The 144,179-nt window shown below is 40.6% G+C and overlaps 1 protein-coding gene across 2 annotated transcripts; it reads left to right on the top strand.

Moving 5' to 3' along the window:
• Positions 1-15,256: 15,256 nt before the first annotated feature.
• Positions 15,257-68,644, top strand: LOC132768984 (LON peptidase N-terminal domain and RING finger protein 1-like). 2 transcript variants are annotated; one of them, XM_060765507.2, is made up of 13 exons: positions 15,257-15,727; positions 35,741-35,859; positions 41,350-41,472; positions 42,030-42,164; positions 42,320-42,446; positions 43,844-43,958; positions 52,197-52,311; positions 53,240-53,361; positions 57,125-57,283; positions 58,508-58,670; positions 59,834-59,980; positions 64,026-64,216; positions 67,795-68,644. In XM_060765507.2, exons 1-12 carry the CDS (start codon positions 15,433-15,435, stop codon positions 64,188-64,190), a joined length of 1,785 nt encoding a protein of 594 aa, XP_060621490.2. In that variant the 5' UTR covers positions 15,257-15,432; the 3' UTR covers positions 64,191-64,216; positions 67,795-68,644. The 2 variants fall into 2 exon arrangements, with proteins under 2 accessions (XP_060621490.2, XP_067319766.1); XM_067463665.1 differs by having other exon boundaries at positions 64,026-68,644.
• Positions 68,645-144,179: the final 75,535 nt, after the last annotated feature.

Below are 144,179 nucleotides of genomic sequence, written 5' to 3' on the forward strand. Positions count from 1 at the left end.
AAGAAAATAAAGAAGTTATGTGATATATTTCGTTCATTCAGATTGTGGATTTCAATTAGGAGTGCCTGCTTTCACTTTTCTGTTGATGCATGGAGTTTATTCTTTCCTTTAGTAATTCCAGAGGAGTATAATAAGAGCAATAAATACTCAACCCACACAAGATTGTTGGGTGAATGGCTAAGGGCATACCAGGCTATTTAGAAATGTAATGTGAGCATTGTTTTTTTCCCTAGCTGTCAGCAGTCTACTTCATCTCACTCAAGCCACATAGTTTGTCTTGGTTTAGCCGCTGTCTGCATCAGCCTTGTGGTTGGATGAAGGGCCAGTGTTGGATGGGGTACACTGTATTGTGGGTAAATTGATAGAATCAGTACAGCTTTTTTGGAACAGCCAATATGTGGATATGTATGTTTGCATGTGGTCAGGTACAGATTCCTACCAAACTTGTAGCTAGCTATGATGGAAGGAGGAGTTGCAGTGGCACAGCAGGTTAAACCACTAAGCTGCAGAATGTGCTGATCAGAAGGTCAGCGGTTTGAAGCCGTGGGACGGGGTGAGGTCCCACTGTTAGCCCCAGCTTCTGCCAACCTAGCTTTTGAAAACATGCAAATGTGAGTAAATCAATAGCTCCCGCTCTAGCGGGAAGGTAACAACCCTCTATGCAGTCATACTGGCCACGTGACCTTGGAGGCATCTATGGACAATGCTGGCTCTTCGGCTTACAAATGGAGATGAGTACCATCTCCCAGAGTTGGACTCAACTAGACTTAATGTCAAGGGAAAATCTTTACTTTTACCTATGATGGAACGATGAGGTAATGGCTCCCTAAATAAGGTATCTGCCCCAGCTAAAAAAATATTTCCCTTCATTTTCCAAATTGCCAATACTGACAATTATTCACACCCCAGACTATCTCTTATTTGCCATGCTTCAGTTCCCTTTGTAACTCCACCTGCCCTTTAATCTGTATGCCTGATTTGCATTTTAGATGCTCACATGAAAGTTACTACAATACTATAGATTTGGGAACTGAAGGGAAATTTCATTGGGGAGCAAAATTCTGATTTGCATGGCAAAAGTTCTCAATTTGCTCTATCCAGTACCTGTATCCCTGGCATATAGTACAAAAGACATTGTGACACCATTTTGTTTTAACCTCCCTCAATTTTTTTTCTGGTAAGACGTAGAAGAAAACTATTTAGAAAGACAAACTCACTGAGCCCATTACCTTCAAATTCTGTGATGAGGAAGATGCTTACAAGACAGAAGCTTTGTCATTATTTTAAAAGTAAGTGTATGAAGAGTGCATGCTGTCATCTGCATATTTCATTCACTGCATGGCTTCTCTGGCAAAAGCAGCAACAGGGAACAGACATCCTATTAGTCAAGCAACATTCTAATAAATGTCTACTGACATTTGCTCTATTAAATGTATAATACGGCGTGCTCACGTGAGGACTAGAAATGGGTAACCATTTGGGCATTCAAACATGTCAGTGTCCCTTCTGCCCCCCTTTATAATAATGTTTAACTTGTTTTTAAATCAATGATTTATTTATGGTTTTAAATTGTTGTTATAGTTGTTATATTTGTTTGTATGTTACAGTTTTGAATTGTTGCTGGTTTCTAAGTCCCCCTGAGCCCCGCTCAGGGGTTGAGAAGGATGGGGTAGAAATGCTGGAAATAATAAATAAATAAATAAATAAATACTCCTCAACACTTCAGATTGAGCAGAGAGATCTGAAAGAGAAATGCTACTCCTCTGAATATCAACAGAACTCCATAAGTCGGAAACATCTTGAAGTCACAAACAATGACAACAACAACAGCAACAACAATCTCCTGAATATCTGAAAACCCTAATAAAGTCAGGTCTCTGTGCCAGAGGGGGATATACATCTCTTCCAACCACTGGGAAAAGGTAGCATACAAAGAAGTTTGAGTTTACAGTTAGACTATTCACAATAAAAGAACTCCAAAATATGTCTTGGCTTTTTGTTCCCAGTGGTTTCCCAGCCTGCGGTTTCACAGTACAGTATCAGTGGATAGATCCACAAGTGCTAACACATGATCATACATATTAATTTAACCGCACCCTCACCCCACTTTCCCAGCAAAGTAAATAGGGTATAGCCTTTGTAGAAACAGATCAGGGTTATAAACCACATGATAAGGATGTTATATAAGACACTAAATGGTGGAGGAAGGGAGGGGGAAGCATCACACCAGAACCTGCTTTATTATCTTGTTTACATGCAATCACACACAGGTTTATATAACAGTGTTACCAGACACAGGTTTCTTTTCGGAGTTATAGTATTGGCTTTGAATAAAAGATCCCACAGAAATATTAGCTCAGCCTGGATTCATTTGAAGAGATACATAAGTGTTGGTTCTGTCAACAGTATGTAAAGAGGATAAAAGACAGGAATGCTCTATTATCAGATTTTGTCTCCGAGATTAAAGAGATATAATCGAACCATGTGGTCAACCCTGTGTAATAACTTACCTGGGAGTAAATCCTATTGGATTCAATGGAACATACTTCAGAGTAGATCACAAATGGGATCAGTGCTGTTATAATAAGCCTAATAAGCTGCTGTTCAGATTCATAGAAAGCATTTTAACAGGGTACGGTTGTGTAAGTTTCTTGTTGTTTCATAAGGTGACCTCAGCCTGATTAATGCAAGGAAGAGTTCCAGCAGATCAAGTGTCTCATCCCTAGCAACCAAGCATCAAAGTAACAATAAATGAGAGAGAAAGGGAAGAAAGCATGCGTTTGCTTATGGTAACAGAGTGGGCAGGCCATGTAATCAAGCCCTTTCCTCCTTTGGATTGTCTTCCCTTATTTTGGTAAAGGCAAATAATAGCACCACTTTTGGACAGCTTCTATTAATAAAATTCCCAATAAGGTTAGTCAGCCTATACTCTCTTTATTGCACAGGACTAGTAAAGGTTGTACAGTTTGCTCTTCATATTTGCAGGTTGGACTTTTGTGAATTTGATTATTTTATTAAAATGTTCCAGTGAAAGTCCTAAAGATTCATAGAGAATATGGGCACAAGTTGGCCATAGGGCCATGCTGGAGGACCTAGAGATTCTTAAGTTGTTCTTTCAGGTTAAAAAATAGCAGTGATTTTATTTGTGTGGTCATCTTTCACAGGGATCTTGCACCCCTACCCCCAGGAAATGTGTGATGCTGATTGTGAAGTCTTTAAGGAAACTATTTCTGCCTTCCCACGGATGAGGGTTTTCAAACTTAAGGCCTCCCTGTATGCCTCCTGGAACATACCAATTACAGACACATGAGGAGGCTGGGGGAGAGGAGGAGTGATCCCCCCCCCCTGCTTTCTCGTGCATCATTGGTATGTTTCAGGAGGTGTGCAGGGAGGCTGGATGGTGGCCCAGTGTTTTAAACAGTTTTTAGGGCTTGTGTGGGTGTGGGTGTGTGTTGGGAAGGGGGTGGGTGCCATCTCAGATCTTTGGTCTCCGGGAACCCAAAATATGTGAGATGGGTGTGGGACTGCAAGTTGGGTGTGGGTGTAGCCCCAGGACTACCTAGTAGTCTGTCCCCACAGGACCCATAGCCCATTAGAACCGAGCCTTTTAGGAAGGCCCAGGTGTAATGGGATGTTTAATTAATTCAGGATAAAGAAGGGTTTTCCTGCTTTGTCTCAAATTAATTTGTTTTTACCAGAGCCGTCATTTGGATGCCTCCAGTAAAAGCATGAGAGCTCACACATTTTGTGCTCTGTCTGGATGAGCTCTAAGTTCCAAGTGTAAAACTAGTAGTTTGAACTTCATTAACTCTACAAAATGGGAGAGTAGATATGTGAAAGGATGTCTTAAGGAAGATGAAGCAGGCTTGTCTTCTCCCGCCTTGGAAACTAGGACTTGGAGCAATGGATTCAAATTACAGGTAAAGAGATTCCATCTGAACATTACAAAAAAAAAAAATCTGTCTGTAAGAGCTGTTCAGCAGTGGAACTCTCTGCCTCTGAGCATGGTGGAAGCTTCTTCCTTTGAAGTTTTTAAACAGAGGCTGGATGGCCATCTGTCAGTGGTACTCTGATGGTGCTTTTGCTGCATGGCAAAAGGTTGGACTAGATGGCCCATGAGGTCTCTTTCAACTTTATGATTCTTGCCTATCCCAGACGGCTCTGACAAAAAAAAAACTGTTGCAGTTTCTCCTACCCTTGTTTCCTGACTAACTGTTTTTGCCATGTTGACCACACTGTTGTTGTTTGGTCACACATGACCAGGCTTTCATCTGTGAAATGTTGGAGGATAAAAGAGAAAGCTAAATGTCTCTTAACCATTTTAATCATTTTACCAGCTTCTCTTGGTGGTCCCCCCGCCCCAAAAATGTAAACAATTGAACAGGATTCAACATGTTAGAAGTGGTCACACTATGGATTTATACAAAGGTAGTATGCAAGTGCCAGCTTTATTTTTCTGTCCTTTGCCAATTATGCTCCAAGTGGAATTTGTCAACCGAACACTGGTGTGACATTTTCATGGAGCCATCAAACACATGGACATATTGTGTTTCAAGGGACTGAAAAGGCATTGGGTAGAGATATACATTCTGAAAGCAAACAAAGCTGTGAAGAGAGGTGACAGTACTGAGGGATTGTGAGAATGATGAATAAGTTTCCAAAAGAAATGCAGGCAAGAGAAAGATGTCAAGGCAAGAGAAGATGTTTTGATCCACAGCTTCACTGCCAGCCTGATCAGGCTGACCTGGGTTGTCACTTCCAACCCGGATTCTATGATTTATCACCTGCTGCTTATTCATCTGTACCTGATGTACATGGTGATTAGAGATTGTTTTAGTGACTCACTGCCAGAAGGCTTTCAGCAACTTCTTTGCCAAAGGTTAAAAAAAAAAAGATGAAAACTTCCAGATGCTAATAAAAATGTCAGAAGTATGTATAGCATTTGTTTCCTACCTTCTTTTTTGCAGGAAGGAATTTTATGCTTATGGTATTAATACACCACTGCCATGCTGAAAATGTCATCATTCCTACTCACAAAACAGTTCAAGGAACTAAAATAGGAGCAGAGAGAGAGAAAAAGCAGCAAACATGTTTTGTAACTGTCTTTTTTTTAAACATCTACTCATGACTCAGCTTTGCCTTTTGCTCACTGCTATATTGTTTATTCCCAGTGGTCAATAAGATTTATATAACTGTTGATTAATGTCAGTCAGGGAAAGGTTTATCTTGTTCTCTGCTCTTGGGCACTTTACATCCTTCATCAAATATCACTGTAAAAATAGCCAAACATTTGAATATGGGCATGTGCATACATTTACTATCCCATTAAGAAATGAACACTTGTTATGTTGTATTGAATGGATTTCCACTGAGCTCCAAAAAGCAAAAAGAAACAAACAAAAATTCTTAGCATGGCCTTGAAAATGTGCATCATTTAAGAACTTAATGACAATAAGAGCTGTCCTGCTCAAAGCAGGACAGAATCAAGCCCTAGATTAGACTGTTCATGAAACTGCATAATGTTACAATTAACTAACTGGCAACCAATATAATCCACATAGAACAGTAAAAATGACTTTAAATGATCAAGAATCAGGATTTGGAGTCATTTTCGAAGTCTGAACCATTCCTGTCCCCTTATATTTGCTTATTATGTTGGAATGTAATGTGTCTGTATTGCATAAGGTCTTATTGTGACTCTTATTGTGCAGCCACATCTACAGTTCTATATTTTGTAACTAGGTGACTGGATGGTTTACCACCCTCTTGCTGTTTTCAACATTTTTAAATTTGGCAAGGTGCAAGGTGCAATATAACTTTTCCCAGTCTGGAATGCAGCCATGGGAAAAATTGCTTGTGTTCTCTAATGGTTACAGGAACAGAAACTGTGTTGCAATATATGTACAGAATTGAGAAGTTCAGTGATACAAACTGTTTTTTACATTCAACATCCAGTTAGCCAACCTGAGCATCCCCACTCCCCCAAGAATTTTGATGCCCCAAGGCAAAATATAAAATGTGAAGGAAAAGGCTTGTCACTCCATGCCAAAATCTGGATTTTTTGGCATGTGGCTGGTCCTATTGTGCGGCATAGCATTGCTGTGGAGCTGGGAGAGCATTAATAGTAGGTAGAACAGGTTGATGGGAGGGGATTAGGGCCACATGTGACTTTAGGGAGGACATGGAGTGTTGGTTAATGTGTTTACAATCCATAGTAAAAAAAACCCTGACATATATGAGACACTTTACGAAATAACTTGGGCTAGGCTTCTATCTTATTTGTAGCATTTGATTTCAAAATGCTTATTTGTGGCATTTGGTTTCAGAGCTTGGGAGCATTTTATCTATTTATTTGGACTAATCACTTCCAGTCTCCCCTAGTTGGTATGACTATCCTGATCATCCCCTACAAGTAATGTTTTAAAACACTGAAGAAATACTAAAGAAGCTGAGTGGGAAAATCATGAATGAAAAAAACAACACTTTTTTTTAAAAAAAATGAGGGAATACTTTTGTAGAAATGTCTAGGCCCTCCAGTGCAACTCTAGGATCAACATCCACCAGAAGTCAACCATGGAGTCATGCTGTAGGATCTAGAGATTCCTAGAGAGAACATATTAATCACATCCACAAATAATCAAATCTGCAAGGTAAAACCCACACATGTGGAGGGCTGACACAGAAATCATGCTGATTACTTTTGGGAAGAACAGAAAAGGAGGTGTATCAGCTACTAAAAAAATGTTCTAGCTCATGTGAACATGTATTTTAGTTGGCAGACATTTGGCCAGTATATTCCTCCTACATCTCCCCAACATCCTTTGGGACATGGGGAAATTTAATCCCCTAAAATATAATTCTCATGGGGTCAGGAAGTACCCCAAAAGTCACTTTAATAAATAAAACAATAATAAAAATAACACATGAAGTCTTCAGGCATAAGAAAGTATAACATGGTTAATAGGTTACGACTACTCCACCTGAGAAACACTTAAGGTGATACACAGATCATATCATAGCAGAATTTAAGATCATAAAACCATAGGAGCAAAATTCTTAGTCTCATCATCATAATTTATAACGATAAATAATTAACAATAATTATTAATCAGAGTATAATTACCATTAGAAAACAACCTTAGAATGCCATTAAAAATTTGTTAGAGGAAAAGCATCTTTACCATTAATCTGAAGCACAGAAAAGATAGTGGTAATGTAATCTTCCTGTGGAGGCAGTCTCACAGCTATGTTACAACAACTAGAAATGCCATATTAGAAAAAATTATACTTTGCACACACACACAAAAGTGAAATCAACCAACAGGACCGTTCCAAGACTTAGGATCCTAAAGTCAATGAGTTTTCTGTTGAGCATTTACTGAACCTTCCTGAATGTGTATAATAGCTCCTTTATGGTATTTCATATTTTCAAATGCCTCAAAAACTCTGGTCTACATAAAAATGTGATGTGTAAATGTCTGTTGCCATGTCAACCAGCTCTTCCAATTGTACTCTTTGAAATTGCATCTGACAATCCCTTTCGGAGTGAAATAAACAAAAGTGTGGAACTTTTAGATGTCAAAAGAAAAGCTTGTCCATGCAGTAAACATCTGTCTGAAAACACATTGCTGAATTGGAAGAGTAAACCTTACATTCCACAGGGATAGGGAAGATTTCAGTTTTAAAATGATGACTTTACAAAACAGAAGCAAAGGCTGAATCAACATTATTATTATTATATGAGGAAGTACTTCCCGGGGTTGACTCTGCATGGCTATTGATAACATGTAACTGGTTGCCAGCACACAGAAGATGGCTGGCTGGCTGTGTGGATGAAATGCAATTTGGGGGGTGGGTGGGTCTCGTCCTTGGATATTGTGGCTAGTTGCCAACTCCCAATATCTTCCTGTTCAATTTCAACATCATCAAGAATATGGTTATGAAAGCCAGCCAGGCCTTGGCACCCAGCCCGATTATATCCTTACATAACCAAACAAAAAAAAATTAATGACTGGTTGATGTTCCTTTATGGTCAGCAAGTGCCTTTTTATGGGAACTGATGACTCAAATATGGTTTCTTCTTTGCTTAGATTCTCTGGAATGCTCTAACCAGTGGAAGCAGGAAAGGCCAAAGCATATGAAATCAGGGAAGTGAACTATCTTTAATGCTCTCCCTTACTCCATGCATGGGACAGTTACTTTCTGGACTGCAACTTTCAGAATCCCTAATCAGAGAATGAGACCCTGAAAAACACACTTCATCTGGACATCCCTAATTTTGTGAAATGTAATGATAAAAGTCACTTTCTCCTGCTTTTCCCTCAGAAAAGGAACTGCTTGTGGAGAGTGACAGGAGCAAAGTGAGAGTAAACAAAAGCTCCTCAGAGGGCAGGTGGGGAGGACTTCCTTATTCTCCCATTGGATTTGCTGCTGGAGAGAGGAGTGGAAGCTATTTCCATCTATGGTCTCCTGGCTAATTTCAAATAATCCCTAAAGTTAAAAGCAACAATAATAAAAACAACACATGAAGTCTTCAGGCATAAGAAAGTATAACATGGTTAAATGCTGTTCTTTTTACTGCTCCAGGAATTTGAGTATGTGTAACACTGCTGTGTGTGTGCGTGCAGTGCGGGGGGGGGGGGGGGGGTCTAATGTGTCCTTGCACTAACAGCTGACATAGAACAGTGTTTCTCAACCTTCCCAATGCTATGACCCCTTAATACAGTTCCTCATGTGTTGGTTTTATTTATTTATCGTGTCATCCGCAACCAGAACATTGTATTACATTTCTAACAGAACAAAACAAACAGATAAAAACAAAAACAAAAAAACTCCACAAATTTTGCAAACTTGGTAGTTGATTAAATGTCCTTTGACAAGTATCTGGCCACTTGGAGTGCCTCTGGTGTTGCCACAAGAAGGTCCTCCATGGTGCATGTGGCAGGGCTCAGGTTGCATTGCAGCAGGCGGTCAGTGGTTTGCTCTTCTCCACACTCGCATGTCGTGGATTCAACTTTGTAGCCCCATTTCTTAAGATTGGCTCTGCATCTCATGGTGCCAGAGCGCATTCTGTTCAGTGCCTTCCAAGTTGCCCAGTCTTTTGTGTGCCCACGGGGGAGTCTCTCATCTGGTATCAGCCATTGATTGAGGTGCTGGGTTTGAGCCTGCCACTTCTGAACTCTCGCTTGCTGAGGTGTTCCAGTGAGTGTCTCTGTAGATCTAAGAAAACTATTTCTTGATTTAAGTCGTTGATGTGCCGGCTGATACCCAAACAAGGGATGAGCTGGAGATGTCTCTGCCTTGGTCCTTTCACTACTGACTGCAACTTCCCGGCGGATGTTAGGTGGTGCAATACCGGCTAAGCAGTGTAATTTCTCCAGTGGTGTAGGGCACAGACACCCTGTGATAATGCGGCATGTCTCATTAAGAGCCACATCCACTGTTTTAGTGTGGTGAGATGTGTTCCACACTGGGCATGTGTACTCAGCAGCAGAGTAGCATAGCGCAAGGGCAGATGTCTTCACTGTATCTGGTTGTGATCCCCAGGTTGTGCCAGTCAGCTTTCGTATGATATTGTTTCTAGCACCCATATGTGTTGGTGACCCCCAGCCATAAAATTATTTTTGTGGCTACTTCTTAACTGTCATTTTGCTACTATTATGAATCATAATGTAAATATCTGATACGCAGGATGTATTTCATCACTGGACCAAATTTGGCACAAATACCCGATACGCCCAAATTTGGGTTGGCGGTTGATTCTGTCATTTGGGAATTGTACTTGCTGGGATTTATAGTTCACCTACAATCAAAGAGCATTCTGAATTCCACCAATGATGAAATTGAACGAAAATTGGCACACAGAACTCCCATGACCAAGAGAAAATACTGGAAGGGTTTGGTGAGCATTGACCTTGAGTTTTGGAGTTGTAGTTCACCTACATCCAGAGACCACTGTGGACTCAAAAAATGATAGTTTTGGACCAAACTTGATACAAATACTCAATATGCCAAAATGTGAACATTGGTGGAGTTTGGGGAAAATAGATCTTGACATTTGAGAATTATAGTTGATGGGATTTATAGTTCATCTACAATCAAATAGCATTCTGAACCCCAAAACGATAGAATTGGGCCAAACTTCCCACACAGGACCCCCATGACCAACAGAAACTACTGTGTTTTCTGATGGTTTTTGGTGAGCCCTCTGGCACCCCCTTGTGACCCCCCCCCCCCCGGGGTCCTGATCCCCAGGTTGAGAAATGCTGAATTCTTCAGCTGAAAAATTAAAGACCTTGTAAAGCTGCAACTCCCAGGATTCCATATTATTGAGCCATTACACAGAGGCCCCTTCTACACTGCCCTATATACCAGGATCTGAGCCCAGATTATCTGCTTTGAACTAGGTTATATGAGTCTCCACTGCCAGATAATCTGGGATAAACAGATAATATGGGATCGGATCCTGGGATATGGGGCCAGTGTAGATCCAGCCTTAGGCCCTTTCTATACAGCTGTATAAAATCCAGATTATCTGCTTTGACCTGGATTAAATGGCAGTGTAGACACAGGTAATCGGTTCAAAGCAGATAATGTGGATTATCTGCCTTGATATTCTGGATTATCTGGCAGTGTAGAAGGGCCCTTAGGCTGTATCTGCACTCTTAAATTGATGCAGTTTGATACCACTTGAACTGCTATTGTTCAATGCTATGGAATTCTGAGAACTGTAGTTTGGTGAGACACCAGCACTCTGGGGCAGAGAGGGCTAGGGGCCTGGTAAAGTTACAACTCCCACAATTCAAACTGCAGTAATTCTGTTGTGTATATGCACCCATAAAGAGGTGTTAAACTGCTGGACCACTCTAACAGCCACCATGTCAGACTACACAGAGAAGCCACTGAAATCCAAACGCGAATCAAGGAATATGAAAGGCACTGCAGACAAATTCAGCCAGAGAAGTCAGCCATAGCAGAGCACCTGATGAACCAGCCTGGACACAGCATATTATTTGAGAACACAGAAATGCTGGACCACTCCAACAACCACCATGTCAGATTACACAGAGAAGCCACTGAAATCCACAAGCATGTGGACAATTTCAACAGAAAGGAAGAAACCATGAAAATGAACAAAATCTGGCTACCAGTATTTAAAAAACCTCTAAAATTATAACAGCAAAACAACATCCAAACACAGGGAAACTCCAGAGAGGAAACAATCAGGGACAGCTAATCACCTCTCAACAAAAGATTCTCACAGGCACTAACAAGCCACACCAAAAAATTGCCATGCCATCAAATGCTAATCAAGGTGGTCAGTTGAAACATTCACATCTACCTCCAACAGACAAAAGAGTCCTTTGTCCCACCCTGGTCATTCCACAGATATATAAGTCCCTTTTCCTAGTTCCAACAGGCCTCACAACCTCTGAGGATGCTTGCCATAGATGCAGGTGAAACGTCAGGAGAGAATGCCTCTTAAACATGACCATAAAGCCCAAAAAATCTATAACAACCCAGTGATTTCAGCCATGAAAGCCTTTGACAACCCTGCACTAATTTTGCAATATAGATGCACCCCTATTAAGGAGGCAGGGCTTTTACGCTCCACTTTTGTGGAAACTGGAGCATAACATGTGGAGCCCTCAGTGGCGCAGTGGGTTAAACCGCTGAGCTGCTGAACCTGTTGACTGAAAGGTCAGCAGTTTGAATCCAGGGAGTGGGGTGAACTATTGTTAGCCCCAGCTTCTGCCAACCTAGCAGTTCAAAATGTGAGTAGATCTGGCGGAAAAGTAACAGCGATCCATGCAGTCATGCTGGCCACATGGCCTTGGAGGCTTCTACGGACAACGCTGGCTCTTCTGCTTAGAAATGGAGATGAGCATCATCGCCCAGAGCCCGGTAGGACTAGACTTAATGTCAAGGGCAACCTTGACAAGTGGGAAAGGGCCCTTCTACACTCCAGGATGCCAAGGCAGATAATAATAATAATGGGTTGTTGTAGGTTTTGGGGGGCTATGTAGCCATGTTCTAGAGCAGTGGTTCTCAACCTGGGGTCCCCAGATGTTTTTGGCCTTCAATTCCCAGAAATCCTAACAGCTGGTATACTGGCTGGGATTTCTGGGAGTTGTAGGTCAAAAACATCTCGGGACCCCAGGTTGAGAACCACTGTTCTAGAGGCATTCTCTCCTGATGTTTTGCCTGCATCTATGGCAAGCGTCCTCAGAGATAGTGAGGTCTGATATAATAATAATAATAATAATAATAATAATAATATGTTATTTATACCCCGCTACTATCTTCCCCTGGTGCCCCCCCCCCCGGTGACGCAGTGGGTTAAAGCACTGAGCTGCTGAGCTTGTTGATCAAAAGGTCGCAGGTTCGATTCCAGGGAGCAGTGTGAGCTTCCGCTGTCAGCCCTAGCTTCTGCCAATCTAGCAGTTTGAAAACATGCAAATGTGAGTAGATCAATAGGTACCGCTCCAGCGGGAAGGTAACGGTGCTCCATGCAGTCATGCCAGCCACATGACCTTGGAGGTGTCTATGGACAATGCTGGCTCTTCGGCTTAGAAATGGAGATAAGCACCACACCCCAGAGTCAGACATGACTGGACTTAATGTCAGGGGACTACCTTTACCTTTACCTTACTATCTTCCCAATGGGGACTTGGGATGGCTAACATGAGGCCAAGCCCAAATATACAATACAATACAATAAAATACAGAATACAGAAACAAAATTACATCAGAAGATAATTGCAATGGCAAAGTAAAATAATAAAGCAAATTCACACAAAATGAAATTGAACAGGATGGGCAGGCCAAATGAAACAGATGAAATAACAAAATAATAAAACCCTGGGAGGTAGGAATAAAAATATGTGAGGAGAGGCCAGGAATGATAAAAAACAGTGGGGCAAGGCTTTCAGTTTAGGAAGGTGTCTCATAGAGGCGACACTAAAGATGGGATATAAATGGGATAACAGAAATGGTCACTCTCCAAAGGCATATCGGAAGAGCCAGGTTTTCAGATTTTTCTTGAAGTCTGCTAAAGAGGGGGCTTGCCTGATAATCCTGATGATCTGCTTTGAACCGGATTATATGAGTCTGCACTGCCACATAATCCAGTTCAATGCAGTGAGATGGCAGTGTAGAAGGGGCCTCAGGAGTGGGCGCCAGGGCTGTCTGGGGGAGAGGCGAGGAAGGCCGGCTCAGAGAGCTCCCAACCAGGCCACTCGCCCTTTGCCTTCCTCGCCTGGGAAGCGGCCTCCCTTTCCTTCCCTTTCCGTCCGGCGCGCGCCTCTCTCTCTCTCTTGTATCGGGTCTTCCTGGAGTTACGAAACGCGGCGCTCCGCAGCGTCGGTTTCGCAACAGGGGCGGGGCTTGAGGCGGCAGCCAATCGCCGCGCTCTCCGACTCCATCCCGCGGGGCGGCTCCCGAGCTTTATGTAACGCGCGGAAGGGGGTTGGCTTTGTTTGTGTGTCTATGTCTCCAGTGGGAGCCCGCACAAGGGTCCCTTCTTCCCAAAGGTGTGTCTGTAGCACCCCCCCTGCCTACAGCCATGATTATGAGGAGGCTTGTCGGAAAACGGTTGGCAGTAACGCTTCCAATCGGCAGAGCTGCGCCTTCCGTCTCCAACGAGACTTTTATGTAAGGCTCGGTGGGGGAAAAACACGGAGGGGAGCAAGTTTCTCGCTCCCAAGTTTCTCTCCAAGCGAGACTTCTCTAGGAGTGAAATCTCTCAGCCTGTGTAGTGCGCAATGTTTTGAAAAGAACTGCGAAAAAGTATTCCTGGATTATATATAAACATGCGCCAACAATGCCATGTGGCAGCAAACAAGGCCAAAGGGATTTTGGCCTGCATAGTGTCTAGATCCAGGGAAGTCATGCTAGCCTCCTATCCTGCCGTGGTGAGGCCACACCTGGAAGACTGTGTCCACTTCTGGGCACCACAATTGAAGGGAGATGTTGACAAGCTGGAATGTGGCAACTAAAACGATCAAGGGTCTGGAGAAGAAGCCCTATGAGGAGTGGCTTAAAGAGCTGAGCATGTTTAGCCTGAAAAAGAGAAGGCTGAGAGGAGACATGATAGGCACATATAAATATGTGAGAGGAAGTCACAGGGAGGAGGAAGCAAGCTTGTTTACTGCTTCCCTGGAGACTAGGACAGGGAACAATGGCTTAAAACTACAAGAAAGGAGATTCCATCTGAACACGAGGAAGAACTTCCTGACTATGAGAGCTATTCAGCTGTGGAACTCTCTGCCCTGGAGTGTGGTGTCTAGTGTCTAGATCCAGGGAATCTAGTGGTGGTGGCTGCTCCTTTTTCGGAGGCTTTTAAACAGAGGCCGGATGGCTATCTGTTGGGGATGCTTTGAATGGAATTTTCCTGCTCTTGGCAGGGGGTTGGACTGGATGGCCCAGGAGGTCTCTTCCAACTCTATGATTCTATATAAGGGCTTATCTGCGTTTATGGGTGTCTGCAAAGGAAACGCCCGAAAGAGAGAGGGCCTCAGGGAGGCTTGTAGGCCAACTTGGGCCCTTCAACTCCCAGAGGGGGAAAAGGAAGGGGCCTGAGGCTGTTAGGATTTCTGGGAGTTGAAGTCCAAAACACCTGGGGGACCCAAGTTGGCCCAGGCCTGTTTTCAAGTCACCTGTTTCAGTGATCTCCACATTGTGCTCCTCCCAAGTGTTTTGGGCTTCAGCTCCCTGATCAAGGTTCTGGGGGCTGGCATTCAAAACTCTTGGAAGACCGGAGTTTGGGGCACCTGTTGACTCCAGTTTCCACGTGGAAGAAAGGAAGGAATCGGGACCAGTGCGACTGCTGGGCTCGAGAAAGGCTGTGTCTACACTCGAGTACGCTTCTCTTGAGTGGCCCAAAGCCTCCCCTTTCCCCCCTCTCTTTGGACAGTCCTTGACCAAAATCTTTGTGCTTTCACATTCAAAGCACCTCAAGATTCTGGGGGGCTGGCATCCAAAATTTTTGGAAGACCAGAGTCTGGGACACCTGTTAAATCCAGTTTCCGCGGGGAGGGAGGGAGGAGGCCCGAGGGAAAAGGAAGAAGGACCGCTTCGCCTTCTGGCTGCAGCAGTCAGCGAGGGAAGCAAGCCGCCTGCCTGACTCCTGCTGCAGCCTCCACCATAGGGATAGGCAGGCAGGCGCGCGCGCACGGCGGAGGGGGGCGTGGCGCCCAAACTTCTGGGGCGCGTGCCTGCGTGCGCGCGCGTGCCTGCCAGCCAGCCAGCCAGCCAGCCTGCCTGCCTGCCTGCCTGCCTTTGAGACGCAAAAGGGACGCCTGCGAGCGTCTCGCGCGCGTCCGGGAGAGCGTCTCCTGGGACCCACCTCCACCCGTGCCCATGCCTCCTCGGGGCCGCTCCGCTCTCCCCGCCGCCTGAGGACGGCACCCTCCTCCCGCTCGCCCGCCCGCCATGGAGCTCTTCCGCTGCCCGTCGTGCCGCCTGCTGCTGTGGGAACCCTCGACGGCGCCGTGCGGGCACTCCTTCTGCCGGCGCTGCCTGCTGGGGCTGCCGGGCAAGTGCCCTCTGTGCGGGGAGAGGCTTTCCGCCCGCTCCCTGGCCCCCGCCGTCCTCCTGGGCCACTTGCTGGAGAAGTGCTGCCAGCCGGGCGCCAAGGCGGAGCGCCTCCGAGCCGAGGCCGGGCAGCTGCTCCGGAGCCGCGACTACCGCGCCGCCCTCACCTGCCTCCAAAAGGGCATCGCCAGGGGTAAGGCGGGCAGAGGAGCGAGGGGGGGGGGGGCTCTTCCGTGGGGAACCTTGCTTTGGAGGCAGGCGGGCAGGCAGGCAGCGAGGGAGAGAGCGAGAGCGAGAGAGAGGGGAGCGCACCCAACCCGGGCCGGTTATGCAACTTGTCCCCATCGCGCCGGCTGCATTGTATAAGCGGCGAGGGACAGCCCGGCTTCCTCCTCCTCCTCTTCCTCTTCTTTCTCCTCTTCCTCTTCTTCCTCCCACACCTTCTCGCATCCCTCCCCACTTTGTAGAGGCTGGATATTTTCCCCACCCGCCAGCCCCCGACCGAACAAAAGTATGAGCTTGCAAAAGTTCGCCTCTTTTGTAACTTCTGCCGCACAGAGAGGATCAGGAAATCATTTATGCAACCCATTTTTTTTAAAAAAAAATCGATTTGGATGTTAGTGCAGCTTATGAGACCTCTGAATAATAGACACAGCTGAATAAAATTCCACATTATCTGTTTTGAACTGGAATATATGGCAGTGTGGACCCAGGGCTCTTCCACACAGCCAAATAACCCAGAATATCAAGACAGAATAACAACAACAACAACAACAACAACAAACTGGAATGTATGGCAGTGTGGACTCAGAGCCCTTTGACACAGCTAAATAACCCAGAATATCAAGGCAGAATAATAATAATAATAATAATTTTCTGTGTCAGGAGCAACATGAGAAACTGCAAGTAACTTCTGGTGTGAGAGAATTAGCTGTCTGCAAGGATGTTACCCAGGGGACACCCGGATGTTTGATGTTTTATCATCCTTGTGGGAAGCGTCTCTCATGTCCCCGCATGGGGAGCTGGAGCTGACAGAAAGAGCTCATCTGCGCTCTCCCCGGATTTGAACCTTCTTCAGTCCTGCTAGCACAAGGGTTTAACCCATTGCACCCCTGGGGGTTCCTGACATAGATTTGGATGTCAGAGCTGTTTGTGAGACACTTCTCTGAATAATATACACATAGAATCATAGAGTTGGAAGAGATCTCATGGGCCATCCAGTCCAACCCCCTGCCAAGAAGCAGGAAAATTGCATTCAAAGCACTCCTGACAAATGGCCATCCAGTCTCTGTTTAAAAGCCTCCAAAGAAGGAGCCTCCACTACACTCCAGGGCAGAGAGTTCCACTGCTGAACAGCTCTCACATTCAGGAAATTCTTCCTAATGTTCAGATCGAATCTCCGTACTTGTACAGCTGAATATCTGTACAAGTATCTGCTTTGAACTGGAATATATGGCAGTGTGGACTCAGGGTTATTCCACACATCCCTATAACCCAGAATATCAAGGCAGAATAATAAGATTAATAATATAATAATTTTATTCTTATATCCCACCACCATCTCCCCGAAGGGACTCGGTGCAACTTACAGACAGCACAAAGTGCCTAAAAACAAACATAAAAGTGAGCACAATATAAAATACAATAAAATAAAACACATGCACACATTGAAACATCAATTCATACTCCATCAAGCTGCAATCCGCTAACCATGGCGGTAAATAACTGGCACCATGGCCAGGCTGTAAACATTGGAATAAAGTAGGTGCCTGCTGCAGCAATGGACAGAGGGCATGGGATATGGAAGTCCACACTTCCATATATTCCAGTTCAAAGCAGATAATGTGGGATTTTATTCAGCTGTGTGGAAGGGGTCCCAGTTCAAAGCAGATCTTATGGGATTTTCTGCCTTGATATTCTGGGTTATATGGCTATGTGGAAGGGCCCTGAGACTTTTGGAAAGCTAGGGCCCGATTTGCACAGCCAGCCTGCCTCTGTATCCACAAGATTAAGCACCCATAGATTCATATTTTTAAAGAAATCAATGATAAAAGGCAAGTCTAAGTCACCAGATTTATAACCAGTTCTCCATACCCACAGATCCTGCATCCATGGATTCAATCATCAGTTGCTTGAAAATATTTTTAAAATCCAAAAAATCATTTTATATAACAGGCACCATTTTACTATGTCAGTGTATGTAATGGGACTTGAGCACACATGAATTTTGGGATCCACAGGGATGTTCTGGAACCAAATCCCAGTGGATAACAAAGTACTGCCTAATCTGCTCCTCTGCTCAGATAGTAGTCCTGATGTATGGTCACTCCCCATCTTTATTCAGACACCCCTCCCCCTTGGTGGTGCAATGGGCCAAACCCTTGTGCCAGCTGAACTACTGACCAAAAGGTCTGCAGTTCAAATCCAGGGAGTGGGGTGAGCTCCCGTCTGTCAACTCCAGCTTTCCATGCAGGGACATGAGAGAAGCCTCCTACAGGATGGTAAAACATCCAGGTGTCTCCTGGGCAACGTCCTTGCAGACAGCCAATTATCTCACACCAGAAGCAACTTGCAGTTTCTCAAGTCGCTCCTGAAATGGAAAAAAAATCTATATTCACAGTCAAGAAAAAAAAGGAACAACCATTTTGAGTAGTTTGGGGTTTATGTATCCCTCCTCCCATTGTATATGCTTAAGTAAGTTAACAACCTGGATTGTGATTTGCTCAAGATTGTGGGCAGACTTGAACCCTGGAGTGTGTTAGCTGCACTAATGTAGAAGCACAGAGTATTTTTAGGCATAGTGCTATATTTCCCCTCAGGAATAGAGACACTTTGCTCCCTGATCCCAAGACTTCTGCAACATTTGTTTAGAGCAATCATTATTATTTTTTCTTTAAAAGATAAGCAAAATTTCAACAGTGGCTGCTTTTCTTGCCCAGGGCTCTAATAATGGGGAAAATTGCACATCGTGAGTTGAGTTGAATGGTATTTTTCCATGCACAATGCTGTTATGGAAGAGAGAGAGAGAAGGAAGTACTGTACTTTATTGTCCACACAATAAGCTTCATCGACCAGGTCATTATCTCCTTAATAGACCTAAGATGTAATTTGAAGATCGGTTTTGAGACAGGAAAAATGGCAGGGTATTTAGACCTTGTAGGAAAGAATGACCTAAGAGTGCATGCTCCACCAATCCCACGATGCTCCTCACTTGTTCAGAGCCTGTTACAAAACACCAGCTCCGAGTTCGCAGTGACTCAGACAAGAAGCACAGGTGCCAGTGAAACTCTTTGAGTGCGTGTTGCACACCTTCAAATCACCTGTCAATTTGCAGCAATCCCATGAACTTCCCAGGATTTTTTAAAGTGAGAAATACTCAAAGATGGTTTTACCAGTTCCTTCATTTGAAATACAACCTACAGTACTTGGCCTTCATTGGGGGTCTCTCATTCAAGTATTAACAAGGGCTGACTTTGCTTAGCTTCCAGAGTCAGTGGGTTCTGGAGCCTTTAGGGCAGTTAGGCTGTTTCAGGTCCCTTCCACACTGGTCCTATATCCCAGGATCTGATCCCAGATTACCTTCTTATCCCAGATTATATGGCTGTGGAGACTCATATAATCCAGTTCAAAGCACAGATCCTGGGCTACAGGGCAGTGTAGAAGAGGGCTCAATGCCCTTTTAGATAGGCCCCTATATTCCAGGATCTGATCACAGGTTTTCTGTTTATCCCAGATTATCTGGCAGTGCAGACTCATATAATCCAGTTTAAAGCATTACACTGGAGATCAGATACTGGGATATAGGGTAGGGCTCTCAGAGTGTCCCCTTTTCCTAAAAACCCTAAGTTGCTTTCAATTTGTGGGTAGTACTGTATATAAAAGGGCCAACCATAGTTTCACTGAGACCCCTTTCTACACTGCCATATAATCCAGATTCTCAAAGCAGATATTCCACATTATCTGCTTTGAACTGGATTATATGAGTCTACACTGCCATATAATCCAGTTTAAAGCAGATAATTGGATTTTATATGGCAGTGTAGAAGGGGCCTGAGATGGAGTGAATATTGAGGTAGGCTGCAGGTGAGACTCAATGCATGTAATTCCACAATCCCCATGGAATAGGGATAAGAACTGTATGACTCTCTAGAGTTTATTCAGCTCCAGGTCTCAATAAGTATAGCCAAAGGTAAGGTTTGTAGGGGTTGTATTCTACCAACACTGAGAGGGTTGTGTATACCCCATTCCTGCCTTAGACCCTTTACCATGGAAACTTGTAAACTGGAAAGCAGTAAATACCTATGTATAGCTGTTGCTTATCATTTACCTACTGTTCAGAAAAAGCACTAGCATATGAATTGCTTACCAATTCTGTCCAAATTTCATTTCACTGCTTGTTGAACTGTGGATCCTAACCTCAAATGAGGTCCCCTTAGCACAATGTTGGGGTCACAAAAATTGGTGACAGTAAATGTTTTCTGGAGGCCACCTAGACATTTACACAAATCTGTTAGCAACAACATTTACAGTGGACACAGCCAAAAACACATCAGCTGGTCTTCATATAAAGGAAAATCAGCTTGCTTAGCAAATCTTGCAAATCCTGATTTTTGATCAGGAAATGTTTGGTTTTTATTTCTATTTTATAATATATCTGGGCCACTTAAAATGTCTTGGGCAGAAAGGGGTCATGGGTGGAAATAGTTTAAGAAGCCCTGCCCTATTTGGAATTGATTTTTATTTGGTTAACATAATAGGATGGTTGGGTTTTTTAAAAACAAGAATAATTGCCATATATGTATTGTTGAAGGCTTTCATGGCCGGAATCACCGGGTTGCTGTAACTTTTTCGGGCTGTATGGTCATGTTCCAGAAGCATTTTCTCCTGACTTTTCCCGTACATCTATGGCAGGCATCCTCAGAGGTTGAGAGGTTTGTTGGAAACTAGGCAATTGGGGTTTATATATCTGTGGAATATCCAGGGTGGGAGAAAGAACTCTTGTCTGTTAGAGGTAGGTGTGAATGTTTCAATTGACCACCTTGATTTGCATTTAATGGCCTAGCAGTTTTCAAGGTGTGACTTCTTACTGCCTGAGGGAATCCTTTGTTGAGATGTGATTAGCTGTCCCTGATTGTTTCTTGTCTGGAGTTTTGAATATTATGATTTTAGAGGTTTTTTAAATACTGGTAGTGAGATTTGGTTCATTTTCATGTTTTTTCCCCTTTCTGTTGAAATTGTCCACATGCTTGTGGATTTCAATGGCTTCTCTGTGTAGTCTGACATGGTAATTTTTAGAGTGGTCCAGCATTTTGGTGTTTTCAAATAATGTGCTGTGTCCAGGTTAGTTCATCAGGTGTTCTGCTATGGCTGACTTCTCTGGTTGAAGTAGTCTGCAGTTCCTTTCATGTTCCTTGATTTGTATTTGGGCGCTGCATTTGGTGGTCCCTATGTAGACTTGTCCACAGCTGCATGGTATATGGTAGACTCCTGCAGAGGTAAGAGGATCTCTCTTGTTCTTAGCTGAATGCAGCATTTGTTGGATTTTCTTAGTGGGTCTGTAGATTATTTGTAGATTGTGTTTCCGCATCAGCTTCCCTGCACAGTCAGTGGTTCCCTTGATGCATGACGTTTCACCCACATATATGACAGGCATCCTCAGAGATTGTGAGGTTTAATGTATTGTCGAAGGCTTTCATGGCTGGAATCACTAGGTTCTTGTGGGTTTTTTCGGGCTACAGAGCCATGTTCTAGAGGTTTGTTGTGAGGTTTGTTGGAAACAAGGCAAGTGAGGTTTGTAGAATGTACAGGGTATTTATAAATGGGGTGTATATATCTGTGGAGTATCCACCTTGGACACTCCACAGATATATAAACCTCACTTGCCTAATTTCCAATATACCTAAATATACTTCCCATATGCCTCATTAAATGCTAATCAAGGTGGCCAGTTGCAACATTCACACTTGCCTCAGGCAGACAAGAGTTTTTTTTTAATTTCATGCTGGACATTCCACAGAGATATAAACCACTTACCTAGTTTCCAACAGACCTCACAACCTCTGAGGATGCCGGCCATAGGTGTGGATGAAACGTCAGGCGAGAATGCTTCTGAAACATGACCAGACAGCCCGGAAAACTCACAGCAATCCAGTTACCATATATACTCATGTATAAGTTGAGGGCAAGTTTTGGGCCAATGTTTTGAATTTTAGTATGTCCTATGGATAAGTCGAGAGTCATTCCATTAAGAAAGGAAATCATCAGTGCCAATTCAGTGGTTCAGGTGCTTCTGCTGTCTGCCACTATTTCCACATTCAGGCATTCAAAAAAGGCCAGAAGCAGTGTCATGGCAGAGAGTGTAGAAGGGGTTGATGCTTCTTTCAGATTTTCCCAGGAAGGACTAAGCTCTGGATTACTCTACTCAGAGGAGGAGATGGCTTCTTTTTTGATAGTCACATTGACCCAAATTGAGCCATTGGGTTGATTGACTAAAGTTTCTAGATACAGTAGTATATAGGATAATCTAGAGAAGCAGGAATTTCCTTCTGAAAAACAATAAGAGACCTAGATAAAGCACTGTTGTTTCTTTTGGGTCCCAATCAATTGACAGGATTGGGATTAAAATGTTCTGATTTATGGTAGCAGGTTTAAATGCTTGCCAAATCCAGTGTAATTGTCTCCTTCTGGTGCAGTGTCACTGAGGCTGGATCTGCACTGTCCTATATCCCAGGAGCTGATCCCAGATTATTTTTTATCTCAGATTACTTGGCGGTGTAGACTCATACAAACTAGATAATCTGGGATCGGATCCTGGGTAATATAGATCTAGCTTGGGTCCTTCCCCAAAGACAGCCTATAGGTGGACTTTAGAGTTGCAGGAGGGAGAGGAAGGAAGTGGATTAAAGTTACATTTTTGTAACATTTTATTGACTTTCAAAAGCTGCTTTTGACAGATTATTAACTGTATGCTTATTGATTAACTACAGTATATGCCTATTTTGGAGTAGGTCCCAGTTAACTCAGTGTACCAGATTCGTAAGTCTACCACCCCTTTAACTCAACAGCACTCAGAGGAGAACTTGTGATGAACCTCCGATTCCACAAATTTGTTTAACTTCAGCTGTCATTCCTGGCCACTGGCTGTGTGTTTGGATCAGACTGGATTTGCAATTTTTGTTACTGTAACTAATTATAAATGTTCAGCATAAAATTAATAACTAATGCTCAGTAAATGTTTATTAAAGGTATTATTATTATTATTATTATTATTATTATTATTATTATTAAAGGTTTTTATTCCCAAGTGTATTCCCCTTTTGCATAGGGGAGATATCAAATCAAATCTTTCTTTATTGCAGCCATAAACCAGAATAAAGGAGAAATCATGTCTTGAAGATATTTAATTTTGCAACCAGCAGTGGAGAACTTCGCACACTCACTGTACTCCAACCCTGTCGTCCCTAACCTTTGGCTCTGCTGATTAGGCTGATGGGAGGTGGAATCCAATAATGTTTAAAAGTCACAGCCCACTAGAGTCTTTAAAACACTGAACAATGTGTTCATCCCAAAAATTCCTTATGCAGAAATCATATGCTGACAAGGAGAAACTTGAGATTTGTGCACAGGCTGACAGACTCTAGTCTAGAGCAGGAGAAAACAGCTCAGAGTTACAAATGTTCTCTCCATCTGCCAACTTGCAGACTGAATTGCTAGTGGCTTAAATTCACCTAGCAACTTCGAATCACACTTTCCCCCCTGACAATGGCTTTGTGCCATCTGCAGCCATGAAGGGCTGGAGTTCCACAAGGGTACCTTCATGATAGATTGAAATCTGTGTGTTGGATTTCTGTGTATGATGCTGCTAGTAGACGTGTGCATTTGGGGGAAAACCTTGTTCCATTTCATGTCCCAGATTTCATTGTGGGTACCAATCCATTTTTTGTAAGCCAAAATTGGGGCCCAAAAATTGGACCAGTGTGTGTGTGTGTGGGGGGGGGGGGGCTTCCCGTCCACTGGCTTCCTTTCCCAGCATGTGTTCTTCTTACCTGGCACCTGCTGTTTCTACTTTTAGAGTAAGAGGCACTTGTAGTAGGCACTGGCAGGCAAGCACAATTTCTGGGCCTGCCTGCTCACACTGCCATGCACAAGCTGTCCTTGGGAAGAGAGTGCATGTGTGGTGGGGTGTGCAGCCAGGCCCAGAAAGTATGCATGCCTGCCAATGCCTGCGACCAAGCCCCTCTTACTCTAGAGTAAGAGGAGCTCAGCTGCAGGCATTCTCTGGGCCTGCCTGCCTGCAACCACTGCCACACATGCCCAGCCACACTCTATGGTGGGGCATGCAGGCAGGTCCACAGTGTGCTTGTAGCCGAGCTCCGGGCTTTCCTGCCTGAATGCCCTGCCACACACATTGTCTTTTTCCAAGTCAAGGAGGTAAGTTCGGATGCACATGAAAGTAGGCTTTCGTGTTGAGCAGATTTTGGTGTGTGGGGGAGGCTTCTTTTTTTCTGCTTTCAAAGAAATGGAAGACACGAAAGAATGGTTGGAATGAATTTCATGCACATGCCTAGCTGCTAGTATGGTACTGTGGAGAGTTCCTCAGGGAAAGCAAATACAATGTACCTTATAATACTGTCTGTTTGATAATGTACTCCTTGGTGTCTTGCCATAATACAAAATTGGACAAAGTGCTATAGCAGCCTCATCCGAAACTTATGAAACTCGTCCTTGTTTTACTAGTTGCCCCTATTCTGTTTATCTTCACTTTATAATTTCCTCCTGTTACTGCTTTTGTTTTCTGTTACCACAAGAAGATTTAGTTCTCCCTAAGGCACTAAAGATTTAGTCCTCCCAAGGAACTAAAAAAAGAAGAGAAGCATCTATGTTAATTTAAATGTGTACGGTTAAAACAGCTATATTATTTGTTTTGTCCAAGATTCTAATAGTCCCGCAACCACCAGTGTTTCCCCAAAGACAAATATGTTTTTAATGTTCTAATTTGGCAACCTTTAAAATGTTACTAATTTGAAGAAAAAGCAAGTCTTTGGCATCATTTTTTACTTTACACTCTATTCTAACATATATACATTTCCATGGGATTAAATCCCATGGAATTCAGTAGAGTCTACCACTGTGTCAACATGCATTGAGTCAAATTGTTCACTTTGAATATTTGTGACATGACTACTGGAGGTGGGTAATATTTTCATTTTGGCTTTTGACACAAACTTAAGAAAATCTGCACATCTCCTTGTCAGTGGAACATAATTCTTCAGAAAGAACCTGAAACATTTGAGGTGAGGGAACTGAAATTAAACAGATGTATCAATCTAAGATTAGAAATCAAAATCTACGCACCAGTTCTATGGTGTAAAACTCAACAAGCCAATTTCTTGTAATCCTTGAGGTAGCTCCAGAGTCATCAACCGGCTTCAAATAAATTTAGATATAATAGAGGTAATTCATCATGCACTACAGTGGTTGCAGTCCTGTTTAAATCAAATTATACCCAGATAGAGGCAGGAAGGATTGTGATGTTAAGTACTCTTTTTTTCATGGTTTGTAAGGCTATTTGGGGGAATGCAGTTTATAAGCATGAGATCAAGTGTGGTATAGTGTATTCAGGCATTTGAATTCCTGCTTGATGATAGAGATATACTGGGTGATCTTGGGCAAGTCTCACCTTCTCAGCCTCAAAGGAGGGCAATGTAAACCTCCTCTAACTCTTGCTAAGAAAACCCTGGGATATTTGCCATGAATTAGGAATTATCTGAAAAGATATGCACATTTATACACACAGGGAAAGAGATACTGGGAACAGTTTGATTGTCAGGGTTTTGTTTGTAATCCCCACAAATGGTTTCCTCTTGCATATTTAATATTTTAAAAGACATTAGCAGCCACTGCATCAATGTAAACAGGTCTGCTGAGTGACAACTATGCAGCACTCCATTTACATCGCCAAGGGACTTTTGCAAATGCTTTTGGCAAACTAATGATTCAAGTGAACAGTATTCATTACTGTCTGTATAAAGTTTATTGAAGTGGCAAACATGAGCTGGGAATCTGAACCCAAGATTCCCCGATCTAAGCTTGCCAACTACATCAAACCAATTTCTGTATAATGATTTGTGTAGTCATTTGGTGACAATATTGTGAGAATCATTTTGCTGTATATAAACTCTAAATCAGTCCTGCTCAAAATGGAGGTCTATGGGCTAGTGCTGCTCTGTGAGTCATTTTGCTGGTTTCTGCATGTATCCAGAACAGACAGGAACATTTGTATCAAATGGGCAGAAATATTGTGTTGGTCCCTGGAATATTAAGAAAAAACAAGTTGATTCATCTCATTAAATAGTCTTAGGTGCAGTGATTTTAGATGGGTTATAAATAAATAAAACAATTATGTGTAAAGAATATAAGGATAAAACAACTTTAAACAGGTTTGCAATTAAAACTGCATAAAAGGCAACAACAGTTTAAAGGCATGTACATATATATATGTTCCTTGAGAGCCATTGTGGTGTAGTGGTTTGACTGTTGGACTAGATCACTAAGCAATCTTGGTTCAAATCCCCACTTGGCCATGGAAAGCCACTGGATTCCTTTGGGAAAGTCACACATACACACCTCTGAACAAACCATTGCAAGAAAGCCCTCTGATAGGTGTCATCTTAGGGTTACCATATGTCAGAAATGGTTTAAAGGGATACAACAAATATACATACACATTTACTTTAGGGCCCAAAGGTCATGTTTTGGCTTGACATTAGAAAGAAACCAATTGGATATCTAAGAGGATGGTAATCCACAATGGAAATGCCACTACAAAGGAGACAACTCCATGTTCTCTCACATTGTGTTGCTTCCACTGGTAGGGCACGAAAGGGGACACCTCATGCAGACCTCAGCCCGTATCAGTTATTTGGTCTATTTACTTAAATGTATTCATTTGTAATTGTGTTCTGTATTGCTACTGAGTCATGATTGTGGTGTTATGACTGCAATTGTAACTCTGCCCTCAACCTACTTCACTGGGCATAATTTGTTTCCATCAGATTTGAGGGAGAAGGTAAGGCCTGGAGAGTCTGCTTACTTAGGAATACTTACCTAAGAAGCTGATGAAGAATACTGGCCCCCAATTCATGGGCTGTCGTATGACAGGGCCTTCTCGGTGGTGGCCCCTTGGCTTTGGAACTCCCTCCCACTAGAGATTAGATCTGCGCCTTCCCTCCTGACCTTTAGGAAGCTAATAAAAACTTGGCTTTGGCATATGGCATCTCAGGATTGAGTCAATAACCCTTGTCCACGTGGAAGGAGGGCGACGAATTATGACTGTACTGACGACTTAGCTTGTGTAATGTGATGATGATGTTTTTATTGTACTGATATTTTAATGTATAATGATGATGCATTGTGCTGTTTTGTATATTACTGTATATGAACACATGTTGTGAACCGGCCTGAGTCCCTCCTTGGAGGTGAGAAGACCGGTATATAAAACTTCTAAATAAATAAATGTAGGAAGGGGCACTCCTTTAAGAATTTAGGTCTTTGAATGTCACAATTTTTGTGATGTTGTTTGCCTTACATCTAAGAGAGGTTCTTTTCCTTTTAAATGCTTGCCTACATGGCATTCTCGGATACAGCCTTGAGCAAACACTTGAGGGTTCCCACATTTATAAAGGGCCTAACATTTCTCATTTTATAGTAGTCACGGAAATGCCATTTTGTCTGGTAACTGAAGGTTTCTGCTATAATTACATGAACATAGGTTATTTTCAGAACTTGGAAAGAAGATATATTTAGACTAGAACTTCAGAATTCCTCCCATTAACATGGTCACTGGATGCACTGACTAGCTGATTGTGTAATCCAAAATGGTAACCTTTCTAAGTTTCTGTTCTTTTTTATATATTTATATAAAAGATGTGAACCTCTTCTATTTCTTGAAGATCAAAGTGTGCATGAGCATTTACATCTGCTGCAATGGTCCAGGCTTGATTTTTTTCTCCTGGTTTGATTACTTGCTTAAATTACGATCTTACCTAGACCTCATCTGCATGGAATCTTACCAAGTCCTTGTTTGAATGGAACCTTATTTGATTGGGACTTCTCAAACAAACCTGGAACTATTTTTTTTATTTCAGGGACAACAGGTAGCTCTCCAGAGGATTTTGGGCAACAGTATCAAACAGGTCTAGGCAACTTCACCAGTGGTGAGGAATACTGGGATTTGTAGTACAACAACATGTGGAGTTGCACATGTTCCATCCAAAAGCTATGCAACTGTAATCCATCATTTCTGGTATTCTTTATAATTGTTGAAAGCAGCTCTTTGGAATTGCAGGTAAAAGATATTTTGGGCAGTATGCTGTTAAAAAGTGACCTGGGTAGAGCTCAGTAGTAAAGGATTTTGCAGTCTTTTCATCTAAGGCTGTGTATACTTATGAGACCCCCAAATACTGTGTACAATGCAGTCTTTATCAAGACAGTGCTAATAAGAGAACACAGTGTGAACTTCAGTTGAATACAGTATGACCTTCCATATCTGTGCTGGATATATGAAGCCACAGATAATGACAAACCTTCCTGAAATCAAGAATAGCCCAAGAATACATAGTTGTGCTCGAGGACCTAGAAAATGCATAGAGGACCTATTTTGTTAAACATGGATGAATGAAACTGAATACCAGTTCTGCGAATATGGGGGTTATATTGTATATCAAACACTGACAGTTCAGACAAGTTAGTTTAACTGTAAGCAGCAGATTACATTAGATGTACTCAACATTAAAAAAATTCTGAAACACATTTTGGAAAATACCTATTTTTGACATGATACATAGACAGCTCCCAGCTAGCAAATTCAGGGCAGAGCATTCCAGTGCATGTTGCAGATACAACCTGCAGTCATCTGTAGGATTGCATTGGACAGTGGAGGCTGAAGCCTTTGATTCACAATGGGGCACTGAATCTGTTTTTGAGTTTCACTCTAAACTTTAAAGGACTCATTGTTCCCTTCCTTCAGCTAGTGTCTCTTTTTTGTTATCTAAGATGTCTAGAAGGCAAGGATGACACTTGATGTATAGAGAAACTTCTGGAGGTTAACCTGGTCATACTGACCCATTTTCTCACAGACATGTTCCCAGGGAGCTTGAATTCCATATCTGAAGAGGAAAATAGAAGATGCAGCAGTACTATGAGTTTGTTTGTTTGGATTTTATTTTATGAATTCTTTATAAGGCAGAATAAATAGTAAATATGATATTAATTGCACTAAAAATCTACAGCATATTCAATTAGAAGACATTTTGCATGATCAGAAGCCATAGATGGCTAAAATATTCAGGAACCATAGACTTCTGATCTTTGAAGATAGCTCAGCACAGTTGAACAAAGTAGTAATACTAAGACAAAGCTTTTGCTCTTTCTGTAATGGTCTTCTCCTTTGTCATCTATTTTCTACCAGTTTTCAATACCATGCTTGTTTCTCACTGTCAGAGCATACTGTATCCATTTTCATGAGCTTAGCAAGCACTTGGGGGAGGGCCGTAGTGGATGAGTGGGGAGGAAAGAGAGAATAAGGATTGTTCTCATTATTTCCATTTCCCCATATCTTTCTGAAGAGAGCTACTGCAAGAACAATGGCATTTTCAATCAGCGATCTTGCCTCTGGCACAATTTTCAACAGGGAGCTTGTATCTTGCATATGTGGGATCAATAGTTTCATTGGATCTATTTAATGGATTCCTCTTCACACTGCAACCTTTCCAGCAACAGTTCCTTCCTCAGCTTTTCACGCCCTGTTTTTATTTCTGGCCGTGATGGTCATAGGTTGACCTACACTGGACTTGCAGTCCAATGAGGTATGGGGAACATTTTATTCTCAGTAAAGTTTAATTGCATTGGTTAAAGAAGGTGTTGCCCAATGAGGCATAATGGTGAATTTTGAACTCGTGTGCCCTTTTGCCACCCATTGTGTGGTTTTGTTGCTCCTAGGTGAGGGGTTCCTCTTGCTACCAGTGAAAGGTATAAGGTATAGCTATTTGGTCTTAACTTTTTTAACACGTTCTCTCTTATTTTTGGTAAGAAAAAAGAACCATTGTGGTGTAGTAGTTTGGACTAGGACTCTGGAGACCAAGATTTGTATTTCTGCTTTGCAACTGAAACCCAGTTGGTAACCTCTGGCAAGTCACTCTCTCAGCCTCAGACAACGGGATTGATAAAACCGCTCTGAAGAAATCATGTCAAGATTGATTGCTGTAAGTGTTAAATTACTTGAAGCACATAACAAGAAACAAGGTGGAAGGAGAACATGCGTGTGTTTTGAGGATGAGGATAAGATAGGATGAAGGAAGGGATAGGATGAGGATGGGATAGTATGAAGACAACATCCGGACAACTGACTGATGAAAGTTTGTGAATGACAGTGTGAAGCAAAAAAAGTCTTATCCAAAAACACTACTGGTCAGAACTTAACATAAATCAATTCATTTCCAGTCAGCATTTCCAAGCTTTGCCTCCATCTTATGTATATGATGAATATCACTTAAGTTTGTTATATGTTGCTTCTACATATGAGGTCTGTGGCAGAGACCAGAGTTTACAGAATATACATTAGAACCTCATTGTTGATGCACTGATGTGTGAAGGAGTTGTTACTTTGTGTTCTTAAAGTACAGACAGCCAAATGACCATCAAGTCTACATTTTTACATCATTCTATGATATGATTTGCCCTGAAGAGTTTATTGTGTGGAATTTTAAATGAAAGACTATTTCAGTGAACTTTATTTAGTGGAACAAGTTGAATGTGTCTGACTGTAAAGATAGACACAGGGGCCAGTATTTAGCTGTTTTATGTCAGTGAAGAATGTCTCCTTTAGCACACTGAATACAGGCTGCTCTGTGTTCCACATTCTCTCAACATCTCTGCAATGGAAACTGTTGTTGTGTAATCACTTTTCTGCAGTGCTGGTAGGTGAATCACCACTGCAGTACTGATAGGTGAATCACTACAGCAAATACAGCTGCGTGCCTTTTATATTGTGGAGATTTACAAGATGGGGTAAGATGGAGGGCTCCATTTACAGCCCTGGGATGCCTCATAGATCAATGATTTTAGCACCCCCACCATGTCTTTCTGGCCCAAAACATAGCAGGGCCTGTCTAGATGTAAGCAGAGCTGATAGACAGTGTCAGATTCTGCTGAACTGCACAACACCATGTTGCATAAGTCAGGGTTTGGGGGGAAAGGAAGAAAATTGGCATGAATCAGTACAAAAGGAAAGGTATGAGGAATATTTTATTCTAAGTGAAGTTTAATTGCTTTGGTTAAAGAAGGTGCTGAATGATGTAGATCATGATCTTTTATTCGAGCTGGTTATCCTCTTATCCTAGTGGGATACCAGTGCTATCGTGTGAGCTACTAGTTGTGATTCATGTTCCTACACTGCTGAATTCCAGAGAAAATTGGTCCACTTCGAATCTATCTGGACCTCTTCCAAATAGTTTGGACCTGGAGCAGATATGTTTAGTCCAAAGCAACTTGGATGAATTCCATGGTACATTAAAAAAGGAAATGCCTTACCTGTGAAAGTTTGAGAGAAGATTGAGGGTGATGGAGATGAAGGGACCTTTAATTTTGCTGGGTCTTTGCTCTAGTTTGTAGCCTAGGTCAGAATCTTCCTGATACTCTTTAGTGATGGAACAGGGGGTGAGAAGGTTGCTAAAGTGCATGTGGTCACTTATTTTTCTGCAGTGGTCTGTTCTTTTCGTAGCTTTAGAGCAGAAGTGTTTGGACCTCCAGCTCCCAGAAGCCCTAGGCAACTTGTCTAATGCCAAGGAATTCTGAGAGCAGAAGTTGAAAACACTTGGAGTGCCACAAGTTTGACACTACTGCTTTAGAGGGTTGCAGCAGTTTTCTGCCTGCCTGACCACACAGTGTCCACCACATTGGTTCTCAGTGCAGGACTACACATTCCCTCTACATTTGTGGTTTTGACTTCTGTGGATTTGATTTCTCACAGATTTTATGAAAATGTTTTCTTTGGGAATCTCTAGATCCTCCAGTGTGGCTCTATCATTAAGCAGCCTGTTGTTATGCTGGAAGATCTAGAGAACACTTCCCTAGGTTTCTCTAGGTTTTCAAGTGCAATTCTGTGGTCATTTTCTAGCAGAAGTTAACCATAGAAGACCAAATTTCTTGGAAGACCAAGAAATTTCTAGAGAGGCATTCTTTCAGGTTAAAAAAAGCTGTGTCTTTGTGGGTTTTTTTAACTTTCAGGGGAGTCCTGTTCCCCTAACCCCTGTGAATGTGCAGAGTTGACTAGACTTTATCTAATTTTATTGTCTCTGTTGTTTAATTCTAATTTTTAGTGTAGCTGTACTTTAAATTTAGGAGATATTCTTAGGGGCTCTTGCACAAAAGTGTAAAAAAGCATGTTTCACAGTTTCACAAATATTTTGGGGATGCAAGCTTTGACCGTGTATTTCATCACCTAATAGTAACACTTTTTTAAAAAGTCAAGTCAAGTCAACTTTTTTTATACCCAGTCTCATCTCCCTTTGGGGAGTCAGGGCAGCTTATAACATAAATGGTGGCCATTTGATGCCATAAAATACAAAGTGAAATACAAATACATATTAAATTAAATGCAGATAATTAAAATGACAAGGGTGTGTGACTATTATGCAAGAGAAAAAAACACATTTTTTTCTTCTGAAACAGTATTTTTAAAAAAATAAAGTGATGTTGAAAACAACTTGATTACAGGAGTGCTCAGGAAACAAATTTACATAGTTAAACATTTTAATCTTTTTTGTCAGATGACTCCACACCACTGTCATTGTTGTTAGAATCTGAAGTGCTGTTTTCAGCACTGCTCATGGCAAATGTTTTTTCCTCGCTATCATTCTCCCTCGGTGCATCATCTTCTGATCCATTCAATGCATTAGAAATGCCAGCTCTTTTAAAGCTTTTCACAACAATGCCATCCATGATAAGGCTCTAACTCTTAATGACCCATGTGCACATCATTTCCAACCTCTCTCCCACTGACTTTAGGAGGGTGGCTGAAGTGTGTGCATGAGTGCAAGGGTTCTCACCACCCTCCCAATCACTCACCCATACACTCGTGCACACACTTTCTCACACAATCACTTGGTTGCCCATCCATTTACTGACCCCCCCCCCCCCCCAATGCGAAGTGGCATTCTTGCAAAGCAATGGTCAGCAAATGAATAGGCAAATAAGAGAGTGCTTGTGTGAGTTGGTTGGTATTTGGACAGGGGAATGGATGGGCAAGCGGATGGGGGTGTGATTGAAGCAGGCAAGTGTGTCTTTGTGCGGGTATGTGAATGGTTGAGCAGATGGAGGTTTACACTGGTAAATCAAGGGTGCAACTATTATGCGAGGAAAACAGAAATACTGAAACTGGGACCTCAGAAATGGGACTGCAACTGTTATGTAATGATTATTATTATGCCCCTTCTCAATAAAAACTGAAGTACTGTTGCTGTTCTGGTTTTTCAGCACAGGTTAATGTGAGATGTCTGAATCTTGATTTGGATTCAAATCTGTCTGAAACAAATGTGACCTCAATCTGAACCACCAATCTGAATCAATCTGAATCATGATGGGGATCCTTCTAGCAATCAAAATTCCCTGAATTATTATCTTTACTTGGCCTAAACAGCATCCCTTATGCACAGGTGAAGTATTGCTGGTGCCTTATGATAGCGTCTTTTCCATTTGGAATAACAGATACTTAGGCCCATATACACTGGCCATGTAATGCAGTTAAAGCTATCTAGCTAGCTTCATACTGCTGTGGTCAAACAATGAACTTCCACTAAAGAGTGCAAAGGAAAGCCCTTAAGGCACATCTGTGGTTTGTGTAATCACACCCAGGTCTCAAATTGGTTCCAGGATTTCCTATACAATCACCTACACCACAAAACCACTTTCTACAATGCTGGTTTAAAACTGCATTAAATGGTCCATGTAGATGAGGCCTTAGAAAAAGCCTGGGATTTGCAGAAGCAAAAGCTCTAATTTAAAATATCACTCTTTCCTGTGAATAGCCCTGTGAGGACTGGCAAGAAACCCCAATGATAGGGATGTATGTGTGGACCTGAAAGCACATAACAACCATGAAGCTCAGAGAACACAGGGTGCTGGTAATGGTTGAGAAGGGGAAAAAAATCAAAGACGAAAGGGTACCCATACTGAATAGAAAGGACTCCACATTGCAACATCAAATTGCAGGGTCACTTAATAGTTACAGAAATAAAAGGTTATGTATTGTGTATTACCATTGTATATAACCCATTCTGTAAAACTCACTGAGTCTTACTTGTTTATACCATAGTCGTCATTTCTGTCTTGATCACCACAAGTACACCATGTAGAATCATGTAAGTTCTACTCCTAAACGTTAACCTGTGAGTAAGCCCCATTGTACTCAGGGGAACTTATTTGAGTACACAGCAAAGGATTGTATTATTAACCTTCCTGTGGAGCTATTTGAAAGCTTAATGATCAGAAAAGTACCATGGGCAGAGCTGGTGTATTTTAAATGGTAAAATATGTAATGCATTCATATTCTACCTTCCAGGGAGAACCCTGGGGAGACGACTTTAAAACAAATGAAAAACAAATGTATGAAAAACAAGCCAGACAAACTGGAAACAATTTTAAAAATGGCAGGAGGTAACATTTAAATAATGTAGGTAGTACATTAAATCACCCAAGCAACAGAGAATATGTATATAACCACAGAAATGAATTAGTTATATACCTTTAATTTGCATTTTGAATTAATTAGGGCTGTTCCATGTATAGTCTTGAGATTCCAAGTGCTGAACTTATCACCTAGCTTCCTTCCTACCACATCTTAAGGATTTTCTTTTTAAAATGATCATATGTCAGCTACTTGTGCAGTAAGATCCTGCAGTGGGATACTGGAAGGAAACTGCAATTATGTTGCATGGATTCTGGAGATGTTAGGATTTAGGATTTGGTTTAGGAGCAAAGTTCTTTGCATCTTTGCATAGTTCTTTGTAGAGCCTACTGGGTTTGCCTTTACAATTCACATTTATTTCCTTTAATGCACTCAAGGTGGCATAATTGCATCTCAGCATTTTCTGGTCTTCCCAGCTTTTGTGAGATAGGTCAGAATTACAGGGTCACCCAGTGAATTTCTGGACTGAACTCAAGACAGTCATGTTCACATTTAAATTTGTAAGCTGACTTGGATCCTTTGGTAGTAGAAAGGCAGGATGTTAATTGTATAAATAAGTAATAAACCAAATAGATAAATAATCAACCAGTAATTAAATTCTGGGTAGAGGTACTGCCATGGAAATGAACAAGAATACACACAGAAGGAAAATCCTATTTTATGCCATTTTATTTCATTGAATCTTCTCTTAAAAATGATAAACAGAAGCTATAGCACAACATGTAGACTCCATCTATACTGACCATTTAATGCAATTTCATATGGTATTGAAAAAGGGGTTTAGTTATGCAGATGATTACATAAGAAATCCTGGAACCAGTTTGAGACCCTGATGGTGATTATATAAACCACAGACCCATGAGGTGCATTAAGGGCTTTCTTTCGCACACTTTTGTGGAAGTTTATTGTCTGACTGCCTCTGTTTGAAGCTAGCTTCTAAATGTATTATATGGTCAGTGAAGGTGGGGCCTACTGTGTTCCAGGGGCATGCCCCAATTAATGGCTTCTGTTATATGTGTATTTTTGCATAGGTAGGGGTTGGAAGAATTTCTGTTTGGATTATAACTCCAAGCATCCTATAGCTTCCCTTGCCACCAACCAGGTAGTTTAAAAATACAACAGCCTTCATTCTGTTAGTAGTCTTCCCTAAAATTGATCCATTGAATTAATTGAATTTACCAATGTAAATCCCATTGACTTACCAATGAATGGGTCTTCTCTAGTTATGACTAACCAACAGGATTCCAGCCAATATTTCCAAAATCATAGGTACTCTGTTGTCAGTGCCACTGCTCTCAATACCAGGCTGGGTCATCATACCACATAATTCTGCTCCTGGTGTCTGTTTTTCTCTTCAGAGCGGGATCCACTCTAGTCGAAACAAATAATATTGCTAGGCTTACATGTTTCATGTGTTACTGATTTTTGAACCATGGTTCTGATGCTTTCTATTTCTTTCTGTAGATGTAGATGACCCCGTGCTAAGGCTGTGGCGATCAGAGGCCTATGTAGCTTTACAGCAATACCCAGAGGCTTTGGAGGATTTAGAGGTGCTATGCAGGCAAGAGCCAGAAATGTGTGAGGTGAGTGTGCAGCACTTACATTGTGATGCAGGGGAAATTCTTATTTTTGCCAGTTAATACCTAAAGTATGAGATGGAACTGGGGTTTGTCAAAGATTGGATATGTGAAATACTGTCCCCAACCGATCAGGTTATTATATCTGGAGAAGTTATTCACTTAATTAATTAATTGATGATAATAATAATAATAATAATTAAACTTTATTTATACCCCTCCTTCATCTCCCCAGAGGGGACTCGAGGTGACTAACATGAGACCAAGCCTGAAGATGCAATAAAGCAAAATAAAAAAATATAAAAACACAATAAAACACAATAAGATAAATAAGATAAAATAAATAGTGCAAAACAACAAAAATAAGTCAAACACAATGGGTGGGCCAAATGCACAGGCCAAAATGATAAAATCCTGGATGAGACAGGAGTAAAAAGTGTATTTGTGAGGGAGGAGTCCAGAAAGGACAAACAGTGAGATTGGGCCTTCATTTAGGATGGGGGAAAGTGCATCATGAGGACAACACTGTGGATAGAACAGACAGAAATGAGATTTGTGGTCACTCTTCAAAGGCACATCAGAAGAGCCAAGTTTTCAGATAGCTTTCTCCACAAATCAATAGTGTTTAAACTATAAAACCTCTTAAACTAACATAAAGAAATTATCCTTCTGTCTCAATTGTGAGGGTTTGAGTTTCATTGGGTGATATCTTTGGTTTCAAGGTTCCAAGGTTTTCTTGTTATTTCCCCTCTTTTTTTAAGGTCCATGAAATGATTCCCTAAAATGTTTTTTTGTACCTATTGATGTGTGTATGAGAGTCTTCTGTAATGAAAGATTGGAGAAAATTTTGGGCTTGCCGTTGCTGCCAACTGCTGCATGCAAGTGCTGTTGAGAAACCTCTCTTCCAATTTCTAATTGCACAAGAGCTCTTTTTCTGCAATTCACAGTTGGATTGAGCAACCAGTGAATGACAACTTGAAGCAAATGACAAGTCTAGAACAAACCTACATGTTCCAGGAAAACACGTTTCAGATGGAGACAGAAAATTTTTGGACTACCTGATTTGTTGAGACACAATACAGATATGAAGAAAGGAAGTAACTGAAAAAGAAAATATCTTAGTTTCTTTCTCCCACCAACAAAAACAGATATTTGAATCATATATATCACCCATGCTATCTTGTTGAATTTAAGAATGGAATTTATAAGCCCAATAGCATTTTGCTATATTAAAAAAGTATAAGCACTGAATTTATTTTCCCCCTTCTCCCTTTCCATCACTTACTACTTCAGTGTCATGCCTTAAATTTCAGATTATGAGTCTGCAGACTCAGATTATGAGTCTGCAGAGTCTGTGTCCTGAAAGTTGCTTTCAGGCTAAAGAACTAGGTATAAAGACTACAAATAAATAAAAATCCATACTGGCTGAGACTCCTAGGATTTGAAGTAAAGAACCAAGAATAGTTGGTGTTGCTGGATATCAGAATGGAAGAAAGGAGGACACAAAAGATTATGAAACATCAATATTTAGAAATTGAGATTGAGCACCACCACCTTCACCCACTTGGCCAATCCCCCTCTGGCCTCCTTTAGACACCAGGATGGACAGGGGTCTAGGATGCACATGGTTGGCCTCATTCCTCTAAGTATCATGTCCACATCCTCGGGTTTCACCAATTGAAATGAATCCATCAAAATGGGACAAGCAGGTGCTCGTGTTACATCCTCAGAGACTGCCGTTAACATGGTGTCCAAGTCGGAACGGATCAAAGCAACTTTGTCTGCAAAGAACTGGACAAATGCTTCACAGCGAGCTGTCGAGTTGTCAGAGTTCCCATCCAGAACGGTGGGATTTAACAGGCTTCTGACAACTCGAAAGAGCTCAGCTGGACGGTTCTTAGCGGACGCAATATTGGACGCAATATTTTAGGTTCTTCTAGGCTAAGCTCTCACATTTTGCTACTCATCTCAGAGAAGTAGACCATTCCTATTTTTGATAACAGTTAAGATACAGTATTTACATTGACCCATGGATAAGTGCAGGCTTCCTAGATCCATTTTTTGTCTCTGATTTGTAGACTTATACATGATCATATAAAGTATGTCATCCAAAGAATCTCTCCTCTCTGTTGTCTTACAAATTGCCAGAGGATATCCAAAAGGAAGTAGAGTTCTGGCACAGAAGATCAGGAGCAACTGTGTTCATTCAGTACAGGGAAGCTCCTTCTTGAACAGCAGTACTTTGCCCTGTAGCAGTGGATCAGCTGTTCTCTGGTAATCCTAAACTTGGACGTTGTCCTGATGATTTTGTTGGGTGGATCTTGTTGAGGAAACACACTAACCAAATCCATCAATGAAGGGTTTGGTTTCAGGTATAGAATATAAACATAGCTTTAAGCTAATTGGTTCATCTGTCAGTTCTCATTAAGCTTGCTGTGCCTTAACAATTTCATTAGGTTAAAAAAAAATAGTCCCAACTTGTCCGCCTTCCTGTCTTACACAGTCTTTTACTCTATCTATCTCATTCTTTTTGTGTCAGCAAATTAGTAAAACAGGAAATACATGAAAAGGCTAGAAAGATAATCCCCAGTTTGTGTTGTGAGCACATAGGAATTAATAGCATAAACTCAGGTGGATGTCCTTGATTTGATTGTTTCTCTTTATAATAGTTTTTAAAAATGGGAATCTCAGGAGAGAATTTCAAATGCCTGCAAGGAAAGGAGCAATAAACAACCCCACACAGTTGCTGTAAAATTTATTTATTTTATTTATTTATTTAATGCACTTATTAACCGCCATTCTCAGCCCATAAGGGCGACTCATGGCGGTGTACAGTACACATAAAAGACAGTTACAAAATCCATTTCAACAACATATAAACAATACACAACTTACAGACTACACTAAAAGCAAGACTCCCAATTTCTTTTTTTGGATGGGGGAAATGCCACTGGTACAAAGAATGAGGAATTTGGTACTTGAAAATGGGTTTCTCTGTTTGCTTTATCTGATAGAATGTCACCAAGAGGTTATTCATGTGTATTAAAATTGGGAGTCTTGCTTGTGTTTACTTGAGTCTAATGCACCATCAAATCTGATGTGCACTTCAATTTTCAAAACCCTGAAACCAAAAAAGTATTTGCTGCTGAATATAATGTGGAGTGGCAAAAAGTGTACTCTTTGTAATTTGGCCAAAAAAGGTATGCAATACAGTTGCAGCCTGCTTAGAATTTCTTCTTTGAAAACAATTATTAGAACACCAAAGCTACCAGTGATGGAAAAGACAACCTTGCTATAGAATAAATCCACTTTAATTGTCTTGGTTCAATGCTATGGCATCCTGGGGGGGGGGGGGGGTGTAGTTTGACAAGGTCTTGCGCCTTTTTTGCCATTGAATACTGATGTCTCACCAGACTACAAATTCCATCTTTACAAAGTTCTGGAGAGACTTTTTGCATAGAATTATGGAAAAAATAGACCCATTTATGATTCCACAGCAAATTAGCTTCAGAAAAGGCAAAAGCTGCACATCACAAGTGTGGAACCTGACTCGGCACATAGAAGATGGTTTTGAAAGGCAGCAGATTACAGGAACTGTCTCCATAGACCTGTCAGCAGCCTATGACACTGTAAATCATTGCCTTCTCCCAATAAAAACTTATAATATCACAAAGGACTACCATCTCAGCTATTTCATAGGAAATCTGCTGCAAAACAGGAGCTTTTCTGTTCAATTCCAGGGCCAGAGAAACAGAGGGTGAAAACAGAAGAATGGCCTGCCTCAGGAACGTGCTTGCTCCATCAGTATTTAACATTTACACAAATAATCAGACACTGCCAGAGTTTCATCTGAGTTCTAGCTGATGATCGTGCCATCACCGCCCCTGCAGGGAGCTTTGAAATGGTTGTATAGAAGCTCTCCAAAGCTTTAGGTTCTTTTACTGTTTATCACAGGGAAAACCAGCTGATTCCTAATCCATCTAAAACACAGATGTGTGCTTTTCACCTTAAGAACAGACAAGCATCTCAAGCTCTGAGGATTACCTGGGAAGGAATCCCACTGGAGCATTGTAGCATACCAAAATACTTGAGAGCTACTGTGGATCGTGCTCTGACTTACAAGAAGCACTGCTTGACTATCAATAAAAAAGAGGATGCTGAGAAAGAACAAATCAAACACTGCATGGTGAAATGGGCCAAAGATATAGGAAGGCCCATACCACTGGAGGATTGGGAGTCAATTTGGAACAGGAAAATAAATTATACATATGCATTTGGACAAAGATGATGTACCAATAGTACATGACACCAAAGAAGATTGCTAAATTTACCAAATATACAAATTACCAATGTTGGAAGGGTAGGAAATGTGAGGAATCTTTTATACACATGTGGTGGACTTGTGAAGCAGCAAAATACTTCTGGAAAGAGATCCACGAGATCTGCCAACATTTTTTTAAAAAGAAACTTTCATTTCAACTAGAATACTTTCTTTTAGGAATGACCAAAACACAATGGAACACCAATGAAGACAAACTATTTACATATATTACAACTGCTGCAAGGATAGTGTATGTGAGAAAATGGATGCAAGACATGAGATCACAAAAAGAAGAATGGATAGAATTTTTTTTGACATTATGAATTTCCTAGAGTATGAACTGGTTTGATCGTCTCCTCCCTCTTTTTACCCTAACCCTATCACCACCCCCCTCAACCCTACCCATTCCCCCCCTTCATTTCTCCTTTCTCCCCCCACCTATTTTTTATCATTGTATCAAAAAATTCTTAATACAAACTATTAAAAAATAAAAAGCGGGTGCTAGAAATAATATCATACAAAAGCTGATTAGCACCTTGACCCATGGCTGATACTGAATGAGAAACTTCCTCCTGGGCACACAGAAGACTGAGCAACTTGGAAACACTGAACAGACTGTGCTCTGGGACCACAAGGTGCAGAGCCAACCTTAAGAAATGGGGCCAGAAAATGGAGTCCACGACATGCGAGTGTGGAGAAGAGCAAACCACAGACCACTTATTACAATGCAGTCTGAGCCCTGCCACATGCACAATGGAAGACCTTCTTATAGCAACACCAGAGGCACTCCAAGTGGCCAGCTACTGGTCAAAAGACATTTAGTATAATATCAAGTTTTTAAATTTTGTTTGTGTTTTTAAATGTATTACAACTGTACCCTTGATTTGCTTCTGACAGGATAAATAAAATACCTGCTACCTAGCGCACTAACTGAACACTTTGGATACCTGGGAACTATAACAATTACTGATAAAGTCTCTGCATCTTTCTCTGCATTGCCCGCAGTCGCTGGAAGTATCTCTCTAGAGTTTCAGGCAGGAATTTTTCTGAGTTCTAGCTGGAAAAGGTGGAGATTGAACCTAGAACTTTTGACACATTAATATTTCTCACATTAGTATGAAAAGTGAAGAAAACTAAAGCCCCTGGTGAAAACAATATGTTTGCTTTTTTTGCAGGGCTTTTTAAGGAAGGGGAAGGTGCTCCTGGAAATGGGGAAACAATCTGAAGCTCTGCTGCAGTTCCAACATTGTCTTACACTGAATTCCAATTTTCATGCTGCTCAGCATGAGATAGAAAGGGTAAATGCTCAATGGCCATTCAGTCCCAAATTAAACAGACCTTTGTTCTAGGTTTACAGCTGATTTACTTGAGTTTTCCTGTGTTGTATATGTAGGTTGTATATGTTTAATTTTCTTAAAACAAATATTGTTTGTATTTTTTTCATCTGTCACAAAACTCACAGACTCAGTTTAAAATAATGTACTGTTATGAATTAGGGGGTGGGCACTTGTCTTTTCATGATATTTTAAAAAGTGCGTATTACTACTGCTGAACAAAATTATATCTGGCTTGTGATAAGTCCATATTAATAAGCTTCTGTGGTTGCCTTTTGTTTTACTTGCATGCATATTTTATTGGTCTTATTGTTAAACAGCTGCCAGGAATGGTTTGCTCAGTGAAAAAAGTTGAAACTTGGTTTTACAACCCAATGAAATCTGCATTTGCTTAAAATATTTGTCTGAGAGACGGGGTTAGAGAGGTATTGCTGTCATCATCTCTCGTGTTATTTAGAAATCAAATCAACCTAACAGCTTTCTTCAATCAAAAATAAAATCATGCATTTTCTTGTTCCCAGATTTCCACAAATGGTGCCTCCCCTCTTCCAGGCACTGTAGTGGAGCTGAAGAGTGATGTGAGTCAGAGCTTGAAAGGGTCTAACTCAGGAAAACAGCTGGCGTTACTTGCACCTTTTGAAGAAGAATCTTTACAGGTAAGCAACACGAAGCAGTACATATACAAAGTTTTTAAAATTAATGTCGTCTTTTTTGCATGCCTTCTTCCCACCCATCCATCCTATTCTGTCTACATCTCGGTATGTTCTAGAAAATCAGTGTTTAACCCATCAATAATTTTCTTTATAAGTAGGATTTGAAGAATAAAAGGGAAACTTGTCTGGAGGAACTTGGAACTGGTGACAACCAGGCAACATATACTGTGCCAGAATGCCTGAGGAAAACCTCAATTTCAGGCTTTTCCGTAAAGAAGGAAGAAGGTGAGCATAACAAAATGTCTATAGATCATATTGTGTGTAAATTAGGCTGTTATTTTTTTTTTTTTGGAAAAAAGTACATCGAAGACTCTTCTTTAGATCTCTTGCACTGAACTGAATTCAGTATGTGATTGTGGTATATTACATATAACTGTGGCATATTAAGTACAGAATATTAGGAAACCCTGCACAGATAAGAATGTGTGACAATTGGAACGTATTCTGCATAAAACTTGCATGGGGCTGTGTTATGCAGAAAAATGTATTTTCTTTAGAGTAAGCAGCATTTTTGAACAGAAAAGACTGTTTCCTGGGGAGAAAATGTTGTTCACATGCACATTTTGCATCACATATGTTTTACTTTTTCATAGCAAGAAGAAAATTGTTAAAACTTGAAAATAAAAATAGTGAAGTGCTTGTTAATTGCTGCTTCCATTATGCTAAATTTCCAGTATTGTATCAGTGATGGCCATAGTAGTGGAACTTCTTTCCCTGGCAGCAAGAGCCAATACTTTGAGAAATCTTTCTGCACCATTTCTGCTTTTATTTGTCTCCTCTGTCTCATAGTGTCACCTGAAGCAGCTTGCTTTACTTTTTCCCTAGTAGGGTCAGCCTTCTGAGCTTCAGTATATATTTGAACTATTGGCATGTTCTACAGGTAAAAGTGGTCCAAGTGGAATATGTTGCTAAAGCCCAGAAAAGCAGTGCTAGGTTAATACAAAAACCTACCTACTTTTAGCTTTGTGTTCCCATAGGAGTCAACTGGATGTATTTGATATATTCAGAAGCAGGGCAGGGGTGCAACAGTACCATCCTACTTGTGTTCCACACCCAAAAGTTTGGAGAAGCAAACTTTTTCAATACCAAAAGTAGTATCTACTTCTGATGACTAGTAACCCTTGTTGCCCTTATTGTTCATTGTTTTCAGAGGGCAATTTACTAAGTATTTTTCATGCATTTCTGCATGCCTCTTCAGGTCATTTCATATATTATGCGGGGGCAAATCAGGGTACGTCGTTGTATCACGCTTACTACAGATCCAGAATGAATGACTACCATGTACAGACCCATGTGTTACAGAAAACTGTAGATACACACAACTAAATAAAACATTTATAGTGTTAAGTGGCCCTTAAAAATGCAATTTCACTTGCCAGTCAAGTATAATATAACATGAATCCACTTTGGCCCTAGGGTGCTAATCTGTGTGAATGCAGACATTATGAATTCCTTCTGCCAGATCTGTGACCTTGTTTCTGTCTGAATCTGTCTGTATCTCAAATGGTAATGTACAAAGCAGTGTAAATACACAGATCATGGATTAAGATGGGATACAGTTAGAATCTGGCCAGTGTGTGATGTTCAAAAGCCTTCTCTTGCTCTTTCCTATTGCTAAATAGATTTGGAGGAGGGAGCATCAACAGATACTACAAGAGTGAAGTCTACCTGGGACGTCCAACCAGATTTCAGGGACCTCTTGAGTACCTCAGATTTGGAATGCTCTCTTTGCATACGGTCAGTTTGTAACAGAATGGCAGGTCAGGCTGCTTTGGGGGGGGGGGGGGAGGTAAAAGGAATTCAATTTCTTAGTCTCATGTGAAAACTTTGAGTCAATGGCTTAATTTTCGACACACCATCCAAAAGAGGGAAGTTGAATGTGTCAGACATAAAGTGTAAAAATTGGCAGTTTGAAGCCATGGAGAGGAACTTTTTTCTCTAAATGTTTTAAAACAAGGGGTGGGGGAGATCAGAAACTTTGAGAAACATGCCATATTTACTTTATTTCCGAACTTCAACTTCCTTTGCTTCTTTTAAAAAAATAAAGTACTACACCACATTACTCGAGAAGGGAGGTCTATGATAAGTGTACATTGGACTGCAATTGTAGTAATGTTCTGCTAATGGTGGCGCAGTGGGTTAAACTCTTGTGCTGGCAGGACTGAAGACTGACAGGTCGGAGGTTCGAATCTGGGGAAAGCATGGATGAGCTCCCTCTGTCAGCTCCAGCTCCTCATGCGAGGACATGAGAGAAGGCTTCCACAAGGATGGCAAAACATCAAAACATCCAGGCGTCCTCTGGGCAACGTCCTTGCAAATGGCCAATTCTCTCACACCAGAAGTGACTTTCAATTTCTCAAGTCACTCCTGACACAAGGAAAAAAAAAACACATGCTGTATTAGAGATGGTGCTTCAAAGTACTGTATCCTATGATGTCTCAGTGTATTTTTACCATTTAGAATATATTATCATAAAAACACTGTATACTTCACTCCATCTCACAGCTTTAATTTTTTTAAGTTATGATTTCATGGTGACAGAAATAACCACAGGATGAGGCAGCATAACTTCCTTTTTTCAAAATTTAATAAAACCCATTGTATGAATCAGAATTTTTTATTTTTTTTATAATGTAGGCGCATACCTAAAGTTTTGTTTTACGTAGTTTTGAAGATCAAATTAAATAGGTGACGTCCCCTATTCTTCATTCTCCATACACTGAGTAAACCGATTTCTGGCGTTTGTTATGACTCTTGCCAGCATAGCAGCCATTTATGTTGGCAATTTCTTCCTGGATGTTGGTCTTCAAATCTTGTAGGGTCCTTGGACGGTTCACATAAACACGGGATTTCAAAAAACCCCATAGAAAAAAATCACAAGGGGCCAAATCTGGAGAGCGGGCCAGCCACTCCAAATCCATTTGAAAAGTAGGCCTCAACGCTCCTCACTGTTCCAACGCATGATAATGACTGAACTGTGTCAGGACAAAACTTTATACTCCTGCCTCTCGAACGAGACCACTAGCGCTCCGCTACATCTTCAACCAACTGAATGGTGTGCATTAAAAAAAAGAAAGTTATGCTGCCTCATCCTGTCGGTATTTTATTTATTTATTTGCCATATTTATATCCTGCCTTTCTCACCCCAATGGGAACTCAAGGTGGCCTTACAACAGGCAGCAAGTCAATGCTATACCACATAAAATAAACAATGACAATTAAAACCAAACTATTAAAACATGAATTATTAAAACTTCAGTAAAAATCAATTAAGGGATATAGTTTCTATTTGTAGAAAGTAACTCCCTGTTTTCCTGAATCTTGTATTTAAGATAGTTTTGTCTGTGTGAACTGACTGTGTAACAATACTTATTTATACATTTCAAAAACAGTAATAATTTATTTAAAAGGTTTTCAGAAGTGATTACTTATATTCTAACTTCAACCTAATACAATTATTCTTAACCTTTAGTCCCCCAGATATTTTAAATTATAGATTCCAGAATCCCTGACCATTGGCTAAATTGGGAATCCCAAAACACTTGGAGGACCAAAGTTTCAGAACCTGACTGTCACAGACTTCCACAGTTAATAGGCATAGGAAAATTCTGCCTTTGATTTATGCGATTTTTCATGCACATTGAGATGAGAAGTAGAAGAGAGATTTTGTGCTTACTACAGCCTCACATTAGTCAACATTTCCTATTCCATTCTGTCTTACATATAAAAAAATTAGCAGAACAGACATGTGGTGTACTTTTCACACGTGACTGACTGCCAGCCTGGTCTGAAGGAGCAGGTAGAGCAGGAATAAGGGAGCCCATTAAAGTGTGCAACTGAAAATGGTTAACGGTGCCCATGTGATGATAAACATCCGCACAATCCTTCATGCCAAGAGGGTTGCAGATAGAAGGGAGATATGCATTTGTTAAGACCTGACAGGATTGGTTGGCAGGACACAACGTAATAAAGTGACGGGATGCATGACTGAGAAATCAGTCAAAGTACAACACCAGAGGGCATGTTTCAAAATTAAGATCATTATTCAGTTCAATATGCCAGTACCTAGAACAGTTATACAACTGTTCTCTCTGATTCTATAATGTTTTGGTGATTTATTTTATTTGAAAGTTTGTTTTTTTCAGAGGAAAAGCTGAGATCTTTTTTGAGTCCAGCTTTCATGGTATTCCTTCTTCTTCTTAAGAGAGAGAGTGAGAGAGAGGGTGTGTGTGTGTTCAGGAGGGAACATGTGTGTATGTGTGTGTTGTAGGTATTCATAGGATAATAATTCATTGTAACATTGGTCCAGATACAACCAACTTGGTGTTAGTTTTTGAAGCTAGAGTACAAAAAAAGGATAATAGTGAACTGATTATGTCTTGTTATGCAATCCTATTTACATCCAAATTTTAACAAAAGGCTCCTTTGTCTGTCTTACCTAATAGCTTGTGTGGGGTCCATCTTCCCTTGCTGTGCCTTAGCCTTTTTGAATTGAGCTAGTTGATTAGATTTCATAGTGATTCACTTCACTGTCCCTGCAGTGGCTGTGTAGTTGTTTTGTAACCTCTTTTCTCCTTTTAAAGAAGATTATGCAATATTTATTGGATGGTGATGAGGGAGGAGGCATCTTGCCTGTTGGCCATTCCCCCACTACAAATAATATGTGTCCAAAATTAGAATAGATTCCCAGAAAATTGTTGACATGCCAGTATATTTCAGTCAGAGCATGACATTCAAATTTTGTTGTCATCTGTTCAGATGTAATGTGTATGTTGCACATGTATTTTCCTTCTGTTCAGTAGAGTAGGATTGGGAAAACTCAAGGAGATTAGGGGGTCTGTGCAGTCCTGCCAGCCCCATAAATAAAACCAGTGCCTGAAATCTGCTCAGGGCTTTGTAAAAATCTTTTCTTGAGTGAAGGGAAGGGTTACGGCAAGACAAGATGAGTGGCAATGCCTTGCTTTAAAAGAATTGCCACCCCTGGTAGCTTCCAAGAATGACAATTCTCCTTTTTCTGGCAGGGACATTGAGATGATAGGAGCTTCAAAAATACATGTTGTCCAGGAGCTATATGGTTTTTATCTCTCCTCTAGAGGATGAGGAGCGATCAATATGCAGTATGTGTAGTGTGTATGAACTTTGTAATAATTGAATTGATATCTGCCCTCGTTACAGCATACCAGTTATTTTACCAGCTAAAATGTCAACTATGCAACACCTTTCTGTGCATTTCCCAGAAGCACAATTATGTCTTCTGAGAAAGGTCTCTGTGTGGGACTAGAACACATGGATCCACCTAGGTGACAATTTAAAAGCTTAAGATCATTTTTTTCTTCATCTTATCCTTTCCTTATCAGTCAAGGAAATAATGTAAAGAAATAGAGGTGAATAATACCGATGGAGTTGATCTCTCTATGTGTCAGGATTTAATGGCTTAACCTTCAAGCCTTGCCAAAATGAGGGTTATAAGGAAGGATTTGTAAGTGTAATTAGGGATGTCATTATTGAATTAACAAACTGGTAATTGGGGATCATCCATACAAACTTTAATTAAGGAAATATATTGTCGAAAGCTTTCATGGCAGGAATCACTGGGTTTTGTAGGTTTTTTGGGCTGTATGGCCATGTTCTAGCATTCTCTCCTGACATTTTGCCTGCATCTATGGCAGGCATCCTCAGAGGTTGGAAAATTGGGTTTTTATATCTTGTTTAGGGTGGGAGAAAGAACTGTTGTCTGTTGGAGTTTGGTGTGAATGTTTCAGTTGGCCACCTTGATTAGCATTTAGTGGCCTGAGAGTTAAGGAATATTACTTGATGGTGTGCCAGGGAACTCTAATTACGGCTATGGAGAATAGATGTCAGCATGGGAAAAGACCTGATGAAGAATTCCACATAGAACAGGTGGAAAAAGCAGCTGCTGCTTATGGTGATTTTTAATAGTGTCTCCGAATATCTGAGATTTCAGTGCTGCACATTATTTTCTAGAAGTAAATTCTGTTATACCACATGGAGAATATATTTTTAGTTGATTCATAAGGATTGAACTGTGATCTCCCCTTTTTCATAATGCAGCCATTTCTTTTTGAACCTTGAAACTCAGAATGAGAAGACAGTTTTATCAAGTATTGGGCCTTGGGCATCATATTCTCATCTGGTCTATCGGAGATCATTCTGTGCCCTTCTGTTGTCTTAACATTAAATGAATAAGTTGATGATTTGTTGGATGCAGAACAATCTGTTTAATGTCACAGACACATTGGCCATCTAAGGACTTTTTTGAATAACTAAGAGTATACTTGGCACCTTGTAGAAAGCTTTAATGTGTCAGCTTCAAATTCCAAAACCCCTCAATGAGGTACTTAACAACCCCTAGACTATTGCTAATCAGTCCTTTGAGTAAAGACATGTGACTTTTCACTTGCTGCTTTCTCAACTATAGCCTAAAACATATCCTCTGGCAGTTCCTTATCCAAGTACTAACCAGGCCTAACCCTACTTAACAGATCAGAGTGCAATTTGTTGTCCTCAGGTATCTAGCCTTGTACACTGTTATTATGAGCAGTCAAAACATTATGGTGAATGAATAAAAATGAATACATTTGGCACATGGTTAATGTATTCTGAGTTCAGAAATCTGTAGCCACTAATATGAACCTAGTTCCAATGTCTGTATTGATTCTTCTTTGATCAAGTATTTTATTTCATGGAATAATTCCTGTCATGCTATTATTAGGACAAGTTACAAGTGAATATATTTGTCCTTCATTGTGGTCATGGGCATAACAGACATAGGTCAACATTTGTTTGGGATCTTCAAGCTAGCTAAGATTTTGATGGTAGCCTATACCATACTCTCCAAACTGGATGCTGTGGTAGTCATTTCTCTACTTCTGCTTCATGTTCTACACATAGCAAGACATCTCCCATCTAGCTGATACTGTTTGTTTTACAAGCATTTTCCTTCCCATTCCTTTTCCCTTATTAGTTCCCACTGTTGTTCTTGATAAAAAAAGTTTTAAAAAGTATTTTTGGTCATCCATGAATAAGGAGAAATATTGTAAATGATGTAGTTTCCTGATTTTGGAGTTTTATGGCCTCACTGCCCTTAATCAAGCTATGCTTCTCCTCATTATAAAGGTCTCACATATGGGCATTCTTTGTACCTCCTTTGCTTGGTCATACACAGGCACAGACCTTGCACTTATGATCACTTGAAGAACAGTGGAAAAGACAGGCTAGCAACTTATCTTTACCACTTTCATTTCCTAATTTTCCTTAGTCCTGACCTTCCAAGGATAGTCCTAAGCTCTTTAATTCTTTCCTGAATATCTGCTGTATTCTTTTAATTGTCTGTGCTAATTGAAAACAGACGATGAATTCATAACCTGTGGACACTTGGTATTGTTATTTTAAGATGGGTTCACTGATGCAAAACATGAAACAATGGGTTAGAGGCCAGCCATACATTTATCATGGTACATTTCTGTAGAATATTTAGTCTTTGCATGTTTAATGGATACACTTGGGCATTGGTCCATAGTGCATTGCTTGGTTTGTGCAACTTCCTTCCATCCACTATGGCAGTCGGAAGACAATATGGTGCTTTCTGTGAAGTGTCTCAGTGTGAAGTGTCCAGCAAATGCTACAGAAATGCTAGAGGGCACATGATTCAATGGTGAGGATAATAGTTAGCCTAGTACTTAGCCTGGAATGCCATTGGGAGTGATGACTCAGTAGACTCTCCATACATTATACTGTCTGAGCATTGCCATCTGGCATTGCAAATCAGGCTCAGAACTTGGAAGAATTACTGTTAGGGATTATAATAAAACTTTATTTGTATTCCGCCCTGAGACCCCTAGGGCAGATAGGGCAGAATACAAATAAAGTTATTATTATTATTATTATAATTATTATTATTATTCTGACACAAAAACACAGTATGTCACAGCAAATGAAATTTTGAGGTCCTGATAATGGCTGAGTTTCTCCTGTTGTTTTTTGTCAGTTTGGCTGTCATCTGGTATGACGATATCAATAATTCAAACTTTTTTCTTTTCCACAATTACGATGTCTGGTGTATTGTGTTCCAAAACTTTGTCAAGTCTAGATTTGAAAGTCCCACAGCATTTTTGTGTGTTCATTTTCCACTACCTTTACAGGTTTATGATCCTATCAATTCTTTACTGCTGGCAGGTGGTAGTTGTGACATAAGTTCCAATGAATTGTTGTTGTTGTTGTTGTTGTTGTTATTATTCCCAGATGCTTTTCAAACCAGAGTGGGCACTGGGAATTCTGGGTGTTATGGTCCAAAGTGAACTTCTTCTAGTTCTGCCACATCAGTGATGCTTCATTTTTTTAAATTAAAAAAAAAAGTGCTGCCCTTGAATGTTGTGAGCATTTTCCCTCAAAGCATGTGATGTTTCAATCCACGGATAAATTTAAATGACTCACTCATGGCAGGAGGCACCAGTTAAATAAAAGGACATTATTTTTATAAGCTAAAATGATTGGACAGATCTTTGATCTCCTGCTGAATTCTTTTCAAGGTCTGGCACATATTCTATATTGTCTCATGCTGTTACAAAATAGAAGGCAAGTTCTATAGAAAAACATATTAAAATTCTTTTTGAGGGCAGCAGGAGATTGTGTACACACACCTCTCTCATGGAATAATCAGGATATAAATATGGTGCATAGCATACATAACACCATGAAAATGGCCTGTTGTACCAGGTAATATCCTTTAGTTTGTATTAGTGGCAGTGGTTCATTGAAGATGTAAACCAGCAAAGGGTCTGACATGGTTCTCTCATCAAGTCTATGGTTTCACTTGCCTTTATGTCCTCTCAATTGTGTTAATTAATTTTTAGCCTATGTGCAGTATAGAACAGCGTGATACTGTGCTCTTCTTAAGTTCCCTGACTTGTTGCAAAGGAAATATTTATTTCATTATTGTTCATGAGTTAGAGCTGGCACACAGTTGTCATGACCTTCCAAGGATTAATAAGACATTAGTTATGTGTTCACTTTTGCCAGTATTTTTTAGCTTGTAGTGACAGATGTGACTTTTTCATGGTAGCTATCTTCTCTTACCTTATATAAATCTTGGAATCCTATCGTCTAATGTAAGGGTTTTTTGGACAGAGGGGAGTAGTGCTTACAATCTGCTTTATGAATAGTTATAGATTTTTGGGATTAATATTATTCTCATTTTAAGGGAGAATAAGAAATACCTGTATGTGTTCACTACAGATGAAAAAGTTGTTTTTTTGTAACTCTCATAATCCCTGAACAGTATTGTCCACGATGAGTCTGAAAAGATGGCATCCAGCCAGCTAGTAAATTTGTTTGCTCAGTTTGCGATGACTAGTGCTGCATCCAATTTACTAGCCCTTAGATTGCCTATAGTAGTCATACAGAGATGTTAATTTAAAATATTGGATATCCAGACAGTTGAAAATTGATCTTTTGTTTAGGATCTCTCTTGTCTTTGAGACGAGAACCCCTTTCCTCTCATTTCTTGCTACATTCATACAGTACACATCAAATCCGATTTAAAAGGCAAGAAAGTCCCAGATTTCTTCTTTCCAATTTTATTTTGGAGCACATTTTGTTTATCCAACAATATTTTCTGTCAGCTCCTCGTATAGCCAGGTAACTTTATAATAAATCTCCAGGTTAGTTTATTTTAACCAAATATAAAATCAGAAACAAAAATCTGGGATTTTTTTTGGTCTTTGTACTTACATTCCCTTTCCACTCCCCCCAAAGGACAGGGAACATACTTCTATATTAAGAGCTTGGAGAAATTCCTCTTTGAATTACTATTTCCATAGTCTACTATTCAGCATAGATGGGGGCATTTTAAATATCTGCTGATATAACATATAGTTACTGATTTTTCCACTGTTGTTTTTAAATTCAGCATTTCCCTAATAGGCAATGGTTTTTTTTTTTTTGCTTGTTCTGCAGCCTGTTCTTTGAGCCAGTAACTACACCTTGTGGACACACATTTTGCAAAGAGTGCGTGGAGCGCTGCCTAGACCATCGGCCAAACTGCCCGCTTTGCAAACAGAGCCTCCGAGAGGTAGGAAAGAGGAATCTGGCTCACAAATGAACTCAGCAGCAAGTGTGAATTAATTGTTTCTAAATGGAAGATGTTGGATTCTGCCTTTGTAGGAGTTGAGTACAGTAGGATGTGCTGTGCCCTCCTGGGGGGCTAACTTACCCTTCCACAGATGCCCATCTATCCAAACCAGTTAAAGCTTTATTTGAAGAGGAAAGACTGCTTGCCAATGAAAAAGCAGAGTCTATTTCATGTTATGTTTAGCTCATGATACTCCCTTCCAAGTCTCCTTTGAAAGGGAGTTTCATGAGCTAAACGACATGAAAAAGATTAAAGAAAACAATCGCAGCATATTTAGTTAGGATACACAGAACACAGAATAACAAACTCCTTTAAGTTGAGTAGGCCAGTAAATTCTTACAATGATCTTTGAAGGGTTTGTTTCTGGGATGTATGCTCACCAACTAGATACCAATTTGTAAGAAATCAATGTTTGCACAACCTTTGATATCTTTCATGTGTTGTGTAGCCAGCCATTAAATAACCCAGAGCGTCTGAATCTAGTCCTTTATAATTGAGTCAATTGAACCCAAAGCTTCTCAATTCAATAGTTGAGCCCACCGAACATTTCCTATGGGTTGCAATTGCTGCAGGTGAAAAGTGTAAATTTTTTGCAGTGTAGATTAGAGGTCTGTTGAGAAAAAACCTAGAATAACAACACCTGGAGTTTTGAAGACCTTGTTCAGGCATGCTGTTTATTTCTTTGAATAATTTGTCTTCTAAGATGGGTTTACCAGATGGCAAGACTTTTTTTTAAAAAAAGGGGGAAACAAGAAATATGCCATGATGCATAATTACTTATTCAGTAAGTAAGTAAAGTTGCGTAATTATATACAGTAATTAACTTCATTTTCTGTTTGAAACAAACTTTATCTCTGATTTCTTCTAGTACCTGAGGGCTGGAAAATATAACATCACCGTTCTGTTGGAAGAGCTCATGAAAGCAGTTTTCCCTTCACAGTTGGCAGAAAGGAAACTGATCCATCAGGCTGAAATGGCTGAACTTTCCAAGTAAACAGAGTATTTGGAATTGAATGTGTGGAATGTTTGTTTATGTGATAGTGTGGAGAATCAGAATAATAGAACCATAGAGTTGGAAACGATCACAAGAGCCATCTAGTCCAACCCCATTCTGCCATGCAAGAATACACAATCAAACACTCTCAACTGATTACCATCCAGTCTTTGTTTAAAAACCTCCAGATGAGACACCACTATGCTTCAAGGCAACATATGCCACTGTTGAACAGCTCTTACTGTCCACAAGTGTTTCCTATGTTCCTGGTGGTAGGAGCTGTTCAATAATGGAATATGCTGCCTCATAGTGTGATAGAGTCTCCTCTTTTGGAAGCTTTTAACCAAACAAGGGGGGAATGTCAACTCACTGTTATTTGGCACATTTGTCTACTTAGAAGTAAGTTCATTGAACTTAGTGAGATTTCTTCCCAGGTCAGAATGTATTAGTTTGCAACCATGCCTTTGTGTGCATCTAGTACAGTTTGACTTCACTTTAATTGCCATGGCTCAATGCTAAAGAATTATGGGGATGTATTGCAAAATAATAATAATAATAATAATAATAATAATAATAATAATACTTTATTTATACCCCGCTACCATCTCCCCAGTGGACTCGTGGTGGCTTACATGAGGCCGAGCCCAAAATACAACAATACAAGCAATAACAACAAGAAAACAGCAATTTAAAAACTACAAAACAATAAAACAATAACATAAGCATTATCAATAGGACAACACACTTTAAAATCTATGGGTAGGCCAAATGTAATTAAAATTAAAAATAATGCTGGACATGGGTGAAAAAGTGATGGGGCAGTTTGTGGAAACATACAAGCAGACCTAAACAATATAAAGTGTTTTGGAGGACAAAGTGCTATGGGATCATTATTCTGGGAAGGCACACTGGAACAACTACATCTTCAAGCTCCTCCTAAAGACTGCCAGAGTTGGGGCATACCTGATATCCTTAGGAAGTGAGTTCCAGAGTTGAGGGGTCACCACCGAAAAGGCCCTCTCTCTCGTCCCCACCAATCGCGCTTGCGATACAGGTGGAAGCGTGAGCAGGGCCTCTCCCGATGATTGAAGAGATCGTGTGGGTTCGTATACAGAGATGCAGTCATGAAGGTAGGCGGTTCCCAAACCATTCAGGGCTTTGTAGGTGAGAACCTGCACCTTGAATTGGGACCGGAAAATGAATGTCAGCCAGTGGAGCTCCTTAAACAGGAGGGTTGACCGCTCCCTGTAAGGAGCCCCGGTTAACAACCTGGCTGCTGCCCGCTGGACCATCTGGAATTTCTGAGCCATTTTCAAGGGCAGCCCCATGTAGAGTGCATTACAGTAATCCAGTCTAGAGGTGACTACGGCATGGACAACCCTGGCCAGATCTGCCTTTAGCCTTCTCTGATAGAGTGCTGGTGCTTCACCAAATTGAGCCAGGGTTGTTAAAGTGGTATAAAACTGCATTAATTCTGCAGTGTAGATGCACCCTTAGAGCAGTGGTTCTCAACCTGTGGGTCCCCAGATGTTTTGGCCTTTCAACTCCCCAAAATCCTAACAGCTGGTAAACTGGCTGGGATTTCTGGAAGTTGTAGGCCAAAATACCTGGGCACTCACAGGTTGAGTACCGCTGCTTAAGAGACTTTATGAGGACCCCCTAAAGGATAGATAGATAGATTAGATATATATATTGTTGAATAAGGACAGCCATGAAATCTGAGGAAATCATTCAGGCTAAAAAATAATCAGCAATACATTAAGCATATCAATTCAGAAATACAAATAGGTCATAGTATCACATTGATTTTTGGAAGGTACCCACCCAGGGCCATTTAGTCCAATCCCTAAAGCATCCCTTAGTTGTACTCATTTAATTTCTGTTTAAAAACCTTTAGATAAGAATAATCCACTTCCTTCAAAATAATTTCCTCTTCCTCTCTTAGAATGAATTTCAGGATGTCCTTGCTAATGTTTCATAGGAATCACTTTGCTTGTAACTTGATTCCATCATTTTCAATTCTACCATTTGCAGATACAGAAAAGAAGCATGCTCTTATCTTTCAGGTGATACATAATATTTAGAGACTATGATGGCATACTGGGAAGATTAGGGAGAAAACTAAATGTGTCTGGCTATTTTCCCAGTGACCATCGGTATGCCCTAATTACTGTAATTACCCCAAAATAAAACTCTACAAACAAGATTAAATTCAACAATTGTTTACTAAATAATCAAAGTATAAAAGTGCAGTTTGAATACTGAAATATAAACTCTGAGGTAACAACTATAATTTCTATGAGGTAAATATAACTACTAACTATGGCATATTCTATAATCTATAAACGTTGGCAAATATGACTATTCTATGAAACGTGTTATCTATGAACTCTCTATCTATAAGGCAAATATATTCTAATCTATAATCTATAAACTTTGGCAAATATAACTATTCTATTACATGTATATGAACTATAAGGCAAATATAACTATGCTATGGCAAATATTATTATCTATGAACTATCTATCTATCTATAAGGCAAATATGTGATAAGGATGGCCTGTTCAAATTGCTAGGCCAGACCAGACACTATCTGGCAGCTATCTATAAGCTATGACCAACAATGAATGCCATAAGTCAGTGGTTCTCAACCTTCCTAACGCCGCGACCCTTTAATACAGTTTTTCGTGTCGTGGTGACCCCCAACCCTAAAATTATTTTCGTTGCTACTTCATAACTGGAATTTTGCTACTGTTATGAATCATCATATCAATATCTGATAGGCAGGATGTATTTTCATTCTCTGGACCTTGGGAGTTGTAGTTGCTGGGATTTATAGTTCACCTACAATCAAATTCTGAACTCCACCAGCGATGGAATTGACCAAAATGCCCATGACCAGCAAAGCATAATGAAAGGGTTAAATGAGCATTGGCTTTGAGTTTAGGAGTTGTAGTTCACCTAGAAAGCACTGTGGACTCCAACATTGATAGATCTGGACTAAACTTGGCACGAATACTCAATATGCCCAAATGTGATCACTGTTGGGAGTTTGGGGGAAATAGACATTGACATTTGGGAGTTGTAATTGCTGGGATTTATAGTTCACCTACAATCAGAGAGCATTCTGAGCCCCACCAACAATAGAATTGGGCCAGACTTCCCACACAGAACTCCCATGACCAGCAGAAAATACTGTGTATCCTGATGGTCTTAGGCGACCCCTCCAACACCCTGTCGCGACCCCCCCAGGGGTCCTGACCCCCAGGTTGAGAAACACTGCCATAAGTTCTATCACCATCCCATTCTGGCTCTGAGTCAGAATGGGCTGCACCAACTGAGCTCGGACTCTAGGGGGAACCTAAGCTTCTCCCCTAAACTTGGCAAAATGGAACAGTTCAACTACAGGGAACAAACAGAGAGGTAAAACCTAGGCCGAGACATCACAGAGACAGCCATCATTACCCTTTTCAGTACTCTCCTCTCCATCATTCATTCATTTACTTATTTATTTACTTCACTTGTATACTGCTCTTCTCAGCCATCAGGTGACTCAGAGCGGTTAACAACCAGTATCAACAACACAGTACAAAATCATTAGTCATTTAAAACAGTAAGGTTACCTTATTTAGGACTTCACTAACTCTGGTTATCCTAATTGCTCTCCTTTTCTTAAATAAATAACTCCTTCTGTCTTGTATTACTCCTTGTCCATGCTGAGGATGTGCAATCATCTTTTTTCTTCTTCTTTTTTGTAGTCTGACCAAGAACATCCCCATCTTTGTCTGCACATTGTCATTTCCTGGCATTCTGTGCCCTCTTCATGTGTTTGAACCCCGTTATCGTCTCATGATGCGTAGATGTCAGGACACTGGCACAAAGATGTTTGGCATGTGTATGTATGAAAATGGGAAAAGGTGAGTGGCAAGGAAGGAGGGAGTGGGGTGTGGCCTGGCTCATCCCAATACTTGGGAGTTCTTTTACCTTCATTGAATCCAGGAGGTTCAGGTCAGCTCAGTACTCAAAACAATTTCTCAAACACTTCATTCTGCTCCCATTTTTGTTTTCCCACTTTTATTACATGTGGATGGAATCAGATTTTCCACCTCATATTTATGGAAATCTTCCCTTCCACATACTCCTTGTATCAAAATAATACATAGCCTGGAAGTGAAAACTGGGATGGAGCACGTTCTCCTCTGTTCCCCAGTAGTGTGGACAATACACTGTGAAATATGGCAACACCTTTAAGACTAACAAGTTTTTATTTTCACATCAGCTTTTTGTGAATATGAACTCGCTTCTTTGGATGCAGTATTGGTGGTGCAGGAGTCACAAAAATGCATTTCCATCATTTGGTGGTAGTGCAGGAGTCACAAAAATGCATTTCCTCTGTGAAATATGATGTAGTGGTGCACACACCTTCTGGAGGTTTTTTTTTTTTTCATATCTAATGACACTCCGCTGCCAAGTGTAGGTAGTGGGAGATCAATGGGTCTGCAACAAGCCCTTAAAGTAAGAATTGACGTTGGACTTGCCAAAGTTTCCTGCTTCTGATCCATAGAATAGAGAATAGCCCAGTAATTGAGTCCATCTTAAAAACCTGCCTGCAGTTATGATCAGTTGCAAATATTTTCATACCCTTTGGCCCTCTATTTTTTTGTAGGGCCCCGGAAGTTAAAGGTTTTCCCCTTTATTTGTTCACCTGCTCATTAAATTCTGAACCAAATTCTTGGGATTTATTCTATTTTATTTTTATCCTAATGTTTCAGAAGAAAATTCTGTCACATGTCTGAAACTGAACCTATGGTAATTTGCAAAGTTTTTCTTTTCGTCTTGTTAGCAATGAAAATTTGGGCAAGATTTATTGCTGGTATTGCATTTGATTGTTCTTTGAATGCTCTTATCTAATCTAACCTAATTATAGTATTGTTGTTTATATTTAACATGTTTAATTGTATTGTACTTTAACTTTTAATATGCCATTTATTTTGTGTAGAATTTTTATGTTGTTTTTATTTATCTTTGTATGCAAATCCCTTTTTGTCTAAGATAGCATTTACTACTTGAGCCATCAAAAATGGTAAAAGGTGACTTATCAGTGTATCCCTTCTCAAGTATGTTTTCATTTTCTGCTTCAGTTTTGCTGACTATGGCTGCATGTTGGAAATTCAGAAGATAGTGTTTCTGCCTGACGGACGATCTTTTGTGGACACTGTTGGCAAGCGAAGGTTTCGGGTTCTGAGACGTGGGCACAGGGATGGCTATAATACAGCTGACATTGAGTACCTAGAAGATGAGAAGGTGAGGGGTTCCTGGTGCGCTCTCCCACAGAGATCGCAGCTGGAGCTCCATCTGGTTTCATTAGGCAAATGTACACTGTTGCTGTTATGCACTTCTACATCAGTTGTAACTTTTTCAATCCCAGGAGGTTTTTTTTTGGTGGGGGGAGATTTATTCAGAAGTTTTTGTCTTTGCATTCCTCTGAGAGCAACACTTGTCTCAGTGGGTTGCTATGACTGAGCACATATTTGAACCTTGGTCTCCTAGAATCCAAGACCAGTACTCAAATCACTATAATATGCTGGTTCTCAATGTGAGTCATATACTATTGAGTTAATGAAACTTGGCATGTCAGGAAAACTATGTGTTCAGATAACCTACCTTAGTGTGCATGTGTGTTATGTTGCCAGGTCTATGGAAATGCTGATGCATCTTTTTAAAGTAGAAGAGATGCAAAGCAACCAAGTTGCTGTCAAACTGCCTAATGAATTTTAGCTAATTTCTAAATTTTTAACTAATTAAATGTTATGCATTTACCCGGCCTTTTTTAGATATTGATGGGAGAAGACTAGCAGTGAAATAAACAAACTCATTTCCTCACTGTTTGTTGTCCCTTTTTCCCCTGGAACTTGCTGTTTGAAGGAAATGCCTCTCTGTAAATACATTTGAAGTATCACATTAACTGTCAGCATCACTGTTGAAAATTGGTCCCTGTTGGTTAACTTGTTTACACTTGGTTGACTTTGCTAACATCTACGAAAATAAGTATGATGATAGCTCTTATCCGTTCTGCTTCCATTGACAGCCACCTAAAACTCATCTTCGAGCAGCTGATGTAACAATGATTATGTAAACTGACTTATAATGAATTTTGAAATGATACAAATTAACTAATGAAAATTAGCTGTGGCCCAGGTTATTTGATCCAGCATCTATCCAGCACCTGCAAATCATCAAATACAATTTCAGTTTAATAAAAAGGAGTACTCTGCTTGTTTTACGTTTTATTTTGCAGGGAGCACATGGATAGCACCATCACTTTATATGAAGCCACATGTGAATATTTAGCTTTGATGTTTCTTTATTCCCATCACTTTGTTTTACTCTCAATTCCTGCACACAGTTCACACTTCAACTCTGTACTCTCTCCTTGACTTCTTGTATCTACTGATCTCTTGGTACAGGTGGAAGGAGAAGAACTGGCTGAACTTCAGAGTTTGCATGATTATACATACCTCCTAACACAGAGGTTCTATGACCATGGGGATGTCACCTTCCGACAACTCTTGATGCACCATGGACCCCTTCCTGAGAAAGAGGAAGATATACAGGTATCAGTGTTGTTCTCTCTGTTTTTGATATGTGCTTTCAAATCATTTCCCACTTATCATAACCCTAAGTTGAACCTATCATGGGATTTTCTGGGATGGAGAATGTGTGACACTCCCAAGGTTACCTAGTGGGTTTTCATGGCTAAGCAAGAAGTCAAACCCCAATCTCCACAGTTGTAGTCTAGTGTTTACATTATTAAACTACAGTGTTCTTTCTAGGATCCTATAAAAGACAGCTGCCCATGTTCTATAGGAATGCTTTTCACACTGCTAAGTGTGGTGCAGTGATTATCATTTCAATAAACTTCAGAGGTTTTTCTTAGGCAAGACATATTCAGAGATGGCTTTGACTGTTCCTTCCTCTAAAACGGAGTTTCTCAAACTGCTCTTTCAGAAGTTTATACTTCAGCTCTCATAGTTCCCAACAGCTGGTAAACTGGCTGGGATTTCTGGGAGTTGGAGCCCAAAACACCTGGAAGGACACAGTTTGAGTAACAGTACTCTAAAACATCATCTGTAGCTCTTTGTATTCATCGTGTTTATCAGGTTTCTGTATGGCCCAGTATCTTAACTCCACAGGCATCTACCAATTTGTGTAGAAAATAATGTAATAATGATGAAATAACACACATAGAAAAGAATGAAGAGCAACTTGATCTAGTTCAAATTCACTTATATACAAAAAACCCCACTTGATATTAACATCTGGAAAGTATCAAATAGTTCCTCTCGTTTCTTTATATAAGATTTTAAAGGAATTCTCCATGATGACTAAATTTCCCTTTCATCAAAATAATGTATCTATGGAAACTGAACAAAATTGTCTACTTATTATTTGTCACATTGGGGCAGTAAAGCACCTTTGAGCCATGTGTAATTTTTGACTACATTGTATCGATTGTGAATAGTTGCATAGAAAGATGAAGCTGTTCTGTACTGGTCTCAACGGGATTGCAAACCTCTGTTTAGTTTGCAATCTTTATCAGACCTTCCCTGCACATATCTATTTCAAGAGTTTGGTTTAAATATGAGCACACTGCTAAATAAATGAATAGATACATTCAAAATCTCTTTTTCTAGAAACACAGTGCTGCATTTTTCCCAGCTTCCCAAGAGACAATTTCTAAATTATTGCCTGGGAACTTAGCTGTCTGAGTCAAGCTGCTAAAAAAAGGACTTATTTTTCTCATTTGTGTGTCTTGTTTTTGGATTTTTCTTTCTTTTATGCACCATATAAGTTCAGTATGTCCCCAGCAGTTTATGATGCTGCACTCAATAAATTTGTAAGAAGTTTAAAAAGTAAAATGCAAGTTTACAATTATTTCTTTTAATTGAAGATAGCCTCTAAATATAAATTACAGTATTGATTAGGTTAATGCCTAGATCAGGCATATTTATTAATTAAGTACATGGATAAACATTTTTGGACTGCTCTACTTAAATGAAAGTGAGATGACCAAGTGTGCTGATTTTCAGAAGGCAGTCGTCTATTTGAAGAGCTGTTCAGCATCATACAAAGGAGAGCCGAAGCTTAGAAATCGCCCATCAGCTGGTATCAGCTTTTCAGCAGAGATGGCCTAATTGATTATAATCTTCCCTACTAGGTTAAAATACAAGTACAGTGTGACCCCCTTATCTATCCACGCATTCATTATCATGGGTTCACTTCCCCTTCCTCCTCCTCAGGAATCCTCAATAAAGGATTCCTTCTGGAAGTAATTGGAAGTAATTGTGAACCTCTTGGTCCTCCACCATTCCTGGTGGTGCAGCAAGTTAAAGCACTGAGCTGCTGAACTTGCTAACTGAAAGGTCACAAATTCAAATCTGGGAAGTGGGGTGAGCTTCTGCTGTTAGGTCTAGTTCCCGCTGGGCCTAACAGGTGTTAGCAGTTCAAAAGCATGCACATGTGAGTAGATCAATAGGCACCACTTCTGTGGGAAGGTAACAGCACTCCATGCAGTCATGCCGGCCACATGACCTTGGAGGTGTCTATGGACAGTACCAGCTCTTCAGCCTAGAAATGGAGATGGTCCTTCAGTGCCATTCTATGATATGCTTTTGCCTCAAGTAGAGTCAAAATATAGGGCTTGCTGTTATCCATGCTTTCAGATATCCACATTGGCTGGGAGTGTAGAACATATCCCTTATTGATATGAGAATTATAATGTAACAATTCTAAAATTGTATAAACTATCATGTGCCGAGTATATGCAATTAAGCCTTCCTTCCTCTTTTTCCTTGGAGATGTGTTCTCTCTCTCTTTGTACTCTGTAAATATTGAATAGACACTTGGGCATTTGCCAGGAAACCATTTATCTTCTTTTTCTATTATGTTATAGCAACAGGAGAGAGCCCTAAAAGGATTTCTAATTGTCTTTATAAAATGTGTGTATGTGCACATGTATTACTAGAGGAGAAATGCTTCTCAGACTCAACAGCTGTTTTCTGGGAACATGGTTGTTAATGTTGCAATTGGCAGACTCCTTGTCTTTCCAGTCCTGCTTTCCTAGTGAGGTTGATTAATTAATTGATTGATTGATTGATTACAGAATTGTCTTGTTTAATAGCATAAAGTCTGCAAATCATACTTTTACAACAGGCCTGCACAACCTGTGGCCCTCCAGGTGTTTGTGCGTCCAACTCCCAGAAGCCCTAGCCAGCTTGCCCAATGGTCAGGAATTCTGGAAGGTGAAGTTCAAAACATGTGGAAGGCCAAGTTTGTTGTGCAAGACTGTCTTACCTTATTTTGAATCTTTTGTTTGAAAGTTTTTCTCCCTCGTCAGTTTTGAGCAGTTAGCCCTATTTTGAATTGTGAAGATGAACTCTGCCTTGAAGATTTTAGCCCTGGCTGGATGGCTATGATTACTGTTAAATTGCACTTTATTACAAAAATTCTCAGTATAACATCTGTGAGAAAGTGACCATAAAATGGCAGTGAGACAAAAAAGGCAGCTGTAAAAGCATTGAAATCTGGTGGAGTTATATTGTTAGACTATGCAAGTTATTCAACTTGAGGACATGCCCAGTGTTCAACAGTGTTCATCTGTTGCCAAAGAGATAAGAGTAGTGCCAAGACGTTTTACTAGAATAGCCTTACTTAGTATACTTTCTCTGTCTAGGCACTAAACCAGGGGTCCACAAACTTTTTTAGCAGAGGGCCAGGTTACAGTCCCTCAAACTGTTGGAGGGCCAGATTATAATTTGAAAAATAAAACATGAATTCCTGTGCACGCTGCACATATCTTATTTGTAGTCTAAAAAAACACTTAAAAACAATAAAATAATTAAAATGAGGAACAATGTTAACAAATATAAATTTGTTAGTATTTCAATGGGAAATGTGGCCCTGCTTTTGGCTGATGAGATAGGATTGATGTTGTTGTCGTGTGCTTTCAAGCCGTTTCAGACTTAGGTTGACCCTGAGCGAGGGCCGAGTAAATGACCTTGGAGGGCCGCATCCGGCCCCCGGGCCTTAGTTTGAGGACCCCTGCACTACACATATAATGTGGTGGTGGTGATGATGATGTGTCAAAGTGGGCTTTAGGCTTGGATGAGCTTGTGTGCAAGAAAGTAAACAAAGACAACCCTACTCTATATACCTACCTAGCTCTCAATGAACAAGCTTCCCAAAAGCAACTACAAAATAAATGCAGTAGTGCAGAGAAGATACAGAATCTGTGTCATGTTTCACTGTAAGCTGTGCTGCTCTTTTCATGTAGACCTAGCAATGTTACCTTGTGTGCTATCCCTATCATTTCATATTAGTTAGTAGATGCGAGCCATTCAGTGGAAAAAGCTCATTTCAGTGTTTCAAAAGACATAGAGTCAAGAGTATATGATGATGGGTTCTAAATACATGGCTAAAACAATTTACACTATCTGGTAGTGTACTGAAGCTTGGTGTTGTTGAATTGGTCGCCATCAGTTTCCTCCAGGCAACTAACCCTAACCAGTTTCCTGGGTAGCTCTAGTGCAGTAATGAAACATTGTTATTTATTTTGTGTGTGAAATGCCAGGCACAATGAGTTTACCTGTTTTCTTGTAGGCATTTCCAGATGGACCAGTTTGGTGTTGGTGGCTTATCTCCATCTTGCCTCTTGACTTAACCCGCAAGTTGTCCTTCTTCTCTGACACCTCCCTGAAGGCTCGTCTCACTCAACTGAAGCATATTCTGAATGTCATTCTGGAAAACCGTGACCTCAGTAGCTAATCCTCAGACTTCATTCCAAGAAAGAGGTTAATAATAATTCAGAAGAAACCGTGGGTTCATTGTGGGGCTGAGCAAAAAGCCCTTAGCAGTTCCTGTTTTTCTCTGTATGCTTTTTGTGTTCTGGTTTTGCATTTTGCTATCAAACTGACCTCAGCAATAGGGCCAGGAACCATTGAACTGAAGCTGGCTTGCAATAGTAGCAAGACTCATGTTGTACCGTCCACAGGAGTTTTTTTTAATGAGAGTCTTTGTATTGAATTTAGATGTGAAATCTGACCAAGAAATCTGATTGTTCAGTACTAAGTGAAGAAACAACTAAAAAAACCTACACTCTTTCACAGCCAAGGGAAAACCAAAATAGAAATGCTAGAATTCCTGTGCTTCACCTTTTTCTCTCACACAATGAAGCTTTTATGAATTTATTCCAATCTGTGCAAAATGTACACTGTTGCAGTTCTCCAAATTAATTCTTTCCCCTGAAGCTGTTAGTATTTTTTGAATAGGAGAGAGAAAAGTGTAAATTGGCAGATGTCCTTTCTCTCCCTTGATTGCTCATAGTAGCTCCCTGAAAAGTCATTTTCAATCAACGCTGTTGCACAAGGAAAAAAAGGGTTAACCCCCTATAACTATCCTACTCTCTCTGCTGAGCCCATAACATTCTTTTTTTAATTAAAGAAAAATGTGAGAAATCAGATTAGATGAATTAAGTGTCTTTAGCCCTAAAATATCATAAAGGGGGAAAGTGAATATATAGACTGTATTCTTCTGAATTAGGGATGGAGGGAGGTTGGGGTGCTGCATTGGCCACAACAGGTAGCACCCCAACCCAATGTTTTTTTCTTTTAGTAATATCCTCCACTTCTGGTTCCCTTCCTATAAGAGGAAATAAAGCCTCCTAGAGCTTCTAGATGAAATTTTTCAACAAAATAAGGGACAACAAAAAATGATCTTAGGGGTGTATGCCAACCAGAGGCTGCACTTTCCTCACCTCTGTTCTATATGATAAAAGGCTAATGAGCACATTACAACCTCCTAAATGATGTAGTTGGGGAGAGGCTGTTCAGGAATTAACCAAAGAACAGAAAGCCAAAAGATAAATTGGCCTCCAATGGTCAAGAATCAATATAGATCTCCGTCACCACATCATACTAAGTGTATAGTTCTGTCAATTGACCCATTTATTGTGTTTCTTGCTGGGTAAATTACATAGAACTCAGAGTAAAAAAGTTGAACTATAAAGCTTTTTATTTTGTCACCAGTTCCTATAAACGAGAGTTGAATATAAACATATGTAGGTTCCAATCAAGGATTTTGCTTTGAAAGACAGAAAAAAAATCTTTAAAGAGGGCCACAGGACTCTAATTTTGCTGGTTTTCACCGTTGTTGAATTTGCTGCTTGGACAACAGTGATAACTCGTGATTTCCAGGCAAGAGGGCCAAATGTTGAAAGAGTTATCCAAAGTGGGAAGTCCACTCCCCCAAATAGATTCAGCACTGGACAGCTCCCATAAGTTCAGTTTAGAATTCAGAGTGGATTCTCTGCTTCTGATGTGGGAGCCATCAGCCACCATTGATAAAGAAAGCATATTTATAATTATTAGACAGAATTCTCTGGACACCAACATAAATATAGTTTGGAAATGTACCAAATTACAATAAATTAAAAAGCATGAGGATGAGTTTTTATTATGATGTCTTGAAGTGTTTTTGCAGCATATAAGGCATTTGGCTGTGCCGACTTTGGTTTGTTTTTCAGTTCCCTAATTCTAACCAATTCCCAGAGTTTGGGAAAGTTTTTTAAACTAGAACTTCCAGAAGCACCTGACAGCATGGCAGTTGGCCATCATGGTGGAGAATTCATCAAACTGTCAAATTAAAAAGCCAAACTCTGCCAATAACAGTGTAGGATATTGGATTCATGTCCTTTTGCATAATGAACATTTAAAACTTGGTGGATGACTAATGAATATTTTTATTTAAAAGAAATCATACTATTGAATCTTGAGAAATTTACAATAATGACCAAATTACACTGAGAACTTTGCAACATGTTCAACATTGTTGGAGCCAATGTAATCCTTACTCTTATATTTCTCTGTTACATCAGCCCCTGATAGAGTATGACTAATGTGAAGATAGAAAGTGGGGAGACAGTTGTTTTGTAAATAGGTGGATGCTTCCTGGAAGATCAGAAATCTGATTCTATGTCTAGAAATGGCTGCCACCTTGATATATTGATGTATCAGTATTGCCAAATGGTTTTCATCAGGCTGATGCAGGGTTTTTTTCACAGATGTTTGGGCTTATATTGTTTTTGGATATTAATCATCTATACCAGAGTTTGAAATAGTTACATTTTTCAACTTCCAGAATTCCCCAGCCAGCATAGGCATGCACTATGCTGGCTGGGAGGGTTTAGAATGAGAGTTCATAAAAGTAACTTCTGAGTATTGTTAAGTGCAATATTAAGAATACATTGGTGCATAGTTCTGTTCATTACATATACATTGACACCTTTGAAACTTGTGGCAATGAAGGCATACTACCATTATAAGCACAGGAGAGCTGCATCATCAGTTCACTGATGATCACATTCTAAGTGTAAGTATTAACAAAATCAAATCCATCAAAAATAGCTCCAATGTATTTATTGTTAAGTTAGATGAATTGTCTAATATAAGCTAAAATGTGTAAAATTTGTGGGACATAAGTTATACATTGAATATGGGTTGTATTTAGGGGCCAGGGACTTTTTTTTTTTTAAAAAAGGATCAGCTCCATTTTCAAACACCATAAGACTCAAGTGCCCCGGACTCCATAAAATCCATCCTTTCTAGATGTGGCAAGTTTATTAGGATGTAGATTTGAGAAAAAACTAATCACGTTACTGTCCCACCATAGTGTATTTTGAATATTTTTTGAAAATGTAGCAAAGGGAAAAACAATAACTGAAGCTGTTGTCACTGTGTGTTTAAAATGTTATTGTAGGAGGCATTTCATTTTATGTATGGAGAGGAAGGGAATTTCAGTATTGCCTTAAAATCCAATATAAGTGGATGTCTAGGCTGGTGTATTTTGTCTATATGATTTCTCTCTCTCACCCCCCCCCCCCCCCCGCCCAACCTCATGACCCCATGTTTGTCTGGAAACCTATCAGGACAGCTATTTATATTGAAATGTGTAGAGGTTTGGCAGGCATTCTGACAGTCATTCACATTGTTTTAAGGCCTAAATCATGGTAAGCAATTATAAAAGTGTAAGTTTAGGACTGTTTTTAAAAGGCTATAGTTGACTTGACATGTTGACACCAGCTGCTTATTTGATTATTTCCAGGATTGATATTCTTAAGCAGGGATGGGAAATAGCTGTCTAGGTGTTGTTGGAATGGAAATCCCAGCAGCCCCCTACCCTGGATAATCAATGGAGAGAAATGCAAAAAGTTGCACTCAAAGAATATCTGGAGGACTGTACAGTTCTCATCCCAGTTCTAAAGTACATACTTCTGTACAATGCATGTCATTTTGTAGCCAATGATATTAAATGAGGGTGAAAAAGGGATCTGAAAAATTGTGTTCTTGAAATTTGCACTTGTTTCACTTTTAAGGTATCAAAACTGGTTTACTGAGATCAAGGACCCAGACAGTTACACGGCGACTCCTTTAATTATGGCTGTCTGAAAGGATCCATCTTTGGACATGTGGAAGTGTTTGTCTAACAGTTTGGTATTTTCAACCATGAGCCTTTCTTGTGCCAGACACAATGAACTGCTGTTGTTCCCCATGCCGAGTGGTCCTCTTGTTCAAAGGTGTCCATTCTAACATGGCTATTTCAGTTCCACCTTATCTTTCAGTTGTGGGGAGGAATTCTTCTTACCAGGTTAGATTAGCAATTTACTGTTATCAGTGCTTGTTCTATTTTGTAGCCTTGAAAATATGGATAAGGAAAAGCTGGGATAACCAAGCATCCCTTTCCCTCTATGGACAGGATTTGCTGTTGGTCCATTCTGTGTTTGCTTTCGGGAATGGAATTATGAAGGGTGTGTTTAAGAGCCACTGACCATACGCACAAATGTTTCTCAATTGGAAAGTGCCTTTTCCCATGAAGATTTGGACTACTCCAGAATGAGGCAGAATTATGGAAGATTTTTTAAAGAAAAAATGTTTACTGAACATTTATCCTGCTCTTTTCTTTTTAAAACCTAAATGAACTCCTTGTTCTCCCTCTTTACCAAAGCTGTAAAGGTGGATGAGGATGGTCTCTGAAAGGAATTCATGCCCCATCGGCTGCATGATGTCACTCATTATTTTATTATTTGTGAGCCATTTCTCTTGCCTAGTTAAAATGTGTTAGATTCACTCTGCTTTGCTTGGAGTTCCTTGGATTTGTATCTTTTTATTTCCCCTGGCCAAATTATGTTTTTCTTGTTAAACTAATAAATTTCATATGTGTGTGTAGTTTTTTGAGTATTGCATTTTCTGAGTCTAAGAGTCAAATGAGAGAGAAGAAGCTGACATGCCTTCATGTGATGTCAAGTGATCAATAGACACATACACCCTATCTAGATATTGATTAAGATCCTTCTATCTCATTAATTGTCCTGAAAGGTCAGTCATCAGTTGTAGAATTTTTGTGACTCATGCTTTGCTCCAGGCATTTCTGTATCAATGCATGTAAAAACAGATTTCTCCTCTGTAATTCAGGACACTTCGGGTGTTTTTGCCTGTAAAACATAGAATCTGGAAATACATGAAGAAATGGAAAATGAAGAGTGTAGTAGTGAGTCTTTACTATTTGCAAAACGTGTATTGGAAAAGTATAGCATTACATGGTATAAGTTGTATATTAATATCTTTAGGTAAACATGACACTTAAAGGAAATGCTTCTCAAATCCACATTTTTAAAATTTTGCAATGAAATAATTTACCACTAGATGTTGCTATAGAATAGAAAACTTCTCAAGGAACAGAAATTAAGTACAGTGATGTAGTTAAAGTTATCAGGGAAAAGGAAAAAAAGACTATGCATTTTACAACTTTTTTTTAACACAACTGAGCTTTTGAGTTCCTGTGTCTCAGCATGCAATGAGTCATTTGTATAATGTTTAGTGCTTCATACAATATTCATCTTGATTGGTTCCAAATGTAGAAAAACATAAGTTTTCCATCGAGACACTTCTGCCTGATGTACCGAAGCAAACAGAATGTCTGATATGGAAGAACTTGTAACAATAAGCAATGATTTCATGTGGTTAACATGGCCTATTGTTATTAACAAATTTCATGTTAGTCATCTGGTGACTGCAACACATTACAGGCCTCCACTGAGGATTTACATTTCAGATGGGTTCATATTAGAGGAAGAGGTCTCTATAACTACATTAGTGGAAGGAACATAGTGGCAAACATTTTCTACCTCCTCTTCAACAATCTGCTGGAATAGTCACCTGTAGGGAAGGAAACGGCATAGACTCCTATTCGTATCCAACTGAAATTTGTTCTTTGAACTCAGGGCAACCACTCGGCAGCCTAGTGAGATGTGGGGAAAGGTTGCACATCAGCTCTGAAATGAAGAAAAAATTCTTCTGTAGTTCAGAAAATGTATGGGGAATACCCAGTTGTCTTGACTTGCCTGATGCTCTTAAGTGCTGTTAAGCTGACTTTAAGTTGATTCCAATTTATGGAGACACTGTGGATCTCTAACCCTTCTCAGGTCTTGCAGGCTCTTGGTTTCCTTGAGTCTACTCACCTGTAATGGGGATTCTCTCTTTTCCTACTGCCTTCAACTTTATCAAGCACTACTGCCTTTTCTTTTGAGTCATAGTATCTCATAATAATGACCAGTGCAACAGCCTCAGTTTAGTCATCTTGGCTTCTAGGGAGGATTCAGGCGTTCTTTGCTCTATGGCCCATTTATTTATTGAGAGTGAATAGCTGACCATCACTACTGGTGCCTGCAGATGCAGATTCACAATACTCTTTAAAACCAGTCAGTTGAACAGTTTGGATGGGCACCATTTGGTTCTAAAGAGAATTGTTTATCTGCATCTGTAGGCCACTTTTCCAGCTTTCTCAAGGAGATGTAGTAAGCTAAACTAATAAGCTACAACCAAAATTACATGAAAGTATGTTAAAATAGTTGAAGAAATAGTAGATAAACTTCCTGAGGACATCAATAAAAAAGTTTAAATGATGGGTTTTAAAAAAATATCCCTTGTGAAAAAATGGCTTAAGGCCTACTTTCTTCTCCTGACCTAGAGTAGTGAAGGCATGCTGGGTGGGTTATTATTTACTGATGGCAACTTCAAGAGTAGATATAGAGAGAGATGTCGGCATAGGCTTTCCAAAACTTTAAAGCATGAATGGAATTCGAATGGTCCTCCAGATGATAGACTCCGTCTCCCAGAATTCCTCACAATTGGCTAAGGTGGTTAAAACTTCTGGGAGTTGCAGACCTCACATAATTCTCACTCCTGCTTTAAAGGGTAAAGCTGAGCACAGAATGCAAGAAGACAACATACTGCCTTCCTGAAGTTATGAACTGTAATCAGAACTTGACAAAATTGCAGGGGGGTTTTTTGGGCTTACATTTCCCATACTAGTTGGAGTATTTTAGGTGGTAGCTCAAAAGCATAACTTTCTTGAGTTGTTCAAAGTTCTTTTCAGAGTTCTTGCCCAGTAGGAGTTATATTCAAACCATCTGGACTTTATCAGGTTACTACCCTTGTTACAGAAACAAACATGCATGATGCAAGTGGCACAACAGAAGGTTGCTGTACTGTCAAATGGGGAGCAGCTATATTTTATCTGAGCTAAAAGCCATTTTGAAAGAGGATAAACATAAATCACATTATGTTGTTCATTCGTACAGTCGTTTCCGACTCTTCGTGACTTCATGGACCAGTCCACGCCAGAGCTCCCTGTCGGCCGTCACCACTCCCAGCTCCTTCAAGGTCAATCCACTCACTTCAGGGATACCATCCATCCATCTTGCCCTTGGTTGACCCCTCTTCCTTTTTCCTTCCATTTTCCCCAGCATAATTGTCTTTTCTAAGCTTTCCTTCTCATGATGTGGCCAAAGTACTTCATCTTGGCCTCTACTATTCTTCCCTCCAGTGAGCAGTCAGGCTTTATTTCTTGAAGCATGGTTGGATCTTCTCGCTGTCCAAGGCCCTCTCAGCACTTTCCTCCAACAGCACAGTTCAAAAGCATCTATCTTCCTTCACTCAGCCTTCCCTATGGTCCAGCTCTCACATCCGTAGGTGACTATGGGGAATACCATTGCTTTAACTATGCAGATCTTTGTTGCCAGTGTGATGTCTCTACTCTTCACTATTTGGTAATTGCTCTCCTCCCAAGAAGTAAGTGTCTCCTGATTTCCTGGCTGCAGTCTGCATCTGCAGTAATCTTTGCACCTAGAAATAAAAGTCTGTCACGGCCTCCATGTTTTCTCCCTCTATTTCCCAGTTGTCAATCATGTTGCCATAATCTTGGTTTTTTTAAAATGTTTAACTGCAACCCAGCTTTTGCACTTTCTTCTTTCACTGTGATTGAATTACATTATAGTCAGGGCCAATCACACTACTGAAGGAGGGTGAGATCTATGCCTGATTAAGGGTAGATATTGTGAGGGCATAAATTATGACTTAATTGATTGAACTTTTATTGTCAGGAAGGGGGTGGGGGGAGCTAGTGTGATTTTGTTCCTTGGATGAAGGACTCTAGGCATCTACACTGGGAATGGGGAGGAAGATGAGATGCTATTTGCTGTTCTTCCTTAAGTAGCAAGATGTAATCGACTGACCTTGATTATGACAGAACCGAGGCTGGAATTTATTCAAGCATGGAATGACATTGACCTCACACGGGAGAAGATTTCATGTCACCTTTTCTGAGAAATACACTGAATAAGCTGAGATAAATTATCTGATCCCCCAGCCCCCCCCCCCAACTAAAGGATCTTTTCTCTAGCTAGTATGGCTCAGTGCCAGAATTCACCTCTTTCAAGTAACTGTCATCCCTGCCCCCAGGAATGTGAAACTCTCCTTTCAGGTTTTGGGTGGCTGTGCTTTTCCACAGACATTGAGGCCATCTCATTTTTCTTTCATATATGAAAGGGCCAATAGCCACTGCTTCAAAGCCATGGGCAAAGGGAACATTAAAGGTAGAATCCACAGGCTGCCAAGAGGCTCTTGCTTTGTTCTCTGTTCTAACTTTACTCTCGGCTCCTTTCTACTGAGGTCAACATAGAGAGAGGAAGAGAAAAGAGGAGAGATTTGTGTTGTAAAGAAAAGATGTCACAGGCTTCGAAAGTGCCTGTTCAAAGAATTAAAAGGAGGGGGACAGTTTCCCATTCTTTCCCTATATTAGAATCAGGCAGACATTAATAGCATGGTATGCTTGGTTGCTTATCTATAATTACAGTGAAGCCTCTTCTCTTTCTCTCATCTCACACTCCAAATAAATTACTTAAAGCCTTTCTTAAAAATTCCAGGTAGGGATGGAGGACTCATAATTTCTGTGATTTGGGCCGAGAAGGGTTATATAAGCAGAGTGCCTTTTCTTCTCCTCACTTTTGGGATCTTGAGATCAAAACATTATTCATTATGCGTTTTAAGGTGAGACTTGTGAGGCTTTCCAGATATGGTGAGACTAAAACCTGTATCTGTGATGACCTTTCAGTGGGGGGAACCCTGGGAGCTATAGTTCCACAATATATTGAGGGTTGCACAACCACCACCTCTGTTGAAGGCTCATGGAAGCAACTTCATGTGGCCTAGAAACTTAGCTGACAAGTTATCATGTTCATAGTCATAATAACAATGACACAGGAATGGTTTTAAGCTATCCAGGTAGACCACATGTGGATCCTCCCAGCCAATCAGAAAGGCCGCCAATTGTCTAGCTGAATCTACTAACTTAGAAGGCCTATAAAAGCCATATAGTCTCCTAAGATGCTCCTGACATGTTGCCAAAGGAGAAAGTAGCCCACCATTGCTGTGTGTCAAACTCATAAGCATTAAAAAGGTATTCCCAGGTAAGTTTGAGGAAGGATGCTTATACAGTCAGCCCTCCACATTTGTTGGGGTTAGGGGCACACGACCCCGTGAAAGTGAAAAACCATTAATAAAGAAATTGTTTTTTTTTACCTGAGAGAACACCCCTCTAGGAGTTCTGCTGGAAGCTAACCATAGAATCACATTAGAGGACCTATAGAGTGGTTCTCTCTAGAAATCTCAACCTGTAGGTCCCCAGGTGTTTTGGCCTTGAACTCCCAGATATACTAACAGCCAGTAAACTGGCTGGGATTTCTGGGACTTGTAGGCCAAAACACCTGGGGACCCACAGGTTGAAAACCACTGCTCTACGGCCTCTACCATGAGTAGAAGTTGACTATAGAGTCATATGGAGGACTTCAAGATTTCAATGAAGGACGCTTGTATAAATAAAAGCACCAAAAAGGAAGCTATGATTGCTTAAAACGGGGAAATTTCATTGTGCTGCTCTGTTTAGTTCAGTTGCTTCTTCCCCATTAATTATAATTTGGGAGGAAACCTTGTGTAAATTAAAATAAATTAATCAAATTTGTTGAAGCCCTTGTGTTGATAGCTTGTGAGAATCTCAATTAACCATGCATACTTGGGCGATGAGATTACGTTTCCTAGTCTGACTTTTTGTATTTGGAAACAGACAGAGCTACATCCACAGTGCAGCAGGAGTGAATGAGAATCAGCTGTTAGGAAAACATTTTAATCACGGAAGGTTTTGTCCCTTTGCTTGTCACTATAAATCTCCATTACAGGCTTCAAGAAATGGTGTCTATTCACCATAAAGCTCAGATGAAGGATATCTGCTGGACAATTTTGGAAAAGGACCACACAGAAAGGGCTTGTGAGGCCCAGTGTAAAATCTTGTTACTGGACTGTGAAGTTCATATACAGTATTTCAGATCTTTTGGCTGCCCCATAGAGGTATCATTGCATTTTTTAAACTTTTTATTCTGCTGCATGGCCAATGTGGCTATTCTTGATACATATTTAGGGCTGTTACAATATGTGGTAGCTGGCATGCCAGTTTCACTTTTCTTCACATTATTTTTTAAATCTCGTGTTCTTTTTATTGAATATATGAAGAACTCACTGATTTCTGGTCAATGCCTGTGAAAACCCAACTAGATGAAACTGTCAATCACTCTTACTGGCTATTCACACGATGGAGAGAATAGCACCGTTCCTGCCTGCCGTCCAGCTGTTGAAGATGCTTGCTATAGAAATGCAGGTGTAACCTCAACTGAGTATCACAAACATAGTTAAATACATAATAATTTGAAAGTCTGCACATTTTTAAACTGCTAAGCACTCTTAACTTTCTGCCACAATGATGAATATATCATTCTGATTTCTTTCCACTTTTAAAAAAGCAGGACACATTACTGTTATTTCTGTCAATCCCACAAGAAAAAGTGTAATTTGGGAGGCTTCTTATCAAAACAGTAAACTAAATAAAAGTCCCATTCCTCCCTACATTTAAAGTAAGCTTTGTTTTTTTTGTTTTTGTTTCAGCTCCAGTTCAGTATCTTTACAATGGGGCTCTATGGAGACACATTTCATAGTAAGAAGAACAAAACTGCCATAGGATAGATGTGCTTTTATTGTACCATTATATTACAACTCCCAGGCCAAATCCATTCAGTCCACCTTTGGCACTCTTTTCAAAGGGATTTAAGTAGGGTTGAAGATAACATGAAAACCACATCAGGATTGCTGTTTAAATCCCTTCTCCATGGTGTTATTTGACTTTGGAGTTAAACCTCCAAATAGCAGTATCATAGGAATTTGAGGAGATGGGCTAATTCTAGGGTGATGAGGGAGCTACAAACCTGATGTTTTCATCACTGCTTTTTATTCTTACAAAGATAAACAAGACACTTTAAATACACACAAATACATTTATTGTTCCTGTTAGTTTAAACTTCTGTTTCAACCAGGGCAGGGGAAGCTACTTTTAAAATGCAACCAGAAGAAGATACAATTCTGAGGCTTTTAAAAACAGTAATTTTTGTTACAGTTGCATGTTTTTAAAAAGCAGCCTTACTTTCTTATTATGCAAAAATAAAACAGTTACTTTTAATTAATTAAAACCCCATCAAAATGCTACAACTGTTTGTCTGTGATATGACAGATATCTAACTAGTACTTCCATCACGTGCAAATAGAAAAGTAATTAAAATACTGTAATTACCCTGCAAGAGAAGAGTGGCTTTTTGGGTTATGTTACAATCTTGATGTAATGGAATCCAAAATCCTATTGGGGCTTTATGCTAGTGTAACTGGAATCATGTTAGTGGATCTACCCCTTTAAATCAGGTATGGGCAAAACCAGGCCTGGAGGCCGGATGCAGCCCCTTGGCCTCTTTTCCCAAGCCCTCCTCTCTCACACCATCCTATCCTTCTTTCCTCTGTTTACCTCCCTCTTTCTCCTTCCTTCCATCCTTCCTTCTATCCTTCCTTTCCATTCTTTCCTCTTTCCTGCCCCCTTCCCTCTCTCCCTCTTTCTCCTCCCTCCTTCCCTCCTTCCTTCCCTTTTGTCTGTCCTTCTTTCTCCCTTTCCACCCTTCCTCCCTTCCCTTCATATTTCTCCCTTCATTCCCTTCCACCCTTTCCTCCTTCCTTCTCTCTTTTCTTCTCTCTTCCCTCCTGTCTTCCCTCTCTCCACTCCCTAGAGAGTGGTGTAGGATGCCTCAGAGTGTGGTGGAGTCTCTTCCTCTGGAGGCTTTTCTGCAGGGGCTGCCTACCAGGAGTGCTTTGATTGTGCCTTCCTGCATAACAGGGGGTTGGACTGGATGGCCCTTGGGGGTCTCTTCTAGCTCTAGGATTCTAGGATTCTATTATCAGGAGTAGGCAATACAAGATCTAATGGATAGACTTTTTTCTCTCACATTCACCTTCTCATCCTGACCAAGGCTAACCCTTTTGGGATCCAAAATTTTCCTGTCTTTCCTTCACTTTCTGCCTCCAAAAGAGAAGAGGAAGGGAAGGGAAGGAAAGGGAAGGGAGGGGACTTAGGGAGAAGCCCCCTGGGCCAACCACAGTACACTAGCCTGCCATTCACCTCCCAAGTTAGAATGTTTGCCCATGGCCTGCCTTATATGGACAATTTTGGAGGATTTCAGATTTTTGAATAAAAGATGCTCAACTTGTTCTATACAGGCAGTCCCAAGTCACAAACATTTGAATTTCCTACCTATAGAAAGGGAAATTCATTCCCGAAAGAGTTATCATGGGGAAAAGGCATCTCCACTGAAGATTTATAACCAATTTTTGTTTCCACAACAAGATACATTTTTCAAAATCCAATTATCACAGGGACAGAAAGTGAGGTGAAATCTTCTAAACAGGGGCACAGATGGCAAAACAAACACCACAGGGGTGTTAACCATTCCCTATACTGTCCAAAGCTTATATACATGTTACACTAAAAATGTACCTGTTCTGGCTTACAAACAAATTCAACTTAAGAACAAACCTACAGAATCTGTCTTGTTCATCACATATAAATACGTGAGAGGAAGTCATAGGGAGGAGGGAGCGAACTTGTTTTCTGCTGCCCTGGAGACTAGGACGCGGAACAATGGCTTCAAACTACATGAAAGGAGATTCCACCTGAACATTAGGGAAGAACTTCCTGACTGTGAGAGCCATTCAGCAGTGGAACTCTCTGCCCCGGAGTGCAGTGGAGGCTCCTTCTTTGGAAGCTTTTTAACAGAGGCTGGATGGCCATCTGTCGGGGGTGCTTTGAATGCAATTTTCCTGCTTCTTGGCAGGGGGTTGGACTGGATGGCCCATGAGGTCTCTTCCAACTATGATTCTATGACTGCCTGTATTCCTGATTGTGACAATGCTGAGTAGGCCACCTTCTTCCTCAGCAGACCATACCATGTAGTATTACTTTGGAGAAACTTTGCACTCCGCCAGCTCTTGGGATCTTGGCCAGAGCTATGTCTTCATTATTGCAAAAAGTAATCAATAATTATTAAGTTGTTATTTTCAAGCTTCCACCTCAATCAATATTAGGATGTAGTGGAATGGTTGTCTTAAACTTCCTGAAGACTCACGGTGGCAGAAGCTGTAATGTTCCAGAGCTCATTTCATCAGATTTACAAGTAGTCATTTAGATGAGTAAGCATAAATACCAGGAATATAAAGTGAAGAGAAAATTGGGCAAATGATTTTTTCTTTGATTTTTTAACAAAGGAATGCAAAACGTTTAAGCAGTGAAATAAATTGCTGTAGGTATGTCATAGTCAAAGCACAGAGGAAGACAGAATTAAGGAAAATGGTTGAAGTTGAGTCAGCATGGCTCTGAGTCACTGAAGGAACGGGTGCTAGCAAGATCAGTGAGATGAACAAACATCAAAAATAAGAACAATGACTTCAGAAAGAAATGCAGAAATTCCCAGAGTTCATTGTTACTGTTTCAGAGGTAGTTTTTCCGTGCTCTGCATCTAACCAAGCCTAAGGGCTCTATCACATTGACCTGTTGTCTCCCAACAATAACATTTTTAAACAAATGGAAAGATACTAGTATTATAACCATCACTTTTGTTCCTTCTCTCCAATGGTGCTGCTTTGGTGATATATATTACTGCAATCAGCTGTCTGCACTGCCTTGCTTGACCTAGCCTTCCCATATGTGTCTACATAATGCATGCATGCTGTCTTTTTTTTTTCTTTTCACCACTTCTTGGAAATGGAAGGTACTGAGGATACTTCCATAGCAGATGGTTGCTCAGATGTGGATACAGCTGCCCAACTGCTTGATTGCCTTGGACCTTTTGTTAGAACAGTGGTTCTCAATCTGTGGATCCCCACAGATTGGCTTACAACTCCCAGAAATCGCAACCCATTTGCCAGCTGTTAGGATTTCTGGGAGTTGAAGGCCAAAACGCCTGGGGACCCACAGGTTGAGAATCATTGTGTTAGTTCAACTGAATCTATATCCACCACCCATGTGCTGGTTTGTAATAAGGTATTTCCAGGTTTCACAGTCCTGCCCCCATCACCACTCACTGATTTGGTCCTGGAAGATGCCTGTGAATGAATTTGGTTGTTTTTTTTTTTTGGGGGGGGGGGGGCTTGCACAGTGACCAACACACAATCTTCATAGATAAAGATTCTAATCCCCCCTTCCCCTATGGCGGCCCAATTGCACAATTATGGCAAAAGAAGTTTAATGCAAAATAAAATTTAGGAAATGGAATAAAAGCATATTCACCCTTTTTGGGGATAGGGGGAATACTCACACCACCTGATCCACTCACGACTTCCAGAATATTGCAACTGCAGAAGAAAAAAACAATTGCACCAGAAATATTATTTGAACAGCAGCTATATGGGAGCTGTGTTTTTCCTATCAATGAGCAGATGCAAACCAGTAACTATGAAAATGCAATGCAACAACTGGAAAGTCATGAAATCATGCATTATGAAAGACCAAACACAGAACTAACACAGTGTAATTGTGTGATAAAACACTACAAAAGGAGACAGCTTACCTCTGGAGATAACAGCATGATTCTTTTACTTAGTGCCAACGGGAATAGATTCATGGAATCAATGGGGTTTACCTGAGTGTTAACTCATCATTCAATAGTTGATTCATTGGATCTACTGTGGCTGGAACCAACTAATAGGACCCAGGGCTCCCTGTCCATGCAGACTTTTAACTTATTCTCTTATTGTCTCACAGGGAGAAGAGAAAAGAAAGAGCAACGGAGGTCTCATTTTTCTTACAGTTTGAATTTGAGGCCTTCATAGATGAGGTTCAAATTACAGGTTCAGCTTATGGATTTTGTGTGTGCAGAAAAATGATCTTCTTCAGACTTGACTTCTGATATATGACAAGGAGGTGTAATGGGTTATATTCTAACTGCGCAAGATGAACTAAGTGCTCTTCTGAAGACCAACGAGGCCTTCCAGACTGCCCTTGTTAATTCTCATAAGACAGAGTTTTGAAGCTTTGAAGTGTTCAGCTCAGTGCTCATTGTTGGCAATTGTTGGAGGAGATGTCCTTGTCTCTGATATTTCAAAAGTACTCCTCAAAGGCCCTGAAACTCATTTAGAAGCTGCCAGGGAGCCAGAACAGCACATGGGAGAAACACATGTTCTGGTAGCCAGGAAATACAGATAGCAAACACAATTATCTTAATAAAGATAGGATTTATGGGAAACATTTGTTGTTGCTGTCATCATTATGCACTTTCATGTAATTTCTGAAATGTCTGTGAGCTTGTGGAGTTGTGTCAGCTCAGGCCCACCCTCTTTAAAGATTTCAGCAGGGATCCTATCAGGTCCACTGGCTTTGTTATTTTTTAATTGGTTGATGGCTTTACCGACTTCCTCCGAAGTAGCAGTGTTGATAGCTCATTCTGCTCATTGTTGTGGGATTTTTAAGAAAACCTCTTTGGCTATATTGAAACTGTGGTTAAGAAGTTTATGATAAAACCTTTTCCAACATAGTGCAATGGATTTTTTGTCCTTTGGAAATTTAGTTCCATCTGATGGATAGAGGGAATATGCCATGATGTGTTGGGCCACAGATGACCTTTGTGGCTTTAAAGAATCCTGTTGTCATGGACACCTGCAAAGTGCTAGATTTCTTGAGCCTTTTTGTTCAGCAGATGTTCTTGAGTTCTTTGGTCCTTTTTTGAAGCTTAGCTTGAGTGTCATTCTGTTTTATGCAAAAATTATTTACTTCGTGTTCTTAAAAATCCAATATTTTTTGAAACATATATTATTATCGGATTAATTTACATCCCTCTTTCCTCCCAATAATGCAGTGGTTCTCAGCCTGTAGGTCTCCAGGTGTTTTGGCCTACAACTCCCAGAAACCCCAGCCAGTTTACCAGCTGTTAGGATTTCTGGGAGATGAAGGCCAAAACATCTGGGGACCCACAGGTTGACAACCACTCAGCGGTTGTCTCAGCGGAGCTGGTGACATATTTAAAACAAAAAATTGAAACCAATATATGAATAAGCATAGAAATATAAGATTTTAAAATCACATACAGTATTAAACAGGACAAATGTGAAAATAAGGTTGCTTAAGCAGGAAATTTTAGCTGATGAGAAGGAAAAAATGAAAAATGTGCAGACCTTGACCTAACAAAAAGCAGACTTAAGGCAAACAAAGCCAACTATCAGCTGACCATAGAGCAACATAATAAGTCATGACCTTTGTTCCCTGCTGTCTTCACTCCCCAAATGAAATAAGTCAGCAGTGTATGTTGCACACACACACACACATACATATAAATATATATGTTGGTGGCAATATGATAAAGTTGACAAAATAAACCAGGACCTGCATTTTCATACCATTTCAGCCCCAACTTCTCACTTGTGGCTGATAACAAGACATTGAGACAGGTATTTTTAAAGCCAATTTTATCACTGAGCTGAGCAAGGTAGCCACCTGAAGCAGCAGGTATGAAGTGTCATGTAAGGACAGAAAATGCTAGTTGTTTTATTCCTTGTTTATTTCACTTTTACTTCCAAGGATAAAAAAGGTGGGAGATGCTTGAAGTATTTTCTATCCCATTTTCTACTTCATGAGGCAATGATGTATGCATCAGTGAATCCACTGTAGGATTCAAATTTTAAAAGGTGATGAGTTATATGGACAAAATATGTCCTGTACATTGGATAGTTACTTTAAAATGCAAATTAAAATCTGGAGTAAACGCATCACTCTGGTAACATAGCCACCACTACAGGTATCTTAACTTAACGTAAGTGGTGTTGTGCATGTGTGTCATGCCATTTGCTATTCTACCTTAGGCAGCAATCTGCCTTGGTCTACCACACCATAGGCATGTCCTATCGAACCCACAAGTCAATACCCTATTTGACAACCTTAACAAGATTCAAGTTGAAGGATGTACATCCCATATATGTGGGATGCTGTACATATTTAGGCTAGATCTACACTGCCATATAATCCAGTTCAAAGCAGATAATCTGAATTTTATATGACATTGTAGATAGGGCCTTGGTCAGATCATGTCCCTCCAGACACAAATTTGCAGAAGTTTAGAAATAAAATAGATATGATGCATCTAGAAATCATTGTGGGATTCTGTGCTCCTGTTCCGAAGATTGCACCTCATGTTCTGTCTCTGTGATAATTGGAATTTGAAAAATTTGCCTTGTTGTGGAAACAAGGATTGGTGACACCATTATTATTATTATTATTATTATTATTATTATTATTATTATTATACCACTTTATCACTCCTGTAGGAGATTCAAAGCAGCTTCACATAAAAACATCAGCATACAATTTAAAATACACAAATATTAAAACAGCAGTAAACATCCTTAGTATTAAAACAAATCAATTAATTCCATAAAAACATATAAAACCATAGCAGCCCCTGACATGACCATTTCCCCATTATAACTCTTCCATGAGTGAACTTTCCTTTCTAGGTAGATTTTTCTCATGACCTGCCACCTTATCACACTGGGGCATTGTGGCCCTTTTCTCCACTTCTGGGACAGGGCTTGCTGAGTGCCATCAGACGATGCTGGCTTGCCCTCCCCCACATTGATTCTCGAAGTGGCGAGGAAGCATCACAAGACGCTTCCTTGCCACCAACTCAAAGTGAGTTGTGGTTTTTTTTTGCCCCTTTCCCCATCTGGTGGGGGAAAGGACAATGCAATGGTGCATGTTGCCACCCTTTCCCCCATCTGATAGGGACATTGTCCCACTCTCTCAATGTGATGGCGGAAGGAGGCTGAGTAAATGGAGTACTGCAAAGCATCCCACATGCTGCCATTTTGCCGGCAACTACCAGTGAAACAGTATGGGGGGAGGGAGATGTGAAGAGATTCCTGATGTTTCACCCCCATTCTTAACTATGAGTCATTTGTAAGTCAGATGTTTGTAACTCAGGGACCACCTGCATAGCACAAGTCGAGCATCTTTTATTTAGAATTCCAAAATCTGAAATACTCCAAAATTTTCCACATGTGTGGCTGACATAGCAACACCTTTGCTTTCTAATACCTTGTTTCATGCACAAATTATTTAGATTATTGTATTAAATTACCTTCAAGCTATTTGAAACATAAATGAATGTTGTGTTTAGACTTGTCTCTTGTTTCCAAGATGTCATTATATACGTATATGACAATATAGATAGGTATTCAAAAATTTAAAACCATCCAAACTTCAAAACACTTTGGTCCTAAGCATTTCAGATAAGGAATACACAACTAGTACTATTATTCACCTTCAACTTCCATCGATTCACTTCATGGAGTCTTGGGGTTTGTAGTTTGGGGAGGCACTGGAGGAACTCTCAGGTTGTGAATGATGAATGCCCCTCCCCAAACTGCAAATCCCAGGATTTCATTGAAGTAGAATAGAAGTGCCATAGTTATGTTGTGTGCATGTGCCCTTGTTGACAAAAGGAAATAGATCTGTACCTTATAAGCCAGCAGCTTTAGGTGTTCAGCATCAGATCTTTCTGTTTTTGGCCATCAGATTACCACAGGGCAAGCAATGTAATTAGAAACCTAATCCTTTTTGTCTGAACTCAGGAGAGACTTTTCTCAGCCCCAAATGCTGTCTGCTTGGAAGTGGGGTGAGACAGACAGTGCAAGCTGCTGCCGAAGGCCCTTCCTTGGAACAAGCGGCATTCAGAATCTGAACTGATTGATTATTCTGCATTGAATTTCCCACTGAAAAGCAGAGAGGAAACTGGCAGCACATTAAAAGCTTCCTGAGTTCCTTTTAGAAAGAGCCTTGGCAAGCCAGAGCCACCCTTGAGGAACCCATTTTTCAAATATCCGACATTTGTGCCTTGTGCCATGAGGAGGCCATTATCTAGAAGTACTGCTGACTTTCACTCAGAACATATTGTAATGAGTGTCAAATTTGACCTGGAAAGGGCTGGAAAAGTTTGCATATTGAAAGAGAGAGTCTGGGATTTGAAAAAAAGATGCTTGTGTGGAGAGGTATTCCTCCTCCAGGGACCAATTTTTAGTTTTCCAAAAATAGAATTACGTGGGGTTGGAGACCAACAGCAAAATAGAAGGCTACATGGTGGGTCATGTATTTAGAGTAGAAGTCAATGCCTATATAATGGAGGCCTTGAAGATAACTAGTTCCAAAAAGGCATTGCTTGCAGTAACAGCTGGCCCTCCACATATACAAGTTATTTTTTTCCAGGTTGTATTATTTGTAGATTTGATTAACATGGTCTGTGTAGTAGTTTTTAGCTTCCCCAGTCCAACTCTATGGTCTGATGGAAGTTGAGCAGAAAGTTGTACTGAAAGAATAGAGCAATGGTTTTCAACCTGTGGGTCCCCAGGTGTTTTGGCCTACAACACTCAGAAATCTCAGCCAGTTTACTAGCTTTAGGATTTCTGGGAGTTCAAGGCCAAAACATCTGGGGATCCACAGGTTGACAACCACTGGATTACAGATTCTTGGAGAGGTGTTTTTTTAGGTCAGTGGTTCTCAACCTGTGTGTCCCCAGATGTTTTGGCCTTCATCTCCCAGAAATCCTAACAGCTGGTAAACTGGTTATGGTTTCTAGGAGTTGTAGACCAAAACACCTGGGGACCCACAGGTTGAGAACCACTGTTTTAAGTATTTTTAATTGTGCTTTTTCTGCTTTCATGACGATCCTGAACACCAGCAAATGTGAGGAGCAAACTATAATAACTTTAACCCAACAACACAGGAATAATCAATTTATTTTATTCAGTATCAAAAGCATTGCATAAATTAGTATACAACTGATAAAAATAGGAGTACAGGCTGCTAAATATCTTTTGACCAAAAATGGGCAACAGCAAAAGTCTGTAGCCTCCAACAATTCTTCCTCTGTACATGAGTCAGGGCATAGGGGACAAGCATACAGATGCAGAGTTGTCTGTTCTGCTCCACAGTCACATAAGGTGTGGGTTTCTTTTAGGTAGTGCCATTTTGCCAGGTTGTCTTTTGATCTGCCTACTCCACTTCTGAGTCTATTCAGGGACTTCCAGGTTGCCCATTCTTGGTTTGCCCCTGGAGGAAGACCCTCATGGGGGGCCATCCAGTTGGGATTTCCTGGTTTAGCTGTCCAGAGGGATACACTTGCTGTTGCTGGAGGGACGCCAAGAGGAGTGGTAGTTCTCATAAAGCTTTGCCTTGATTTAAGTCTGCTGGGAGGAGGCTGGTAGTCATGTAGTGGATGGCTTTCACAGTGTTCAGCCTTATTTCTCTCATATTTAGCAGCAACTTTCTGTTGCACATCGAGGGGTGGGTTGGGTAATGCCAGCTAGCTTGTAGAGTTTATCAACAGGTATAGGTTTAAGACATCCTGTGATTATTCTGCATGTTTCATTCAATGCTATGTTCACCTGCTTTGCATAGGCAGACTTATGCCAAACAGGGCAGGCACACCCAGCAGTTAAGTAAGACAAGATTAAGTAAGATAATCAGTTGATATCCTTAGAAGTCATAACATTGGGCCCTTCCACACAGGCATATAACCCAGGATCTCCAGGCAGAAAATCCCACAATATAATAATAATAATAACAACAACAACAACAACAACAACACTTTATTTGTACCTGCTACCATCTCCCCAAGGGACTCGGTGTGGCTTACATGAGGCCAAGCCCACAACACATCAATAAACAAAAGTGATAACAAATAATCAATACAAAACAATTAAAATAAAAACTCAAAAACAAAAATACACAACAAGCAATAAATAATAACAATAACAATAGCATACAGCATTTGAAAACCTATGTCGGCTTTGAACTGGGTTATCTGAGGCTCCTTCCACACAGCTGAATAAAATCCCACATTTTCTACTTTGAACTGGAATATATGGCAGTGTGGACTCAGATAATCCAGTTCAAAGCAGATATTGTGGGATTTTCTGCCCTGGAATTCTCGGTTATATGGCTGTGTGTAAGGGTCCTAAGTCCAGATCATGTGGGATTTTATTCAGCTGTGTGGAAGGGGCATTTGTTCCTTTCATTGTGTAACTCTAATCCAGTTTTGTAAACTATCAACTGTCACTTTTGTATAAATACAAAATAAGCTATGGTGAAACTGTAACATAAGAGTAACATTTATATTTGGAGTTACTTTGACTTCACTGCAAGCTAAAGGAAGAATATCATGCAGTTCAAATGCAAGCCCATGTGTCTTATATCACTGATTCAATTCTAAGGTGGTGAGTTTTTTTTAAAAAAAATAACCACAAGGAAATGATTTTTTTAAAATAGAAAAAAACAGATGATTTTTTAAAAGTATAACTTGAACAGAGAGTGGCCATGCCATTCATTCTCCACTAAAGTCCTCTTCCTCCAGCGTGCAAGAATCCATGAAAATGTGGACCAGAGTAACCAGGGTTCCCAGTCTTGTGGAGAGTACATAAGGCCCTTCCAGATAGTCATATAACCCAGAATATCAAGGCAGAAAATCCCACAATATCTACTTTTTTATATAATAGTTTTTTATTAAGATTTTAAGAATAACATCGAAAGAGGGAGAATATTAAAAAAAAGATGATAGAAAAGTAGGAAAAAAAGTAAGAGGTACATCCCCCTACCCCCAAGTCCACCAGAAAATACAAAAATATAAAAGACACACAAAAAAAAAGAAAGAAAAAAAATTCCACAATATCTACTTTGAACTGGGTTATCTGAGTCCACACTGCCATATATTCCAGTTCAAAGCAAATAATGTGGAAGGGGCCATAGACAACTCTATGCCTGAATCTTCATTTGAGAAGTTGCTGGATCTACCATAACACTTGTCCTGGGCTAGGAGACAGAAAGGGGCACAACAGTCATGAAACTGACGGTAGAGGAGAAATAGAAAGGTTGAATTAAATTACTACCCACCGACCCTCTTTATGGTCCATCATACTGACTTTAGTCAATGCTTTTCATACCATTTCAGTCTCCCAAGGCACCATTAAAAACTGATTTAATGGCCAAACCTTCACTGCTAGCTTCATATGGCATTGAAGAAATGTGTTTTTCTTAAATGGATAGTGATGAAGATTACTGTGCAAGGTTAGGCTTTTCAATTTATATAGTAAATTTATAGGTTCTCCACAATCTCTCTCCTCCCACATGTGCAGCGGGGAAGGGGCAATGAATGACCAAATGCAGAGGATTTTCCCCCTTCCCCAAACGTGCTTGATGAAATCTGATCATTTACTTCATATGAGCTTTGGATTTGTAAATTTAAATAGGACACAGTGCCAGGTGCAATGGGAAAGATAAGGGAGTTAGGAGCATTTCCATGTTAAAATATACTCAGATTAATCTGAAGCAGTTTTTTTATGCTCAGTATTTAAAGCACTGTTGCTATCCTTGTCCATCACTCCCCTTGAAAATTAGGAGTGAAGCAGTTTCCTTTAAAACAATATGAGATTAAAAAACGTTTCCCATTTCCTGGTACTCTTGTGTGTCATCACTTGTAGGTTTGGAAGGACTCATAACCTTCTAGACTGAAGGTTAGTTTTAATGAATCCTGTATTTTTAAAAAGTGCAGTGGAAAATGTCAGAGGAAAAGGACAGACACAAGAAGGTTAGAAAAATATGTAACAATCTCCAGAAATCTTGGCTTCTTAGAAAGTGGGTAAGGAAGGAACAAAGAGCTGAGATATCTGCATTCTGAAAAGGTTTGTTTCTAATCTATGGCAGGCATTCTCACAACCTCTGAGGATACCCATGTTCCAGAATCATTCTCTCCTGACATTTTGCCTCCATTTATGGCAGGCATTCTCAGAAGTTGTGAGACCTCACAACTTCTGAGGATGCCTGCCATACATGCAGGTGAAATATCAGGAGAGAATGCTTCTGGAACATGGCCATACAGCCTGGAAAATTAACAACAACCCAATAATTATAGATATTATTAAAATTATGAATGATGTAGTGTGAAGGAACAGAAACATCCTCTACTGAGGAAAAGACCTATAAGTTACAAACTTTCAAGTGGATGCCTTGAGTGTAAAGCTGAACCTTGGGTAGATCCATATCACACAATTATAGCATTTTAATATCCCATTAATTGCCATGGTGCTGACCTATGGAATCCTAGAATTCTTGAGTCCATGAGGCATTTAGGATTATCTGCCAGAAAGCCCCAAATTCTTGCAATTCAGGGCGCTTCCACACAGCTGAATAAAATCCCCCATGTTCTGCTTTGAATGGCAGTGTGGACTCAGATAAACCAGTTCAAGGCAGATATTGTGGGATTTTCTGCCTTGATATTCTGGATTATATGGCTGTGTGGAAGGGTTCTCAGCAGAATGCATTAGAGATCTAACAGAGGATTCTAGATACCGCATCAAACTAAGAAATCCGGGATTGTTCAGGATGGAGTCCTGAAAGCTAAAATAGCATTGAACTGCTCTACTAGCACAACACTAGGCCCTATCACACAACTATATAACCCAGAATATCAAGGCAAATAATCCACAATATCCACAATATCTGCTTTGAACTGTGTTATCTGAGGGCCTTTTTACACTGCTCCTATATCCCAGCACCTGATCCTAGATTATCTGTTTATTCCAGGTTATCTGGCAGTGGGGACTCATATAATCCAGTTTAAAAATTATCTGTGATGTGTATTAAAGAAAACCTAGGCCCCTTCTACACTGCCATATAATACAGATTATCAAAGCAGAATCCACATTGTCTGTTTTGAACTGGATTATATGAGTCTATACTTCCAGATAATCCAGTTCAAAGCAGATAATCTGGACTGTGTATGGCAATGTAGACGGGGCCCAACATTTATATTGCAATATCATAACTCAAATTACATGTGCGAAACAGAAAACACAAATTGCAGAAGCAGCCACATTGATCATAAAATAAAACCACAAACTCGGGCTCCATGTGTGTGTAAGCTTCTGCAAGAACAGTTATATTCATCAGGCAAGGTGGGGGAAAGGAAGAAAATGAATGCCAAAATGCATTGTCATGAAGACCAAAGGTGCTTTAGTGGCCCTTCCACACAGCTGTATAAAATCCACATTGAACTGGATTATATGTCAATGGGGACCCAGGCCCCTTCCATACTAACCTATATCCCAGGATCTCATCTCATATTATTTGCTTTAAACACCCCCTACCAATACAATGATGTTCACTAAACATAATGGAATGAAACAAATAATAATAACGGACAGAAATGAAATACAGACCCATCCATCACAATGCTATTGCTTACACCATGCAACTGTCCCAATTTCTGTCATCCCCCCTTTTTTTCAGATACTTGTAAAATCTCCCAGTTTCCTTTTCCTCTTACTTTCCCCCTTTCCCTATCTCTATTGCTGCAAACTGAGTTCAAAGTGCAAAAATAATTTGCATTCAATTAACTTGGTAGGAGCAGAGGAGAGGAAGGCTTGCAATCCTGTCTATCCCACTCAGCTCAGGCAAAGACATATCTCTGCAGCTTGTGCTTTCTTCTGCCTAATTTTGTGGAATCGGGGAGAGAAAATATTTTAAAGCCAAAAGCACAATGCCAGAGAAATAAAGAAGGAGGTGGGAAAGAAGGCTGGAGGCACAGAGAAAAGAGTCAGAGCTGTTGGCAACAAAAGACTGATTAAGAGGACTGGACGAAGGATAGTAAGCCTCTGCTTGGATAACAAGTTTGAATATAATAAGGGCATAGCCAATTTAGATTAGCTGGATGCATTGTTGTCCAGCTGTTTTATTATTTTATTGCTATGCCCATTCAGATTTTAAAACATCTGCCTAGTGATAGATATTCATAAGATGAGAAATGATTTTTGGGAAATGATTTTTTTTATTCAGAAGAGATATACAGATGTAAGGAATAGATATATGGGAGAGATCGAAGGAAATGACACTCCCCCCATTGTAATCCAAGCCTATGGCAGACCCTTGTGGAAAGAAGCCAAGATGTGTAAAGATGGGCAGGCTGCTTTTTAGATGAGTCAAAAATTTGGAATTTGTGGAAAGGTTTCTGTTAGGTAGAAGCTGAAGTAAATAAATAGGAAATGAGAATTTGAAGATTCTCCCATGTTCTTCCACCTTGCTTTCTCATCATCCATTTGACCTGTCTGTTAGCTGGCTTGGTCAACAAAATGACAACAGCTGCTATTGCAATGTGCCCCTGAGTCTGGGGAATTAAGCTGCTAAGCTTTGTTCCCCATGACAAATGGAGGAGGTGCCAATTTTGAAATTAAAGAATTGGCTGTGCCACTTCCTATTCTGGAACCATTTGTAAAGGAAAGTAGGAAAAATACATATAGAATCCATGACTTACCTACAAGAAAAGGAAGGCAGTAGAGTATTTATCAAACTGCCAATAGATATGCTCATTGTTTAGCTCACAGAAGCTAAATCCCATTTATTGAGCTTTCAATATTGAATCTCCAAACTGCTTAAAAACACTCAATTGAATTAGAGACATTACCGATATTTGGCTTTAAAATGAAATGGCCGTGGAGTAAGATTCTCCCAGAGAAAATTCAGATCATTATATAACTTGTTGTATAACATGTATTGCGTTCTTGTATTATGCAATTTTTGTGTGGTCAAAGGCTTTCATAGTTGGAATCACTGGGTTGCTGTGAGTTTTCCAGGCTGTATGGTCATGTTTCAGAAGCATTCTCTCGTGATGTTTCCTTCACATCTATGGCAGGTATCCTCATGGAAACTAGCCAAGTGAAGTTTATATATCTGTGGATTGCCTCAAACAGACAAGAGTTCTTTATCCCACCCTGGATATTCCACAGATATATAAACCTCAATTGCCTAGGAAGATCTTTGATGCTATATGCTTCTTGAATTCCAATGGAATTTTTCCTAAGGCTACCATATTCTACAACTATCCCACTTTGGCAGGGATGGTATGAAATAATCATCTGTCCCACTTTTTCAACTTCTTTAATAATTTCAATTTCTCCCTTTCCCTATTTTCCTGCCTTGCCCTCTGCTTACTCCAAGCACTGCAGTGTGCAAAAGTAGTTTGCACTTCATTCTTCAGCAAAATGTTGAGGAGGAGAGAAGGTGGGGTCCTGCCATCTCTCCAGAAGCTCAGACAGAAGCAAACTGCTGCAGCCTTTCCTAGCTTGTCTGTTATTCTTCATTGTCAAGTTTTATTTTTTGTCTAATTTCTATTTGATCTTAAGTTTATAGTAATGTCTGTTCTATTTTCTTTGATGTTCATTGTTTTGATATAATTTGTTATTATGTCTTTTTCCTGGCATTGAATGATTTCCATATATGTTGGAAGCTGCCCTGAGTTCCTTCAGGGATATAGGTCAATAAATAAAGTTTATTTATTTATTTATTTATAATAACTTTGGCATATTCTGACATTTCTTGGTTTTCATTTTTGATGTTGGGAGGTATGGGTTAAAAAAGGGCCAGGCAGTCTGGTTATTTGAGTAGGGACTTCAATAAGCAGAGACTGCCTTCTGACTTTCAATTGCCTCAAACAGCACTTTGCATGATTTGCTGAAGTTTGCAGTCTTGTCATTCAAAATAGGTTATGAAGCCAAGACCTGACAATCTTTATAAAATGGTATAAATTGGAAAGACTGGCTGATTTACTGATTGTTTTTTTCAACCAACCACTATAATATAGGTCATGTGTAATACAGTAAAATAAAAATTACAATAAACCAATGTATGCAACAGCAGTGAAGGAAGTAAGACATGAGGGAAGCAGGATGTGTGTACTGGCAAATATTACTTCCTTGCCTCTGTGTAGCTTTGGAGGAAGTTTTGCAGCTTGTATAGCATTACAACAGGATTCTGGATATTAAAGCAAGCAGTAACAAGAATACAACAATATAAAAGCATCAAACCAATTCTTAAATTCCCACTCACTGGAGCTGTAAGATGGTAGCTTGTTTCCGGGGACACCATGAGTTAATGCACAAGGGTAATACCAACACTGGTAAGGCTACTGACCAAGGTGTAGCATATTACTAAAGAAGCATGAAAAGCATTTGCAAAACTCTCTGTCTAAGCAAGGTTTTAGATGGTCTATCAACTTAAACTGATAAAGGTGCCCCAAACCACCTTAGCTAATTATGCCTCATGAGCACTTACAAACTATGAACCCGATCCCTTTGAAGGCGTGTATGCCCTTCCAGAATGGGCTCAACACAGGCAGACAGGCAGACCAGCCACAAGAAGTATTGTTCTCTTGTGTGAAGCAAACCTCCATCAATTGTGGTGCCTGACAATATTGTTGGAAATGGTAATTTAGATATTAGAATTTTTCAAAAGCTATATGCAGTAGAAAGCCCTTTGGTTCCATGTGAATCCTGATTCAGAATTTGGTCTCAGTTATTTGCTCAGAGTAACTTCAACAATAAGTTTGCCATAAGTCAAAGTCAACTTTATGGCAGTTAATAACATATTTACTTTCAGGTCAATATGAATGCAGCAGGGCCCTATTCAGATCCTGAAACAAGAATCAGAAATCTGAATTTCTGGAGTCTCCTACTGGGGAGCAAAGCACCTGCAATGCTTGATGATATTTTTAAATACACATCAATTTAATCTTGTGACTTTCGAGTAGATAAACCCTGTTAGATTGCAAACACATAGCTCTGTGGGTGGAAAGGGATTGTGTTAGCCACCTTTAACACATACATAGAGTAAAAACTATTTCAAAGGATTATGTAGTCTGTTAAGTGCTCAGTCCTGTTGAGTGCTCAGCCTTGCTGTTGTCAACATTCTGGTACTTGTGCAGGAATGCACCATCTCCTAAACACAAATACACACAGAGTCCAGAGATAAAGATAAAAAAGGAAGCCAGCATTTCCAAATAGCAACAGCCCCTTAGTATTGGAGGCACTATGATACAACTTCAAAGATTTTCTAAGATTCCAATTCAAAAAAGAGCTGTACTGGCAAGTACAGCTGAAAACAAGCACTGATGGTCAAAAATAAAGTACCGCACAGAAAAATAGCACGATGAGAACTAGCTGGGCAGACAGCTAGCCAGAAATCTGCTGTTACCAGATAATTTTTTTAAAAAAAGAACACAAAGATGCAGGAGGGAACTGAATATATATATTCTACTAACCTCACATCACCTACCCTCCCCTTTCAGTGACCGATTGGAAACTAGAACTGTTGCTGAGTAAAATCCACTTCCCTTTCTTTACCCTTGAGGGCCTTATCGCACGAGGCAAGTAAATTGCAACTGTATCTGGATAATAACTCATTCAATTGAAGCTTATCAAATGATGTCATTGTTCCTATGTTGTTCTCCCATGAGAGACTGTTTGGAGAGCATTTCATTTATAATAGCACAAAAATTCATTAATAATTTCATTTCCTGCTTCTGTTGTGCTATGATTTCCTGTGTGAAAAGTCAATTGCTCATTTATGTCAACTTTGAGAGGTCAGTGAGCACACTTGGATGCAGAAACATCAGAAGAAAAGAAGGGTGAGTATTTCAATGTGCTTTTCTTTGAGTTGGCTCATTGATTGCAAGAAACTTTAATTTTTAAAATCTTTTTCTTCTATAGAAAAGAATCAACAACTGTGCCCACAACAGGGATTTTTCAGAAAAGCCAAACTTTGCTCACTGCCCCTATGCTATCTCTCCTCCTTTTCCATCCTGTTCTGGGGCTTCTCTACAGTGCTATAACACCACAGTGTCCTACTGCCTTCATTTATTCTCATCCCCTTACTCCCCTCTTTCTCTCACTCACCTGGAAATGTAAGAGGAAAAGCAAAAGAGTCTTACAATTTTAAAAACAATTTCTTTAATCAACCCCCCTCTCTTTTGTGCTGTTGCTTCCTTCAGACTAAGTGATGGCATGGGGATAGATCAGACATATAGATCAGTTGCTGCTGCCTTTCCTCTGTCAGTGATTAGTTACATCTGAAGAGACTGATCTGTCTTGATCAGGAAGCCCTCCTTCCCTTAAAAGGTAAGACTGTTTTCATTTATATCCAGCCGCCCCATCTCTCTCTGGAGGAAAGGCATCTCTGTGTGTTTGTGTGCGTGCATACACATGTGTGCCAAACTAGAAAAAGAGGTAGGGATAATGTATTTGAGGAGGTAGTGGGTGAGTAGTCCCAATGCTACGTGATAGGGTATTAATGTAAACAGATGCTGTAATCCCAGAATAATGCCAAAGGAGCAAGAGGAAAGAGAACAATTCTAACTGAATAATATTTTTACAAGCACAATTTTTCTAGCTTGAAAAGAGTCCTGAGTAATAAATCTCAGAGTCAATTCAATCTGGTGTTTACCTTATATAATGTACCTGAAACACTTACCTAACTTCCTACTCCCTCCCTCCAGTATGGTCTAAATTGGTTTCAGTTGTTTTGTCCCAGGCTGATCTGTTCTGGATTTACATTAAGTTGATCTGACCCAGTTCTGACCTGATTCAGATTGGTCTGATTCACTTCAAAATTTAAAGAGGTTACAAAGTCCTAATTAGTAATTACCATGTTTTAGAGACTGGCGCACACATTTGGATTCTCTCCAATACCCATCAATATTTCCTGGCTATAGAAAACTAGGTGATGAAGATAAAGATTTTGGTCTCATAAATTCCCTCACATAGCATTTTTTCATTGTGAGAGAATATATTTTGTATGAAGAGGACTCTTATTACGTGAAACACCACACAGGCCACCTAGTAGTACAATTCAGGTAGAAAATTACCAGCTGCTCTGCTGTTTGTAAGGTCCAGACTGGATTTATGCCCCCTAGATGGTACCTTTATGATAGAAAATGAGCAGTATGATCTATCCAGTTATGTAATGATTTCAGCTAGAACCATGGATAGAGAGTTCTATGCCTAGTGAACCTTTGCTAACCAGATCAGCTAGGACATAATATAGGCACTCTGGGTTGAAGGCAGACATTTTTTTATAATGTGGCCAAATAGGATGCAAGCAATATGCTCCAAAATATACAAGCACACATCCATAGAAAAATATACGACATTTTATACAATTCTGACAGCTATTCAGACTTCTTGTTCCCACCCAATTGGCTGAGAAGAAAGGCAGGCTAGGATCTGCACTGGGATTGGCTGAGGGTTCCCCTGATGTCATAGCCTGCAGGAGGAGATTCCTGTGGCAGGAAGAAAGACAGTTGGTAGTTGGTCAGCTTGAAGGACCAATCTGTTACAGGGACACCCCCTGAAAGGTTGTAACCCTGGAGGAAATGGTGTTGTGAATACGTTGACAACTTTTTGATTAACTGAAGTGTCCAGTTCTATTTGAGACAAAGAGTGCAAGACCCAAAAGGCAAAGGTGGTAATTCCAGACAGTCAAAAGTTTGGTTGCCCATTCAGAAAGTTAACAAATTCATGTTTGCTTTCTAGCAGCATACTCTCAGCCTCAAGTTAAATGAGAAAACATCCTGAGCTCATCCTTATGGCAAAAGGGGTCACCTGTCTGCATACATATACAAAGGTTTTGATATTTATCTGGCTTTGGAAATAGCTGGAGAGACCCTGACTGTGATCTCTTTCCCCAAGGGATTATGCAAACTGAGGACAAGGAAAGGTAGCTGTGTCAAGATACAATTTGATACACACATTTGATATACTTTATACATTTAATAATTGGCATGCTATATAAATGATACAAGTTACACATAAATCATCAAATACATTTTATTAAAGGGTTAGGTTTGCTAGTGTTTTAGGGTACAGCTGCTGCTAGGTCCAACCCAGAGCCTCTAGTGGTTTCAGCATTTTGCAACCTTGGAGCCATGGAAAATGTTTTAAAAATAAAGAAAAAATCATATCTATTGCTTGGAGGCTGTTTATGGCTTATAAATCTTTGGAGAGGCCATGGTTCGAGAAAAGCTACAGTGCTTTAGTTCTCCATTTGTTTTTCTATTAGGGACCTACTGAAATGTCTTGCACCATGTAAGCACCATACACAAACTTCTTGAAATGTCTAAATTGTGAAAACTTATTATAGCACACTATAACCTTTGAAGAGGGTGAAGATGCATGTTCAGTCCTTGAGCCTGACAATTGCTGTAATTGCCATCAAATCATATTACACACAGTTCAAAATCTGAAATTGGTTTGTGCATTTTACTTTCATATTTCTTGCATGGTTTCTATTCTACATGTTTCAGTGATAATCTCATACACTTTAATATTTTATAGATCAAAGCTTTGACATGTGTGACCAAGCAAGATTGCAATGTGACCAAGTACCTTGTCATGCACCACTGAAATTGATGTGAATCGCCATGTCCTAGTGGCGGTCATGCAGGGGGCATAGGGACCTGTTGCCCTATGTCCCATTCCATTATGGCTTCCTTTCTGCCTCATCACATGGGTTAAAACCTATTTTCGGGAAAGAGAGGGAGCTTGCCATTATTCACCACAACCATTTTTTCTCTGGTGGCACTTCAGCTACAGAGCCACCCCGGAAGTAGATCTCTGGGGTGTGATGGGAGCCATTGGGCTCTGTGGCTGAAGAGAAAAAATTACAGCTACTGGTGCTAAAATCAGGTACGTGTGAAGAGATCCCAAAAGGACAAAACTTGTGAGAAGGAACAGACAAACTAGGAGAAGCTGCAGCAGCTTGTTTCTGTCTGGGCTTATTGGGAAGAGCAAAATGGTGCCCCCTCCTCTTCCCTTCACCCTGCTGAGTTAATTGTGTGTTATCTACTTTTGAAATTTGAACTCAATTTGCAACAATTGAAAGACAAAGGGAAGAGTGGGAGGAAGAATGAAAAACTTTAAGAAAGAAGGACAAGGGATTAATTCAGATTGTCCCTGTCAGATCAGGACAGTTGGAGGATATGCAGTCTTGCCAAGTGTTATATGTGTTAGCTAGCCAAGCACACAGAAGCCAAGATCATGTATCAGGTTTTTATAAAGTAAATCTCTGCTGGTAGAATTACACACTGTTCTTCTATACAACCCTTGTATTGAAAGACAATATGGTGTAGCTGAACAGTGAACATATAATCAACTGTCCAACCAAATGCACATACACACCCATATATCTCAGCATGTATAAGTACATGGGCAAGCAGAACCATAGCCCATGTGCAAATCTACTTCCGAAACCATGAACTGAAGGTGAATGCCCTGCATTTGACAAACATTACTAGCTGCCTCTGCAGAGGAATTGATGCAGGCATAAGACATCAAGAGGATCTCAGTCCCTTACAAACAAAACCAAAATTGATGGGCTAGGCTTTGACTGTCCGATTAGCTGCAGAACTATGGCCATGTGTCATAAAGGACTTAATGCACCAGTAGGACCTTTGCCATTTTTTAAGGTAGACATTTTCACAGGGAGCCACTCTCTCCATCTAACATGAAGTTTTCTTGGAATCAAATGTGTCTCTTTATGGCAGTAATTTGTGACCTGTTGGCAGCATGTGTCATGTAGTCTTATTTCATATTGAGTGGCAAACCACAGAGAAAATAAGGGATCGAGAGAAAGAGAGAGAGAGAGAGAAAGGAAAAGAGGATGGATGACACAGGAAAACATCTCTGTAGCACAGAGAATAAGTAAGGCATGCAAGGCTTACATTGACATGAATTATCTGAACTAGAGGTTGACAAATATTAAAGATTTCTGGGCCCATTCACAGTGCATAAAACTAGTATTATATTTCACTAACTGCCATAGATCTGTCTGGCAGATCTCTGGAATTTGCAGTTACTTAGAATGATCAAACAGAGAACTCTAATGCTTCATCAAACTACATATTCCAGATTACATAAATTGGAACCCTGACAGTTAGTAGACTCATAATGCTATAACTGAGTAGTGTGTAAATGTTCAGAGTATTTGAAGAACAAGTACTGAATGATGGCATAGTTTTCATTTTCTTGGCTTGCAAAATAAATAGTAATAATTCATTCTTAACAATAATGGCATACTAATATCAAGGATATCATACTTAGAAGCTTGCACTTTGCTGGTTAGGTAATCTCAGAAAATAATTTCAATGTTTCCTTCTCAGTTTTTACATTGATAGATACACCAGGGCATTCTTTTCCTCAATATTTATATCAATAGATAAGGACATTATAAATTATTGGCCTGTGATGACATTATGATGACTCAGAACAGCAGGGAAGGCCAAAATGTGGCCTCTCAGTTATTTTTTAGCCTTCAGTTTCCATCAGCTTTAGTCAGCATAACCATGGTGAAAAAAGATGGAATTTGGAGTCCAAAAACATCTAGAGGGCCACTGTTGCACATCCCTACCTTACTGCTTGCAAGATTTTATCCATTAGAGCAGGGGTCCTCAAACTATGGCCCGAGGGCCGGATACAGCCCTCCAAGGTAACAGCAACAACAATCCTATCTCATCAACCAAAAGCAGGCCCACACTTCCCATTGAAATGCTAATAAGTTTATATTTGTTAAAATTGTTCTTCATTTTAATTATTGTATTGTTTTAAAGTGTTTTTTGCACTACAAATAAAATATGTGCAGTGTGCATAGAAATTCATTCATATTTTTTTCAAATTATAATCCGGCCCTCCAACAGTTTGAGGGACTGTAACCTGGCCCTCTGTTTAAAAAGTTTGAGGACCCCTGCACTAGAGAGTCCTTATTTCCATTCTATCATTTTTTTTAAAGTAAAATCTTTTTAGATGTTAGATTTCACAGTCATACAGTCTCCACTCTGAAGTATATTTGTAAAATGTCAGTCTTTAAAGATGTTGCAGTTAGCACTGGGGAGAAAGATGCAAGAGAGTCACAAAATCTTAGCAGTGCCCGAACACTGAGAGGCAACACTCATTGGCAAAAACAAAAACAAAAAAACCATGAGATGCCAAGGACATTTTGGAGATTGTTGCACTGAATGAGAAGAGTTCTGTGATCCAATTATTTGTCATGCATATGTGACAGTAACTGCTTCCTTGTGATTTGCTTGACAGGCAATTTACAGTTGACAACAAGAATGAAAACTACCCCATGCTTGTTTCATCAGGATCTCAGAAAGTACTTTCTTTTATTCTCACAGCTTCTCATCTTCACTCCCACATTTTCACCACTCATGTTACTGCTTTACAAAGTTAAACTGAAACAATTCCATAATGTGAAAGAATGACATATCAACTGGATATATATCATAGAAGTCTTTGTATTGAAAAATAAACCCATGGACATATTTCTTCTGAGTAAGTACTCAGCTGGAGTGGGAGGGAGAAATCATGCTGAAGATCTACTTCTGACACAAAATATCACTATTGCCAGAAACATTTTGTATAGTGCTATTCTAGCGATTTTTTTTTTTTACTAATTTAAGGTTATCAATTGTCAAACAAAAGTGATTTGTTTTCAGGAAGAATTGACTTTTGTGGGGAGAGCAGGGGCGGCTCAACCCATTAAGTAAGCATTCACAGTATAGTTGATTTTGCCCAGGGGCGCTCTTGAGGTGCTCTTGGGGGAAAATAGACCTTGACATATGCGAGTTGTAGTTACTGGGATGTATAGTTCACCTACAATCAAAGAGCATTCTGAACTCCACCAATGATGGAATTGAACCAAATATGGCACACAGAACTCCCACGACGAACAGAAAATATATATCAGTGATTGGTTGGGGCGCGGGGTGTGTGTGTGTGTGCCAAAATACTGTTTGCTTACCGTTGAAAATTACCTAGGGCCGCCTCTGGGGGAGAGGACAGGTCCCAAGTTAGATATGCAGAGCAGGCCAATCGATTACCACTGCTCTTGTTTTCATATACCTTCAGGTCGTTTCTGACTAATGTCAATCCTAAAGTGAGCCTAATCCTCTATTGTACCCTTTATGCACATTCCTGCAGCCATTTCTCCTACATGGCTGGCTGCTTCTTCAGCTGCCCCTTGCTTTTTTTGTTAGAGAAAGGTTCCTGGTTCTTTTGTGTATGTGTGTTTGTTAGACCACTACAAGAATAGGAGGAGAAAGTTGACAAAGATCAATGGTACCAAGCCGTGCAAGAATGGACTTTAGGAGTTATATGTGATGTTGTGATCGGTTAACAAGCTACTGTACTAATTTCACTCTTTGAGATACTCTAAGGACAGAAAAGCTGAGTGATTTTAAACCTGTTAGCTACACCTATTCTTGGGGTGTATTTTTATTTTTCAAGTAAGAAAGGAAAAGAGGGGCTTGCTCTAGAGTGAGTGAAAGGCATCTACATAGTACTTCTTTTCCCTCCTTTCTTTCATGGCAACATACTCAAGACTGTCATGCTCACAAATTCTCTTAACCCCTCCCCCTTCAGCTCTCCTTATTGGGATGATGAAATATTTGTTTTTACTATTTTTCAATGTATGTTGTTGCTCTGAAGGGTTTTTTGGTTTGCATGGTATGTTTTTTTAAAAAAGAAGAGTGCTTTATTTTATAAGAAAAAGAGAATATTGTTACTCTAATAAATTGCAGACCTGCTCCTAAGTTCGCGACAGTGTTGTCTACTTGCTTTATTCCACAAAAAAAAAGCAATAAAGCATATTTTCCCATATCACCTGAAACCCCCATTTGGACATTATATGTCTGGTAGCATATCACACACATCTCATTAAAGACATTACATGACATTGAAGGTAAACTGAAAGGAATGATGCAAGTCTGTTATGATACCGATATGTTAGGGTCTAGGCCGTTACAATATAATTTAATTCATTGCTATAAAAAAGTAATAGCTGAGATCCTGTAACCACATTGACAGTGCAAAAGTATCTGCTAACATACTTGTACCATTGTAAAGCAGGACTCAGCCTACTCCACCATAGTCTGATGCTGCACAATAATACCTTGATGCCCCTGATAACAGGAGCACCCTTGGGCTATCTACCAGTTTCAAGCATACACTCAGATGTGTGTGACCTTACAAACACAGGAAAGATATACTAGCCTCCTCTTGCAGGGTAGCACTTCTCTTTCTTTCTCAGGTGTGCAAGAGAAGCCAGAATGTCTCCAGGCAAATGTCTGTAGCCAGACACTGATTGGAGAATCTCCTTGCTTTGTGGTGCAGCTGGGTCAAAAGATGTTGCTCAGGAGGTACAGGATATCTCTTCCTGCAGCGTCCTCAAAATTGCACATGCTGACACAAGTAGGGATTACACCAGGGTCAGCAAATTGCAACTATACGATTCTGGCCATTAATTGCAATCAATTTATATCTGGGTTTTTTTCTAAATAGCTTAAATAATTCATTTAGACAAATATTTTAAACAAATAAACTGTAGCTTCACTGTTTTTAAGGTATAACTGTAACTTTCTTGTTACTTTCATAGTTGCAATAATGTGGCCTCCTTTAATAGTGGAGGAGAAATATTAGACAGTTGAAGAGCTGCCTTGTGCTGTATTTCACATTGTTTCTTTGTGTTCTGTTGGAGATATTGAAATGTGTATTTTACACCACAATGTAGTGGTTTGTATGAGTCAGAAATCTTGTTTTTCAGTTTGCTTTGTTCTGAGAAACGCATGTATATAAATACTTTAAAATTATAGCTATCACTTTGACTGTCATCTTTTAGGTTCGATGGTGTTATATCTGTGCTCACTTTTTTAAAAAGGTAACTTTCCAAGCCATGAAGAAATCTATATCAGCACATGCAGTTATTTGTACATAGACTCTAGAACAGTGGTTCCAAAACTTGGTCCTCCAAGTTCTTTGGACTTCAGCTCCCAGAATTCCTGATCATTGGACAAGCTGAAGCCCCAAAACTTGAATGATCAAAATATTGAAGCCACTACTCCAGAAAAATAATTCAAATGTTTAGTGGTGTCTAGATCTTCTCTTGGTCCCATTCATTTCAGAAAGGATTACTCTAGAAAAAGAACTGCACTATATAGATGCTCGAAGGGTCGATCCCTTCATCGTTGCTTAACATGTGTGACCTCTAGCAAAAGTCGGCCACAGATGTAAAAGTGACTTTAATATACTATTGAACAGAAATGTGTGCTGATTGTAGAAATTAGAATTGAAACAAGTAGGACAATTTGTAAAGTTCATTTTGCGTCATTGGAATCAATTTGCATGCCAATTAGAAATTTTTAAATAGACATCCATGCTACTGAAATTAGCCAGTCCTAATGGCCATGCTGCAAATATTCAATCCTCTTGTCTTCTGCTTGAAACTGGTTAACAACAGCAACCTTTCCAAGTGCTAATGTCCATATTAATACCAGCAAAAGCTGCACAATGATCCAGCAGAAAAGCTAATTGACCTGCAGATCACTTTTAGAACAAAACAGCATATAATTTAATCTCTGGAGCTGCTCAGTACAACTGCTGTGTACTTAGAGTGCCCTTGCATCCTTAAATGACTACCATTTAGCACAATCACTACTTATAATAATTGCAGATTTAGAAATCAGAAGACAGTGCTCAGATGTTTCTAAATGAGAGCCGTGACTCTGAGAGGCAGCGCAGGAAGTCCAATACTGCCCCAGTTTAGGTGGTCAGGATTGAATTATATATCAGTCAGGAGAGCAATTTGGGCTGCAGAATCTAGAAGGAAGGCAATCTTCAAATACTTTCTCTTTTTCCATAAAATGTCCATAAGCTGATGTCCCTTGGAATTTCAGGTGCAAGAATGGGTCATAATTTTATTTCACTAGATTTATTAGGAAAATATCTTCATATTTAGTATGGAAAGAACTTGAGCCTTTGTAAAGAAAAAATGAATGTGGGAGAAACTAAGGTATCCTTAGCAAAGCCCAGAGCATTTAGTACAGTATAAGGATATCATCAGACAGAGGTCTTTGATGTGAAGAACAGCAGGGGAATCTGTAGGGCAGTGGGGCAAATTGTGGGGCAGCAGGGTGAATCCATTGGCCAGCACTCCACATTGCTTTAATCACCCGCTTGCTCATCACACACTGGAAAGAGTACATTTCCAGCTTGCTCACGTGCTGTCCCCAGCATTTCCAATCTGAACATAGGTAGTCTCCCATGTTCAGATTTCCCCAGTCATAGAACAATTCACCAATGCAGTCATCATGGAACCTCACCAGAAGTAGGTGTGTGATGTGATGAAATATGGTGGGCGGACTGGTGGAGAAGTAGTGGAACATGGCAGTGGTGATGACATGGAGAACAAGGTGACATCTCAACTGGCTTACTGTGGTCCTGGCCTATTTGGACACTGGCCCTGGATTCAGCACATACATGCTGGATCTGGATTGGCTCCTAGGAATATTTACCCTGGAGTAACTGGCCTAGAGTAGATGTGGCTGAGCTATATACCCTGATTGGCCTTGCCACTGACCAGGAGGACCTCTCTTGTCTGGATGATGATTTTGCCTCTTCACTTTGTGTTTTGTGCTTCCTTGCCACAACTTCTACCATTTGAAAGTTGACCCTTCTTTTTAATTGTTCCATGTAAATGTTGATTTATACATTGTTATTATTTATAAAGTACATTTTCTTATTTAAAAACATGTAACAAAATAGGGGGAGGAGTTCAGGCAGCTGGAATGGATTAATACAATTTCAATGGTAAAATTTGCTTTGAGATAAGAGTAATTTGAATTAAGAGCTCAATCACAGAACAAATTCAATTCTTACCTCAAGGTATCACTGTATGTGTGGCAAGAACTGCAGTCTGTACTTCATGTTGTAGTTTTTATTGTGGTTGTATATGTTCAAGTAAAGAAATGAAAAATCAATAATAATTATGGATTAGGAAAGACATAATGTCACTCAGAATAGGCTGCATGTAGTTCCCAAGACCATTTTGTGCCTCCCCCCTAGTCTCCCTCCCCAACATGTCTCTGAATTTTGACAGTGAATGGGGAAAACATCTTGGAAGCAATCATTTTTGATTGATTTAAATGGACTTTTGTGATCTGTAAAAACCAGTGGTGGAGGAGTGACATATCTGCTTGGGTGTGTAGAATGTATGTGATGAACACAGTGATTTCCAAGATAGGAATGGCATTACTTCCTGGAATTGCAGATACTGTCCATGTATGGAGAGTTTTTTCATTGTTCCCAAGATCTCCATCATAGCAGCTTTGCCAACTTCTTTAGCTGGCCAGCTCTCTGCAATTGGGTTTGGTAAGTGTCATTTTATTTGCTAGGAAGTGATCCTAATCTCTCTGAATCCTCCATTGGCAGATGATCATCCTTCATGTGCCATGCCTTGCCTTTGTTCTCTGAGTCCAGTGGATTGATCACAAGTGTCAGAAGAACAATCTGTTGTAAACAGGTTTGTTGCTTCCCTCCTCCTGTCTGGAGAGGTTCAGTTTGCAAAACATCTGTGATTACCTGCTGTGTTAGGAAATAAGCTTTCTCCCTCCCTTCACATATTTTTTTCTGACTCTTTTGCATTTTGCCAGCTACACACACAGCCTGGGGGGCATGGATGGAGAAGAAAGCCGGTCCTGACCTGAAATGAAACATTGTGGAAAAGGTTATGAAAGAGAAAAGCAAACAATAGGCAGTCAGATTTTTCTGATGTGGCCATGTCCCCCCCCCCCCCCAACCTCTGATATTTGCATTACTGTAGCATTTTCAAGTCAAGTAGAACTGAAGGTTGCAGATACATTTATTTTGGTATCTTTCTGATCCATTCTCATATAAATAGATCCAGTTTTGCTAAGTTACTTTTAGGAAAAAAAATAGCTCCAGGTTCTATTCAAAGGCACCAAATATAGCTGGTCTTATACTGATATTTTTTTGAAATGAAATTCTTCACTTTGTTGTTATACATAGCAAACTAAAAGTGTTCCTTTCTCATTCCTTATAAAAGATCCAGGTCATGAAGAGTCGGAGATGACTGAATGAATAAACAATTAAAATGCAGGTGGTGTGTGGTGCAAGACAAAATTAAAACAAGTTGGAGTGGATTCAGCATTGCACTGATACTGAAGCCATGAGCTGATTTCTAAAGATGGGGCCAGTTAGAAAAGCAAACGGAGGCAGTATGAGGTGGAAATAGCTTGTTGCCAGGCCAGCAGATGGTCTGCTCCTTGCCTTTAGGGAAGGCAAGGAGCAGACAAGAGAGTAAAGCCAGGAATGGAGAGTTTAGGGTTGGTTACACATCTGTGTTCCTTACACCATTGCTCTATGCTCCTTTGGAAGAAAAAGACACAAAATATAACAAGGTCAGAGAGACAACTCTTCTCAACAGAAGAATCCAAGATCTCAGCATACCTATGATTGGGCACCATTCTATATATCTACTCAAACTGCTACTCAAATGAGAATGTTCCTTTCTAGAATCTGGAAAAGAACAGGAGAAATGCAAATGTCCAGTTAATATAATTTATGATCCTCACGCTGAAGACTGAAATGGGCTGTGGTTGAGACGAAATGGCTTTGGCTGGATCTACACTGCCCTATATCCTACGATCTGATTCCAGATTATCTGCTTATCCCAGATTATCTGACAGTGTAGTCTTATATAATCCAGTTCAAAGCAGTCAATCTGAGATCTGATACAGGGCAGTGTAGATACAGCCTTTGACAGCCATGTAGCAAAGTCCATACTTAAAGTCAAATCAGTTTATAACCACAATATATCCCAGTGGATGATGGTGAAGGAACAACACAACTATGCAGAATTTTCCATTATTTTTGCCATCCAGTTCTAGAGAAGGTATGGTCATTCATTGTTATTTCTCCACTAGCCATCCCCTGCCATGCGTTGCTGTGGCCCAGTCTGTATATATGTGTTTTGTGTGTATATATGCATATATATGTGTGTGTATATGTGTATATATGTTTTTTGCATACGTTGTAATGTATTTTTTGGGTTTTTTGCTTTTTAAGTCTCTTCCGCTGTGTTTTTCAGTGTTTTTATGAGTGATGGTCACTTGTTGACCTGATAGGTGTATTGTGTCCAAATTTGGTGTCAATTCGTCCAGTGGTTTTTGAGTTATGTTAGTCCCACAAACGAACATTACATTTTTATTCATATAGATTGCAGATTGGGAGGGCTAGCTGTGTAGATGTATCTTACAGCAGTTTTGTATCACATTCCACTGTTAACATTTCAAGTCAGAGGTGGGATTTCTCAGTGAAGATCTACTTAAAGGGCCTCTCTCAGACCTTCTCATAGGTAAGATGAAACTAATCTCTCAAATGCATTCAGAAATTTCAGACTCCATTGGCTTAACTACAGATTGTTTTGAGAGCAACCACTTGCGCTCTGGGTCCTTGCCCTTCCTGGCTAGTTAAACTGGCCAGAGAGGGGTTGTTGGAATGGTTTGTTGCAATAATAAATGCTTCATTGGGCCAGGCAGGTGGTAGTAAATCCTATATTAAAGAACACTTCCCTTGACCCAACCATATGTAACAACTACAGACCAATTTCCAACCTCCCTTTTTTGGGCAAGGTTCTGGAGTGGGTGGTTGCCTCACAGCTTCAGGGATTCCTCGATGACACTGATTTTCTGGATCGTTCGCAGTCTGACTTCAGGCCTGGGCACAGTACCGAGGCGGCTTTGGTCACCTTGCTGGATGACCTCCGCAGGTAACTGGACAGGGGGAGTGTGACCCTGCTTGTTCTCTTGGATATCTCAGTGGCTTTCGATACCATCAACCATAGTGTCCTTCTGGGGAGACGCAGGGGCACAGTTTTAATGTGACTCTGGTCCTTCCTGGAGGGTCATTCCCAGTCGGTGAAGCTCATTTCCACCAGATTCCAAGGAAGCTCCTCAGATACTGGATCAGTGCCTGGCCGCTATGACAATCTGGATGATGATGAACAAGCTGAGGATCAATCCTGACAAGACAGAGGTCCTCCAGGTCAGTTGCCCATCTGACCAGGGTTTTGGGTGGCAACCTGTGCTGGACGGGGTTGCACTCCCCCTGAAATCACAGATCCGCAGTTTGGGATTCAGTGCTGATGCTTGATGCACAGGTGTGGGCAGTGGCCAGGAGGGCCTTCGCACAATTAAAAGGTGCTAACTGCAACCTTACCTCGTGAAGTATGACTTGACCATGGTGGTCCATGCCTTAGTTACCTCTAGACTGGACTACTTTTTTTTTGTCATGTCAGGAGTGACTTGAGAAACTGCAAGTCACTTCTGGTGTGAGAGAATTGGCCGTCTGCAAGGACATTGCCCAGGGGATGCCTGGATGATTTGATGTTTTATCATCCTTGTGGGAGGCTTCTCTCATGTCCTCGCATGAGGAGCTGGAGCTGATAGAGGGTGCTCATCCGCCTCTCCTCAGATTTGAACCTGCAACCTGTCAGTCTTCAGTCCTGCCGGCTCAGGGGTTTAACCCACTGCGCCACTGGGGGCTCCCAACTGGACTACTGCTATGCACTCTATGTGGGGCTACCCTTGAAGACGGCCCGGAAACTACAACTTGTCCAATATTCAGCAGCCAGATTAATAACTGGGGCAAGTTACAGGGAGCAGTCGACCCCCCTGTTTAAGGAGCTCCACTGTCTGCCGTTTATCTTCTAGTCCCAGTTCAAGGTGCAGGTTATCACCTATAAAGCCCTGAATGGTTTGGGACCCGCCTACCTCCGTGACCATATCTCCCTCCATGAACCAGCCTGGGCCCTTCGATCTTCAGGGGAGGCCCTCCTTTCACCCCTGCCAGTTTCACAAGCTTGTCTTGGAGGCACAAGGGAGAGAGACTTCTCCTCTGTGCCCCCCCCCCCCCCGACTCCAGAACTCATTACCCAGAGAGATTAGGAAAGCCCCTAGCTTAGAAACCTTTAAAAAGAACCTTAAAACCTGGTTCTTCCACTGCACCTTTGGTGAGTTTCACAACCTCATACTACTGTTCCCCTCAACGTTTCTGTCACTGGAGTACACAACCCAACCCCCCCCCCCCCATGGAAAAGTTTGGTTCTACAACCGTGTTTTTATGAGCTCTCCTTTGCAAATTACCTGTTCCTCCTTTATCTCACCCTGAGTTTTTAACATTTTATCCTGCACATGCGGCCCACCCATTGTCATTGTGATTGTGTTTATTGTAATTTTATATTGCTTAATGTATTCATATGTTTTATGTAATTATGATGTAGTTATTTGTTGCTTAGTGTTTTTGGTTTTATTTTGCTGTAATCTGTTGTTCGGGCTTGGCCTCATGTAAGCCGCCCCGAGTCACCTTTGGGGGAGATGGTGGAGGGGTATAAATAAAGATGATGATGATTATTATTATTTCTACACCGTCATATAATGCAGTTTCAGAATGTAGATTAACTGCATTGAACTGAATTAGATGGAGGTGTAGATGAGGCCTTTGAACTCCTTTTGAATGATTTTAATTTTTGCCCAAGCTCCTCTTGTGCATTTCTAACTGCAACTTGTGAACAAGCTTTAGAGAAGTGTTTTAGGACTATTTCCCCGGTTCTCTCTTTTATGCCCCATAGGTATAAGGGTGCTATAGAGTGATCTCTTTTGAAAGCCAGCCATTTGTCAAGTTACAAAGAAAGAAACATAGGAATAAAATAAAACTGCTCTCTAAAAATAAATGAAACAAAAAACCCCTATGATTTTTTAAAAAGCAACATATCATTTTCTCCACATTACCAGTTGCTGAAAGCTCTCCAAGTCCTTCCTGCACAAAATGCTAGGGAACAAAATAATTGCATAATTAGTAATGAATCTCACACATCATGGAACTGATTTTTTTAAAAAAGAGAAACCAGAGAAAGTACAAAATGTTTTGCTTCACTTCTTAAGTGCCAATACAGTGTTGCAAAAGAAAGGAGGGAAGGAAGGAAGCAAAACTATTCTCCATATATCCATTGCTATATTATGAAATTCTTGAAGACTCAAAAAGATTCTCTGGTATATCTGGCTCGTAAGGTATCACTAGCACTATTCAACATTTATCACTATTGCTTTGTGATATGTGTTGAATCAACACATGGAGTGGGTACTGTACAATTCTTCTGTATTCATTTCTATTACTCTCTCATATGGAGAATGAGGGATCTAAATAAAAGAGTTTTTGGAAATGGAAATTGTCACTGCTATTGGGGAATCTAAAGAAACAAGGTTCCCAATTGTATTGAGAGCTTTGATGTGTAGGAGAAGCTCTTTCATGAGGAGAATGAAGATGGAGAAGAGCAAGGACAATATTTCCTCTTCCGTTAATATTGGCTCAGCATAATAGCACTTGAATAGGTCTATTATCTTCCCTATAGGCTATAATTTAAAGAATACCAGCTCCATGACCTCAAGGTTGTTTCTCTAACATCAGGTCAACAGCCATGTAATCAGGCACTTTTGAAACTGTGTGTGTGTATGTGTGTAGGAGATTGTTCAACTGCAATGTGCAATGTGGTAGATGCTGTTGCTGTCAGGATAATTGCAATTATTTCATATATGTTTTTCAATGTGTTAGTATTGTATCTTAAGATGGATTCAGTCATGTTCATTTTTGTTCACATGTGCAGCAAATTGTTATTGTTACAGAGTTACAGGCCAGACAGTAGAATCTTTGAAAATGTGATAACTGAATTCCTTTGCTCTGAGAAAAATAGGGAGTGTACCAGCCATAACATAGATAAGACAGGAGGGCGGATTTTCTTTGTCTGTGTGTTTCATGCTGTTGCTTTGTCAGTCGCCATCTTTCCTCATCAACATGTAGTCGTGTATAGAAGATGCTTTCAGTAAAGTTTATTGTTTTGAAACTTAAGAAGTCTGCAGTGTGTTAATTGATCTGGAAACCTCAAGTACTCTGTGCATGACCCAGGGGCATCACTCTGACAGTTGCCATTTACAAAAACAGACTAACACCATGTAATGATCTCCTGAATATTATCCATGGCTTATAGCAATTATTCCACAACTGATAACACAACCAGATGGCAGAAACAGTGTTCATCCCAGTTTGTCAGAACCCCATTTCATTCCTATGCAGAGGCATACATATCCTAGCTGACCACCAAGCAAGCTAGGAGCCCCTGGTGGTGCAGTGGGTTAAACCCCTGTGCCAGCAGGACTGAAGACTGACAGGTAGCAGGTTCAAATCTGGGGAGAGGCAGATGAGCTCCCTCTATCAGCTCCAGCTCCTCATGTGGGGTCATGAGAGAAGCCTCCCACAAGGATGATAAGACCATCAAATCATCCAGGCATCCCCTGGGCAATGTCCTTGCAGACGGCCAATTCTCTCACACCAGAAGCGACTTGCAGTTTCTCAAGTCGCTCCTGACACGACAAAAAAAAAAAAAAAAAAAAAAAACCAAGCAAGCTTCCAGTCGAAATGAATATGCAATCTCTGATCAGGTATTTAGGTTTCTGGTTTGACAGCTTTGACATAAGCCCCCAAAATGTATTGATGATGAGATCCCTGACCTACACAGAGATTAAATATGGATTAAGGCTTGTCCAAAAATTGTCCAAAAACTGGATTTATCATGAATACACTGCTGGTAGTCTTCATGATGCATTGTGACTTCTGCTGAGTATCCCAGTTTTTTTTCACCGGACTTTGCCCTGCTTTAAGCAAAGTTGGAAGATGTTCCAGAGTTTGCTGGAAAATTCAGAGTATCATGGCAATCCAGACAGTTGCTTTAGACCATTTCCTTGTCATTTCCTTGGACACCGCTACTATGACCCTTTCCCTGTGCTGATGAGTATAGAAGATAAGATGGATCATTCCCATTTTTGCCACTCCCCATTAGCTACACAATTCCACCTGAGTACTTGTCCTGGCCATCACCTAGAACAGGCATGGGGAACCTTCGGCCCTCCAGGTGTGGTGGACTTCAACTCCCACAATTCCTTGAGGCTCGGCATTCGCCCCAAAGGCTTACCTTGGCCCAACGAGGTTTGTTTGGCTCTTTTTCATGGAGGACGGGCAGCAAAGGGGGAGAGACGAAGAGCCAAACAAACCTCGTTGGTCCAAGGTAAGCCTTTGGGGCGAATGCCGAGCCTCAAGGAATTGTGGGAGTTGAAGTCCACCACACCTGGAGGGCTGAAGGTTCCCGACCCCTGACCTAGAAGAAGCAGAAAAAGAGTGAGCACTTTCTTTTTGCTAATTGTGCAGACACCCCATTCTCAATTCAGCAGATGCAATGGGTGATGGCCAGGCAATTGGATAGAACTTTGTGGCTGATTGGACAAGGTGACAGCCCAGCAGAGCCAATGTGGGTCTGTGCAGTTTGGATACAAGCCCTGGATACATAAACCTGGAGGCCCAGTTCCAGCATTTAAACATGAGGGTTTAATTGTGCTATGAGCTTATTTCATTCATGGAATCTTGTTGGAACCAACACTAGAAAAGTTGGGCACTTTAATCTCAAATTTAGTGATTTGAGTCTTGGACTAAGATTCTAGGAGACCAGGGTACAAATCTCCTCTCAGCCATGGAAACCCATTGGGTGACCTTGGGCAAGTCATTCTGTCTTAAAAGCCTTAGAGGAAAGCAATGGCAAACTTTCTCTGAATAAATTTTGGCAAGAAAATGATAGGTTGCCTGTTGGTTACCATAAGATGAACATGTCTTGGATGCACACAATAAACATTACTGTCCATCATTATTTTCAGCTACCACCACAACAACATAGGGGTTTAGGTGTCATTATCATCAATTTGTTCTCCCATGTTTTCTCACCAGATAGAATGGTCTATAAATAAAATTGTTGTTGTTGTTGTTGTTATTATTCTATTTCCCCCTCAACATTAAGGAGTGCATCCTGCCTTTTGACTGGGAGTGGAAGAAGCCCTCTCCCCATAAGCCCCCTTAGTGCCTCAGTTCAGTAACCAGCCTTCTTACGTCTGTCTTCTGTGGGGTTAGAACTGTTGATGCAGAAAATCAAAACATGGAAGAGATAAGCATCAAGAAGATTCTAAGATTTCTGTGCAAGATCATTACTCATCATCAGCAATGTACGTAGGCAGCAGCTCTATAGATTTTATATGTCATTCCTCTAATTGAGGCACTGGATACTTTTTTAAAAATGTTGTAATTGATGAAGTGCAGCCTTGGGAGTTATGGTAGTGAATCTGTCTTTGTCTTCTCAGTGAGCAGTTTCATATTATGTATAGTTGCTCGGCTCTTGTTTACCAGGAGGGGGAGTGGGAGGACTATAGAGTAGGGGGGAACTCTTCAGACACCATTTATTCTCTTCAGTTGAAACCCAAGTGCTTATGCTGTCATCACTGAGCTGAGAACACAAAGCAAGCATGACTAAGTTGAGCAGAGAATGGTTTGCAAATGTGTGGTGGGCAAGCAAAAAAAGAGAGAAATGCTATGTTTTGCTACATTTCATATGGTGGTGAAGTGGGATGCCAGCCTTTTGTTCAGTTTTTTAATGGAGGACTCCAAATTTCTACAAAGAATCTTGATCAATAAGAGATATGAGAAAGGAAATGTTTGCTTCAGGTCAATTCAGTAGATCCTGGGGCACATCTGTGAGGCATTTAGCAAAAGAGCTGGTATTTGAGTTATCAAGGCTTGCAACCACCCACTTCTTTTCAAGGAGATGCTTTTTCTCCCTCCCATAGCTGATCTCTCTGTCTCTCTGTGTGTGTGTTAGAACACTCTGTCTCTCTATAACAGATGCACCCACATTCTTTAATTCTTTTTCTGAGTCCCATTCCAGACTTTAAAAAGAGATTTCAGTCCTTTTGGGATGACCGCAAACATTATGGCTAAATACAAATCTTGTTCCAATTGAATTAATGTAATTTACATAAATGTCCAATTACTACTGTATTTGCTCAAGTGAAGTGTGCCATGGATTGTAATACACACCTCAATCTTGGGGTGCACATTACCAAAAATGGATTTGCTATCTATTTTGTGCGCATTTCCAGCTGGGTGCAAGCAGAAGTGATTCTGCTTGCAGTCTGGCTTGATGGTCGTAATGGTGGTGGTGTACTGCTTCTCCTTGGCCTCTCAGCTGATGAGACACATGGAAGAAGCCAGCTGGGAAGGGAGGGGAGCTTTCTTCTCCACTGGGAGAAGGGGGGCTTTCTCCTTTATCTTCACTGCTTCTTCACTGGGAGAAGAAGCAGAAAGCCAGGATGGGAAGAGAAGGGGGCTTTTCCCTTCTGGGAAGGAAGTGGTGCCCCCCATGCTGAGATTGGCAAACTTGCCAGCTTTGACTTGGTGAAGGGGAGTGGCGTCCCAGCTGTTCTCCTGCACCAGGCAGATGCTGAAGCATTCACTAGTTTCAGCCTGATGGAGAGGCAAAATCAAGATTTAGGTACGCGATTGTAGTGTGCCATTGAATGTAATGCACATCTCCATTTTGGCTAGGCAATTTAGCCAAAAAGGGTGCAAATTACATTTGAGCAAATACAGATATGTTCAATTTCTACTTGTTGAAACCAGTAACTGGATTTAGGCATGTGTGTGACTTTTGGCAAGTCACACTCCCTTAGCCTCAAAGAGGGCACGCACAAACTTCCTTTGAAGAAATCATGCCAAGAAACTCCTCTGGAAGGTTTGTCATAGTTTCGCCATACATCAGAATTTTTGTTCCTGGATTATAAATGTCATTTCCTAATTGGTTCTATTGACATAATGTAATATTTCAAATAATTAATTGGCAAGATAGGTGTGATGAGACTTAAATTTGCATGATTATGTACATAAAGGTGAAACCAGATGTAAATTTTGAATTACCTATGAATAGTGCTTTTCTATCACTAAATTGTTTAGATAAGTTTGCTGAATTAAAATGAGTTTGGGCCTTACTATTTACATCACAAGATTAAAAAAAATAAAAGAGTGGTACTTGGCAAGGTTACTTTTTCTTAGCACTGCTCTCAGAATGTCATGTCTAGCAAGACTACTGTATCTTGCACACCACAAGTTTGTACTGGTGAAGTAGTGTGGATATTAATTTTGACAGATTTATTTAATTGATCAATACATTGGCATTTTACTTTTTCTCCAAGGAGCTCAAGGGATACATAGTCACCCTCTTTTCCTTTTTTAATCCACTGTAGCTAACAGGCAAAAAATGATATTGAGGAGCAGAAAAGGTTTGGGTCTGCGTGGGTGAGTGGGTGGAATGATCTTGTGTCAAGATCAGCCTTGCCTGCCTGCTACCCTCTGTTCAATTTGCAGATACCAAAAATAGACTTCTTTTAAAAATTGAAATAAATAGATATTAGAGAGGAAGCATAGAACTTTGGTACTCGTGGGAATTTTTCTCTTACTTTCTCCAGAACTTGCTCCCCTGTTAAAGGAGGAAAATTTGATCTTGGAATTTTTCTATTGGAAGCCAGGGAAGGGAAAACAATTGGTGCCATAATAGTTGAATAGTATCTTAGAATCATAGAATCAAAGAGTTGGAAGAGACCTCATGGGCCATCCAGTCCAACCCCCTGCCAAGAAGCAGGAATATTGCATTCAAATCACCCCTGACAGATGGCTATCCAGGCCCTGTTTAAAAGCTTCCAAAGAAGGAGCCTCCACCACACTCCGGGGCAGAGAGTTCCACTGCTGAATGGCTCTCACAGTCAGGAAGTTCTTCCTTATGTTCAGATGGAATCTCCTTTCTTGTAGTTTGAAGCCATTGTTCCGCATATCTTATGCATATCAAAAACATGGATCCATGAAGGGATACATTTTGAAGGGCATCCACTCATCCCAGGAGAGTCCAAAAAGCTGTGTGTGTGTCAGTTCACCAGGGCCCAATCTCCACCGATCATTTTAATGCATTTCAAAGGTAGCTTCAAAGTGCTGTGGCTAGGCAATGAATGCTCACAAAGCATGTAAAAGAAAGCTCTCAGTAGGTATCAGTGCTCTGTGGTTTGTGTACACCACTTGTCTCTCAAACTGGTTCTAGGATTTGCTGTGTAATCATCTGCACAGCAAAACCACTTCCCTCAATTCTGGTTAGAAACTAACTTGCTTCACTCTTGTGGAAGGATAATACATCAGTATAAATGTGCCTCAGGTTTTCAAGACCCAAACATGAGAGGTGGGAAGTGGTGAAGGTACAAGGGTGATGTTACAAGGCCCAGTCCTGGTGAAGCCATGAAGCATGATAAATTAGGCATCGCTTCCAAATACCACCAGGTTTCATAGATGAGAATATATGCATATGTACCTTCCAAGGTAACACTCTCCCACATTCTTTCTTGCCCTGAGGACTGATGAGAGAGGCCAGGTGCTGAGAACTGCCCATTGCCTCTCCCTCTGTCTTGAGCAGTATATAGATGGCACACAGAGTGAGTTCATGGTCTTTCATGGGGAGGGGGTCGTAGATGAGACTGCTGTTCTGATAATGGAAAAGCACTTCAGCACTGTGCCAGCTCTTTAACCAGTACCCTACTACCCACAACTGTCTTGCCTGCATGAATAAACAGCATGAGCTTAAGGAAATGGTAGTGTTTGTGAAAGAAAGCAAAATACATATAATGTTTTTTCCACACTCTGCAGACTGCAAGTTAGGATGCCTATCCAGCAATCATTTTTGCAAAGTCTGTAGTTGTGGCTACAGAACTGCTAATGCGATAACAGCTCTTGTATACTTGTTTTTGTCTCCTTGAATCCAGTGTGACAAAGGGCTTGAGTGCTGGACTAAGAATATGGGAATATGAATCCTTGCTCAGTCAGGAAACACACAGGATAATCTTGGGCAAGCTGCATTCCCGCAGCTTAAAAGGAAATCACTGGCAAACCTCATCTGGATAAATCTTGCCAAGAAAACTGTGTGATGGAGCCTCCATAAGTCAATGTTATCAAGAAGGATATACCATCAGCAGCATTTTAGTTTTGTCTGCCATAACTGATCACCATACATTAGAAAGGACACGGAAGAGGTATAGACAAGATTGACAATCTGTAATAAAACAAACTAGAGAAATAATGGAAAGGTTACAACAGTTGGATGTGTTTTGGTTGGGAAAGCAAGCAACAAGGGACATAGCAAAGGTTTATAACATTATGCTTAGAGTAGATAGACAGAAATTTCTTTCTCATAACACTGAATAATGGTGTTATCAAATGAAGCTGAATGGTAGGAGATTAATGATGTCACAGTTAGACTGAGGAATTTCCTGCCACAGAATGAAGTGATAGCATGAATGCAGATAGGTGCAAAAGTGGATTACAGTGTTTCCTCACTACTTCACAGTTCGCTTTTAGTAGACTCGCTGTTTTGTGGGTTTTTGAAAATATTAATATAAAACATTAAATCTTTGTGTCCAGTGGAAACCAGATAGGCCAGAGACCCTGGAAGTGTGGTGGTCTGAGGCACAGGGGGAAGGCCTGCCTCCCTGGCCTCCACAGACCACAGAAGTGCAGCAGCCTGAGGCATGGTTAGGAAGGTCTGCCTCCCTGGCCTGCTGCTGCCTGTGTGGCTCTGAAGGCTCTGCAGAGGCCAGGGAGGCAGGCAGACGCCCTTGGGATGGGCCAGGAGGCAGGTAAGGAAGTGTGGGTAAGAAAATAATGTATAAAATATATAAAATAATGTATAAATATTAAAATTAATATGGCATCCCTACTTCACGGATTTTCACTTATCATGGGTGGTCCTGGAATGGAACCTCCATAATAAGTGAGGGAACACTGTACACAAATTCTTGAGGAATAAAGTTATCAATGGCTACAAATGATGATGACTGTATATTTCGTACCATCCAACTTTTCACAGATGAAAATTGAGACACGTGTCGTGGAGCCATATTAGAGTGCAGTCAAAGAGTGTAGCCAGACAAGGTGATGGCAAAAGTTATTTATGAGGAAGAACACACAAAACTACTGGGATTTTTTTTTGTGACAACTTCTAGGAATTTATGTATTGAGTTTCGGAAGGGCGAGGCTCTATCCTCCACTACAAAGCAACTCAGGCAGGCACGGCCCTAGGTAATTTTCAACGGTAAGCAAACAGTATTTGCCCCCCCCCCCCAACCAATCACTGATATATATTTTCTGTTCATCATGGGAGTTCTGTTTGCCATATTTGGTTCAATTCCATCATTGGTGGAGTTCAGAATGCTCTTTGATTGTAGGTGAACTATACATCCCAGTAACTACAACTCGCATATGTCAAGGTCTATTTTCCCCTAAGAGCACCTCAAGAGCGCCCCTGGGCAAAATCAACTATACTGCAAATGCTTACTTTGCGTAATGGGTTGAGCCGCCCCTGGATGGGAGGAGGAGAAGGAAACCAGGGCATTTTGAAAGCAAGAAAGAAAGTGGGGTGGTAGGGGGTTGCTCCTGACAAAACCAGAAGTGTTAGAGAGTATGATTGCTACATTTCTCATATATCAAATTCTGGGGAGTGTAGTGTGGAATGATCACTTTGGCACTTTTCACACAACTGAATAAAATCCCACATTTTCTACTTTGAGCTGGAATATACGGCAGTCTGGACTCAGATAACCCAGTTCAAAGCAGATATTGTGGGATTTTCTGTCTTGATAAGCAGGGTTATACGGCTGCATGGAAGGACTCTTTGTGGGATTTCTATAAGTATCTGGATGATCACTTTCAGCCTTACGTCCTATGATGCTTCTTAAGGTTTTATGTACTTCAACACCATTTCCAAGATACATGTTAATGCAGTCTCACTGAGTGTAGCTTTTGGGGCTGTGAAGGATGGTATGTATGTAATGCCTGCATGTGTGTGTGTGACAGAGAGAGAGAGGGAGGGAAGAGACTCCATAATGCATGAAGTTGGCATGCTAATAATTTGGGCCAAGCAGCAGCTAGACAGACAAAAGTCAGCAGGAGTGGGATAGGCTGAAGAAAGAACTGCTTATCACTGTTAACCAGGAAATGGATTTGTGGAGGAAAGAGGCTGCTGAATAAATAAAACAAAATGTATCCAGCAAACAACCTACCCTTTCCTTTTAGCCCTGCTGCTCCAGGCACTGAATTGCATTTTACGCATATTAGCAAAGCCACTGTTGCTCAGAGATACCATCACTCTGGGTAGCAATTGCTGAGATCAGGGGCGGTCTCTCCCTCCACTTTTGCCTGAAGCAAATCTACCTTCAAAATTAAATGTCCTTTTCCCACAGAGGGACTTGGTTCTTTATGCTGGAACAGAATCTGTCAGTATGAGAAGGTGGTCCAGCTTTCCTGATAAAACAAATTGTGTCATTGTGTGTCTCATTAAGCTATTTTAACTATGGCAACTTCCTTTTAGGGTGGAGTACAAGAAGCCCCCAAGTCTGTAGGTTTGTTCTTAAGTTGAATTTGTTTGTAAGTTGGAGCAAGTACATTTTTTAAAGTATAACTCTACACGCTAGCTTTGACTAGCATAGCGAAGGGTTAACAGCCCTGTGGTGTTTCTTTTGCTGTATATGCCCCTGTTCAAAAGATTTCACCTCACTTTCCATCCTTGTTAGAACTGGATTTTGAAAAATCTGGCTTGCTGTGGAAACAAAGATTGGTGACAAAGCTTCAGTTGAGACACCTTTTCCCCCATGAGTAGTGGATTTCCCTTGCTAGGGGTAGATTTCTCTCACTTCCTGTTGTCTCACCCCTATTCTTAACTATGAGTTGTTTGTAAGTCGGATGTTTGTAACTTGGGAACTGCTCATTTTTAGGATTCTCAGCTGGAGAGCTCTAGTCCTTCAGCAAACTACACATTGTAAAAATTCCATAGGACATAGCCATAGCAGTTAAAGTGCTGTACAGTGTCCCTTTGCTACTTTGCGGTTTGCTTTTTGCGGACTCACTATTTCACAGTTTTCCTTCCTTGCTACTCACCGGACCCTGGAAGAAGCAGCCTGGCTCCTGGTTCTGCCACCGGGATGCGGCCTGGTGAGTAGCAAGCGAGGGAGGGCCACAGAGGCAGAAGCAGCGGCATAACCAGGAGCCAGGCTGCTTCTTCCAGGGTCCTGCTTCTGCCACCACTTCCCTCACTCACTCACCCATCCTCTCTCGCTCGCTACTCATCGGGCGGAGTCCTGGTTCTGCCACTGGGACCTGGCCTGGTGAGTACTGAGCGAGAGAGGGAGGGTGGGTGAGCGAGCAAAGGAGGGAGGGCCGCAAAGGCGGAAGCAGCGGCAGAAGCAGGAGCCTGGCTCCTGCCACTGCCACTGCCCTTGACACCCTCGCTTGCTCACTCACCCGCACTCCTTCGCTTGCTCACTCACTGGACTGGGTCCCAGCAGCAGAACCAGGACTCAACCCGGTGAGTAGCGAGCAAGGAAGGGTGGACGAGCAAGCGAGTGAGCGAGAAGGTAGCAAAAGTAGCAGCAGCCTGGCTGCCTTTTCCAGGATCCTGCTTCTGCCACCACTGCTGCCTTCCCTCTCTCACTCATTCACAAGGATGGATTATAGCGGCAGAACCAGGACTTGGCCTGGTGAGTGAGTGAGCAGTGGAGGAAAGTGCAAGGGAGCGAGTGAGGAAGGAAGGGCAGGGAGGGTGGCAAAGGCAGTGGCAGTGGATAACATGTAGTGACAGATAAGCAGAAGTTTGATAACGGGGGCTCTACTGTACATAGCATCCCTACTTCATGGATTTTCACTTTTCGTGGGTGGTCCTGGAATGTAACACCCACAATAAGTGAGGGAATTCTGTTCTATTTAGCATGGAAGGGCCTTACCTGGCATAGCAATCATCTGCATGTCTACCCAGAACTGTTAGGACAATATGCATAGCATCACAACCTCAAGGTTAAAAGATCCAGAAAAGATCTCCACCCATATTTAGAATCCTCAGTGCTCATTATGCCCAACCAGGAATTGTACCATGGTAGCAATCAAAATCTTTTGTTTGTTGAAGGAAAGAGGTGACAAGATAATACATTCCTTGAAGCGTGCTCATTGCAGAAATCAAGAATTGAGGGATCTGTATTAGTAAAGCAGCCCATCTCAACTTTATAATCTAGTGAATTAGGAACGATATTCCTGGAGGATGAAACAGGTTGATCCTGGCAATGATCTGAGTGGGCTTTTTTATTTTCTCTCATAAAATCGCAGCATGCTCATTGCTATGACTCAGGAGACCAGTATTTGAACCCATCCTCAACCATAGAAACCTACTGGGTGACCTTGAGCATGTCACACTCTCTCTGCATCAGAATAAGGCAACGGAAATCAAGAAACTGCTATAACATGTTGGCCTTAGGGTCAGTATAAGTTGGAAACAACTTTAAGCCACATAATAACAACAGCCGAGGGAGGGCAGAACCGAGGGAGTTGTAATCCACAAAGAAAAATGTTCCAATTTCATCGATTCTCCTGTTTCTAAAGAAAGGACTGCAGATCTATTTTACAGGAAAAGTCTATAGAGGACAGTCTTTGCCCTTTTTGGGACAGCAGGTTCATTCTGGGAACAGCACAAGCTGTCTTGTCATATACCTGTTTAGTTCTATTTTGCCTGATTTTCTTATAAATCTCACTTGATGTCTCTTTCTGCACATTGAGAAAGCATATAAATGTGTACACTTCAAAGAAGCACAATATGTTCAGCAACACAGCTGAATGTGTTCTTTGAGTTTCCCAGAATTTGTTGTACATCCTTCATTTCAGCTTATCAGCCAGCTCATATTTTGGACTTGGACAAGTGAACTGAAGAATGAGGCTGAATCCTTTCCCACCCAAGTAGCATTGAAATATCTGTCAATATTATATTAAAACTTGGTTACAGTCAAGCAAACTAAAATCTTGACTGGTCATATCTTCTCTGGAAAAATCACTATCCTGTCTGTTATCCCTGAAGGACTCTTATCAGCTTTTCTGAACATTGTTGTCCACAGATTCCGGCACATTTAACATTGCCAATGTCTCACCCCATTGAGCACAGGCACAAAATATATCTATATTTCTGTACTATGAACTCATTCATCCATGATGGGTTGAGGCAGTGTAGCAGAAAGAAAAGCATGAAAGTTTTGATTTAGGTAATAAAGTTAATCACAGTCAGGCAACAATATCTTCAATTGATAACTTCCTCCCTCCCTCCCTCTTTCTTTTGTTTATTGAATACCTCAGTGCTAGTAATGAAGCCTCAGGAATTCAAGCAACTAGCTCAAGAATACAGGGTTAATTTACTATAGGTTAGAAGTAACCTGAGTCAAAAAAAGTTGTGCTTCAAATTATTATGGTTCTTTCAGATGCCACAGATATGTGGAAATGAGGCAGTAGAAATTGTGCCGGCCTCCCAATATTGGTGCAACTCCTAAGAAACACAGCTAATGGTGAAGGATACTGGGATTTGCAGTTCAACAGCATCTCGAGGGACACACAATTTCCACCCCTGGTATAACAATAACAACCATCATCATCATCATCATTCATCATCATCATTCATCATCATCTTTATTTGTATCCCATCCCATCTCCCCTCTGGAGACTCAGGATGGCTTACAACATGGAGCCATCCATTTAGTCTATCATCTATATCTATTAGCCCCAACTAGAGTAAACTTATTGAAACAATCAGTATTTCCCATTGTAGATAATGTACATATATTCTCTTGATTCAGTGGGTCTACTCTCATTAGGAGGAATGATATGATTGAGATGATCGAGGCCTTTGACAGTTTTGAACTCCCATGGCTCTCTTAAAAGTTGAAAATTCATCACTAGGCTGGCTTCCTGTTTGGTAGTTAAGAGATCATAAACCAGGCTTGTGATTTTATCATTTTTGGGATTAATGTTTTAAGCATACAGGGAACACAAAGGTGATCTAATTTAAATTGCTGCCATGCAGGAATACACAAAGTATGAAAGATGCTCCTTCACCCTCTCTTTAAAGACTTCCAAAGAGAGTCCACTCCAAGGCAATTTATTCCATTCTTGAACAGCTCTTATAGCTCAAGAAGTTATTTCTAATGTTTAGATGGAATCTCTTTTTTGTAATTTGAATTCATCAGTTTGCCTTCTAGTTTCTGGTGTAAGAGAAAACAAGGTTGCTTCATTTTTAACATGTCAAATGAAAGGTTGACAGGCATTTAAAGATGGTTATCATATCACCTCTCAGTCTACTTTTCCCCAAGCTAAATAAACCCCAGCTCCTTAAGACATGTCTCAAAGGATTTGGTTTTCAAAGTTTTTACCATTGTTACTTTCTCTTCTGAACGTGCCAATATTCTTCTTAAACGATGGTATCCTGAAGAGGACACAGAATTCCAGGGGTGGTCTGCTTGAAGCAAAATAGAGTGCACTATGGCTTCCTTTGACCTGGATATGATACTCTGGCAGCCTAGAATTGCATTGGGGTTTTTTGGGCATCACATTACACTATTGGCATGTGTTTCGCTTATTGATTACTAAGGCTGGTTCCACATAGCCCTTTAATCCAAACCCAATTGGGTTTAAGAAAACTGATTGGACATGGGTAAAAGTGCATATACCTCCCCCCAAAACCCACAATTTTTTAAAATCTTTATTGAAATTTTACATGGGAATAAAATAAAAAAGATAAAAAATAAAGAGATAAAAATTAATAAAAAGGTGAAGGAGCAGGATTGTTAAGGTGTATGTGGGGGAAGGTAAAAGGGACCGAAATAAGCAAAAAGAAAAAGAAATAATAATTATAACAACAACAACAACAACAACAATAATAATAAATTGATATCTTTGGCTTCTTGTCTTCCATCACATTATTTTCTTTCTTTACCATCATTGCTTCATTAATTCATGTGAGCTTCTCCTCCTCATCTGTCTCTACATTGGTCTGCACTTCTTTATTTCCTTCTGTTTGTTTAATTCAACTTTCTTTCCTTTTCTTGTTGTAAGTAGCCTTTCACTGGATTCCATTTTTTTTTCTTTTTTTCCCTATTCCTTGGTGCTGTGTCATCAGGTATGTCAATTTGTCCATGTTCCTTATTTCTAAAACTTTTTAGTTGATGGTATTTCTTTTAATCTCCAGTTCTTCACATATACTATTTTAGCTTCTGTGATTAAGTGATTTAGGAGTATTTCTGTATTTTTGTCTAATTTTATCTCCATAATTCCCAGAAGGTAAGTTTCCGGTTTCATCTCCAATTTTATATTTAATATTTTCTGGGATTCTTTATGGATTTCTTTCCAATATTCTTTAGCTTTTTTTTACACGACACCACATATGATAAAATATACCTTCCTGTGTTTCACATTTCCAACAGTTCGTATCTATATTTTTATAACATGTACCTAATTTTTAGGGGTGATGTACCATCGGTATCTCATTTTATACTAATTTTCCTTAAGGTCGAAAGCATAAGTAAATTTTATTTTTCGGCTCCAAATATCTTCCCATTTATCGAAGTGAATTGGGTGTCCTATGTTTTTAACCCACTTGTTCATGCATTCTTTCACTTGTTCCATTTCAGTATTCCATTCCATTCCAATAATTTCTCGTCTATTTTTGTAATTAGTTTTTTGTCTGCCGTCATTATTTTATCCCAAAACGTTTCTTATTTATTTATTTATTTATTTATATATTTACCTTATTTATATCCAGCCTTTCTCAACCCTGAGGGGGACTCAAGGTGGCTTACAATTGCACCTCCATGGTGCTTTAAAACATATCACATCAGTTAAAATATAAGTTAAACATTAAAACAGAATGAGCATAATAAAAATACATTTCAATGAATCACATTCATGAATCCTATTCATGAACGTGATTTGTTGTAATATTTTTTTAACTGTCTGTATTGGAACCAAGCTACTTTTCCATAACTTTGATTTATTTGATTTATTTCTTCCTGGGTCTTCAACACATAGTTCCTCTCTTGTTTTTTCAGGATGGGCGGTTTCCCAGCCTAAGAGTCTTCTTCGTGATTCTTCCATGCTTTTTTGAGGGGGTGTCTACATATCCTGCTGAGATTTTGGGGGGGGGGGGGTAACAGTGTGAAACGTGCTTTACCATTATAGCAAGTTTCACCCTAATAGGAGGAGGAGGAGGAGGAGGAGGAGGAGGAAAGGCAACGCTGGCACCTTTTCTCTCCTTCTTTCCCCTTTTTCTTTTCCCGGAGGAGGAGGAGGAGGATGGTGATGAGGAGGAGGAGGAGGAAAGGCAATGCTGGCACCTTTTCTCTCCTTCTTTCCCCTTTTCCTTCTCCCGGAGGAGGAGGAGGAGGATGAGGATGGGGAGGAAAGGCAACACCAGACATACGAAAATAATTACGAAAATTGGAAAAATTGTTTCGATTCTTAATTACTCCTCACAGTATTCCTGCATGGCTCAATATTGGATCGTAAGCTAATTTAAATACGAATCAATAACGAGTAGCGAACATAACGATCGAAACCGCCCAGCCCTACTTGGTAGGCTCCATCCTCAAAGTGCTGTAATTTTCCCCAGTGTGATGAGGTCCCTAGGCTGCTCAGATGTCTTCTGGTCTATGAGAAATTACCAGTAGCAACAAGGTTCTTCAGTCCCCTTACTGCCAGTTTCCAGGACTGCAGTTTAACAGATCCTGAATACTTTGACTGTAATTCTGTTTGGCCTAGCTTACCATCGTAGCTCCATATGAATAATTAAGCTAAACCATATACCTCCTCCCAGACCTTACTGTTCAGCCTATGAACCCCCCCCCCCCACCCCCTGTCAGCCATTCTGGGCCTTATGGGAAATTGCTAGGATTAGAGAACCATATGGTTATGTCTGGATGTAGGGACATATAGGTATGTCCTTATAACCAGTTATACAGCGATTGCATTAGCAGTGAAACCTGCCGAGTCCTTCAATGATTGCAGCACTACTGTAATCATTTTGTGTTTCGCTATGGGGCATAGTCTGACGTTTTGCCAATTCTGTCCCGTGTTCCAAAAACATGAACTGGACAAGCAGTGAGGTTTCAGAGGTTACATAATAGGAGTTTCCTCACTGTGTGACATGGTGCCCTAGTGTACTGCAATGAACACACAGAGATGCTGCACAATATTTTAATTTGCCATCCTGTATTTTTACCTGTCTCAGCTCTACTGGGTGAATGAAGGGATGCAAGGAGGAGGAGAGTGGTGAACACCAAGAATTGAGAACATTTTGGAGTTTCTTCTGTTTAGGTAAGTCAGCAGAGGGTTTTCGGTGCTGTTGAAGGAAGAAATGAATACTAATTTTCACAGCACATCCAAAAAGAATGCACACATGCATAAGTGAAACCTACTCAAGCATATAACAGAATGCCAGTAGCTAGGTATTACTATACTGCTTCATTACCTATTGTCTTACTGCATCATTTATTCAATTTTCAGTGGGTAAAGTCCTTTTCCTTTTTTGGGAAAAACTGAGATGAAGTATTGAACAGCTTTGCCTTCTCTCTGTTCTCCTAGCATTTCCCCAGTTTTCTCATGCAGTAGCCCTACTGTTTTCTTGTTCTTCCTCTTGCTCTAAACATAGATTTTCCCCAACCTTTTATTATTATTTTTAATCTCTCTTTCAAGACTGAGCTTGTTCTGAGCTTCAGTTTTTTAAAACTTACAATACAGGATTTAAACTGTCTCTTCAATACTGGATTTTAAAAAGTCTCTTCAATTTTTTATATAGGCCTCTTTTAAACCTCAACTCATCTAAATGTTGTTTATATACACACCTTGGTTTCCTCAGGTACTTCCAATTTTTCTTTGGAATTGTTTGCAATTGTGTCCTTCAAATCTTATCCTTACCCATGGGTACTTCTGATCACGTGTTTTCACCCTATGTTTCTCCAAGCTTAGAGAAATCAGCTTTCTTAAAGTCCAGAGTGCATGTCTGACTATGATTGGCTCCATCTTTTCTTTGTATAACAAATCTCAAAGGAACATAGTTATTCTTAGCTAAGAAGCCTTATTGTTGTTGGCTTTCAAGTTGTTCCTGAACCTATTACAGAGTTTTCTTGGCATGATTTGTCCAGAGAGATTTGGAAGAGTGTGACTTGATGTCTTCAATCACTATTATATCTCACCTTTTAAAATATTTTCTCCTCTGTCCTGAGAGGGCATCATCCAAGTATTCAGTCTGGCTTAGGGGGTCTATTTTAGATGCTCAAACCAGCTCAAACTCTTGACCTGTTTCCCATGCTTTAAATGACTGATGTCATCACAGGTGTACACATCTGTAATATATAATGTGATTTCTCATTTTTCTATTTGATTCTTTGGAATAGGCAAAACTCATCTAATTACTATATTCCAATCACATGACTCCTTCTACCAGATTTCAGTAATGCCTATTAAGTTGTATTTCTCATCCAGTGTTAAGAGTTCAAATTCATCTTGTTTATTTCTGTGGTGAGTGGATAATGTAGAGATATTAAGGGAGTGGCCCATATTAAGATATGGCTCTCATCTTCCTTGTTTTTTTTGTCTTTCCACTTTAGGGTTTCTGCATTGTCATCCCAATTCCCTCTGTATCGCTGAGGGCCAATTTGGCACCCCTACCCTCTGGAATACTGTTGGCTTCTTTCCCGTGGAATAGTATCTCCGTTCCCCATGTAAGAGAGGCTAGATCAACACTGCCATATAATGCAGTTTGAATCTGCATTATATGCTCAGTGTAGTAGACCCATATAATGCAGTTTAACATTATATAACGGGTCTACATATATAATGCAGTTCCAAACAGTGTAGATCAAGCCTCAGTTTAAAGCCCTCCTTATCAGATTGGATGAGACTCCGAGCAAATGCATTCTTACCAATTCCCAGAGGCCCTTCTTCAAGAAAGTACAGACAAATCTGCCCAAGACAATAGATACAATTTCCCTTTTATGGAGCCAGTTGTTCATTTCTAACATCCCTCTCTCTTTTCCTCACATACTTTTTATAGGAAGGAGCAAAGAAATAACATGCTTCGCAAAATCCTTCAGTCTCCTATGCAGATGTTTCTTTGTGAGCCACCCTGGAAATTTTCAAAACTATATGATGGCCCATAAACTATATAGAACAAAAGTAAACTCTTTATAGCTATAGAGAATATTTCAGTATCATAATATTTCTTTTTTTCTGAATTCTTGGGTAGCAAGATAAGAAGAGGAACACTACAATTTCCAGATTTCCAAATCTGTGATTTTTACTTAAAGTTTAAATGCTTTGCCACATTCATGTTCACTCAAATTGCTAATGCAGTGAATCCACCATCATCTTGTTCTTTCCTCTTAGAACAAGTGTCAAAAGTTCATTTTTTTTTAAAAAGCCCACATATATCTTTAGAGGCCACCGCTCTTCAAAGGATCAGCAACTAGATGTAGTGAAGATAATTTTACAAGAGGAAGTATAATCTAAAATAAGGTGGAAAGGAACAGGGGAAGAAGAATAGCAAATGCAGAGCAAATTAATGTCATTTCCCCAATTCACATCTAAGTGGGGAACTACCATTAAAAGCACACTGTTGCCACAAAGTGCAGTTAGAGAGAAAGGTAAGGCTATTTCTGTGCACAAAACTTCCCCTGATTCTTAGGCACCATCTACACTGAGCATTTAAACCAGTTTGAAGCTAGCTTCAAACTGCAGTGGTGAGACAACAAGCTCCCACAAAAGCACGCGAAAGTAAGTGTCAGCTCACAGCAGCCAGGTTCAATGATGACACAAGACCTCCTTCCGTTATCAACAAAGAGCTTTACTGGTAGATGCATAGACATAGGAAAAGCCGTGATTTCCCAGCCACGGCTGGCAACCCCTTATATACACGCCCAATCATTTGAAGTGTGGATTCCCGCTGAACCCAAAACCCCGCGTAAAGCTTCCCACCACCAGGCAACTGCCTCCCCCCAAGGTCGTAGTTTGTGATAAGCCTCGACCAAGTCCAGCTTTGTGAACACCCTCCCCTCCGACAGTCTAGACAGTAAGTCCTTGGTCAGGGGTAACGGATAACACGTGGTGGTGCTCATGGCATTTAGCCCCCTATAGTCTACGCATAGCCTCCGCGAGCCGTCCTTCTTTCATCTGAATAGCACGGGCCCCCCGAGGGGGGAATCAGAAGGCTCTATGAACCCCGAGCCAAGTCCTTTATGTATTTTTTTCAGCTCATCCATCTCCCTTGGTGTCATGGGGTAAATTTTGGCTTTAGGGAGAGTGGCATCTTTATTTAGTTCAATTTTCACTTCAACCCTTCTCCTGGGGGGCAGTCTATCAGCTTCTTTTTCGTCAAAAACGTCAGCGAAGTCTCGGTATTGAGGGGGAATGTTTTGCACCCAATCTGTTGGCGTGCTCTCCTCCCCCTGACCACATACCCCTGTTGGCGCCCCTGGGAATTGTAGGCTTCCCCCTCCCCAGTTGAAGCGTGGGTTTGCCTCCCTCAGCCACGGCATGCCTAGGATTATGTTGTACGTTGCTAACTGGGATACGACGAATGTCACTTCGCCCTCCCATGTGCCCACCCTGCACTTCACTCCCCTAACTTCAAACCTTGCTGGGGCCCCTGACGCTATTGACCCATCTAATTGGGAGAAGGCTATGGGGGTCTGCAGGGCTACTTTCTCGTATTTCAGTTCCTCTGCCAGTTCAGGAGCCATTATGTTCCTAGAACACCTGCAGTCTATAAACACCTTGCAGCCGGCCCATTTGTCCACCCCTTCCAGCTTGATGGGGAACACCAACATTCCGGGGCTGTGACTCACCAAATTCCCCGCCGGGGTTTCAGGGAGGATGCCTTCCTCCGCTTTCTTTCCAGTGGCTGGCTTTACTCTGGGCCGTGGGGGCTCCCCCCTTTCCGCTGCCAACATTCGGCTGCCCTATGGTTTAGGCGGCCGCACACATAACATCCGCTTCACCGGTCCTTTGCCCCGCTCTTCGATTCTCTCTTGGCTGGCTCTCTGTCGGGTTTCCGGGTCTCCTCCCTCTGTTGTCCGGTCTGTGGCGCCACTCCCCGATGCCTGTTGACCTGGGCCAGCGTTGTCTCGATGCGCCCGGCTAGTTGTATCCATCCCTGGATCGTCTCCGGGTCATCACGGTGGAGCGCCCAGGATAAAATTTCCTTTTTCAGCCCTTCCTTAAATATTTGGACTTTTGCCACCATTGACCATTCGGGCACTTTTTCGGCCAGCATTTGGAACTCCTCCACGTATTCAGACACTGTCTTCTGGCCTTGGGCAATAGTCTGCAGTTTGTTTCTCGCCCTGATCCGCTCCAGCGGATCTCGGAAGCGTGCTTTCATAGCCGCCAGGAACCGTCTTGTTGACTCTAGGCATGGGTTGCATCTGGCGTGGAGCTGGACATACCAGTCTGCTGCTCCTCTCCTCAGCACTGCTCCCACTGCTTGTACCCTACTGGCTTCCGACCTAAAGGTAGGTGCGTTGTCTTCCAGATAGCCCCTTACCATAGTCAGGAAAAAATCGAGGTTCTCAGCCTCGCCTCCGAATTCCACTCTGAGCTCCTCCCTTCTCTGTTGGTAGATGGGAGGCTGCGCTTCTTGGACAACCGCTCGCGGTGGCCCTCCCTGGAGCTCTTGCTGCTCTGGGGGCAATCCCTGCTGCCCTGTGCCATGCTCGGCCCTGGCCGGGGGCACCAGGAGCGTCGGTTGGGATGTTAGTGTGGGGCCCCATGGGCACCCTCCTTTTTCATCGCTCTAAGCCCTGGTTCTCCAACTCGCTTGGGTCTTGGGGCGTGCCCCTGGTTCTCAGCTGCTCCTCTCCCCCGTCCTCCACAGCAACTCTTCCCGGGGCTGTGGGTCTTCCAAGAGGGGGGCCAAGCGTTCCATCAATCTCGACATCACGGCGAGGGTGGTTTCCATAGCTGCCACTTTCTCCTCTAGGTACTCCATCCTTTGGGGGGAGGGAAACTCCAGACCGCTGCTCTCTCTCGCGGCCTCCTCTGGCCCTTTCGCTCGTCTCTGGGTTACCCCGTTAGGCTTGGCATAAGCGGTCGACAATGCCAAAGCGGCCACGCTCTCCAGTTCCTCCTCCGCATTCCCGAAAGGGGAGCCTGGCTCTCCCCCTGCCACCGAAGCGTCTTCCTACTCCATAAAGGCACCTCACCGCAGCCGCGGGATGGTGCAGGGAATCTCGGCTTAAATGTTAGCTCACAGCAGCCAGGTTCAATGATGACACAAGACCTCCTTCCATTATCAACAAAGAACTTTACTGGTAGATGCATAGACATAGGAAAAGCCGAGATTGCCCAGCCACGGCTGGCAACCCCTTATATACACGCCCAATCATTTGAAGTGTGGATTCCCGCTGAACCCAAAACCCCGCGTAAAGCTTCCCGCCACCAGGCAACTGCCTTCCCCTCAAGGTCACCAGCTGCACGGTCCTTATCAGGGCGAAGTGTCAGGACTCTATTTTTCGGCGCCAAAGGCCAGGCTCCGGAAACTGGATCCTGTATAATTATGCACCAGTGCTCTGTGGTTTGTGTAATCACCATCCAGACCTCAAGCCAATTCCAGGATTTCCTATGTAATCATCTGCCTTCAATATCATTTTCTTCAATATCAGTCTGAAATCACTTTCTTCAATACCAGAAATTGGTCATTGTAGATGTGCCCTTAGTATCTAGAAATAAGCTAGATTTTCCACAGCAGATAAGCATTATTATTGCACATTACATTACTGTTTATGGCTCAGGAGCAGTAGAAAGTGAAATGGGATCGCAATGACATCCCCTGAACCCTATTCAGGAACTATTGCACCACTTTGGAAATGGAACAATGTTCAGTGCATAAATTTGTCATAGGGTGGATCCACAATGCAAATTTGTTCTCATTTTAACAGCTATGGCTTCTTTCTATAGTATCTTGGGATCTGCAGTTTTGTGAGACACCTAGAATACACTTTCAGATGGTTGTTTGTTCAGAAGAGATGAAAAGATACTTTCCCAAATGACACCACATGGCAGCTAAAGTGGAATTATTGTGATATAATTACTAAAAGTACATTTCCACTGTAGAAGTAATGCACTTAACACCACTTTGATCCAATGCTATGGAATCCTGTGAATTGTACTTTTACAGGATCTTTAGCCTTCTTGGCCAAAAAGTGTTGGTGTCTCACCAAACTACAAATCCCAGGATTCAATTCCTTCCTTTGAGCCAGTTAAAGTTTCATTAAGGTTACATCATAGATGCACCCATGCTGTGGATAATATACACTCTTACAGGAAGTAGCAGTAGCTTCCAATGATCACAAATCTCTTCATCTCTACAACCATACAGGTCAGCTTTTCATACTTGGAGATTTAACTATTCACAGATTAGATTAAAGTGTTCTGTCTAGAAATCTCCAGGTCCTCCAGTACAATTCTATAGTCAACCTCTGATGAAAGTTGAACATACAATCATGCTGGAGAACCTAGGTATTTTTAGAGAGGTAAACAAACAAACAAATTTTATTATTTTCAGTTTTGTCAGAGCCCTGTGCTCCTAATCTTAGCACATGAGTACATGAGCAGGGCTGAGTGTATTTAATCTCTGTGTGGTGTAAACTGACACTTTTAGGGAACCTTTCAACCCTTCTTTTCTTGTCCTCTTATTTTCTCACTTCTCCCAAAGGGAAATCAGCTCAGTCCTGTGTTATCTTAGCACCCTTAGAAAGCTTTCCTATCTTTAATGAAGTTCTTCCAATAATGCTTTAATTTGTTTCTTTAGCCATTTGTGTTTTTAATCCTTAATCAGATTTACCAGATGGTGCATACGCACACTCTGCATCCCCCACAACTGGCCCTACCAATCTCTAGTGAACAGACTTAGCAGCCCCTCTTAATTGCAATTTCCAGGAGTCCCTATAGAAATTCATGGGAGCTGAACTAGCTGGAAAAAATAGGCTTGAGTTCTGAGAATGCTAAGGAGGGAAGAAGAGCCAATGATCTGTGTAACTTTTTATTTTGACTGCTGCCTTTAGGCCAGTCTGACTTGCAGGCATTATAATGCTTGGTATCTAGTGGTGGACCTCTATTGACAGAAGTGGCTCCCTTGGTTGAACCAGAGCATTTGAACAGCTTCGGTGTGTACCCCGGAGGGCTGGAAGGAGGAGAAAAAGAAAATTCTGATGTATGCGGTGGGGACAGGAATTGCCATTTTCCTTGGGTCTGTTGATGGAGCAGCTTCATCAAGGTTTGCCAAAGTAAAAACTGAAAAGGATTCCTCTTCCTTTAGGGATTGCATAGAAGACAACATTTCAGTAAGTGTTGCTTGTTAGTTGATTGCATGCCAAACAAATCTTGAAATTCCCTCTTCTACACAGTGATTAGAATACTGTAGATGAACCCTCTTCAACATTCAATCCGTTGTCATTCACTTTATCACTTGATCACAGATTTGTAGATATAGTAGCTCACTAGACGAATACTGTATATACTTGAGTCTAAGACGACTCGAATATAAGCCAAGACACCTAATTTTACCACAAAAACTGGGAAAACTGACTGGCTCGAGTATAAGCTGAGGGTGGGAAATGCAGCAGCTACTGGTAAATTTCAAAATAAAAATAGATACCAATTTAATTACATTAATTGAGGCGTCAGTCGGCTAAATGTTTTTGAATATTTACATAAAACTGTAATTTAAGATAAGAATATCCAACCATTATTCTAACCTTCTTCAGTGTAAATGTGCTTATGTATCCTTCCAATAATCACCATAGTTTACATTTTGGGGGAAATGCTGTGTGTATATGAATAAGAAAAAGTGGAAAAGACTGGCGCCGAGAGTGGAGGAGGAGAAGAAGGAGAGGTGAGGATCCTGGCAGAAAGGTGTGGGGCTGAAAGAAGGGCTTCTTTCAGCCCCATACCCTCCTGCCAGGACCCTCATCCGAGTATAAGCCAAGGGGGGCCTTAAAAAGGGACTGAAAAACTAGGTTTATACTTGAGTGAGTATATACAGTATGTAGAATATGTATTGCTAATAGCAATTTTCCCCTATATATCAAAGCCACTAGAATAATTTAGAAAAGGATTTGAACGGTATTTATTCACCTGATGATATTCTGTTCTGGTGGGTAAATTCCTCTCATCCTTAAGGCATTTGTCAAATGTCACCATAAAATGGCAAAACAGCTATAGGGCCTTCTAACTATCTATAACTTGCAGTTATCATTCTTGTGGAAATAGATATGCAAGGGCCTTATAGGAAACAAGTACTGATCTTAAAATTGAGTAGATTTGCACATGCAGCCTCAGAATGCATGCATAATTATCTATCCAATGCAAACCACATTTTTTTAACTTGAACATTCTTGGGTACTAACTGGTGATACAGTTAAAGCTTGTTGCTGGATTGATTGCCTGTTTTCCAAACTCACACTTCACTTGACATTATTTTTTTATTTTAAAAAATACAATAAATCTATTTCACAGCCATTTCTTTAGTGGGCTGCACACAGTCTTATGCAGCAAGATTTTTCAATCCAATTTCAGTTTGCTGTTCAGTTCTAAATATTATCCTTCCCTGCCGCTTTGTTTCAGCACTCACATTCGAATGGTACTTGTCTGTTCTCACTTTAAGTATAGATGGTGGAAATCAGAGAGGTCATTCAATGGCTCGTTCTTTAAAACACCTTTGTTCCCATCCCTTCCCACTCTGTAGCCTCACATGCTCCCCTGTCTTTGATGAGCCACGTTTTTATTACCAGTGATGGGGATTTGTTCTGTGTCAGTTTTGAAAGGTTCAGGGGCAGAAGCTTTAATTGCTGGATTTTTCACAGAGGGTGTTAACATTTATTAAAGTCAGTTTCTCTGATTTCCTTTTAATGAAATGACTACTGTGTGTATGAGATAACATTAGGATCAGTTGGTGGGGGACTCACAGGGGGCTTAAAATAATCAGGCTGAAAAGGAGGGAGGGTGCAATCGCACACCACTTCTTAAGGAATTACTTTGCAGCTTTGCTTGGCACTGAGAAACTACAATAATTTTCAGGGAAGGCCAGGCATGGCTAGAGCTTTGAATTTATTTTTAAATGCTCGTCTTGAAGGAAGCAGCTTGGCATTATTAAAATGGAAGGCTCGGCTCTATAAAAATAGTGAGGAAGAAATGTGGAGTGGGGTTTTGGGTTGTTTTAAAGTACGGGTTTCTAACACCATTTTGTATTCAATTCTTACTATTCCACATGCCATGGTTCAAACAGAAAAGGAAAAGACTGCAAAAAGACTGTGAGGAGGAGTATCAGGAGGAGGAGAAGGAAGGCAAATGATAAATTCTGAAGTTAGTTTACCCACACCCTCATGGATGAAATTTCTAAGAACAGCAAGTCAAATGTATCCTCAGATAGAGCTTGGGTAAGTTCTTATTTGTAACACTTTCAACACTTTTTTCTAACTTTTCGAAATCCTTAGCAAAATACTTATCTGGTTATCTGTGCACTAGGGACCAGCAACATATTTGTGCATAACTTGCTTTCTCTGGAAACTCAGCATGAACCAGAAGCTGATGGTTTGTGGATCATCACTGGCCCACAAGTGTTGCCATTTCTCAAAATACACTAGAGTTCCACTTATCCAACCTCCGCTCATCCAACATTCTGTATTATCCAATGCAAACTGCCTCCTGCCCAGATCCACAGGTATTTCAATACAGTGCAATGTTTTGAATGTTTCAGTACAGTAATCACACATAACATTACTGTGCATTGAACTGCTTTTTCTGTCAATTTGTTGTAAAACATGTTTTGGTGCTTAATTTGCAAAATCATAACATAATTTGATGTTTAATAGGCTTTTCCTTAATCCCTCTTTATTATCCAACATTTTTGCTTATCCAATGTTCTGCTGGCCTGTTTATGTTGGATAAGCGAGGCTCTATTTTAGTAATAAGAGCCTTGTAATTCATGATATGAATCACTGAAAATCATGATATAGCTAAAAACAAAATTGTATCCCCCCTAAAAATCAAATAAAAGTATTGATATTGTTGGAATTCAACCTTACACCACTCAAGCCTATAGTCCTTAGTGAGGAGACAGATAGAATATAAGATAGGTTAGAGGTTAGAGGGATAGGTTAGAGGGAATACCTTTCCCCTCATTCTTGAATGCCTTTTGCTACTTCTGTTTTCTCTCACTCTCTTCATTCCCCTCCTCAGCTCCAAATGGAGGACGTAAAATGGAATTCTTTTGGATAAATGTTTTTGTTTGTTTGTTTTAAGGCCAAGAAGAAAGACCTCCAATGAAAAAATATGGCTTTAGAGATTTTTCCTTTTCTTTCAACTTAGAAGTAATGGAGTAAGCTAGAAAGCCTGGACCCAGTCTTTCCTCTCAAAACGTCAGGAGTGAATGTTTCCAGAACATGGCCATGTAGCCCGAAAAACCTGTAACAACCTAGTGATTCTGGCCATGAAAGCCTTCAACACTGCACATATCTTATTTGTAGTTTTAAAAAACCATGAGAAAAGAATACAATATTTAAAATGAAAAACAATGTTAACGCACATAAACTTACCAGGAGTTCAATAGGAAGTGTGGGCTTGCTTTTGGTTGATGAGATAGTCAAGTTAATTAGGATTGCTGCTTTTGTGTGCCTTCGAGTCGTTTCAGACCTAGAGACACCCTAAGACAGTATGGGGAGCGGTTGTATGCTGCTCTATATAGTGAATCATATTCCAAAGTGTTGTCCCATGTTCTTGTCTGTATACAAGAAATTAGCAGAATGTAATTTTATTATTTACATAAGTACTTATTTCCTTTCTTTCAGATCATGTCTGCCTCTGCTATTCCTCATTGTAAGTGACTAAACAATAGGCCTGTCAATTTTAGTTCGTTAATTCGTTTTTCGGAATTTATTCGTTATTTTTAGCATATCCGACGCGATTTCAAAACATTTTTTCAAACCCGGAAGGGTTTAAAAATATCGAAACAGCAGCCCCATTTTTTTTACGAGCTTCAGCTCGTCTCGTTAATGGGATGGAGGCTGCTGAGTGCTGCTGGTGCCTGCCCTTTCCCTTTCCCTGCTTCACCTACGGAAAGCCTGAAGGGACATACTTTCTTCCTCAAAAAAAAATACGTATTGAATACTTGCTTGGTCTGTGAAGCTTGGTTGGCAGGTTGAGGCGTGTGTGGGGAGGGAAACTGATGGTCAAGGCGAAGGCAGGGGAGAAGGGCGCGCGCGAAAGGGAGGGAGATGTGATTGGCCGGCGGGGCAGATGATTGACAGAAACAGGAGAAGGTCGTTGCAGCCAAGCGAAGAGAGAGAGAGGAGGGCGCCCTCCTCCTCCTCCTCCTCCTCCAGCTGGGAAGAGAGCAAGCGAAGAGAGAGAGAGAGGAGGGCGCAGCAGCCCGAGCCGATCGGATGGCGCGCGCTCCTGCGCCTTCCTCTCTCTCTCTCTTCGCTTGCTCTCTTCCCAGCTGGAGGGGGAGGAGGAGGAGGAGGGCGCCCTCCTCTCTCTCTCTCTTCGCTTGCTCTCTTCCCAGCTGGAGGAGGAGGAGGAGGAGGAGGGCGCCCTCCTCTCTCTCTCTTCGCTTGGCTGCAATGACCTTCTCCTGTTTCTGTCAATCATCTGCTCCGCCGGCCAATCACATCTCCCTCCCTTTCGCGCGCGCCCTTCTCCCCTGCCTTCGCCTTGACCATCAGTTTCCCTCCCCACACACGCCTCAACCTGCCAACCAAGCTTCACAGACCAAGCAAGTATTCAAATACGTATTTTTTTTTTGAGGAAGAAAGTATGTCCCTTCAGGCTTTCCGTAGGTGAAGCAGGGAAAGGGATTGCTCACGCCGTAGAGCAGTAAAGATGGCGGCGCCCAGGAGAGCAAAGTGATAGCGTTCTGGAGGGGGATCTTTTGGCCAAGCAGGTAGGTGGCTCCTCATAGTTACTCAGGCTATTTATTATAATAATAAATAATAAAGGTGGGAAAGAGAGAGAGAAATATGTTTACTAGGCCTGTTTGATCAAGAAAAATTTTTTTCTAAAATGTTTTGTAAATATTTACGAAATTTCGTAAATAACAAAACATTTTTTTGGAAAGTTTTGTAAATATTTTAAATATCGAAACAAAAAAACACCCCAATTACGAATTGATTTTAGAAACAAATTTTTTCTTGATCAAACAGGCCTACTAAACAACACTGTTTCATTTTGTTATATCTGTGGCAGTTTCTCTGTTCCCAGTCAAACGACAAACATGTGCACATTTGTCAGGCAAGCCTGTTTTGCATATTGTAAAGTAAACCTTGGTGATAAGTCTTGGGCCCCTCACAGGGTGTGCAAACAGTGTGTCAAGAGTTTACGAATGTGGATGAAGGGAACGCATGATAAATTGTCATTTTGGTTTGGTGAGAGCCAGAGATCATTCAAGTGACTATTACTTTTGTATAGTGAAAATATCAGCATATAACTCAAAAAATACATGTAAAATAGAGTATCCTAGTCTACCATCAGCTATATGTCCAATGCCTCATTCAACTGGAATTCCAGTGCCATTTTTGTTGAACCACCCTTTTTTGAAAAACAGGAGTATGGCAATGAACTAAGTGACAGCAACAATTAAGATTTTGAAATGGAAGATGACTCAGTTAAGTAAGGGATTTTATTGTGGAATCTGGGCCAGCTAAGCCCAGAAAAAACTCTGAGTGAGGGAAATTCCACCAAAATATAATAAAGTGCCAGAACATAAGTTCATAACCAGCAAAAACTCGCCGTGTGGTGTGCAGAAATATGCTTTATTTCTCAGGATGTCTAAGGATTGCAGATTCCAATCTTAAGGTTTTAAAAAATGAAGTAAAAAGAAGAATGTTATTCTTGATAGAAAAGGTTTGGAGTTAGCTAGCTTACTAAGCTCCATCTTCTAAAAAAGAACAAAAGGTAAAGATCAAGAAAACTACATTTTCATTCGCTCAGAGACAAAAGCATGCTCTCAGAAAGAGAGACAGAAAAGAAGAAGTAAAGATTTCCACATGATCCTCTTCCTGGAGGCAGTCTGTTACAACAACAAGTTCCCTCACAGAATTACATTGATATGTCATCAAAAGGGAAGGAGAGAGTGGCTTCTGGAAGGAGAAAGAAGACAAGACAAGACAGGAATGTGGGGGAAAGGATTCCCTAAGCATAGCCCTGTCTCTGACTACCTTTTTGATGACTAGGAACTCAACAGCAGCAAAGGCTTGAGCAGTGCAGGGGTGAATCCAACCGATTTGATCGGCATGAGTTAAATGATTTGGCATGAGATTTGGGACGATCCAAAAAGGCTTCAGAAGTCCTAGTAACAAGACCGCACACAAAATACTTGAAAAAGCTGTAGGCATTTTTTTAACTTTAATATTTATGTTTGGTAACATAACTTTACTATTTGTACACAATTTGACTTACAGTAACAATATATAGCCTTTGTGTGAGTAAAATAACTAAAAACAGTATCTGAGGTAGTTTTTAATTTTATTTTCCTTTGCATGTACATTTTGTATATTTTTTGGGACAAAGGGAGGGTATCCTGTGCCTTAAAAAGTTGATGTGAAAGAAAAAAAACTGGGGTCATTTTGGACTCAGATACCAAAAGTTAGTCAAAAACATGTGTCAGATCTAACTCAATGAAAATCATGTTTCCCAGAAGAAATCATCACTATTATAGAGGTACACAATTAACAAGAAAAGAAAAAAAGTTAGCAACAAGGATAGCAGGATCCTCAATGGTATCCAAGGGATCCTGAAAGGTTAATCTACCAGAAATAAGAAGATGCAAAACAAAAAAGATAGATAAAGTGATACCTTGACTTCCAGTGATAACGTGTTGAATCCGTTTTGTGACCAAACTCTTAACTCAAATTGCTCTTATATCAAAGCAGATTTACCCATTGAAATGACAATAATCCATTCCAACTTCCCTAGGCCCCCAATGTGCCACCAGGTCTCCATAGGAAAGCATTGACAGAGGTCTCTATAGGAAAGGATTCAGTGCTTCCCATTTCTACCCCACCTTTATAGTACCGGCAGCAGCAGGGAGGAGACCTAAGTCACCATGGTGAGGGGAGACTAGGTAGTACAGGACTTGCAAAATGCACTTTGGCCACTGAAGTTGCATAGTGCCTGTTTCGGCAGCCAAAGGAGGAAGGGTTCCTTCCCACGCATCCCAGTTGAAGAGGGAGTTGGTGCTGGGGTTCAAGGAAGGAAGGACCTGTTGCAAAGAGCCAGAGAAATTGCAATTCTGGTCCTGAAAGGTCCCCAAATTGGGAGAAAGTCCCTGGGATCCTGTTCTGCTGCTTTTACTGCTGCTGCTCTTGCAGTGGAAAACTTTAACAGAAAGGAGGAAACCATGAAAATGAACAAAATCCGGCTACCAGTATTGAAAAATCTCCAAAATAAGGACAGTAAAAAAAATCAGGGGAATTTGAGAGAAGAAACAATAAGGGTCAGCTAACACCTCCCAACAAAGGATGCTTTCAGGCAGGAAGCAGCCAGACTTTAAAGCTGCAGGGCCATTCAATGCTAATCAAGGTGGCCAACCACAACATTCACACCTGCCTCAAGCAAACAAGAGTTCTTTCTCCCACCCTGGACATTCCACAGATATATAAACCTTCCTTGCCTAGTTTCCAACAGACCTCACAACCTCTGAGGATGCCTGTCATAGATGTGGGTGAAACGTCAGGAGAGAATGCTTCTGGAACATGGCCATACAGCCCGGAAAACTCACAGTAACCCAATGTAAAATGATTAGAATATTTTTAAAAGATCATTACAAGTACAAGTTTGGATGAAGTCAGTTAGGACCGAAACATGTTAATGGGAAGGCATCGGTGGCACTGGAAAGATTTCATAACATTGAGCCATTGCATTTAAAGTGGTGTCAAACAGCATTAATTCTACAGTGTAGATGCACCCTAAGATTGTCAATTGTGAATGGGACTTAATGAGCTGCAATCATCTTGTTATACTTACATCATCCCTGATATTGTTCCATTATTGCTCTCTCCCTTTCCACACTCTTCTTAATTTTGCTGCACTATACAAAGTGCCTGTAGCTGCACTGCATCACCCTGCTCTACTTTTGTTCACCTTTTCTGAAGTGGATAAAGCAAATGTTTTTCAATTAACAAGATCTTTATGGCTGAAAGCAATAGGAACCAGTTCATTTAACACAAGGAAATTAATTGAAATCTTAATATGCATAGTCAATTCATTGCTGGAAGAGCAATTACGGCAAGCATTTGGCCACTGCCATATAAGGAGAATAAAATACCTTTAGATGATTTTTATCGTTATTTAAGCCCTTCAAACCTATTCGTTTAAAGTGATTAATGCACATGGACCTTTCTTTTTTCTTTCTGAAACTATTTGGAGAATATCGTATCCATACCTATTATGTCCACCTGAGCCCATTGGGAGCCAGGAGACCAAGAAGAACAAAGTTCATCCCAGTTGCTAGGCAGTATGTTCAGTATCAGAAAGCTAGGAAGAAATACCCAATGAGTAGTGCCATCTAACTCACCACACTGCAGGGCACGAGCTTTGGGGAAGATAGGAAGGCTAAGGCATCACTTAATGCTTCAGCTAGTCTTGAACTGTGGGGGCCAGGCAACAAACTCCCAGAAAAGGTCCAAAAAGACAACCTATGTGATTTCAGATTCAATTTTTTTGGTGTCAGGAGTGACTTGAGAAACTGCAAGTCACTTCTAGTGTGAGAGAATTGGCCGTCTGCAAGGACATTGCCCAGAGGATGCCCGGATGTGTTACCATCCTGTGGGAGGCTTCTCTTATGTCCCCACATGAGAAGCTGGAGTGACAGACAGGAGCTCACCGGATTCAAACCGCTTGAATGATGTTAAAACAGCTTTAAAATCATGGATCACAAAGCAAAATCCTGAATTTTTCTAAAATGGTTTTGAAGCCTGGATTAAATAATGGCACAAATGTGTACAAATGGATGGTGACTATGTTGAACGGTAGTTTTGCATAGAGGACAGTTGAGGCTATGGTCTGTAGCAACTTCTGCTGTTATATGTTCATTCATAAAGTTTTTATGGTACAAGAGGCAAAACGTTTTGATCTACCCTCGTACTTTCTCTCTCTCTCTCTCTCACACACACACACATAATAGAGAAACATTTCTTGGGGCTTCATGAGAAACCTTTGCTTCCAAAAGGGCTCAGCAGCTGCAAATGTTTGAGAACCCCTGACCTAAGTCATAGGTTTTCCTGAGTGAAAACTGGATATGGCTCCTGTAACTGTTATGGGTCTGTAAAAGTGGGAATTTCAGTGAGTGTAGCTTTTTCTTTGACTGTGTGACAGTTTCTGCAAAGTCTTCTGTCAGGGATACTTTGATTGTGCTTTTCCTGCATGGCAGGGAGTTGGACTAGATGGCTCAGTGAACTCAGAGGAGCTAACTTTTGAATATATCATTCATAAGACGTTACTCCTGTTTGTACAATGTGAATACAGAAGACTACGAACTCTGTAAATCAGGAAAAGGGCACAGTATACATCTGCAAATTTGCAGATGAATGGGAGCAAATCTGCTTCTTACTAAAATAACAAGCAGCAAATGCTTTAATGAGCCAATTCAAATCATTTCTAATTATTAAACCCTATCAGTGTAGAAGGGAATGCACAGAATGTATAACAGAGTCCTGAACACATTTCCTTAAAATTACATTCCAGTGATTCTAGTTGCAATTACTCACTTGTAAATGTGCTCATGACTGCAGACTTTATTGGATGAAAGCCCAGATAGTGTTGGATTTGGACCATGAACTCACAAAACACTTAAGAACCTTCTAAATCAAATAATTTAGGTTATGATCCTATATCTATTTAACCAGGGGTGAGCCTTATTGAACTTAGTGGAACTTTCTTTTATTTGCATTAACACATTATTTGCATTACTCCCCCTATTGTGCTGCTAATCATTTAGACACTTGCAAGATTCTTCTGAAACTTTGAATGCATAGCTTGTGTTAAAGCTGCAAAAATTTGTGGTTCAAATGAGTACACACTAAATCAGTTTTAGGAACACTGAATAAAGTAGTGAAGGAACCAAAGTTAGAAAAAGCAGGAATACCCCCTCCCATTCGGGAAGGAGCAACACGTACTGTGTCTTTTTGTTTGTCTTTTGTAGTGTCTATTTTGGCAGAATGCAAAGGTGAACTTAAACCAATTAAAGTGGAAGATTTTTATAATATGGGAAACTTGATCTAGGCTAGAATTGTGACCTGAGATGTTTACAAGTAGATATAAAAGCCTTCTGTGTCATGTTTTGTCTGTGCATGGTGTCCACTTTGAGCTGAGTTACAGCCGATACTGTGCATCTCCACAATTGAGCTGTTTGAGAGCTGTTTGAGACTGTTTTTGGGTGGCCGGAACGATCTGAGAACCCAGGGCAGTGATGGATGGTCTCAAGGGCAATATGTCCGCCACTTCAGTAGCATTCTGCTGGATAACAAAAAATAAACATAACATTGGCATGCAACTGATAAAAGCCCATTAAACATAGGCTATAAAACTGTTTTCAAACTGAATTACAAGTGCCAGGACCAAACATGGAATAAAGTGATCAGACACCTCCAGAGTCTGTTTATTCACTAAATGGGTACCACAAGCATTACTGAATATCTAACCTCCCCCCCCCCCCCCCCCCCCCGTTTTGTACCTTGGAAAAGGGGCAAGTACCTGTCTGCCTCCCACCAGGCTGGTTTAAAGGGTCCTGACTCCCGGTTGCAGATCTCACAAGGACAATGGCTTCCCTGTTTCTGATAAATGTCTCTCCAGAGTCTTTGTGTGATTCTGATCCTGTGGTGTGGTTTGCTATCTCCACAATAAGACACATAAGGATTTGCTCCATTTGGTGCAACCACCTAGCATACAAAATTTAAATGCTCAACAAGTTCTTGTAATTCCTTGAGTGTATATAAGAAAAACAGCAACTCTCTCCCTCATATCCTTAACTTTTTTTCCATAATTAACAAACAAAGCTGGTTAACTGTGTCACTTTCAATGCCTACAATGCCAAATTATCTTCTCTTGAACAGAAAATCATCTAAAAGATGTATCACTCCTCTTGACCTCCTTTATTACCCACTATCTTACTAAACCTCTCAAATGACACCAGACACCCCATAGGAAGGGCATCTATGTCAAATATACCATCAAAGTCATCTTGGTGAACTGATGGGAAACAAAATGCTGAGGTTATGTCAAATTTCACCAGTTTCTCTCCAATTCTTTGTCTCTGAACCTCTCACATGTCACATCAAATAAATAAATATATCAAACAGTATGCAGTTCTGGAGATATCATTGACTGGAAGTAGAAACAGGAGGGGAAAGGAAGGAACCAATCACTCTCCCTCCTGTATCCTCTTTCTGGATCTTTTCCCTAACTGCATTAATCAAGTCTCTTACTACTTTCAAATTCTAGACCATATAAGGGTGATGAAATGAAAGTTGGTAGTGTAAGCTTTCATAGACTAATCTACACCCTTTTATGGATAACAGGGTTGCCCTCTCAAAGCCACATGGACGGCAAGCCTTTTGTATGCCTACAGATCTCCCAATCCCAAATACATATTTTCCATAGGCAGACACACAACATGGATGGTACCTTTCCACAAACTTAGATGTCAGCACTGTTCATAAATCTGCAGAGGAAATGTCATCATAGGACATGATCACATCACTCACAATATCAGAAGTACTTTCCCTTGCTCATCCTCTAATGTGATAGATGGTGTCGTTTGTCAAAAATGCCCTTTATACGCTATTATATATTGTGACAATAACTAACATTGCGGCCTTGTGATGGTCCTTTTGGCTATTTTATCACATCTCCTTTCTAGTTCCCAGCCAGCATCACACTACATTCCAAAAACTTCAACCATTTATATGGCCCTTTACTCATCTTGCCTTTAGGCAATATTTTTCACCAGTCTGTTGTCTTCTTCTGCTGAGTTGAGTACTTTTGCATTGTGAAGACAGTTTTCAGCAATTGAAATACATTGGGGATGAAAAGTGGGAGGAGGAAATGAGAACTGGTATATTTTAAAAACAGCTAAAAATGAGATGCTAGAGAATTAACTGGGATCGTCCCTGTAAAATTAGGACAATCAGAGGGTATGCATGAAGATCTCTCAGTCTTGAACTTGGAACATAATTTCCCATGTTAGAAACAAATGTCAGCAATTGAGCACATACTTCACATGCAGGAGACCTCAGTTTCATCCCTCTTATGGGCACATGTATCACTAAATGCCCTACCTGACGTACCAGGCAAAGACGTTGTGGTGGCTGGTGCTCCCTGTGCACCATCTACTCCTTGGGGTTCCTTCTTCCCAGGAGCCCCTTGTGCTCTATTCATTTTGGCACATTTAGTTGGGCAACCAATCACGGGCTTGCTCCATCCTGAGCCCTGATAGGTTGCACGCCAACACTGCTTCAATCTGCCGATGCAGATAAAATCAGGGGTGGGCCCGCTTCAGGTCAGCTGCCCCCCCCCACCCTTTAATTGTGTATCTCCCCCTTTATTATAATATTATGATGTAATGCAATATACTACTACTACTACTGCTACTACTAATGATATCATATTATAATTATATATTTATATTACATGTAATATTACTAATAATATTACAATATAATGGTATACTGCAATATAGTAATATCTAATACTGATATTGTACTATGCTGATAACATAATATATTGTATGTATATACATCTTGTAAGCCACTCTGAGTCCCCTTCAGGGTGAGAAGGGTTGCATATAAATGTCACAAATAAATAAATAAATAAATAGGTTTGGGGGAGCATCCTGGTATCATTGGGGGGGGGGGGAGGGTTGCAGTACCAGTGTCCCAGGCTCACTGCATTGGTCAGCAGTGGTCTGTCCAGTTCCAGTTTCTGGACCCATACATGGAGACCAACCCTGTTTTTCATTGTAACCAATAAGCAAGTTGTGGCCTTTGGTCATCCCAACTCCTCGTATTTGTCTTTTCTTGGGTCCCTGGTGCGGGAGGTTGGTCACCACTGCCTATGCCAGCCAACATTTCCAGTTCAGATTGCTGACTGAATATACTGGGGCCCACTGCCAGGTCATCATGGACCACAGTTCCTGTGAACCTAAAATTGGTGGGTACTCTTCTATGCTAGTCAATCCAGTTAAAAATGTATTCAAGAGTTGCAGAACAAAGTTTCAAAGTTTGGATTATGCCTTCAGCATGCCAAGTGAGACTCTTCTGCTTACTGAATCTCAGCTTGCCATGCAGCTGTTACAAGGACAAGAACTCTGCGTGTGGGAAATGACAGTTGGGTTAGCTAATGGGATGTTTGGGAGTATGCCCATCTTACATTCAAGGACAGAAATAGAAGGGATGGCACTAGAGCTTCTATCACGATATGGGAGATGGAGCAA

This window comes from Anolis sagrei, chromosome 2 (assembly GCF_037176765.1).
Source record: "Anolis sagrei isolate rAnoSag1 chromosome 2, rAnoSag1.mat, whole genome shotgun sequence".
Lineage (NCBI taxonomy): Eukaryota > Metazoa > Chordata > Lepidosauria > Squamata > Dactyloidae > Anolis > Anolis sagrei.

Bases quoted from the DNA above. Each gene is read 5' to 3' on its own strand.
- LOC132768984 (XM_067463665.1), top strand. From the start codon at position 15,433: ATGGAGCTCTTCCGCTGCCCGTCGTGCCGCCTGCTGCTGTGGGAACCC. The intron at 42,447-43,843 runs GTGAGCATAACA...ATTGCTAAATAG, and splicing joins TTCCGTAAAGAAGGAAGAAG to ATTTGGAGGAGGGAGCATCA. The intron at 57,284-58,507 runs GTGAGTGGCAAG...TTTCTGCTTCAG, and splicing joins ATGTATGAAAATGGGAAAAG to TTTTGCTGACTATGGCTGCA.